The sequence below is a fragment of the Mercenaria mercenaria genome, chromosome 5, assembly GCF_021730395.1.
Source record: "Mercenaria mercenaria strain notata chromosome 5, MADL_Memer_1, whole genome shotgun sequence".
Classification (NCBI taxonomy): Eukaryota; Metazoa; Mollusca; class Bivalvia; order Venerida; family Veneridae; genus Mercenaria; species Mercenaria mercenaria.
In genome coordinates, this window is record NC_069365.1 from 83,992,846 (window position 1) to 84,123,092 (window position 130,247).

A 130,247-nucleotide genomic window follows, 5' to 3' on the forward strand; every position below is an offset into this window, starting at 1 on the left:
GGGACAGAATGTTTGTGGTGTGTGTTGGATCTAGGATGTAAGTAGTACGTCGCCATGCTTAAAGGTTTTTTTAAAATATTTTGTAATTGTGCAGTGAAAAATATACAGAAAAAACTACAAAAAATACACCACACGTAAATATGGAACAATAAACTGCTAGTTTCCAAAGGTAAAGATTAGCCATATTTTACCTATGTATTATGCTAAGTTTATAGTTCAATACCTCGAATGGTTTTGCTCTGGACATGCATTGACATTTGAACTCCATTTTTGACCTTGAACTTCGATTTACTGACCATGTTTATGGTATCTGCGTAACGTCTCATTGCGATCTATTTATATGCAAAATCAAAATGACTGCTTTGAATATTTAGTTATGACCTAATATATAGTGGAAATTTTAAAAATCTTTGTGTGTAAAACAGCAGGCCCAATTCTAAAGTTACAAACAAAATGTGATCGACAGATAGACTGACGGGCTTGCAGACGAACAGACCCGTGCGTCTTGACATAATACGTCAATTTGTTTTAAAGCGGGCGCAAAAATAGGACGCTAGAATATTGCAGACAAATCGCACATAAAAACGTATTAAAAGTTTATCTAATGATTCACGCCGTTCGTGTTCTAACGTTCCAATCATATTTATAGTTGTTTTGTACATTATTTTTTCTTGCGTCTGCATGATACAACAATTTATACACTATATCATATCTTACATTAATAGTTACAATTTTACCTCGATATTTCGACTAAGTTAGTCAAACATTCGAGTAAATAAACAACATACACATGACACTTATGCTCTTCCGTATTTATAGATATCTCTGTAGTTTGTATGTATGATAAATATTTATTTTCCCATCACTCCGCTGAAATTTAACCGACGTAAATAGAAGTTATTAGTTATAATACAAAGAAATGGAAACAATGGCAAATGTAAATGATCCATTTTACTATTGTGTCTTTATTTTTGAGGTTTATGAATGTGTAATTGTGATCTGTTTGAATGCGGAAGAAAACTGAATGACCAATTTTGTACAACAAATGTTAAAAGTTTTCAGTAAGGTATAGCACATCATGAAGTAGGAATGGCGACGTGTTTTAAAATCATATATGGATTATTTTTTGCTTTACTGTGCTTTTATTTTAAAGGTTCAGGTAAACATTGTTTTTCTACTGCTTAAGAAATACCAACTAAATTTTATGATTATTATACAGAAAAGAAAAACAGTTTAGTCAGTTCAATTACATTGGCAATCCTGCAGGGTACATTTAAATCCGGATAGAGGCCTGGCTGAAAGCATGTTATGAAGGCGCATCCTGAAATTTTGGTATGAAAGGAGGTAAAATTCTGACGTGAGAACTTTCAATTTTTAATGCAGTCACTGTGATGTCATGTTTTTGTAGTATGTTCACTTATTGTTTACAAAGTATTAATAATTTGACAACACAGATATTGTCTTTATTTGACAAAAAGATCTGTTTTACATCAAATGGCAATAACCTGTCAGTCAGACAGCAGAATGAGTCCGAGCATAATAAAATTTATGTTATAAATTGTCTGCCCCAACAAATTTAGTTAAATTGATGAAAACATCAAAATCGTATCTCATGTTATAGTTACATGTATATACAAATAAATGTGCTAACAAAACGTTTTATTTTGAGTATATCATTTCATTAAATCATTATAGCATTTATATTTTTTTGTTAAGACATATAAGTCTTTAGAATACAAGCATTTCTATATACTGCTTATGACAGAAGAATGTTATCATCTTATAATCATAATTACTAATTAGAAGTCAGATCTTGATTTTTACGTTGAATTACATATTTAATTCATACACATATCAAGTTAAAACGTCCTGATCAAATTGAACCAATCCCGATATATTTCATTTTTCTTTCTGAATTGTATAAATGAGTGTTTCATGTAGTATTGACAAACGTCTTTTGCACTGAGTGACACTCGGTGTAGAAAATCTATGAATGATGCATGAATTGAAACTGTTATGATGCTTCAAATAATTATTCTAGAAAAGTAAAATTTTCCGTTAGAAAACATCCCTCCATGCATTTCTTGGTCGATTATTACCTCCAATCTTAGTATAGTTCGGTTTAAAATATCAGAGGAACACTTTACATGCTTTTAGGTCGAGAAGAGGAATGACATAATTTAATCAATATCTTAATATTTACAAACCTCGTTAATCCTACTTGTTACTAACCAATACATTTAGTTAGCGTGTTTCAGGTACTGTATCCATTTTTAATATACCACGGCAACATTGTCACTACTTATATCATTTGAAAATTACAATTGTAAATTCAAGGATGGAGTACCCTTATCCTTCAACAAAGTGTTTGGGATTAAAGCACGTAACATATATATGTTAACTTCTATCAAATTAAGTTAAGAGATTACAGTTTGCCTTATGCTTATCTTCAAAATTCAACTGAACAAGGTATAAAGATATGCATATCAGACTTAAAAATAAGATTATGATTTCAAACAAACTTCATGAAAAGTTGAAAAAGGGTTTCTTCCGAGAAGTGACAATGCATTTGACTATCACATGAGCGGCGAACGAAAATGTTACTCTCAATGTTGATAATGTATGTGAAATGTAATAGGAAATTATTAAATAGTCATATTAATTGTACTTTCAATATGTTTGGACAAGGTTTGATACACGGTGTTAAATTCTCTATAAATAGAAATCATTTTTATCAAATACGATAAAAGTTATGCACGTTTGATAAACCGGAAGTAAGGGTGTTAACGGGTAGCGTAAAATCAAACCTTAACTTGGTAAATGGAGATGAAAATCGTTTTCTAAATTAAAGACAATCTGTGACTACATTTATTAAAACAGCAAAGTTACTTTCTAAAGACAAAATATCATAAAAAAACGAATAGTGTCTTAATTTCAGCTTGTAATGTGCGGATCTCTTTACTTATGGATAAATGTCTCATAAACAAGCACATACATTTTATTTCCTCATATTATAGGTCATATCTTTATTTACAACTGTGAAAAATTTAATCCAAAGCTACATTGCAACAGAATTTCTATTTGTAACACTGTTATGAAAATTGTGATTTTCCAATAGATATCCATCGTGAAAACTTGTGTGAGGTCAAGATGTTTCAAATCGTCTATCATTTCTAATTTGCCGAAATCTGTAATAGCTGGGCAGTTAAACTGATACAATACTGATTTCGTGTGATGGCAAGCATGAATTTCTGGCTGTGTACTCGTCTGAGCCTGCTTTTTTCAAAAAGCCGTTAGGCCACTGAAATTCAGAAATGGCGGCCATTTTTCAGATGGCCGCAGGAAGTTGATTTTTAACTTAAACAGTCTATACAGTGTTTTTTTTTTGTCAATTTTGAGATAAAATATCTCATAAGATGTTTTGCATGTGCGAAACCTATTTTTGAGACACAAATGACTGGTTTCCAATATCCATATGCGTCTTTTTTTCAAGTTGGCCGCCGTCGTTTTATTGTGAAGACTAATTTGCCCATTAACTCTGACGTTCTAGTTAAATCCAATTTTAATTTATGGACAATTAACATATTTAGAGTGTTGTAGGACAGTTTTGTCTGGTCTGCGTCTTTTAAATCTGATGTCGGACTGAGGCGTAGCTTTTCCGACGGCGACGGCAATTATGACGGCGGCGGTGACGTTAAGGTTTTTTATTCTTGTTTTAATACATTAATAAAATCATATATCATTTATCGATATGACAAGAAAAGAGCAAATGTAATAGATAATGTTGAATCAACATTTTAACACTGGCGTGACGATGAGGAATAAATGCTGAACTTGTAGTTCATTGTCATGAGCACGGTCGTGCAAGTGAATTATTTAGAGATGTATCATAATTAAATAACGGTCTGGTTATTTCGGACAAAAGAGAGGTGGATCTCAAGATATAATCATTAGGCGCTGTACAAAGACATGTTCCATAACTCTGACACATATTTTAGGAAAATTATCCCCCTTTTCAACTTAGAATTTTCACGTTTAAGTCTTCGTATTAAGTTTTTTTTCTCAGAACTACTATTTTAATGGGTGGATAAATTCACACATGCCTTCAATGGTCATTAGGGCACTGTACAAAGCCAAGTTTCATATTCTGGCATCAATTTCAATAAAATTATCCCCTTTTAAAATTGGGAAAATTGTACGATAAGTTTTTGTGTCTCTACATGGAATATATTTTAATTATGTCCCCTTTATGGCGTCACTGCTTGATTGGAACGTGTAGTCAAAACTTTATATAAGGCAAGACATTTTAAAAATTAAATGTGTATAATTATTATAGCAATCCACGTAGACACAGCAATTTTGATAAAAGGAAGATCTGCTTTGTGTCTTGTGAAACAATTCCGATCTACTGTATTGTTTCCTCTGGTAGCATGTCTCAAGACTTAGAGTGTTGGCCAAATTAGTTGTCACATTTGAGTGTTAGAATCTGTACACGAGTACTAGTCAAACCCCATTGCTTTTACACCTACCCAACATTCTGTTTTTACATGCACATTTGTCAGTTCTTTTACAGCTATATGCAACTGGTGGATTGTTTGTCAGTGTATCGCCAAAGGTCACCACGTTTCTTCCATCCCCATTCAGCAGGAATTTTTGACTTCCATGGCCAAACAGTTCCTGTCCCCATATGCAACCAGCTTGGTATGCAGCACGCTTTGTGTGTTTGGCAAATGCTGCTGGAGTTGGGGGAATAACATCATATGATCTCTGTTTTGGGGCAAACATGTCCAGTCTGACGCAATAAAGATGACAAGCTTTTCAAGAACCATCTTGTCCTCATTACTCATCACTGTCCGATATATTCCTAGGTTCCCAAAGACATCTGTCACTTCCCGGCAAACATTCAAAGTTCTGCAAACATCCTTTTAACCCTTTCCCTGGAAACCTGACACTACTTACTGACATGGCCGATTTATTGAATGACATCATGTATGGGAATCCAATTCAAGTGTGTTCAATGTTTGAAGGCTACCCACAACTGTTCAAGGCCAAGCCCTTCCAGCTCAGAAAATACATGTAAAGCAATGACAACAAAAACAAAATGAGGTCATGGCGCTAGACGAAGGGTTACTAGCACCGGGAAAATCCCAACCAATTAGTGCAGTATCTTGGGGGATAATGATAACTAGACTGATCTTTTTTATTAAATTTATTTTTGGCCGACAGACATGTTGAAATGCACACACAAATAGACCAGAGAGGAAAAGACTGTATGCAATCAGGAAAATCAGTCTTGAAGGTCTGACGCATGCAGTCATGCGTAACTCGATATACGGATGTTAATGCGTGCATGCTGTTGCGGAGGGTCATAAACAGCTTGCCAGTAAAGCTACAGACACAGATTTAGTTGCCACCGCTATTCATAGCTATTCATGTATTTTCTAAGCTGAAAGATCTTGACCTTCGGTAGCCTTCGGACAGGGAACAAATTTGAGATGGATTCCCATAAATGATGTCATTCAATCAAATGACCATGAGAAAGCGAAAGGTATTGCTTTCTTTCGTGCGTTTACAGATTTTGATGTAGTGTCAGGTTTCCGGGGAAAAGGTAAAAAGACTGGAATGTTTGTTCGGAAGTGACTGATGCCTTTAAGAACTTTGCTGTGTATCGGTCAGTGATGAGGACAAGGGAGTTCGTGAAAAGCTTGTCATGTTCATGTAAGACAGGTCAAGTTTTATAGCAGATATTTATCGCGTCAGACTGGACATGTTTGCTAAAAAAACAGACGTCATATGATGCTCTTGGCCCGACACAAGCAGCCCTTGCTAAACATACAAAGCGTGCTGCATACCAAGCTGGTTGTATATGGGGACAGGCATTGTTTGCCAAATGGAAGTCGAAAAATCCTGCTGAATGGGGATGGCAGAAACATGGTGACCCTTGGCAGATGCACTGGACAACAATCCACCAGTTGCAAATAGCTGTGAAGAACTGACCAAATGTGCATGTAAAACAATGTTGTTCTAGGTGTAAATGCAATCGTTTTGGACTCCCGTTTACAGATTTATACAGCTGCAATTGTGACAACTATTTGGCCAAAATAAGAAGTCTTTAGAAATGCCTTCCAGGGGAAACAAGTACAGTAGATGACACAAAGCAGGTCTTCTGTTTATCAAAATGATGTGTCTGCGTGGGTTGCTATATACACTTTAATTTTAAATTTTTCTGCATTATATAAAGCTGGACCAAAAGTTCGAATCAAGCTATGGAACTTGGCTTAGTACAGTGCCTAATGGCCATGAAGGCGTGTGTGAAGTTTCAATCCAATAAACCTAATAGTTTCTGAGAAAAATACTTAATACGAAGACCCAACGTTAAAAATTCTAAGTTAAAAAGGGAGATAATTTTGTTAAAATCTATTTCAGAGTTATGGACCTTGGCCTAGTACAGCGCCTAATGACCACAAAGGCATGCGTGAAGTTTCAACCCAATAAACAGAGTAGTTTCTGAGATAAGGACTTGACATACAAACTTAACTTTGACGCCACCGCCGCCGTCGTCATAATCGTCCCGTCGGAAAAGCTACGCCTTAGTCCGCCATCAGTTCCTAAAGTCTCAGGCGAGACAAAAACTGTCCTTTAACACTCTAAATATGTTATTTGACTATAACATTAAAATTGATTCACCTAGGAACGTCAGTATTAATGGCAAATTAGATCTTTCACATAAAACGGCGGCCATCTTGAAAAAAAAGACGCCATATTGGATTTTGAAACCAGTCTTTTGTGTCTCAAAAAGAGGTTTTGCACACTCAAAACATCTTAAAAGATATCTTTTGCTCAAAATTGACAAAAATGAACTCGGTTTAGGTCTGTTTAAGTCAAAAAGCAACTTCCTGTGGCGGCCATCTTGAAAAATGGCCGCCATATTGAATTTTCAAGTGGCTAGCAGACTTTTTGAAAGAAGGAGGCTCAGACGAGTACACATGCCAAATTTCATTCTTGCATCAACAAATGCAGTATTTTCCTAAATATATGACTTAATCTGCCCAGCTATAAGTATATTCTGAAGTTTAGAGATACCAGGATTTAATTATATGTTAAAGAAAAAGAAATTGTATCGAATGTATAAAACTACCTTAACATTCTCGTAAAACTTACATATATGATGAGCTAAAGGAGTTCATCACAATATTTTGTGGGCGACTCAATCGCACAGCAACCCGCCCGCTTAGCTCAGTTGGTCTACGGATCGCGGGGTCGTGAGTTCGATCGTCGGGCTGGGCGTATGTTCTCCGTGACTATTTGATAAACGACATTAGTCCTCCACCTCTGATTCATGTCGGGAATTTGGCAGTTACTTGCGGAGAACAGGTTTGTACTGGTACAGAATCCAGGAACACTGGTTAGGTTAACTGCCCGCCGTTACATGACTGAAATACTGTTGAAAAACGGCATTAAACCAAAAACAAACAAACAAACAATCGCACAGCAAGCGATAACCACAGTAAGCAATTTTCTCGATTCGCCACCGAAAGTGTATAGTTCTCGGGTATGCAGCGTCTCTGGGCAAAACATATCGTGTATATTTACAATTTAGACCGTGCAAGTTTGCCTTCTAAAGTTGTTTGTATGAAAGTGTTTTATTGGAGGAGTAGTCGTTGGAAGTTCGTGTTCAAGAAAATAATCTTGCATCAATTGAAAACATTTTGGACAACCAAGGTCAACTATTTAATCGAGTCATGATTCAGCCGCAGTCAAATAAAATTTCAGAAAATCTAAATGTATCTCTTTCAAGATCAAATCTGGCAAGTTCAAAATGTTGTAATACTATTTGTGCCACACGCCCCAACCCCCGCCCTCCATTTCTACCCCTTATATAGTTTTCATTTGAGAGCTGGTCACTAGATTTGCCCTTGTCCGTACGAATTTATGTTGTGTATATCTCAAAAAGTATTCGACCTAGAGTCATTTAACATCATAGAATTATTGTTTAGCATGTGTAGTTGTGCACTTTGGTTTTATTTTATATTTCTCACAGTTATAATACCAAATGTGCATACTGGGAATAAAAGTTTGCGTCGCATGTACCTCATGAAACCATACAGGAATATCATTCAGCATGTAAAGTTGTGCACAAGGGATTTTATTTAAGAATTTTTTTTTTGTTGGATTTAATGTCGCACCGACACATGATAGGTAATATGGCGACTTTCAAGCTTTAATGGTGGAGGAAGACCCCAGGTGCCCCTCCGTGCATTATTTCATCACGAACGGGCACCTGGGTAGAACGACCGACCTTCCGTAAGCCAGCCGGATGGCTTCCTCACATGAAGAATGCAACGCCCCGAGTGAGGCTCGAACCCACTTTTAAGAAATAATTTATAGCAAAAGAGTGTTTTAACACTTATTTATGCACGATGGGCGGTTATACGTCGGGCGTAATAATTTCACGTGGGTGCAGCCCAAGTGAAATTATTTGTACGACGTATTACCGCCCGAGTGTATAAATAGTGTTAAAATACGGTTTTGGTATAAATTATTTCTATTCTAATATCCCCTTAATCTAAATCAGTAGATGAAAAATATAGTAGCGCTCTTTCTTGGTCGCAACAAAAACATTAACGTCACCGACCGTTAACGTGACGTCATTCTAGCGTAAGAGAGTTTTAACAGAGAAAAGCATATAAGAAAAGAGGTTTGACTCAGTAAAACTAGATTTACGGTCCTTGACTTAGTCAAAAATGTTTATGGCCTAGGGTCATGCAAATTTTATGCATGTCATTCAGCATGTGAAGTTGTGCAACTGCTATACCAGAGTAATGGCTCTTGACTTAGTCAAAATGATATGTAAAGAGCCTGAAAGATCTCAAAACGTATATGACCTAAAGATACGAAACCTTAAAGGATTATTATTCAGCATGAGACAATCATTAAATTGTAAGAAACTTAATTATGGAACAGTTTATAACATTGTAATAACAATTTGTTGTGTAAGAAAGAAAGAAAAATGTTCATAATTTTAGATGGTTTAGGTAATGAAAAACTTACTTTTGTTGGTGGGGTAAATATTTGTTTTATTTTTCTTGAAAACAAGCACGGGTTGGTATTATTTTTGTTTGGCTTTAGTATCTTTCCTTATGTCCGCTTGAAATAATTATGAAAACATCTATAAATGCGCTCATGTAATGTTGCCGCTTTCAACATCATTTCAGATACGAAATGTAGTTCCAGAAACCATTTTGGACCAAACTGTTATTTCGAGTGTCATTGTATGAATAATGAACAATGTAACAGCAGCACGGGAAACTGTCCCTCAGGTTGTGACTTCGCCTGGGTAGGTCCTGGGTGCCAACGTGGTAAGTATTATATAAATGTAGTTTTTTCAAACTTTATAAATATTAAGGTTACTCGATAGAAGATGTGCTAGTATTGATTCCTAAGATTTATTGGGAAAACACGATTATAGGTTTCTCATGATCACAAAATTTATTTTTATTTTATTTTATTTTATTTTATTTTTTTTTTTTTTTTTTTTATAAAATTGAGGTGAATCAAGCAAATGTTCAGACTGAGAACATAGTGTGTCATTATACTTTAATCTACCATTGAACTATTTCGATATTTTTATTACATGTGTACATACCATTTATTGAAAATAAAGTACGCTCATATTGTTATATATTTTCCTCGTGATAAAGTGTTTGCAAGTAAATTATATAGTGCCGATAAACCCTGACTAAGCTGACTTTTTTGCAGAAAATATAGTGCCTGTAGGTCATAGTGACGAACAGTTAATGCTGGCCCGCCACCAAAGTAATATAGAGACAAAGCAATTTGCGATAATGGCTGTCGACAAAAGTTTATCAACTTGCAGTTATACAATATATGCAAATCAGTCAAGGGTTACCCCATGGTGGAGACTTTGGCTAAAAGAAAAGTACAAAATCAGGAATGTCTCTATTGTTACTCGCAGAGAGTACTTACGTAAGGAAAATAAGTAGAAGTAAACGCTTTATAATAAACATAAATAATTGTGAGTGACATGTCTGACAACATATTTCAACAGTATGTCAGTTGTGTAACGGCAGGCAGTTAACTTGACCAGTGTTCCTTGATTCTATACCAGTACAAACCTGTTTTTCGCAAGTAGCAGCCTACTTCCCCACAAAAATCACCGATTGAGGACAAATGATTCCAGACACGATGTCTTCTATCAAATCGTCACGGAGAACATACGCATCACCCGGTGGTCGGACTCGCCACCACGTGATCCGTAGATCTGCGCTCTCCCTACTGAGCTAAGCGGGCGGGTTGATGAGGTTACCTGAGCTTCTATTGAGCTATGTATGCTTATTTCAATCATCTAATTGGTGGGATAACGCATTGATTTCATTTAAAATATCTGCAGAATCCCAAGTGTCAGATCTCGATAGGACAAAGATACCTACGTATCACGAAGGAATCTGCTAATGTAATAACGGGAAACAAATATGGGTTAACACTATTCTAGCATGAAACATGTGAAAGCTGGAAAAATAAATATATATTGTCTATCAACGTCATTAAATGTTTATGAACTCCGCGGGATTTTCAGTGTAGTTTGAGTTAAAGCGTAGGAGTGCCAGAAGCACTTTCTTAAAACATTTACTCTTCTGTTAAAACACCCACTGAAAATGAAAAACAGCAGTTTTATGCTAGAACAGATACTAAAGCAAAGTAAACGAGTTTCTTCATATACATGTTTATTGTTTTTTATGTTACAGGAAATTATAAATCTTTTAATAAATATTGATCAGAGCTAAGATAATTAGAAAAGTGCAGTTCTCAGTAATTATATTCCGTAAGAATAAATTTTGATTCATATTTACCATACAACATATATTTTAGATTATTTCAAGAAATTTGAAGTGACTGTAAAAAATAATACGAACAAACATTCGAACGACCATTCTGGCCAAGAACTATGCTATAAGCATGATAACACTGCTCCGAGAACAACGACGTTTGATATTAGGTGTACAAAAGCTATATATGGGAATCAACTCAGAATCCAGCTCGCAACTAATGGCACACAGCTTGTCTTGTGTGATGTCAGGATTTGGGGAGGTATTGTTTTCCAGTTGATGTTTGTTTAAAAATATACTATGTATTTAGTCGCTATATGTACCGATGAATCAAATATTACCATGTATGAATTATCACATACGCTGAACTTATTATTCGAAAAACAAACCTGGACATATTTTGTTTCAAATTATCATTTATAATTAAAACTTGAACATTTTCCTGTCTTCATTCCATAGAATGTGCTGATTGGAATTTCGGTGAAAGCTGTACTGAAAAATGTAGCACTCATTGTCAAACAGTCTGTGATAAAGATGATGGTACTTGTTCTTCGTGTAAGCCTGGATGGACGGAAAGTCGCTGCAATAATGGTAGTCTGGATTATGATTAAAAGTCGGCATAATATACGTATTACAAATAGGAAATCGATACATATGTTCACTATATTCTAACATCACCCAAACAGAGTTTTCTTCAGCGATGTAAAAATCATCTAGCGATAATGCATATTGTGTCACATATGTTTTATTTGGCTATTAAATCCCGCTCAAGGTTCCTCTTAACTACGGCAAGCATTCGATTAATGTTACCATTAATTGAAAGTAAAAGTTACTTTAGGAGTGACGACACACTTCGAGTGGGAATTGTTGATATCATGTTCGTTGCAAATAATTATTATTATAAAGGTTATTTTTTTTCATATTTTTACTGGTTTAAACACTGTGATATGATATTGAAAAAAGTAATGTTGACTCGAGGATGGAACCAAAACACATCTTAATCTACAGCATGGACATCAAAACGTTGTGACGTTATAACATGTGACGTCATAAACCATTTCAGACTAAAACATGGGAAACAACAAATCAACCACTGCAAATGTTTGCAACTACTTCCACAAGTAGCCTTGAAGTTCTTGTATCAAATAACAAAATATTTGTTGCCTTTAAGAATCAGTCAATATGATGATTAAATGACCTGGGAAAAGTGATATCTATCAACGCCCTCTAACAATATCATTTCATAACTAAAAGACAATAACTGTATACTGTTATCAGCTATTTATAAAATAAAGGCATCAATGCCAAACAAATTATTATTTGGGTAAAATAAAAGCAGATATAAGAAATGTAAATAAACGTAGTTGGCAAAGTTACTTTTCAAGCCCAAGGCAGTGCTGAGATGAATGTGTCCATTCGAACGAAGAAAACCCTAATTTTGTAATCGATTGTTACCGAAACGAAATGGAATATCAAATCTTATCTTATTGAAAGTGCAGTTAAATAATCTTATATAAATGCAGATCACATCATTTTAACTAGCAAAAATCCCAGCAAGGACATTAACTTTTTGTACCAAAGAACAGCAGCGTAAAACTCTCCATTTCAGAGTGTGCCAATGGACGATATGGCAAAAACTGTACAGACAGCTGTAGTCCATTCTGTAGAAAAAGTTCAAAATTAGTTTGCAATAGCATTGATGGCCATTGTACAAATGGATGTATAAATGGTTATACTGGTCATTTATGCGATCATAGTAAGATTACCATATTTGGTATTATCAGATATTTTATTTTCTAGAGTCTAGAATACAGCTGTAAAAACATGTTACCTGTGTATATAGTAAGTCCTTTCAATCAAACAATATGTTTATTTTCTTAAATGAATAATATAACAATATATATTTGGATATTCAAATAAGATCTTTTTGTAAGAAGATAATTCGAATGGTATGTAAACATATATTTAAATGCATTTTACATATTGGAAATATTTTAATGTTGGTTTTATAAGATTTTGGCTTGAGTTGATAGGACACGTTTTTGGATTAGAAATGTACAGTTAATTGACTTTCCCGATGTAAAAATGTTTATTAAATTTATAAAATTCCTGTAATGTGTTTTCTTTCTTCGGCTTTAAACTTTAGGATGTCCAGGTGGAACATACGGCCTTCAATGCTCTTTCAAGTGCAGCGAACATTGTTTAAATGGTTCAACATGTATGAATACGAATGGTACTTGTATTAATGGATGTGACGCAGGATGGACAGGACACACCTGCATGGGCGGTAATGATCTATGTCTCCAACATGTAGTGGCGCAGAAATATTGATTTGATGTCCGTCTGTCTGTCACAAAGTTTGTCCATGCAACTTGTCTGACAATACTAAACGGATTTACACCAAACTTTACAAAAGTGATCATTGCAAAACTTAGTTGTGCTTATTGTCGGCATATCCCGGTTCAGTTATTTTCAATGGAGTTATGACTCTTGAGTTGCCAAATTTTAAAAAGGTTCGGCACATTCTCATATAGTTTTGAGTAATTGCTGACAAGTATCATTAGCATATGCCGGGTCATTTATTTTCAATAGAGTTATGGCCCTCTATTTGTTGTATTTATAGCGTTTACACTATTTGACGTATACCACTGGGCTGAAGTTTTCACACTATGAAAAAAAAAAATGACTGAAATATGATAATTCACATACATTGATAAAGAAGTCGAATTTGTCCTAATTATTTAAAATAAAACATTATGTTTCTGTTTTATAATATATGTGTCTAAGTGGTATAAGAAAGCCGTATTACTTTAAACATCGAACACACTACATTATCAGAACACCACAAGTAATAAGACAACTAAACCTTTATGTCATAACGTTTAAAAAGATTGCATTTATTTAACATAAACAGAAACCTTGACGAAATACCTTGTTATGAAATTCTCAACACTCTAAACTAAATGAACTAATACTGTTATCGCAGAAAAGACCACTGAAAACTTGAATTGAAACCTCCTGTTGAAACCAGTCGATCTAGCGGGTAGAGATGAGTGTAATGAAGTTAAATGTGCGTTACGCAGACGCTTGTGACATACGGTATTTAAAACGTCATACTTTGTAACCTTCAGTTTGTACGATAATGTCATCAAATCAGGGTCAAAGTCATGCATGCATTTGTTACCTAGATCAGACCTTGTAGTGATCTCTGGGGTAAAAGAGGCGTTTACTGATTGTAGTAGTTGTTGCTTTAAACGGCGTAGTTAACTCCACCGTTCACTTGTTTGACGATACTAGTAAGTTCGACATTTGTTTTCTGCTTTTGTAATGAAATAAATAACGGTCTACCAACTGAATGCTTTCGTGAGCAGTAGGATATTCAGACGGAACATACTCAAGTTCCATATGCCCACATCTTAATGTTTCCGATCACAGCCCTTTCCTAACATTTAAACAGTTTTATGTCATCTACTCAGGATGAAAAAAAAACAACAAAAAAACATCCAACGACTATCATAAACCTGCATGGGGCACTATTTTCTACCCATAGTCCGGCAGTTATTTTTAAAACTAAAATCATTAAAATGCTTCATAGATAAAAATGTTTATTTCTCTCATAAAATGCATCATTCCATACAATGTTAGGCAGTTATGATGGATTAGAATTTCAATTCATGACATACGATAGTTTTCAAACTCATCTAACACATTCTACACAAATGAAAGACAACTTTACGTGGTAAATATGCACCGCGGAATACCTTATACATTTTTCAACCAATCAGACGTCTTATGAGCTGCATCAATCTGACCTTCATTTTTTCCTACTTTAATGTACAAAAATTTGCAAAATATGATAGTATAACAACTTCGCACTAAAACATGTTTACATATTTACGCGTATACTGAATGTCTGTAATCTGAGATAGAGCTTATATTTCAGCTAAATCAAAAAAGACGGGATATAAACGCCGCCATATTCCTATGTTTCACCTCATTGATTCAAATCAGGAATGCGTATTGACGAATGTCCATTCTAATTACCTTCGTGTATGTTTTATAAATATGCCGATATTTCCGTCGACGTTTTGCTTATTCATTACCCCGCCAACTAACAAAAGTGTGTGATTTAATAGATATTGGACCTCGGACAACTTTAGAATGCAACAACTGAACGTATATATTGCAATAATTAGAACAATGAAGAAGTTAATTAAGGTATTGGACCCCTAATAGTAATGTTTAAAAATGACATTTGCTCGGTATATTCTTAATGTTGACCATGTTTCGCCCTGTGTTGCAAATTTTAAACAATTTTTACCGTGCCGTTTTTTTGTAAATTTTGTATAATTTATGGTATTTCCTCAAGCTAAAGTAGAGACAAATTTCAATGTGATGGCCACTATCTAAAACGTTTGCAGAGAATTCCTTATAGCATTAATTTTGATAAAAGAAACATCAAACTATTGTTAAACAATTATAAAACACAAAATAAAACTGTAAATATCATTTTTTCTGGGGTGCCTCAAGTAAACAGATTTAATGAGACAGAATTCCAACTCCAAACATTGAAAAAAGGGTCGAATCCTGGGGGTCTGTTTTGAATTTTGCTCACTTCATTCAAAAATAACCTTGGGGCACGCAGAAGTAAAACCTACCTGCATTTCTTCCACAATATGTAATCTAAAGATTGAAGGCAAAATAGAGAACTTTTACCGCACGTTACTCAGTATTTTTAAAGATGTCTAACTCTACCCCTTCTGATTCAGAGGTAAATTCACTTTGAACAACAGGAAATTGCCTATAAAATGAAAATATTTTCCACTTTAGTACAATACATTCATGATAAGTCTTGAAAGAAGTAAAAACTTACTAGAAAAAAAGGAAAATATGGGGAAAAAAGTTTTGGTCCCAGTGGGGCTTGAACCTACACTTGCACCCCTCTCCACCTTCCCCCCCCCCCCCCCCCCCCCCCCCCCCCCCATGAAAATTGCAGTCAAAGTAGGTTTATGGTAGGAATTGAATACTCTTCAAAAAGGGGGTACGCTATTACGGATCCAATACTTTAATTCAAACTATATGTACATGCAAAATGAGCGTCTGACGTCCAAAAAATATCTGAATTTTTCTGCTGATGTTTCTTTCTATAACTTGTATTAGCAAATATAAAGTACAGAACGTGTTTCATTAGATATGATATATATCTTCACTAGGTTAGCATGAAACTGACACATAAATCTTCATGTAGTCCCAAACATTAAGTGCAAAATTTGGAAAAATCTCAAATGTCTACTATTTTAATGCATTTTTTCATTTTGTAAAGGAGAAAATGTATTTAGGGCAAGTACCATATAATTTTGATAATGTGTAAACACAGTTCAAAGGATATATGGCTTACGAAATAGAAGAAATGGAAAACCACAGGTCGCCCAAAACGACATATACCAAAATGCTGCAGACTCGGTTCATGCACGGTAGAATAAGTCGGACACCATGAAAAACGTGTTGTACTCCCAAATGAAGTATTCTGCCATTAAAAATAGGTAATTCAGATTCATATCAGCTTTTGTCCAGCGCATATGATAACTTGTTCCCTTTCGTGTAAAAGTATTTTTCACATGATTAGCGTTATGTTAACTCAATATCAATAAATTAGTAATTATGCTTAATACAAATGTATGAGAACCACTAATAACCACTGATGCAAACCGTTGAAAGAGCTACTTTTTCATTTCTTGAAATCAAGCGTACAACAGGTTTGCTAATCACCTATCAAATATATATAGATTATTTTTTTAATTTAGAATGTATTTTAATTCATTAATCAACTGCTAAGAAATCGTACAAATGTAATTCCAGAAATTCTTTAATCAGTCACACATGAAAAAAGAAGAAATAGCACCTCTCTCATAAAATGTCATTAAAATACATATTAAAGTCAAGGACTTGTTGTTTAATCATTATGTATATGTGCGCAAGTACGTTCTGTTTAATGCCAAATGATGATTTTGGAGCCAATCAAAAGTTCATATGACTTTCTCTTAAAACTATACTAAGGACACATTTACATCTATACCCAATGTTAAGATGTTTACTTTAAAGGGAGATGACTTTGAAAATGTCACGTAAAACTTGAAGTTTTATTTTTATTGGGTTTAAAAAACCAGAAGTCATGACAAAACGTTATTTTTCCAGATATCATAGTATCAAACCTGCACACGGCAAACGGAACGGAAATCATAAATGTGACCGTATGTGTGCATCTATAATTACGGTAGCATTACCGTTTTTCTAAAGATGAAGAAAATAATTTCAAGTAATGTTTTCGAATCAGCTTACAATTTTATAATAGACAATAAGCTGATTTACAACTGTGACAAATTTCATTAAAATCTTATGCTTGCAAAAATGCCATCAAAATAGTAAACTTCTTTTTGACGTTAATAATAGAAATTTGCGAAATTAGCAAAAATCGAGCACACGGCGCTATGTTTGTTATTTACTAAATGCATTTAGTATATCTTGAAATTTTTAAAAGTCCTCATTAATCAATTTCTAGAGTGTAAAAATAAGAAATAATCTGAACGTACTTAAGTTTATAGTACATTCATACACATCTATCTCTGTCTTTTTAGAACTTTGCAGGGGCTATAAATATTATCAAATGACAACGCATCAATTATTGAGAATGAGCTGGGGTTTCAAGAAATGTGATGACGTTTATAACATGCAGGAAACAGTGAAACAATATTTTGTTGTTTTTGTTTTAATGACAGGTAGAAATATCTTATTTTTCAGCCCGTTGGGTTTTCAAAAACAAGTAATTTGTTATAAAGAACTATTGTTTTGAAACTTTGTGCAAGTGTTTTTCGTTATAAATTGAATACGTATGCTAAGACCCATAACTCACACTTTCATTTTTTCAAAGTTACGGACATTTAATATATACTTAGTGTTGTACTCGGTCTTATTTGGTACACATTACCAATTATAAGAAGGAGAAATATGTGATCTGTTCTGTCCTTTATTGTTCTATATAATTATGTTATAACAAAACATTTCCAAATGCTCTCAAACTGTACTCTGATCATATCTGGTTCTAAAAATAGACAATCAATACGATTCGCATTGTTATACAATACTAACTTGATTACTTACTGGATACATTTATAATTACATGTGTATCTTATTAATTCATTCAGAACTCATCATGAAGAAACATATTTAAGCACAGCGGTCAGGAAAGATAAAAGCACCTTAAAACGATATAAAATAATGAATACTTATGCATGTACAGAGTCAAATGACACAATATAATTTACATGACTCACCAGACGTTTGGAATCTGTAAACCATAAATGAACAGGCACAATTCCACCACTCTGACTGGACAACTTCCAAACTCACTTCTAGTGCTGTGCTGATGCTGTTAATGATAATAAGGAATTTATAGTGCCATGCATGTTAATCAAATCTTAGGATCATAAGGAGTAATTTAATAATAATAACAACTTACAGAAAGAAATCAAATAGACTTCCATCAAAACCGCCATCTAAAATTACGATTCATGTACATTACAAAACATATTATTCAAATTACCAAAATATCAAAACTGTACGCTTAGAGAATATGTCAGCAAGCCAGCAAATTACCTTTAAAATGTATATAACTGTTTAGCTTTAAACTATTAGTTTATGGAACAATGGAATATCATAAAAGACTGTAATTATTTCAAAACCCGCCTTTCTTCCTGAAATATTCGTGCCAACTCTCGTTTTTTCTCGAATACAATGAGACTTCCGGATTAAGATAACAATGAGATCAAGGACTGGTCAGCCCGGTGTCAGTATAATTTGACTGGGTGGGGTATCATGCCACGTGTCTACGGCGTGATGATCCAGTGAGGCAGCACTATAAAGTTGGGCATTGTGCTCACTGCTACAAGTAGACACTGTCGTTTATATGACTGAAAAATTGTTGAAAAAGACGTTAAACCCGAACACACACACACACACGCACACACGCACGCACGCACGCACACACACAATGAAATCAAAGGAGGTTAAACAACAAAAAGGAGTAAATACCAACATGGGGATATTTTGACCCTACTACATTAGGAAATTTGAATTTTGTGTTCAAATGTTTTTTTTTTCTTGAATACTGTACGAGTTAAAGATCTGGAATATTGTACACTTGTTAATTATTTTAAGTAATCACATTATCAAGAATTACTTCTCTCTTGCATTTTGTGAGAATTATAACCCTTACTTGCATCCCGATCTTGGGTTTCTGGTAGTTTTATCGGTGCTGAAAAACTTCATCCTACACCCTGGGTTCTAAGGTGAATCGCGTGCTATAAATGACGTGTAACGAACTTCATAGTATTACATGTAGTAATTACTTTACACATTTTGTAGTTTGTACGTAAATATGGATGAAATCATTTACCTTCATTGTTCCTATTTTCCCCCAACAATATATTTCCCTATTCACTGCAGATAAGAAAACTATTCTGGAACTATTTTGCATTCTGGAACTACCTTGTATTTTTCTTTTTAACGCCATGACGTAATTTCTGTTTACAGAGGTAAAGTTCCCGCGCTTTGTTAATAAGCAGCGTTTAGAAAAATGTGCAATAAGAACTCGTTTGTTTCATTTTATTTTTACTGTTATTTGTTGAATATGACATGCAAGAAAATTATTCTATCACTTGTTGTAAGTGGAGATGGTAATAACCGACTCCCAGGTAACTGTTTACACACTTTTTCGGCAAACCCTCGTTCCCGCTTCAAAAGTTACACTCGGGACGGATATTCCAGTCTACAATCAGTGCCGGAATTTTATACTGCAATTTAGGAATAAAAGTTGCTCGGTCAATATTTTAGTATTCAGTTGTAGTGGTAATTGCAGAAATAGTTCAACGTACAGTGAGAATTTTTCTGGTCATTTATTGCGCTATATTTTTTCCAGCATGTGATGATGGCAAGTATGGTAGAAACTGTGTATTCAATTGTAGTGGTAACTGCAGAAATAACTCCATCTGCAGTAAAAAGGATGGTAGCTGCGAGCGAGGCTGTAAGACAGGCTACAAAGGGAAAAAATGCAATGAAAGTAAGTGTATAAATATTACTAGTACCATTGTTCGTGTCTTTTGTATGACGCAGCGAGTGATCGGACCCACGACTTTAGCGGGCGCTCTACCACTAAGCTGTCGCGGCGATTTAATGGCTTTATTTCAAACAATGCAGGTATTATTGCAAGAGTGTAGCCTTTTGAATCAAACGAATTAGAGTATTTGACTTTGATCATCGTTTCTTTGCAGTCAAAGGTAATTTACATGACACTATGATGTTTCAACTTAAATGGTAGATAATAATCTTATTAATAGGAATTTACTTTCATTTACTTGTAATTTTAATATTAACGTTTCCTTGATTTATCACCATAAAATAGGTTGCGGAATCGGATATTATGGTGATAACTGTGCGCAACATTGTCGTGCTAATTGTTTCGAAAACATGTAATAGTGTGAATGGCAACTGCTTCGGGAATGTAAACAAGGTCGGGCCGGATTATATTTTAGGATTCATACACTTATCAAATATAAGTTTTCAGACAGAAATTACACATTCAACTACCTAATGGGTTTTATGAGATTTATCATTTTGCATAAACGTCTTTTCCCAAGACCACAAATGTCCTGTTTGTTGACGTTACAAATGACAAAGTCATAGAGAGAGAAATTTGATTTTAATTACTTACTTTCGATACAAAGTGTTGCTTATGAATATATTCTTGTGAAATGAATTCCAAAACCTTACAGGGTGTACGACTGGAACATATGGACGGAACTGTAGCTTTAATTGTAGTGGACATTGTCTGTACGATTCAACATGCACACCTGCAGATGGTTACTGTTTGTCAGGTTGCAAAACAGGATGGACTGGAGACACTTGTCATGATAGTAAGTTTACTAATAGAGGTTCTTAATTTTATTTAATCATTAAATCGATGTCAGCGAAAATTATATTCCCAGTTTCAGCTTATGATTAACATGACCAGCATTTAATGTTGTACAGATAGACTTAAATGATAGATCATCTAGAGTACATTATTTTGTTAATATTAGTGTACCACGCTGATACTAATGAAAATTTTGCATATTATTTAGAGATTTTTATTTGTGCATTATTTTAATATAATCATTAAATGATCACTTTAGAAGAAGCCAGGTGGACAGGCATTACCTTAAGTAATTTTAAGGGTTAACTAGCTGTAAGGGTGTCACACCACATACAATATTCTATTTCTGTAGAATGTCAAGAAGGATTTTACGGAGCAAATTGCACGCTTAACTGTAGCACGCATTGCTTGAATGGCACAGTGTGTATACATACAAATGGTACCTGTACGAATGGATGTGATCCAGGATGGACTGGTGACATATGCAAGGATGGTATATTTCTTTTAAACGACCCATAACGCTTATACATTCATATGCGAGTTCTGCATATGAGCATTTCTAACAAACAATTTGCTTAAAAATGACAAGAATCCAACAGGAATAGTCATGGTTCTCAGAACGTTACCTCCTAAAACAAAACCAACTAGCAACAGCGTATGTATGTATATATGTATGTGTGTATGCATGTGTAATCGATAGACATATACATATAAAACAAAGACCACGTAAAACAAATAGACAAACAAAAACCAAACAAACACATTAAGGAACATATTAGACATCGTATTCGAACGGTTAGTGGAAAAAACACCACCAGGGAGCATAAACCTATAAACAAATTATACCCGCAGGTGAATCTCTATCAAACGTAGAGGTAACAAAAAGCCAACTATTTAAAAGACAAACATTTTCGTGTAGAAATTATTATTATTATCATCATTATTATTATTATTATTATTATACCAGATTTATATAGCGCCCTTTTCATGATAACACGTTCAAAGGCGCTTTACATAGCACAAACGCAGCCACACAGGGCGCGAAATTCATCCTCTACTAGTACAGACACAGAGCGATCTGACGAGAGGGTCAGAGTGAGATAAAGCCCCCAGAACAGATAGAAATCCTTTTTAGATACAGGCCTGTCCGGCTAACTTAGCCTAGCTCTTTGCGAAAAGACAGTCTGATTCTTTAACGTGCCCGGTGTATAGCACCGATACACGCAAGTCGTCTTTCCTGAGAAGAACCAGTACAGGCCTCTAAGTTAGGTGGGAGACACTCAAGAGCATCTCAGAAATTTCCAGTGCCTGGACCGGGATTCGAACCCCGGACCTCTGGGTTGACAGTCAAGCGTGTTACTACTAGACCACTGGCCCACTGAAATATAAATGTAGGGATAATACACGTTTTTTTTTTGTGTATTAACGTCTGCAGAAGCCCGCGGGATTGTTTGTGACCGAGACCGAAGGTGGAAGAAACAAGATGCAGATGCCAAATATCAGTCTGCGCAGAAATACATACATACGTCCCTGGCAAAGCATTTCAAAAATAAAAATCATGTATTAACAGCACGTGAATTGCCTTGTTTGCACGCGATTTTTCTCCCGTTTATACATGGGCGGATCCAGTGAAAAAAGTAGTTTTTATGCAAGAATAAAGCTAAAGAACCAGTGAGGAACGCCACTAAGGGCCCAAATACAAGTATAAAAGCAGACCAGTCTTAGTAGGCTATAAGCACTGGCACCAGACCAGAAAGAAAATGCCACTTTACATGTTTTACCCTACCCCTAGGTATTCTATAAGAACCGTGGTCATGAACGGGAAAATATACCAACCCATTTCAATCGCGCATTTCTCACCCAAAACGCGCAGCCCGGTAAATGTGTACTATGGATATTGAACAAGTGGTAATTTATCTTCCATTGTGTACCGGTCACATTCCTTCGATATTTCACATCTCAGAGAAACAACACTAAGTTTATAGTTTAATCAACTTGGATGAACTTCCCATATGAAGTTCCGGTCTAGATTACATAATTATTCTGATTGGCTGATGTGAAAATGTGTGTTAATCGACGTTTAACTACAAGTGTACGCTTAAATGTGCATACACTGCATAAATCTGCAATGTGAATTAGAGAAACAATACAGATATGTACCAATGTATGACTTTAAATTCAAAGTTCAAAATCATTTCTAAGATGAATTCATTCATCATTTCGAGTTTTATTGTATAACTGCGAATATATAAATGCAATCTGTTTTTGTTTTTTAACATTTCGCCTAACATGTGCACACTGCTGTGACCTCCAGACCGGATGTTTAAAATAGCGAAGTTCAGGCAAGTTGTTTTCTGTAATGTTGACAAAAGCATAAAATATGTGGAGTATCTCTGCAATATGAAATATTGAGACAATTTGACTGGTGCAAGACGGAAGATAAGTCACCGCTTGTTCAGTATGCTTGGTACCCGTTCATTGAAATGCGCGTTTTATGTGAGAACAGTACGATCGAAATAGGTTCTTATAGTATACCTAGGGGGTAAGGTATAACATGTACAGTGGCTTTTACTTTCTGGTCTTATGCCAGTTGCTATAAGACTCCATATCACGGAGAATGCCATGACATAGAATCTAACGAAATACGTATACAACATTCCCATAAAATTCAGATTTTGATAACCATTGTCTCGAAAGTGTCTTCAGACTGCTGTTGAATAATTATAAACTTGTGTAAGTTTAAGATAGTTCTGTATGTTCCAACCATATTTTTCTATAAATAAATGTAGAATTTGGATAAACCCTGATTTTTAAAACTTCAGAGTATACCAAAATCGGCAAATGAAAAGATAGAGTCGTGTAATCGATTGTCTGATTTGAAACATTTTGACTTCAAACATTCTATCAAAGATCATTTTTCATGATATTTTTTCACAAATAGAACTTTTTCTGCGATTGAGATTTTGATGAAACTACTCAGAGTCTTAAATAAACGGATTGCTTATAATATGATGACATTAATGCATAGTTCCGTGTGCTTGTTTTTGAGATATTTGCTCATGATGAAAGAGATCAGCTCATTTCAAGTTAATTCTAAGACATTTGTTTGAAGTATGTAACGTGTCAGATGTTTAATATCATATCTTAAAATCAAGAAGATATAAACGATGCCGTTGTAATAAATTTACTCAGCGGTTACTCCTAATTCATAAAGTGATTATTTTTATTTCCGTACGCGAAATCCATGCTTTATTCTAAATTTTCATGCTTTTTGTCTTCCTGTTACTTTTTATATGATGAACAAGAGATACACAAATAAACATGCGGTACTACCTTAGTAATGATCCAGTAGCGTTGATTCATCACGAAATAATACATTTCTGTATTTTGAATTATTGCGCACTTATCGTAATGATATCTAATAAAACGTACCGGTCAGACTTTATAAGGAGGTGAAATGGACCAGATATGTATCATTTATTAAATTTTTATTTCATATTGTTACACATTTAATTAGTCACACAGTTTTGAAAAATGAGAAATATTCTGTAGCTAAACCTTTATCATTTATTCTGTTCAGTCCATCTTATACAGGACCTTAAACGAAGTTAGATATCTTAATATGTGAAAGAAAGCTATGGTAATGCCACATTTTAAACCAGGCGATATCCATTATGCGGACGCGCACACGACCAAAATTGACAAAACTAATGTAAATAAAAAAGTAACGCATTTAACATTTTATAATGACATCACACAGCCTATATGGAAAATACTTACATTTTCGGTTCCACACTTTAGCTTTAATACAGAATTAAAAAGAAGTGCATGTATGTAATAACTTGAGTCATACCATGTAAAACAAAGTTTTTTGGTTTTTTTTAAAAATACTGTATTTCAACTAAATTTTATACGTTATATTTATACTTTCTTCTTGGTAAAATCTGTAACTGATATATTTCACTGTAAAAATACCAGTGAGATATATATACTGTAAGAACTGAAAATCGTGTAATTAAACCTAAATGTGGCAATTAATTAAGAACAGTAGAGTAAACAGTATAAAAACTTTCCACAGTCTACTTAGTAGAAGATTATTAGTCTGCTAGCATTTCATTGCCTGTTAATTATGAATCAGTAGTGATGTTCAGATTGTCGATCGCTTAATGAGCCAAAGTTGCCGACATCAATTATGAACTTGCATAATCGATTATTTGACGCTTAGGCGAGGTTAAAGCTTATTCGGGAGTTACGCGTCTCTTTGGTGGTATTTCCTCTTTAGGTTCATTTCTTTTCCACTCTTCAAAATGGGGGCAAAACATGCTGCGTACAATCAAAATGATAATGCAATCAAAGCTATATTCACCTATCCAGGGAAAACTATATCATCAGTGTGGAAGTACTTTGGATACTACAAGATATGTGAAGGTGTAGCAGTGAAAGAAAATTTAAAAATTGGGAGTGTCGTTTGCCAATTATGGCGTAAAGAGTACGCAAATAAAGGTACCCCCACGTTCGTAATGTGGGTTGATTTACTTTACAATTTCAATCAGCATTGTGCTTCTAGATCTTTTTATATACAGCTGTAGATCTGTAATTTTATAACATGAACAAATAGGAGGGCATTGAAGTTTGAACCAATAATAAAATGTACATTGATATCTGCATACAAGTTCACAAGCAAATTACATCAATCCTGCTATTTAAATTGCTAATACAGTTAGTCAAGTGAGCAAATGGTTAGTAAGTTTCAGTAAGTTCAGTGTTAAAGTCAGATTATTGTCCGATTAATCGCTCGGAAGGCCTTCCGATTATATCCGATTAATCGATTATTCTTATGCTGTCCGATTATCACCACTAATTATCAGTTATTATTCACATTAGTTACATTTGCTATGTTTTATCAAGGCAATGTTTGTTGTGCAAAGGGGTATACTCGTATCAGTCAGGATTTTTGAAAGATTATTTTACAGGATATCACTCATTTGACACATATTATCATTTAACTCTATCTCCAGATTTGAAAATGAACACATGCATAGATATATCTAAGGCCTTCGACCATGTCTGGGATAAACGTGCATCATTTCAGTAACAAGAAAATGGAGTCATCCTGATATTATGAATTCGATAAAAAAATATAAAATTGTTATCAACTTGTATTTGTCGAGTCGTCTCAATCAGATTTCAAAACCGTGATAACTGGAGTTCCACAAAGGTCTGTGTTAAGTCCTCTTCATTTCTCGTGAATGAAAATGATATCGTTGGCAATGTACTGAGTATTTGCCCTCTATTTATTGACGATAATTTTCTAGCATGTACATAAACAAATATTGCCGATCGAGAAAGTATTTTAAACCATGATCTCTTAATTGTTTTGCAATGGGCTCACCAGTGATTAGTAGATTTAACCCTACTGAAACAGAGTCAACTCTTTTTTCAAACGTAATGCCGCATATTGTTAATCTTACATTTGACAATATGCCAGTTGAAATTGTTAGTGATCACAACCATCTTGGTGTTACTTAAGTTCGGAGAAAAAATGACACAAGCAGACTGAAAATATTTAATTGTCTCATTCCGAAATAATTTAATTGTCTCATTCCGAAATAACAGGCATCTTTTTTCAAGTGTTCTAAAGTACAAATCAAAGAAAACATACGCCTAGTCAAATAAGGACAACATGTATCGCCCTTTAATCGAAATTAAAAGTACTAAAGTGCATTTTGTGTGTTTTTTGCAAACAAAATTAAATAAATAAAAAACAAAACAAAAACAAACAAACAAACCTAAATCCCATAATAGCCAAAGTAATATAACTAAGAAAAACAAAGTACTAGTACTCTATTTTGTTACACTTCCTTTTTCTTCTCTCTGTTTTCTTCTTCTCTTCTTTTCAGTATTATAACATTTTGTATGACTGAAAAGTATATCTTATAGACACATCTCATGAATATTGTAAGGGGAAGGTATATTATGTGTTGAGAACTTGTTACCCAACTCTAGATCTTCTGCATTTACTGTTGTTTATGCTATGTCATAGAGATGTATTTATATGATGTTTATTAGTAATGTAATAAGATATCATGAATACAATTTAGAGGATCCTTTCAAAGCAAAGAATAAAACTAGGCAAACATAATTATAGCAGACTCGATCTGACCAAGTCTGTTTATGAGAGCTAATGGAAAGTGCAACACCCCAATAGCCCCCAGATCCCCGAGCACCGGCTTTAAGCGGAATTCTGTGACATAGATATTGAACGTACACCATGATATCAAAGGATCAGAGAATTAAAAAAGAAATGAATCAACGTCTTTTGTGAGAGTTAATCTATGATAAGATCATTTAAACGACTGTTACCAGGCAAAGTCATAGCAGACCCGGTTTGGTATTCCCATGGGAACTAAATGTGCATCCTTGTCGCAGATTTCTTAGCTCACCTGTAACGTAGTGACAGGGTGAGCTTTTGTGATCACCCTGCGTCCGTCGTCCGTCCGTCCGTCCACAATTTCTTGTGAACACGATAGAGACCACATTTTGCAATCAATTTTAATTAAACTTGCACACAACTTGAATTGGCATAATATCTCGGTTCCTTTGAAACACTGGCCAGATCGTCGTGGGTTCTAGAGTTATGGTCTCTTTAAGGGCCATTTTTTAAAAAACTTTTTGCTTGTGTACACGATAGAGACCACATTTTGCAATCAATTTAATCAAACTTGCATACAATATATTGACATAATATCTCGGTTCCTTTCGAAAACTGGCCAGATCCCACCATGGGTTCTAGAGTTTTGGCCCCTTAAAGGGTCAAAATTTGCTATTTTGTGCTTGTGAACACGATAGAGACCACATTCTGCAATCAACTTTAATCAAACTTGCACACAACTTGTATTGGCATAATATCTCGGACCCTTTCTAAAACTGGCCAGATCCCATCATGGGTTCCAGAGTTATGGCCCCTTAAAGGGCTAAAATTGGCTGTTTTGGCTTTTGCAGCCATAAAGAGACTTGATTTAAGACTTGATTTGATACAAACTTGCAAAATATCTTCAACAACAACCAATCTTGGATTCCATGATGAATCTGTCAGATCCAATCATAGGTTCTGGAGTTACGGCCTCTGATTGACCCCTGAAAGAGCCAACATTTGTTAATTTTTACCTTATGAACACGATAGAAGTGACATTTTATATTTGATTTTAACCACACTTAAAAGCAACTTAAGTCAAAATAAGATCTCGGTTCCTTTCGAAAACCGGCTAGATTCCGTCATGGGTTCTACAGTTACTGCCCAAAATTTTGTATTTTGGCCCTTTCAGCAATATAGAGGTTTCATTTATGCTTTGATTTGAAACAAACTTGCACAGAATGATTATCCTGATGATACCTAGGCCTGGATCGAAACTGGGTCATGTCGGGTCAAAAACTAGGTCATCAGGTCAAATCAAAGGAAAATCTTGTTAACAACCTAGAGGCCACATTTATGATTCTACCTTCAAGAAGCTTGGTCAGAATGTTTATCTTGGTGATTTCTAGGACACTTTTGAAAATCGGTCATATCGGATCAAAAACTAGGTCACCAGGTCAAATCAAAAGAAAAGCTTGTTAACACTATTGAAGCCACATTTATGACCCTATCTTCATGAAACTTGTTCAGAATGTTTATCTTGATGATTCCTAGGCCAAGTTTGAAACTGGGTCATATTGGTTCAAAAACTAGGTCACCCGGTCAAATCAAAGGAAAAGCTTGTTAACACTCTTGTTCATTTGATGTGCCTGAAACTTGGTCAGAATGTTTGTCTGCATGAAATATCGGATGAATTTTTATCTGGGTCATGTGGGGTCACCAGGTCAGATCAAAGAATAAGCTTGTTTACACCCTAGGCGTGTGGTGGGGGGGGGGGGCACATTTTTGATTCTATCTTCATAAAATTTGGTCAGAATGTTTGTTATCATGAAGTCCTGAATGATTTTAAATCTGGGTCACGTGGGGACAAAACTAGGTCACTAGGTCAAATCAAAGGTAAAGCTTGTATACACTCTAGAGGCTACTTTTTTGTTCCAATCTTCCCGAAACTTTGTCACAATGTTTGTTTTCATGATATTTTGGACAAATTCGAACCTGTGTCATGTGGGGGTTAAAAACTAGGTCGCTAGGTCAAATCAAAGAAAATGCTTGTTTACACTCAAGAGGCCACGTTTTTTGGTCCAATCTTAATGAAAATTGGTCAGAATATTTGTCTCCATGAAATCACTAGGTAAAACATGTTTACACTGTTATGGTATGTTACTCAGGTGAGCGACCTAGGGCCATCTTGGCCCTCTTGTTTTTATATTGTTATGAAAGAATTTTTGTGTTGAGCCTTTCATCAAATTCGCAGGCAGACATTACTATTGCATTTAATGATACATCACGCTATCAGGATGATATTCTTAACATTGATAGTCCTTTTTTTGTTCAATTGGTGGATGCTATCTATTACCCAAAAGCACTAACAATTCGGAAACTACTGCTTCACTTCTAGATTTACATCTCTCTATTTATGACAATTTTATATATACCAAAATTTATGACAAGAGGGATGATTTTAATTTTAATACTGTAAATTCCCTCCTTTGAATGGGGATGTACCCCAGACAACATCTAAATGGACATATATTTCTCAACTAATTCGGTTTGCAAGAGCAAGTAGTCATGTTGAGAGTTTCAATGAACGTAATCAAAATATTACGAATAAAATTCTTCAACAAGACTACCATTTTATGAATTACGTAAATACTTGCTAAATTTTACCATCGTTATACAGATTTGGTTTTAAGATATAACAGTAATTTAAAGACACTTCTGCGAGAAGATATCAAAACCCGAATTTAATGGCGGTGTGGTTTACAAACTTTGTAAGAATTTGGGTCATGGCAATTTTCCAATTGTATTTAGTAAAGTCATTGGACGTTTTATTGTTCAAGTGTGTGGGTGTGTGTGTGTGTGTGTGTGTGTGTGGTGGGGGTTGTAACGCTGCCAACTGGGTAATTTCGTATGAATACACGCCAACAAGCCGGGGATTCGCCACAAACCGGGGAATTTCCCCCAGCTCAATCTAACAATACCGCGATAATCCTGACCTTAAAATTAGTCATCTCTCGAAATTTGAGCCTATTTTGAGCGATGAAAATTTTTTTCCCGGTATGCAGGTTCTAGTCATACACATATCTCACACGCATTTAGAATTTTACCAGAGTGTGTATCCTTCCCCGGTTAACATTAAAACAACTAGTAGTACATACACACAAAGGTTTGAATTACTATCATTTATTTAACATATGTTTTCGTCATTAAAAGCTCATGGGTGAAAAGATAATGCTTATTGTTTCACCAATGCGCTTTTATTGCTATAATAATAGAATGATTTGACAATAGAAATATTATACTGAGAATATTCAAATATACAGGGGAACCACTCAAAATATACAGTTTATTTATGAATCAATATATATTGTGATAAATTCAACCCATTTTACAAACTGAAAATTCAACTTCAAGCGGTGCTTAAATATGCATTGCTTTTTCCGGAAATATCTTTCAGTATTAAATCTATCAAGAATTTCTCCAAGCTCTTCATAAATGTTAATAAAATATGTTAACGATGACACAATTTAAATTTGAACATTACAATGATGTTATAAAATACATTGCATGTAACAGTCTGACTTTTTTGTGCGTTTTGCAAGAGAAAACGTTAATTATCTGGCATGTGAGGAAACTAGAGCATTTTGTTCTAACAGAAAATTTAAAAGATACACCCTATGGAGTTATGATCAGGTTTGTGAAGCTCTAAGATTTCTATTAGATAACATATTCATCAACTTTGGCAATTAAACTTACAGACAAGTAATTGGTATCCCGATTGGGGACTAACTGCATCCCACTCATTGCGGATTTGTTCTTATACGGTTATGAACGAGACTTCATGGTAAGTTGTCTACTGAGACACAATTTGAAATTATTGAAGCTTTTAATGGAACCTCGAAGTACTTGATTATATTTTGAATATGGACAACCTATATTTTTCAGAAATGGTGAAACACATTTATCCAAAAGAGTTACAGCTTAACAAGGCTAATACTTCAGACTTAGAAGCTTCATTTTTTAACTTAAATTTAACAATTGTGAATGGTAATCTAGAAACGGAAATATATGATAAAAGAGACGATTTCAAATTTGTCCGACTGTTGTTTTTTCCTGCTTATGCGTGTTTGTGTGTGTGTGTGTGTATATATATATATCTCTGTGCGCGTTTGTCATGAGCGGCGCCCCACAGTACTGTTTTTTCTTACTTGTCTTTTTATCTGTGTATGTGTGTGTGTTTGTATGTGTGTTTGTCTTTTGTACGTGCGTGTCTGCAATGTTGTAGGAATACTGCGTTTAAGGAACGTGGCTTTCCCTGTTACATATTCATTCTTGGTCCACCTTCCCCCAACATCCGACCCTTTTATGTACCCCTCATCACCCCCACCACCCCCCCTATTTTACTGTATTTTGCATATATTTATAATGTACTTGTTGGATTTTTGAATCAACCTGTCTATAATATTTTTCCGTTGCATTTTCTTTTTGTTGTGGGATTACTTTGCGATGCATGACTCCATGGCTGTGTTTTGGGTGCTCTGTGCTTCCGGGGAATCCACCCTTACCGTTTATCTTTTATATTGTTGAGCGTGCAGGAAAACGCACTACATTTAACAAACCACAAGAAAATTTGAAAGTAACATGTCTGCAAACTACATCTTCAGGGTTACATTCTACCATGACATTCCAGTTTGTAGTGTTGGTCTCCAAAAAGTAAAGTAGACACTAATTTCTCTCAAATTATTGTGCTGCATTTGAAAAACGGCTGCAATTATCATGTGGTTACCTCCTACGATGTTTATATAATCAGCTGTCTAATAGTAATGCAATTATCTATGTATGTTAAAGAGTAATTAATACCGCAAAACCGAAATAATTTTAATTAAGTATTTGCCAAATTTAAAGACCACATAAAACATAACATTAGTACATTAACCGATTGATATTATTTACTACACATCAAAGAAAAGGATACAAGGATCTGACAGTCACTCCAGTATGTTGTAAATATTGCTAAAATTCTGAAGCCTAGATAATAGCTAACTTATTATATTTTAACACGGAACTTACATGCTAAATAAAACTGGATATTCACGTCATGAAGGGATTTATCCTGTAGAAAACTTATCATCAGAATCTGCAGCCTGAAGCACATTATTTTAATACTTTATAGTTCTACAGAACCGTCACGTATTTGCTATAAATTTAATAAGCGTCTTATCTTTGTAAAATATCGTTTCTAAATTTATACAAGAATTAAAATTATTTAGCATGGGAAAATGTGGGCAGACACAAAAACGTAAGTTTCTGTATGTCGAGGTCATGTATATATCAGATCAGATCATATATTTCGTATTTGTGTAAAGTATGAAATCGAAAGTCTCCGTGAGATACTGACAGGTCATTTTAAAAACATACATATGCTAATCAACCAAAAGGAGAATTCCACTATTTTGCTTTTTTCCTGCCACTGACATTCCTATCTTTCAAGCATGATTATGGCATACAGTTATCTGTACGTTATGTTTTTTACAACTTCAGTCCCGCAAAAGTTAAATTTGATCAAAACTACGTTTTTTGTTTGATGGATGGGCTGGAGATGACCTCACTCACCTGCTAACTAGTTCTTTTAATGATATATCACACCTATGCGTATTGCGGTTACCGTAACGCTTAATGCCACGGTGGTATTTAAAAGATTGGTGATTGAACTGACAGTGGCGATGAAATCGAAACAATAACAATCTACAGATGAGTTCCCAAGGTGTCAGAAAATGCAACATGTAATGCATTGAATGAATGCCGATATCTTTATAACTTATTACACATGCACAATCGTTGATTGGACCTAGGCTGTGACAAAATTATTGTAAAGGATTTTTATAGGATAGAAAGCTTTCAAATACATAACGACATTACTCATTGTTACATATAAGATTTTTTAAATATTTCATTCATGTAACTGACCAACACAAAATAATACATTTCCCTTTTCGCCGACACACTAATCCAGCATTTATTATTGGTGCAAGTACATTTATCTTAGTTTTACAATCATATTCAGTAATGACTGTCTATACTAATGCAATTTTTAGCATGTTGATCTACAATATTGTGTCTGCAAATCAGTTCTTTCAATTACACAGCTTCGCATACATTTTATATATATATAAGGGAAATATTTAGTTGAAACATGAAGAAGTAAATAGAGTTTACAATATTCACTTAATACCGAAGTTCGAAAAAACGTTGTAAGCAATGCAAAGTGATTGAAATATATAGCTTGCGCTATACTGTGTCTCTGTTGTGTATGTTGCTTAAAGTATGAAATGTTTATCTCTCTGACGTATACCAGGTCATATGATATAACCGCATCACTGCACTGCGATACTCGTCATTTATATATTTTCTCGGTTTTTGTAGTAATCGTAGTAGTTTCTTGATAGCGTTATAATAAATCAGCTGCTTTATTTTGTGTTGTGTTGATAAAATAATTCACAAACAGAACAGTCTCTGCATCATGTATCTGGTTTGTTCTTCGATTGTTCTATGTCTTTTCATAAAACAGTAATTTTAATGTTAACTTTTGACATAGAAAACCTTGATTGAAACTAAATATAAAATTTCCTCGATTGACTGACCGCCTCTGTGGTCGGGTGGTTAGAGTCGCTGACTTAAAATTACTGTAGCCTCACTGAATGAGCGTTATGGGTTAGAGCTCTGCTACCGACCATGTCTCTTTATGTAAGAAAGCTGGCAGTTTTTTACGGAGGATGGGATACTAGTACCTAATGTACTGGATCTTCCCAGGAACGATTGTTGGGTAAACTGCCCGCCTGACGTAACTGTAATACTGCTGAAAACGGACGTTAAACCCATAAAATCAAATCAAATCACTCGATTGACTTAACACATATATATGTTATACAACAGGTGCTTCCGCCTACAACATTTTAATAGCCAGTTCCTCGCGCACCCGATTAATTATACACTTGTATCTCATTTAGTCTTTAATCAACACACAGTTCCATATTTCTTCTGTACACAAACACCCGGTTTATTAAACATGCACCACAGGTAATTTAAACACAAAATTCCCCGTTTTGGATGTGAAAAATCTCATTGCTTAACAACTAAAGATAGCTTCAATCTAAAGCCTAGGATAATTTAAAAATGATAAGAATAAGAGTTGATAGAAATATGACAGCAGTAGCTACAGAAATAAAGATGTTCCCAGTAGGTGGGTTTATATCTTACATCCCCGATTAGTAGCGTTTACGTGTTTGTGTGTGTGTTGTTCGTGTGCACGTCTGCGTGCTGGGTAAACGTTCGGAGAGGCTGCGTTTTTGGAACGTGGCTTTCCCTGTTTGTTATTTGTCATTGTTTTTGATCGAGTCTGTTCATTGGTCAGATGGGTTGTCCAATGTCATTTTGGCCTCGAAAACTGGATAGAGTTAAACTTGGGGGCCTCCGTGGCCGAGTGGTTAAGGTCGCTGACTTCAAATCACTTGCCCCACATCGATGTGGGTTCGAGCCTCACTCGGGGCGTTGAATTCTTCATGTGAGGAAGCCATCTAGCTGGCTTACGGAAGGTCGGTGGTTCTACCCAGGTGCCCGCTCGTGATGAAATAATGCACGGAGGGGCACCTGGGGTCTTCCTCCACCATTAAAGCTGGAAAGTCGCCATATGACCTATCATGTGTCGGTGCGGCGTTAAATCCAAAAAAAAAAAAACAAAAAAAAAAAACAAAACAAGGAGTTAAACTTTATAACTAAAGGACTGTCATGTCTACTGCTATTTATCTTAATTAAATTAGTGACTCTAATAATGAAATCATTTTTAATATCTGGTAGCCACTAGGTCAAAGGTCACAAGGAAACAGTGAATTAAAACTGAAAACGAATTTCGATCAACATCATATCACTATAAGGCTCACGGCTGTTAAATTTCACAGAATGTTTGAATGTGTCCAGAAGGTGACCTCTATCGTTTTAGATCAAATATCTTAAGGTATAAGGTCATAGCTTCCTTGAGATTGAAAACGGTTTCTGGCCTATTACTGGAAAAAAGCTTGAACATACGGCCTTTAAACTTCATAAGATGATTACCTATATCTAGTAAATGTCCCATGTTGCTACTGCGGTTATAAGGTCGAAGGTAATTGTCTTACGTAGCCATTGTCCTGTGAGAAACCATCATGCGGTCATATGTGTTTAACAAACAGCCATTTTCTTTTTTTCACGTTATTTGCAGTATAATAAGAATAAGCCTTTTGGTATAGCGCCCGCTTTGAGAGCCGGAGGTTGCGAGCACCCTCCTTAGCTGTGTCATACTTAAGACATGTTAATGATGTCAGTAGCTCTGTTGCTTGGTGCTCCATATTATTAGTAAGACTGGCTTCCTTACAATATGGATCCCCAAGCAACAGAGCTACTGACATCATTTCTATCTCAGTGACGATCAATGCTATCTGACCATGAGGAAGAATTGACCTCATGACCGATATTGCAGAAAATCGATATCAGGAGAGACAACAGCTATTTGGTATTGGTAACATATATTGGTAACAGGTGACCGGTATTGCGGTGTCGATATCTACTGCCTCCGGGTATTGTCACCTGGATGTTTATTTCAATATCAAGTGTAATAAAAGAGAAGGTTTTTCATAAGATAATTAAACAAGCTTGAATTATCACTGGAGTTACAAATTATGGAAAAGGGATTTTTCATTAGAAATAAAAGAAGTCATTTTTATCAAAAGAATGTTTAATATGTAATTTTCTGAACCATAGCATTTTTAACATGTTATTTTATAATAATTGAATTAATTTTTATATCAATAGACCATATCTATCAGCAATAAAAACCATATTTTCATATAAAATTATGTTCATACATTTTCTTATATAAGAAGAATGTATATTTTAACATGTTTTCGAAAAACAATGTAACAAATCGGCTGAACATTGCTATCTGTAAACCATTTAGATTCAAGTTAAAGGCAAATATCGATGAAGTCTTTTATTTTTTTTTTTTTTCATTTTCAATCAAATCTGAAATGTAAATGACCCTTAATCTCTAGAAAAAAGGAGGTTCGTACCCATAGACACATCCTTTTATATTTATATAGCACTAGCATTGATATTTTTACGGCGTCTCCCATCTATAAAATACGCTGTCGTTGAAAAATAAAATCTGACATATATATTTAAGAAATATGATCTGATTTTACACTGTTTTAAATAAGGCTGTCTTTAAGTATAATATGTGTCTTTTACACATTAGGTACCACCGCCCCCTTTCCACCCCCCCCCCCCCCCCCCCCAAACAAAAAAAAAAAAAAAAGATCGAACCATGTTTTATCCGATTTTATAACTTTGACGAATATATTTTAAAATTGTCTGATTGATATGTATTATACCTGCTGCCACTACCACGTCCATTCTTATGTCACAAAAATACATACGTAAGTTATTTTGTTGTTTGTTTTTTTTTTAAACAGCTGTTTACAATTTATAATTACACAGGTGTACTAATAAACTTTGATAATGTGGCAGTTGAGTCCAGTAAGTCCAGGGGTGTTCAAAGATAATCCGTCATAGATCTATTGCAAAGCAATTATTGGATTTACCTGTATTGGACAATAAACAGTGTCGATTGTATTCAGGTCAACTGCCACATTATCAAAGTTTATTAGTAGGTTTTGAATTATTTTATTCTGAAATGGTTGAACATCACACGTATATCAATCCAGTAATTCTTAACATATCGACAAAATAGGAAGTTTAATGAATCGAAAATTATGGTATGTTTGTAAAATTTAAAAAAAAATAAAAAGATAGAGGCAATCAGCGTGGTACAGGTATTTTGCCGTATTCAAGCAGACATTATTCATTTTTATATAACTACACATATTCCACCAATATATGAAGACTGTTTGCAAAATAAAAAATATGCAAAAGATTAAAATCGCATGATAATTTTACCTTGTAATTACAAAAAAAAAAAATACCCGTATTGAATTCAAAACGCAATTACAGCCTTATCAGTGTTATAAACGTCTGTGTTGATTTAACGTTCCTTATTTAGAGGTATTTGGCAAGTTTTATTACAGGTCCAATAAAAAGGATTTATGCGTGATGCATACAACATTTTATTACTTCTATAAATTATCATTCAATGGGATTACAGTATAGAAATTTGTTTCATGTAAAATTATCTTGAATTGAACATGTACAATAATTTATGAAAGTAAGTTAATCACGACGACATTTATGATAACTGAAAAGATCATGAAACCAGGTAAAATTTTCACGAAAACAAAACTATATCATTAAGTTACTGAAGTAAAATTCAATTCTGTTTTAAATGCAGATATTATTTACATTGCAAAAACATTCTTGTACACAAAAAATGCTCCGGACATATTTTCCAGCTTTAATTTGATCAAGGCGGACCTTGAATTTATTTACTAAAAATTAACCTTTTGATCACAATACCGCATGTTCACACGGCATTGCTTATGACGCTACAACAACAACTGCGCGCTGAAGTTAATTTTTCTTCGAAATTAGTGGAAATAAACCGTCTGAGAACGAATCAAATTTTTATTTCACAAAAATGAAATAAATATCATTCAAAAGATAAATTCAATGAGAGTAGGAAAGTTCTTGCACCTAAGCTTTCATATCAATGGTTTTGTACAAAAAATGCTTTGAAGAAACGCATGTATGAGATTTTTGCACATTTTATATGGAAACAAAGAAGGGAAAAAATGACGAAATGATGGCATCAAACTTCATGCGAAGAACGAATCAAAAATTAAGATAAAATTTAATTTAAAAAAACCTTGTGATGAATCAAATGTTGAACTTTGGTAATATGTTTGCACCTAAGGTTTCTTATTTTTAGTAATTTTGTTATTAAGTAAAATGTGTACATGCCCTTCTTATTTCTATATAGAAAATCTGACCGCTATCGATTAGTGGCCGGAGGAATATTCTTCGGTATGATGATGTGCTAAGAGCGATTTATTTAAATTGTATAACTTTTTTTTCCACAATCGCAATCAAACAAATATATAGTAGATCTGGTATCATTTTAACACAAAACCTTTTTCGCTGCTAACTGTACCCATAAAAAGTATATGAAAAACAAAATTTTAGCCAGAGTATGCGCTATCTGTCTAGGTGACATTCAGCAAAATTAAGATATGAGTATATGATAACATCAAAATTAATAAAAAAGAAAACACATTCTTTCATTATACAACATCTTTGCATGAGACGCGTGCAACAGTCTAAAATAAACTTTCCTTAGGATAGTCAATTTTGCTCCGATGTGACAATATTTTCAGTAGAACATGTAAAAATCTAAGAAATCATTAATGACCAAGGATACGCGAGGTAAACTGATTAATTACAAAGAAATAGTTACTTTGGACTTAACATGACCTTTTCGGCAATTTTCAGCCATACTTTTGTTAACATGAAAAGGAATAATAGACCAGAAATAAATGTTGAAAAGTAGATGTATCGGACAAATAATGATATGTCCATGAAAATTGGTGTTCTCATTCTTCAAAAGATCTTCTGTTTTTTTTTTTAAATATATTTTGTAATATAGTTTTATAGATTGTGTTTTAATTGATCATAACACATTTGACGACTAGAAGACATTGCGGTCCTAGGCTTTGATGCTTAACTTAGAATTAAATAAAAGATAAAAACAAATATAATGCTAAATAACAAAGTCAGGTTTAGTACATGTTGAACTGTAGCGGATACCTTAATGTTTGTTTTCAAAATGGTATGAATTGAATATGTCTTCATTCATTAATTTATTAAAATATTCTCAAAATTTATGTATTATTTGAACAACACTCATAGATGATGCCTTAATCAATTAGTTGCTATTATATTTGATTATAGTCTTTACTAGCTTTCTCATTTGTTATAAATACTTCTAACTAATGAGATGTTTTATTTACTATGCAGACGGACAAAACGTTTACGTAACACGCAATCTATCTTAAACCAAAAGCTCGCTGACAGTTTCTTGTAATAGATTAACTTTATCTACCACAAAAAAATTGCAATCAGTAGCACTTATCTATGTAAGGAAACATGTATTTTCTAATCTCACTTTGAATGAAGACACATTTGTAAAATTTTTATTTTGTTATCGGTAGATCGGTAGATATTTATATCAGTTATTTTTCCGTGTGTATATTAGTTCATAGCCAAAAACATTTAATGTTTTGTCTCTATTTAGCAAGATACATTTCATGAATTACTGTCCTTTTAATTTTTTTCAGTGAAAACATCAGGACTTAAAAAGGTAATATATTTTGATAAATTTTATGATAATCTTTTACAACGTTTTACCATCTAATGTCTTTGTTTTTACAAAATTTGGGCAAGGTAAAATGTTTTTGTCCAAAATATCCTAGCTATGTTGTAAAACAAATTGACAAAAGTTACCGTGACAACTGTTATACAGGTATCTAAGCACTTTGGTGTTTTCTATAAAATAAGTGATCTTAACTCGCCTAGAGCACAAACAATTACTTCCTAATTTAGATGATACCGTCAGAAAGTAAATGGTCAAGGTATTAATACAAACTCATAGCTGTGCTTCCAAAACTTAACAGGCCGTATTGATACGAAGTCATTGGTGTGACATTAAACAATAAAAAGATGATCGTATGATTTTTGGCTGTTTAAAAGCCTTATAATTAAAAAACCAGACTGAGTGTCGTAACCTTTGAATATTTCAGGCATCTTAAGAAACCTAATATTTGTGAAGCAGGTACAAGCAAATATTCAACGTATTATTGTGCGGGGTAGGAGCCTTCCCAATATGTATATCCGAATATACTTTTTCAGAAGACGAGTTACACAAGCCGTAATTAGATAAATTTGAAAATGAGCTAAACGAGAAAAAGCATGCATTGAGAGCACATTTTAATGGAATTGTTCGTGTTTACTTTTGTTGGGTGTACATTCTGTCAGACAGAAAGATGTGTCAGCGAAGATATCAAACTCGTTCCAGAATAAAATAACTTCCAAAAACATGTTTTTAAAACAGTATACGTAGACAGATTTGTTACAAGAGTCATCGCCGAATTATCAGGTTGGTAGGTGATAACAAGATATACCGTAATAGAAAGAGGCATGTTACAGGTATAACAATTTTGTATTTTAGATTTATTTCAGGATGCATCATTTTACATAACAGACAATGCAGAGTAAATTCCACTTAAACGGGAAATCTATGGTAATGGAAGAGTTCAAGTGCGTCAGAGCAAATTAGTGGAATATACAGGTAAAATAAATTTAAACAATTAATTCTCCCAACCACTCAGTTTTCAATAACAGATGAAAGATGTATGATCCAGTTTATCGAACATTTCGGTCAGTAGTCCGTAAAAAGTTATACACGAGCAGCTGTTCCGTAGAATTAGCGGAGAGATGAATGAAAAACTTAATGTTTAGTTTTTGTGACTGGCAAATGATTCAGAACTAATATTTTATTTAAAACAGAAAACGAATGGGATCACATAACATTGATACATTTGCTTATTAAAATAATCGTCATGATTCAAATTTATATCGCTGCTACGGTGAAATCATGAGAGCAAAACGTGAACTGACTGTTCGATCACTTAGGTGGCATACTGTTTTGGACAAGTTTCATCTCAAGTTGCTAGCGTACCACTATTTTGGTAAAAGAGATTAAGAACATACTTATATTTCGCATTAAACCTGGTATATATGTAAGGGCATTAAAATGTAAATCTGTAATAACCAAAATAACATGAAATTGCGTGATTTCCTTCTGTTTGAAAAAAGAAAATTCTAATTTTGTTAAAACTTTGAAATACAGATAAACTGAGAAAGGTAGAACAAGCGGAATAAACAAAATGTATTTGCAGACGCCTTTATAAAATCATATGACAGACTATCTGTTCAATTTTAGGCAAACGGTACTTTTACTAAGTATAAAAGCTTAAGCTCTTTTCAAAAGATTTTGAGAACGAAAATTTGACTTCAAAGCCAGCACTGATTTCAGAAGATTTAGTGGATTCTTAATTGCATCAAGTGTAGAACAACAAAGCTCATTTTCCGAAAGTTACTTATTTAACTACGAGGAGCCGGGAATCACAGTCGTGATTTTGCAGCCTGGTGTGTTACCACGAGATCACTGCGTCTGCTCTTAGCCAGCACAGCCTACCATTGCTGCTTCACATTTTTACCAAATCAAGTCAGTCGATGTGCTGTGCATCGTCTTACAGTGGCGCCTGCGTGTTTGTTCCCCGTGCACACGATTAAACCCTTGCGTGGCACCATTCATACACGTTTCACGTTACACGCTTGGTTAATCGTGCAGCCAATCAAATTAGTTTTAAACCGTGTAAGCGTGCGAAAGCGGGAGACGTGTTTTTCGCATTATACGCATGCGCAGCGTGTAGATTGGAGATTGTAAAGCGCATACGCAGCTCGCGTCGTCTGCATGATGCCTGTGTATGATCACAAGTGGAATTTTGTAACTTTTGTTGCTTCCATTTCAAAGTTTAAATGTAATCAAAACATATTTACTAATTGGTCTTCATTAATTACCGATTAAAGCTTTGTCTTTAAGAACAAATATAAAAGTTTTTTTCTTTTTATGTCATATCGTTTCGTTCTAAACAAGTGTTAAAATACATTTTTAATTCCATTTCAGTGAACTTCTCTATTATTTCAAACACACGCTGTTTTACATAAGTCATTAAATGAAAAGGTGAAATTAGTTTAAACAGTATTTTTATACAAGTATGCATAACATGATACAACCGTTCTAAAGATAAAATGAGGATTAGGAAACAAAGTTTAGTGTAACTTATTGTGTCCTCCTCCTATAGTTACTATACATATTAAACTACTTGTGATCATGGTTATGACAGATTGAACATACAGGCGCACAATACAAATGAAATCAAAAGAAATATACTGTATGAACAGATAATAAAAAAAAGAGTATAAGGTGAAATTATCCATGTATTTCCAAATGCCTCGGTGATGATCTTATACATTTTTAATGGATTTTGCTGCTTTTTTTTTTTTAATCCACTTTTATAAGGATGAGTTTATACCAAGTTATCATAATTATTCTTGTATGAAATATTTTAAATAACTTTTGAGGATGAATAATTATAAATATAAATTTACGCTGAGAGTAAACTCTGTCACAGAATACAGGCTAGATTCAGTGTGATGATTTGATAGATTGTTCACATTAGGGCAAAAAATACAGCTTTTATACGGGAGCTAGCGTATATTAGAATAGATACGTTTTTCTTCCTAGTATGTACTATAATCTCTCATCTGTCTAAAAATCGATTAAAACAGAAAGGGAGAAATGCGTAACTTTATATAATAGGTTATTTATTATTCAACTATAATATTCAACGAAAATCAGAAAATGTATCATAAGGAATGTCTCTAAAAATATCGTAATAAAAAGAAGAAACATAAGTTCTTTTCGCAAAATTGTACATACACTATCAAAGTTACTAAAGATTATGCATATTTAAATACGCGCAAAATGCTACTCCCGCCAAACAATGAATGGAAACCGGATGACACAATATCCAATCCTGTCAGTCAGAGGATCAAAGTGCAATACAGCCTTACCGTTACGTGTTGTTTGTGATCTACCTAATCAGAATGAAAGTCTCACAATTAGCACATTTTTGTCTCGAATAGCTTCGGGCAATATCTCTATATTGCAAGTTCTGGGGTAACTTGTAGAAAACTTTTCCGATACGGTCAGCTGTTTAAAAAATTCTTCATGCAGTTAAAATCGAACTCTTCTAATAAAATAAACGCATTTAGTCTATATATCAATTAAAATAACTCTTTTTTTTGTAATTAAACTCGTAGTGTTCATGCGAGTGCACTCTGTCATATATTTGGGGAAAGGAATGTGTCATATATTTGGGGAAAGGAATGAATTAAGTGAAAGAATGGAAAATTCTGCGATAAGTCATGTCAAAACGGACCAAATATATTTTAACTGTGTGTTCGTATTATGGGGACCCTTTTCATACTCATGTAGGGATAAATTTTATAAAATATCACCTTATTTAAGTCGTCGGCCCACAGTTTATGCTATTAACTGGTCTAAAGTACAACAGTATATTTTCCTGTACTCAACTCGTAATTTGAGAGAAACATTTTAAAGGAAATTTATTTCTGACCTGATGCAATTAGAAACTTGATGGATGCTTCCCGGGTTTAAAAAGTGGAAAAATATTGCCCGAGATCCGAAAAAGTCATTCATTAAACTTCGACAAAAAGTTTGTTTTAGTGTGTTTAGCATATTTATCAAGTTTTCAAGTTTTACTATCAAATCGGAAATTACGTTCAAACATTAGTAAAACGCGGGGGATGAATGATTTTCTCGTCAGACGAAAAGCTTTACTGGCTTATAAAAATATGAACGTATTACACACCTGGCTTTCCTAAAATGTTCAAACAGTTGTAGACCTATTTCTGCGATACAGATACTTGTATATTTAATTTGATATAAAAATGGGAGGCGAACCGTAATAATTCGGCCAAAAAAATTCTACCCTTTGCTTTCCCATCTAAATTGCTATTCAAAGTTCTGTGTATTTGGCAGCAGAAGAAAAAATGTCTCCAGTAACGCAGGTTTAATTATATATCTTTCATTTTCCTTTGAGATTTGATTAGAATTTACAAACATGATATTGTGATAAAAGAGAAGACTCAATCAGATGACATGTACGTCGGGTTGCACCACTTGAGATATATCTATCTCTTTCCGAGGGGGCGTACCCTAGAAATAGCATACAAATTATAACGCACACGCATCATTTTTTGACGTCAGCGACACGAAACCACTCGGCCACAGAACCCCCCACCTCCGCCCCTGCACACACATCATGATCCGCCAATGCGTAGTTGCACTATGCTAAATTATCACTATATGACATCTGGTGATTTTTACTTGAATACTATTTTCATGTTTATTAAACAAATCAAGGGCATAAACTACATTTACCGAGTCAAGGGGATAATACGTGATGTAAAATATGGCGATTCTAGCTTAAATACAATCCGCATTATAAACCCCCGGGACTGACAGCCGGACGGGCAACACAAAAACAATATGCTTCCGCTTTTGGCAGAGGACAAAAAGGAAACAGTTTCAGATAGAGGACGGACGTTTTGGCCATACGTTTTGGCCCGGACGTCTTGGCCTAGGATCGTTTGGCCTAGGATGTTTTGGCCAAGAATTTTTTTTAGGTAGGATGTTTTGGCCAAAAAAGATTTATTTCCATAATATGTAAAATATGATCTGGATATTAATTGTTATCCTATGTTAAATTTATAATTGATCATTTTTTTAAGAAAATAAAATTTATTTTCATAAATCTTTGGGCGTGTTGTAAATGGCATAATATTTTTTTACATACAGACACACATATATACAATGTATTATATGTATACATATAAAAAGATTATAAAAAATAAAAATAAAATACCATGAGTTGGTTTTATTATCAGTTTAATTTATTCACTTATACTATAACATTCTTAGAATAATCTCCAGACCATATTTTTGCATGACAGGGAACCACAATTTATTTTTGGCCGAAACGTCCCACCCCCAAAAAATGCCTGGCCAAAACATCCTAGGCCGAAAGATCCTAGGCCAAAACGTCCGGGCCAAAACGTCCGCTGATCAAAACGTCCTACATTCGTTTCAGATATGACCTAACTTGAGTAAAGATTCTCGTGCAATTTACTTCTCTCATCACGATTTCAACTTCTTACCATTTTTGAAAATGACGCATTGGACCGGGAAGAATTAAGTATAAAATGGCGATAATTTTAAATGCATTCAACGTGGGTTACTGTTCTTGTGTACTGTTCTGCATATCATGTAAGTTAAACTGTCCGAGATGTTCTTAGTACTTTTGGACAAGACAATATTAGCTACATAAATGGAAATAATCTGAATACACTTCAACACAGACATCAGGTTCTTGTAAGATGCACTTCGTCTCAACGATATCTATGTGCATCTTAAGTTTCAGTGAAATGTCGGCTGTACATTACGAATTTTTTGTAACATCGATCTGTCGGAAAATCGATAAATTTGCCTATATAAACAATATTTTATTCTGTATTCTTAAATTAATGCATGATTTTGGTACATTTTTTAATTATTCGTTTAAAATTGCGTTATCTATTATTCTTTTTAGTCCGACGATTGCACACATTAAGCATAATATGATTTAATTGTAACAAATGTTTTAAAATTATTGTGTATTACAATATTGCCTAGGGGTAAACAATATCCGGTCAGTGTTGTTTCAAGTCGGGTCATAAAAAATATTTAACCCCACTTACTTTAAGCGATAGGTATTTTTATGGTTTTTGCGTTGATATGTATATATTGCACTTTCTTCTGTCTTTTCTGTAGTCTTTTCCCTTTCCCTCGGGAATTTTGTTTTTATGATTTTTACCCTTATTTCATTAATCGTATGACAGTAGGAAGAATCAGTACAAATTTAGAATTCACAGAAATATATTATACTTGTCCATCTATGAATTTAGATTATACCATAAATCGTTAATAGATTTGTTCCGTAAATATTTACTAAGTAAAGATTCTGGCCCAAATTTCATGAAAAAACTTAAGTAGTTACTTAGTTAAGTCTGCTATTCTAAAACTGAGCTATTGCTTAAGTTATTGTTATTTAATGTTGATTTTTTCAATGTATTTATAGTTAAAATATACTATGGTAGTAGTATTTGTCAACAGTACTTATTCAAGTCACGCAAATATGATATTTCTATTTAAGCACGATATAAGAAAATTAATCCTTACCATGCTAAATTTCTATTTTGAACTTGTCTATCTTTCAATTTGGACAGTACTATAAATTATGAAAAGGGGTGGGATATCAAAAGTTAATGGCTGAATGGCAAACAGTGCAGATCATGATCAGTCTGCACGGATGTGCAGGCTTATCATCATCTACACTGATCGTAAATTTATGTGTTAGATGTAAAAAAAAAATGTTACACTTTTTAAAATATTTTAGATGACCTATTCATATTCTTGAATATTTATTTTATTTACAGACAGTTTCTTGTGCGTAAATATTTCTCTTTTTTTTGTACATAGATATATATTTAGCATGATGTTTCATGTATTGAAAAGAACGTAAATTTATGTGTTAGATGTATGAAATGCAACGATTTCTAAATTTTTAGATAACATATTCGTATTCTTAAATATCACTTTTATTTGACAATTGATAAAGTATAATATAAATTTTCGACTTGTTCCGCTTAACACTTTAATATTATTAAAACTTCATTCAAGTATATCGTTTGGCAAACCGCCCGCCAGAAAATGCATCAGATAATGACCAAAGCTGTTAATTACCGACCCCATCCCCGTGTTACTACAACAACAACAATTAGTACGGAAATCGACGAATGCGTCTGGTAGCGCTGATATTGGACTATTGACTTCATGATAGATAGAGCTGTCCCGCTTTATCGGTTTAGAGATGTTTCTAAAAGTTGGTAATGCATTAGTAGCAAAATGTGACTAAAGGTCAAATAGACAGACAAAGCAATAAAAGTATTTAAAATCTCAACATGAAATAAATCAACTTTATTCATACTATAAAATATATTATATCGAAAGAAAATACAGTAAGAAGCAAAATAAAACAGGAGCAGCTACATTTACATCTTTTAAATACGTCATGTGATAAAAACCGATGTATCATCTATCCTAAAAACACAAAATATTTTAAAGTAATTAAGTTTTAAAACAAAAATATCATTTTCGTAATAAGCAACTTCTACGATGGTGCGTTTTTCAATTACAAAAGTAAACAAGAGGGCCATGATGGCACTGTATCGCTCACCCGAGTACCATTGCTCAAAATGATATGATCAAGTTTTGACATAGAGGGTCCTAGACTCAAATGCTGCATTTTTGTACTAACATGATATTCCTTACCCTGGAAGACTTAAATAACATTTAAAACCAATCTCATTAGATGCTGCTGATATATATTCGTTTAAATAAAATAAAGGGAGGTAATTTGTCATAAATGCAGTCAAAAGTTATCTACCCTGATTGTCCGAGTCCATCTTATGGCATAAATGACATTTGAAATCAGTATCTTCATTGGTTACTGAGATACAACCATTTTAATTTGAAACAAAGGGAGGTAATTTGACATAAAATCAGTCCATACTATCTACCCTGATTGCCTCAGTCCAACTAAAATCAGTAATGAAATTCCAAATGAATTCTATCAACATTTACCGAGATAAATCCATTTTTATTAAAGTCAGGGGAGGTAATCATGCATTGGTATATGCATGTAGAAGATACAGAGTACAAGCCTATACAACAATATATTAGTAAAAGTATTCATATCGATAAATGTTCCATCAAGAGTTACCTAATACGACTATTTCTTACCATGGAAAACATAAATAACGTTTCAAACAAATCTCATTTGAAGCTGCTAAGGTGTATTCATTTAGATAAAAAATAAAGGGAGGTAAATTGTCATAAATTCAGTCAATATGTATCTTCACTGATTGTCCAAGTCCATCTGTTGACATAAATGCAATTTCAGATCAGTGTCTTCATTAGTTACGGAGATATACCAATTTTAATTTCAAATAATGGGAGGTAATTTGAAATAAGTCCATAGTTATCTACCCTGATTGTCTCAGTCCAACTAATGACAATAATGAAATTTTAAATAAGTCTTACTGATATAATTCCATTTTGATTACAATCAGGGAGGTAATCAGATATAAAATAACTCATGGAATCCAAGATTTATTGTGTTGAAGATATTTTGGAAGTTCGTATCAAGTCAAACCAAAAAGAAATCTTTTATATGGTTGCAAAGGCCAAAATAGCAATTTTGGACCTTTGAGGGGCCATAACTCTAGAACCCATGATGGAAAACTGGCCAGTTCAAGAAGGAACCAAGATCTTATGGTGATACAAGTTGTGCGCAAGTTTAGTTAAAGTCAAATCATAAATGAAGCTGCTATTGTGCAGACAAGGTCAAATAACTAATTTTGGCCCTTTCAGGGACCATAACTCTCGAACCCAAGATGGGATCTGGCCAGTTCAAGAAAGAAACCGAGATCTTATGGTGACACAAGTTTTGTGCAAGTTTGATTAAATTCAAATCATAAATGAAGCTGCTACTGTGCAGACAAGGTCAAAAAAGCTAATTCTGGCCCTTTCAGGGGCCATCACTCTGGAACCCATAATGCAGTCTGGCCAGTTCAAGAAAGGAACTAAGACTTATGGTGATAAAAGTTGTGTGCAAGTTTGATATAAAAAAATCATAAATGAAGCTGCTATTGTGCAGACAAGGTCAAAATAGCTAATTTCGGCCCTTTCAAGGGCCATAACTCTGGAACCCATAATAGGATCTGGCCAGTTCAAGAAAAGAACCGAGATCTTATGGTGATACTAGTTATGTGCAAGTTTGGTTAAAATAAAATCATTGATGAAACCTCTATCGTGCAGACAAATCAGCTACCCGGCTGCCTACATACTTTCTCCCTGTTTTAATATTCAAGTCCTATACCATGACATACAATACCGGAATTCTAGACTCTGGGTCTAGAGTAGAGATCCGAGCTAGTGAATTTGATGTGATCCTAGGAAATATTGATATATTTTTTCATAACCTTAGGACCGCCAGCACATATTTATGCAATCTCGCCAGGCATATCTATGTTTTTGACAACACAGGAAATGATGTCACTCGACCTTCAGCTATTTCCGGAAGAAAAGAAAATGAAAGTAGAAATGCTAAACTTGAAAACGAAAGTCATATTTGATTCGTAGATAGTCAGGGGTCACGCGCAGGGGTCATCCCGTCTGGATGCTCATGGACATCTGTTGTTTTTTTTTGTTTTGTTATTGGGGAGTCAATTTTCAGCACTTTCTAAAAGAATTGAAATTGAAATTACCCGGGCTTTAGTATAGCATGTCAGCTTTTCATCTACGAAAAGATATTTGAGCTCGAATAAACACAAATCCCAAAGGGGTCCGTAACGGACCAAGGGTACACTGATAATTTTGGAACTTCATCAAATCGCTCAAAAGGTTGTTTTTGATGTTGTCTGGAGTGTCAGTATATGCCTTGGATGTAAGATATAAACCATATTTGAGAGCTGCAGACCTAGTCTAAGACATTTCAGAAATATTTTCAAAATAAATTTTGTGTAATAAATGTTGATTCTATGGAAGCGTGAAAGGGCATCAGAATTCTAATATTTTTTTATTACGTTAAGGCTGCGGAAAGGATATGGGCAATATCCCCATGATGCTTTTGTAAAATTAAACTGCATTAACATATCTGTATTAAAGCACATACGCATGTTTAACAGTTTCAAATGCTATAAATATGTCAAAATACAACTTATTCAACTAATAATGTCAAAATGCTTCTCCTTTCTTTTCCGAGGTGAAGGTCACGATTGACTGGTTTACAACATGGTCATTCAGTTTCATCAGCAGCTTCTTAGTAATGAATAGCATCTCTTTGTCAGCATCAGTCACAGCGCTTGTTAAAATAAATGATGGAAAAGCACCGGTCAACATCGAAATGCTTCCGGTGAATTGAAAGAAAGGCAGCGAAACGAACTGTCGACTTATTTTTGGGGTATATCATAACCCTAAAGTACGTCACTTTTATATTTCTTTGAAAACATGTCCCCAAAGACAAAATTCGCAGCGTTCGAAGTTGAAATTACCTTCACAAATGTATTGAAGAAATGTGACCGGTACACAATGGAAGATAAATTACCACTTGTTTGATATCCATAGTACACATTTACCGAACTGCATGGTTAGTAATGAAATGCGCGATTTAAACGGGTTAGTATATTTTCCGTTCATGACCATGGTTCTTATAGAATACCTAGGGGTAGGGTATTAACATGGACAGAGGCATTTTCTTTTTGGTCTGGCGCCAGTTTGCAACCCATTATTACAATGGATAATGTAGTTAACGGCCACGTGCCAGACTTAAGCACGCAAAACCACAGGTATTTTCTAATTTAAAACAGACTCTATTTTGACAGGCGTCACTGTTCATAGTCAGGATTTTCATCTGACATTTTAAGGATAAAAGGTAGGACTGGAGCAGGTCTTTTAGGTGCCGTGTCGTATTGCCGTGTGTCGTTTCATATTTTGTACAACGACCTAAAAGTGTTAACAACAAAACAGTGCATAATGGCGCGGGATAGTATCGCGATGCCTTGTTTTTTTTTTTCTTTTTCGTGTGTCGTTTCATATTTCGTATAACGACCTAAATGTGTTTACAACAAAACAATGCATAATGACGCGGGGAAATGTCGCGATGCCGTGTTGTTTTTCGGTCGTATAGTGTGTCGAGTGGTCGTGTTCGCATTAAAAGATTAGACTCAATGTTATATCACTCCTCCCAGGGTCACCTTGTGGCACCATAAATATATGTCGCCGCGATAATGATTGTTTTTCATTGTTGCATAAACTATGATTTAAAGTGTAAACTGTAAAATATAATAGAGCTAACCATAACTGTCTACTAAGAGTTATTAATCAAAGGGATTTTTCATTTTATTAAATCAGTTTCCCCCATTTTCCACTTTTTTCTTCATCTTTTCTTTTTTCTTAAATAACTTGCACATATTTCTACGGAAGCCCTGGAGGGACATTTATTACTTATTACCTATAATTTACAACTTATAACTCAATACCTATAATTTATAACTTATAAGTTATTACTTAAAATTTATAAGTTATAATACAGCTGGCGGGAAATATTCGAATTATGCCCCTGGGGTGAAAAGATCGAGGCCTGCCCTGGGGGTCACTTGTTATATGAGTTATATAGGAAATTATCAGATTATATTTCCTAGACAGTTTAATTATAATTACCTGATGACCACAAGCGATTAGGGGTTACTTAGCTGTGACCTTGACCTACTGACCTAGCTACTTCCTTGTTTTTTTTTAAAATACAGCGTTGAAATTTGGATGACATATACAGTTTTGCAAATCGATCTTAAAACTGACTTTCAGTGACTATAAATGTGACCTACTTTCTAATATTTTAGCGTCAGTGTACTATTTTAAACACGTGGCTCATATTACTCAGGTGAGCGATTCAGGGTCATCATGACCCTCCTGTTTGAAATTTGGGGTTCGTCTGGCATTCTCTTATGATTTGTGCTTAAAATTTGTTTTACATATGAGGTTTAAGTTTTTATGCATAAAGGTTTTGTGCTTTTGTTTTAATAGTTATTTACAGTTTTGATAGTTGCTTTATTGTACCCACTGAACAACCAAGTTGAAAGGGGGATATACTGGTTTCAGGTTGTCTGTCTGTCTGCCCGTAGACACAATCTTGTGTGCACCAACTCTCCTCATCTCCTTGACACAATTTAAAGAAACTTCAAACAAGTAATCAGTAACAACAGTAGTTGTGCATGGTGCATTGCAGAGTTACGTGACTTTATTTTTTGTTACTGTAGTATATACATAAGAGTCTGCATATGCAAGCTTGTGCAAGTCTAATCTCTTGAACGCTTGCACACAATTTAACGAAACTTATGCACACAATTTAACGAAACTTAATAAAAGTGAAAAGTAGTAACTTTGTCGTGCATGGTGCATGTTAGGTTCTTTTAGACAAAAAATTGCACAGTCACGGGACTTTTATTTTTGTTAATTTAATACATACATACAGTCTGCATATGCAATCTTGTGGGCGCCTTATCTCCCGAACCATTGCACACAATTTGATGAAACTTCACATAAATGATCAGTACCAACCCAAGTTGTGCATGGTGCATGTTACGTTCTTTTAGATGAATATTCTGCAGAGTTGTAGGACTTTGGGTTTTTTTTTGTTGTTATTTTACTATATAAATTGAGTCCTGCATATGCAATTTTGTGTACGTCTAATCTCCTTGAACCCTTGAAAACAATTTAATGAAACTTCACACAAGTGATCAGTACCAATGCTGGTTGTACGTTTTGCATGTAAAGTTCTTTCAGAAAAAAATTCTGCAGAGCTATGGGACTTCCTTTTTTGTTTCTATACTATATACATACAGTCTACGTAATTATGCAATCCTGTGTGCATCAGATTGCAATGTACTGTGTCAGTGGGCAGGGGACGGGGGTACATTCATCACCTTCCGTCATAGCTCTAGTTTTGTTTTGGCATTGTTTAGGTGTCACATTGAAAAAGTAAAATGAGGTACAGTACCTACCATAGAACTAGTAAAACCAACATGAATATTTCATATTTTCAAGAACTGATGACAACACCTTCGTTGACAGCAAATGGTGTAAACATATTAAAAGGAAGTCACCACTGTTAGTCAATTTGATTGTAATTACATTGCGCGCTTGTATAAAAAATCTTTCAAATGCGCGAAATTATGAGAGATATACTGAAGTATATTTTACATTTGTGTTTATCATACTGTACATAGTGCTCAATAAAATCAAGCGTAACTATAGTTACATTTCAACACTTACTGATGGAAGGCGAATCCAACTCTTGGCGATGTAGAATTTCAATGTCACCGCTTTGATATGCAGTGGAACTGCCGTCTTTTTATGACGTAGACAACATTGACGTCTAGTAGATCCTGTCTACACTACTTTCCGGGTATACCGTTTACAAAAATATTCTTTACGGAAATGATCAAAATGTTAAATTTCAAATCAAAAAAAAAAAAAAAAAAATTTGAAAGACATATCATCTTTCAATCTAGAACCGTAAGACGATGAATCCATATACTTTTTAAAACGCTTAAATCCATTGCACGCTGAGCATGCGCATTTAACCTGCTCGGTTTTGCACGCTTGGCATGCGCATTTAACCTTCTCGGTTTGGCACGCTGGGCATGCGCAGGAGAACATTTATTTGCGCGGCAGCGCACGATGCACGCTGAGCATGCGCAATAAGTATTTCTCGTTTATGCACGCGTTTCTAACCGTGCAACACGTTTCACGTTTCGCCTTCAACACGCGTGTTGCTCGCGTTATCACGCAAACTCGGGGGAACAAACACGCAGGCGCCACTGTATCAAATCATGATTAAACACAACTAAAAACAAGAACCACCCAATTCTTCTACGGTGCAAGTACCAAAATGATATCCGATATCTCAAATAAACAATCTTGTTTTATATAGGCAAAACAAATGTATGCAAGATTGCTCATACACTTGATAAAACACTCGAAAGACGGTCGACATAAATTATAGACATTGAACAACGACCTATAATCCTAAACTTCAAGGGGAAATTACTTACTTTTGGGGCCGACAGTTTGGCATAAGTGGTAGTTTACAACTGGCAGACCCAAGTTAGTATAATAAGGTCATGTATTTTGACGCGTGTCTACTGAGTGGCATTGCAGGAGCGCAACACTAAATCTGCGACTCCGAATGATTGAACATTTTCAATAGATAGTAAAACAAAACAAAACAGATTCACGCATTCATTAGTAAATTAAAAATGTTTGAAAAATTTTCGTTCTGATGATTTTAAGGTCAAGAAGGCGTAATGAACGGTCGAAAAACCCAAAAACAATAATTATTCCTGGCTAATTGTGACTTTTAAGTTGGTCGAAATATGCACAGTCAAAACGACACGAAGCTAATCTCAGACTTTAAAAAAAGTATGGATATAAAATGAATAAGTTATTGCACTTATGCATTTGATAACCACTGTGTTGGGTTAACCCCGTTTCTCACCAACCTTCCAAATATGTCACGGCGGTCTGCCTACACAACCTGTCTTTATAGTTTCTAACCAGCAGGCAGTCTCCGTAAGAAATTTGCAACTTTCCCACTACATGGAGCGCTTTAGATAATCGGGCTTTGACTAACTTTTTCGGAATCCGGGGAAAATTGTATTTAATTATTTATGAAAAAGTTGAATTGGGCTTAAACCAATTACGAAAAAATCTTTTTAAACTAATAATGCAACAAGCCGTAAAACAAAGGCTGCAAATAAATCCTATAATAAAACAAACAATGTGAACTTGGTTGAAAAACGCTGGAAAAAGACGCAACGTTTTAACTGTGCTCAAACTTCCCAATTTTCATAGCACCGTAGCGTGAAAATGAACCTGGTAGTCAAGGTATTTTATAATCTTATTTTATTCAAAATCATTTGAGGAACATTTCAGAAAATTAAAAAAAGTATCTATGGAGGAGATAAGGAGCAGTAAGATGTTTAATAAGAAGTATCATTTTTTTTTCATTACGTTTCTGTTTGGGTAACATGCATTCAGATATCAAGTGTGAAAGTGAAAATCGGAAAGAAATCGGAAAATGGCGTGCAAAATTAGAATACGCTTAATATGAAGTATCACAGTACATAGACTCAGTTTTGTTATTATTCTGGTCCTTTGGGATCATTGAGTCTGTCAATGCTGCTCGGGGCGTGAGAAGAGTTGTACATTTTATCACGACTTATGAGCAGAATCCAAAAGCACTAAGTGAGCTATTATTTTGCTTTTTTGCAAAGACGAAAAGTAATTCAACATGATTAAAATTGTCGCCTGCCATGCAAATTTTGTTGACTGTTATTATTAAATGACGATATACCTCTCTGTTGACTGTTATTACTAAATGACGACGTTATCTAAATCAAAAGATAAATTCAATATAAAATAAACAATAATATGGTCGGACATGATTATGATATTTGATGTTTTTATGTTATTAACAAAATAAAAGGGAACATTCCACTGTAATATTTTAAACAGGGACAATGGAAGTTACAAGGTATAAGGTTAATGCGAGGTGTTATCCTCGTTTCAAATCTGAAACCAGGCGTATACTGGACATTTTACGAAGAACAAATGTGTTTTGGGATGAGACGTTTGGGGAATCGTATCCGACAAATAAACATGACGCAGAAATTGAAACTGACTTGCACAATGAAAATGTGGAGCTATTCATATGTGATAAAAATAGAGCAACAAAAATATCATCTAGTGCTGGCAATGACATGGTATTGCGAAATGAAGATATAAGCATTCTTGGATCGTATAAATATGACGACATGGAGACCTTCTTGGCAGAAAAACAAACTTCATTTAAGTCCACAACAGTTATTATCGTTCGAAATAATAAATGTATTAGAGATACAATAAAGAAAATAGCAGGTAAAACCATTATTGTTATTGCATCAAGCAAACAAGAGCGGTGTAAACTTGAGAAAGCATATAAAAAGTATCCCCATGTGAAGGTTTCTTCAGACGACGAAGTTGCTAAGGATATATGCTCAATGCTTGAAAGAACAGCATTTGAACCAATGAAAGACAAGTACGAAAATGTAAAATGTCTACTACAAGGGATTAGACCTTCCACTCCAAGTTGCAAAATCGGTAAAGACGTGAAGCCGAAGTTTCCTGTGCGTAACAAAAGCCCTTCAGTCGGTAATATTTTGTTTTGTTTACCATCTCCTTGTTTCTATCAATATAATATATATGTTTGATATACTACATTTTCGTTTAAACGACTAACATTTCAATTACAACTGCGTCTTTAACAGCAGAGATTACGGAAACGGCGCTTAGTACTAGAATTGTTCTGAAATAATTTTATAAAATGTTTGGAGAATGTAAGTGATTAGTTTCGTCTCACATTAGGTTCTACGACATTCATAAATGGAAACAGAAAGCGTGAAAGCAGAAATGGAAAAAGAAAAATGAACGGTGTTTCTGTGAAGACATTACAGAAAGGTGAGAACTCAATATTCACCATATGTTTAATCTGGCAAGAATGAAATTCAAAATGAAGTTGGCAGATAATGGTCTTACATTCTTACATGCCTGTCTGTGTAAGAGGGTTTTCCCTACCCAATGGACTGTGTGGAATGAAAAACCGAGCGTTACTTAGGCTTTATATCCATGTTATCCCGTGGCAGACATGCAAGATCGTTCTTCTTGCATATCACGATAGATTGCAATGACAAATAGATTTGTGTTTATCCTTGCATTTTGTATATAGCTTATGACGTCACGGTAGTTTAGTATTAAGTAACGTCACTTAAGTTTTAGACAAGGGATTTCAATAATCATGAGAAGTTTTATTTGTGTTTTATTTATTTACTTTCGTTCTTTGTAGCTGCCAACATGTACGAGGGCTCTTCAAAAATAACGTAGACTTTTTCTCTAGCTTTTATATACTTTAATGATGCAAAACAGGAAATATACCGTCATGATTTGCAATCTTTCTACTAACTGCAATGTAAATTTGACGTGATTATGATCATGCATTTAGGAGTTACGCCTCCTCGAAAACAGTCACTAACAGTGACCCGGCGCATGGCGATCATATTCTAACGACGTTAACGACGTCATGCCTTTATTGTGATGCTTTCATTAAGTTTGCATTAATTCATATTTGTAAATTTATTTTATAATTTTTTATGAGCAGTACTTGAGTCATAACAAGTTGTTTTGTTAGAATACTAAAATAGTATGAACACTTATGACACGCGTCTCGGACAGGGTACTCAACGTGAGTACTTGATCTTTATCTACGGAGTCATACATTGGCGTTAACGTCCATTCGCAGTTTTTCCGTTTTCTCCCTCTATCTCCGCTGTTTTTCAGCAATTCTGGACCATTTGAGAATCGTTTGTATCACTTGAATATAAAGACACTGATGATTGAACATTTTTGTGGCGTCTGCCTCGTTAAATTATGATTTTGAGTTGCTGTTCACCATAACTTAGCACCTGTCTTATCATCCATGCAAGCTGATGATGACATTACATGCATTATAAACTGCAATGCTCACTTAGTTTAAACGTTGTTTTCCTCCGCCTCCCACGTCGGAATGACGCCATACACTAGGTACATGTCACCCTGATGTGTTGCTGCGCTTTGGTGTATTTTTGGGCAATCAAGTGTACTATTAGTGCGAAAATTAGCGATCGAATTCAAATCACGACAGATCAAAAAGCGACTGCGCCGGTTATACGTAGCTATATTAATAAAAACGTTCGACGCGCTTCGCCTATAAGTAAAAATGTTACAAAAAATATATGACCGTATTACAAAAAGATTCCGAATGACAACGATATATTTCACATTATTATTTACACAATATGCAGCATTTGACAGCAAAAGTCTACGTTATTTTTGAACAGCCCTCGTATATGGGTATATTAACTTGGATTTATTTGCGACTACGTGATTCACGTTTAAAATTATCTTTATACATTTGGTCTTATAATAATGTAATTATATAAGATTCCTAAATTTAAAGTTTTTGACATAACATATATTGACAGCCGTTTTAAGCAACAATTCAGCAGGGATTTAACAAAAGTTATGTTTGTTTCAAAACTATATTTTACAGAGGGTTTTGATATTTCTTATAAAAAATAGGTACAGTGCTTGAGATCAAAATAGTAACGTTTATCTAACATCCGTTACTAATTCGAGAATTTATTTATTTAACTCAATAATATCTATCTACGTGAAATATCAAGTGATATGTAATAACCAGAAGAATACATCCTATATATCTTAATAACTACAACTGAAATGAGTTTTCAGTGGTATTTCCCCTTTGGCCATAATTATAATGAATACTAAAATATCAGATTTCAGAACGTGAACATCATATATATACCGTTTCAAACAAGCGGTCTGACGTCATTATGAAGCTGCGCCATTTCATACAACTTGTGGTTACCGATGGTTCAATGTTTATGGCCATTAAGCGCAAATTTTACATTTTCCTTCGAACAAACTAACACTGTTCATAAACTATTCCTGTGGTATAAAGGAGACGCAGCACTGAACTGTGATGTACCGTTCCAAATGAAGGAGCTTTTTAATGGGATTCGCTTTAACTCATTTGTCTAAGGAAAAATAAGCTAATAAGTCCATTATCTACATTATATAATACATCATCAATTCTTGGTGAGAAGTGGAGAGATAAAAGCATTTTTCCGGGAAAATATTGAACACTATCATTGCACAGCATACATGTCTAAAATTACAAAAACCTTTAAGCAACACAAGTATGTAAATTCCAAAGAGAAACAGTGCAAACAAACTAATCTATTTTCTCGCAGTCTGGTGATTTTATATTCGGCTACCTACATAACTTTTAACTTTATCAAAACGTAAAAACATTATGACAAGGCGATACCAAGAAGATATTACGAGCACATCATGATATACAATCTACTCAGAAATGCTCAGTTCTCTCCAAAATAGAAAGAAGAATGACGTAATCATTGGATGGTATATTTGTCATCCTCATACGTCCATTTTGTCAATTGTATTGACGAGACAAAGGAAATAAAGCACATATCAAAAGTGAAAAATATAAATGTACATCCTGTAGCTAATGGCTGTCAAAGTTTGGTGAATTTCAGATTTTCTGTAAATTGTTTTGTGTGTGTTCAACATTCAATTTATTACATTTCATAAACCAGTATAACACACTTTGTACATAATTAATATTTTTCACTTTTGATTTTATTGAATTTGTAGTTTTACAATGGAATTTTAAAAAACTCAGGCTTGTGACCTAACGGAAGAATGATAACATAAATATGGCTTTAATGTATTATTACCGATTAGACACTTTTCATGTAGGCCACAGTCAGACTTCTATAGGTAGTAACTTTACGAAGAGAAGAAGGCAGAATTACAAAGAAGAAGCAACAGTTATGCAACTAGAAGGTAACAAAATGTTTTTGTTTAAGCTTATAAAATCAATATCATTTCTGCTGTAAACGTAGACTAGTTCTTAGACTATTATATATATATTTTTCAAATGTTTTATTTTTAAAACTGTGAATGTATTCTATAGCCTATGTCCAATATCATAGTCTAGTGCTATCCAACATTTTAAATGGCAGATTTTAAGGGTGTTATCAATCAATGTCATATCTTGACCGCAGCCTAACTGATACAGTTCAGTGGTTTGCTGCCCCGTGTTTATGTAGCTCATTGAAACCAGCTTGCTTCTGCAGTGGTCAGAACAGACGAAATATGTAAGAAATTCATTTTCTGTACTGTAACAGGAACAAAACAAGGAAATTTGGACTATGTAACATTCTCAAAGTTTGGAAAATGAGTACAATTGATGTTGTACTTGCGCAATGGCAGTGATTTTTTTTGTTTGCCAATATTACGTGGATCTTTCAAGTTATTTAAACTCTGCTATAAAGCCATCAGTGGAGTGGGGGCAGGTTGACATAATTGCTGTAGTAGTATTTAGCTACAAAAGTTGCAAGACTATGTTATATAATTATGTATTATTGAATTAAAGGTCCTCCTCGCTTAATAGATTAGCAGACAATTACCGAGTAAAAATCACACACTACAAATTCATTTAATTTACCAGAAATAATTTCAGCATATTCTGAATAGCAGGTACATTATATCTAGAATATATAGAAAAAGATTTAACAAAGCAGTCTTAGAGACATCAAAGTGTATATAATAAGTCTGTCTTCATTTTATGGGGGAGACTTACTTATTTTGACCGGCCGTCTGTCCGCTATAGTATCATTTCGCCCTTTTAAAGGACCTTTAAATAACTAATACCCTGGTCACAAGAACGCTACGAGCTCCGAATTGAATTTTGGCAAACACGTACGGCATCCGTACGGACATCGTTGACTCGTACGAGCGTCGTACGGATTTTTTGAACTCGTAGAGGACTCGGGAACTCGGTGAAAATGTTTCTCCGAGGTCCCGAGTTCTCTACGAGCTCGAAGAGATTTTCGAAGACGGGAGCAGCTCGCGAGAGCCCCGTACGGGAATCGCACAGGCCCCGGCAGAGCTCGTACGGGCATCGCTCGATTTGGAAAAATGCAAGGGTTGCCGATGCTCGCACGACTATCGCAGAGGACTCGCACGGTCAACATACGATAAACGTACGACATTAAGACACCGTACGATTACGACTACCGTAAGGGCTCTGTACGACTTCTGTAATTCAAGGTGGTATTGGTTGAGAATGGAATTTTTTCAGACGTCGCCAAACCGATTTATTCTCGTCGCACAGACACCATGCGGATACCGTACGAGTGCCGTGCGCGCACCGTACGAATACACGAGCACCGTACGAGGTACGACCGGGCTCCTTTCGAGCTCCGCACGACTTGTCTGCGACGTCCGTACGGATATCCTACGACTGCATCCTCTAAAGTTCGTACGGGGCCCGTAGGTGCTGTGACCAGACGCTACGATTGTACAGAGGCCGTAGGGATTCTAAAGTTGATGGACTCGTACGATTTTTTAAACTTTACGGACATCGTACGGTTTTGTGACCGAGGCAATAGCAAATTAGTAAGACCAAACTTAGGTCTCTAGAGTGTTAACAAGCTTTACCTTCGATTTGAACTGATGACCTATTTTTTGACCTCACCTGACCAAGATTAAAACTTGACCTAAAAATCATCAAGATTAACATTTTCTCCAAGTTTAATTAATGTTATTAATATTTCTATAAATGACAATGAATTGATTAAACTCGTTTAAGAAATTCATTCAAAGTAGAGGCAACTTACTGAAGATATGGAAGGGTATAATTGCTCAAAGATCAGTAACATTTCTTATCTTTATAACTCTTAAAATAAATGTCAGTAATTTGTATCGTATCAGACACTTCAGCTTTTGCAAGTGGAGGCAGTCAGCAGAGAAGAGAAACAAAACATGGAACTAAAAGAAAGTCGGATGATTTAGACAACAGATTTACTACCATAAATGGTGAGTAAGAATACGTTTAATGTCAGAGTAGTTTATGTAACGAGTCATTGAGTTATAACTGAAACACAAGACAAGTTTTGTTAGAAAACATGATTAACGTTGATAATGCCTATTTTAGTGTCATCTTCAAGACCATTTCAATGCCAGTCTAGTTCTCAAATGACCTCCAATGACTTGTCAGAACGTAGTATAGCAGAAGGCTGGTAGTGACATTGATGCATTCGAAGAGTTGTGAAATTATTAAAAGACACATTGTGTGTTATATTGGTTGATGAAATGTAATAAATTGAATGTTGAACATACACAAAACAATTCACACCAAATCTGAAATTCACCAAACTTTGACAGACATAAGTTACAGGATGTATATTTTTTTCACGTTTGATTTTATTGAATTGATGGTAACACAATATAATTTTGAAAAACTTTTGACCTATCGGATGAATGATTATAATTGGTATAATATATTATTACTGATTAGATACTGTTCATGTAGGTCACAGTCAGGATTCTATAGGTAGTAACTGGACGAAGAGAAGAAGGCATCATTCCAAAGAAGAAACAAAAGTTATGCAATTAAAAGGTAACAAGAGGTTTTAGTTTATGCTTATAAAATCAATATCATTTCTGCTGTAAACGGAATGAGTGAAAATACCACTGCCACCAGACCAGAAAGAAAATGCCTCTGTACATGTTATACCCTACCCCTAGGTATTCTATAAGAACCATTGTTATGAACGGGAAAGTGCAGTAACCCATTTCTATCGTAGATTTCTCACCTAAAACACGCAGTTCGGTGAATGAGTACATGGCATTCTAAACAAGCGGTAATTTTTCTTCCATCATGCACAAGTCACATTGTCTCAATATTTCATATTCGTCAACGTTACAGAAAAAACTTGCGTGAATTTCCCTCATGAACATCCTGTCTACAGGTTACAGCAGTGTGCACATGTTAGGCGAAATTTAAACAAACAAAAACGGAATGCAAAATATTCACAGTTTTACAATTAAACTCGAAATGATGAATGAAATTCATCTTAGATATGATTTTGAATTTAAAGTCATACATTGGTATACATCTATACTGTTTCTTTAATTCATATTGCACATTTATGCTGCATATACACATTTAAGCCGTATACGTGTAGTTAAACGACGATTAACATACATTTTCACATCAGCCAATCAGAATGGGTTTGTAATCTAGACCGGAACTTCACTAGGGAAGTTCAACCAAGTTTTTTTGTGTAACGTTGAAAAAATTATAAACTGTGCGTTGTTTCTCTAAGATAAGAAATATTGAAGAAACATGATCGGTACACAATGGTAGATAAATTACCAACTGTTCAATATCCATAGTACACATTTACCGAACTGCGCGTTTAAGGTAGGAAATGCGCAATTGAAATGGGTTAGTATATTTTCCCGTTCATGACCACGGTTCTAATAGAATACCTAGGGGTAGGGAATAACATGTACAGAGACATTTCCTTTCTGATCTGGTGCCAGTAGAAAATACAGTCGTATCAGTTTCTATTGAAATTTAAGATTTAAAAGTTGCAAGTTTGAGACTGATAAGATTCTTATTAAATCATATTAATGTTTGAAAGAGACCCAAAAGTAATCGCGGACAATGCCAATTATTTTTATTATTCTGTTAGTTATCATCCATTTTGAAAGTAATCTATTTATTTCTCATTTAAAAGGTTCGGTTCAGACATTTCAATTCAATTAGATACTATTATCTCTTAGAATATTGGGAATTCCCAACCTGTTAGTAAAGTCGCCTGCTGCTAATCTTCGACTCTGTCGGTTTGAGCTCTGTCTCTGTTTGTCTTGTCATGTGTGCGAAAGCTACCAATTTGACATGTAGAAGTTCATTGGTTCTACCCAAGTGCTTGCCGTCAAGGAAACACATGAGGTCACACATGTGAAAGCCGACATATGATTTATGCCAAATAACACAAGCAAACAGAACAAAATTCTGTTATTAATACTTCTATAAATGACAATGAATTGATTTTCGTTTAAGAAATTCATTCAAAGTAGAGGCAACGTACTGAAGATATGGAAGGGTATAATTAATCATAGATTAGTAACATTTCTTATCTTTATTATCTTTACTAGCGTTTCCTTTGATTTGACCTGGTGACCTAGTTTTTGACTCAACATAACCCAGATTCCAACGTAACCTAAAGGTCATCAAGACAAATATTCTGACCAAGATTCATGAAGATACAGTCATAAATGCTGCCTCTAGATTGATAACACGCTTTTCCATTGATTTTTTTGACCTGGTGACCTAGTTTTTGACCCCACATGAGCTATATTTAAACTTGACGTGAAAGTCATCAAGATTAACATTCTGACCAAGTTTCATTAAGATAATATCATAAATGTGGTCTCTAGAGTGTTAACAAGCTTTTCCTTTGATTTGACCATGTGACCTAGTTTTTGACCCCAGATGACCAAATATCGAACTCGTCCAAGATTTACTGAGGGTAACATTCTGACCAAGATTCATTACGATTGGGCCAAAATTGTGACCTCTAGAGTGGTAACAGTCAAATTGTTTACGACGGACGAGGGACGGCTGACGACGGACGACGTCGGACGACGGACACAGGGCGATCACAAAAGCTCACCTTGAGCACTTCGTGCTCAGATGAGCTAAAAAAACGGAAAAAGAGACAGAAAAAAGTATCACAATCAGAATAACTCCATGATTACTTACAAGCAGATTCGTTCATAAAATTTAGGAAACATGTTTTTTTTTAATGACTGAATGTTTCTTAGAAATAGTATAAGAAAAGTCCTTTATATTCTAAGCATGGTCTTACACTATGATCACTGATTTGATTTTAAAAAAGTTACCCATTGTCAAACTTTCAACAAAAATGTCATTATTTCATAAACTCAATATTTCTTTTAATACCTTGATTATATTTGTTTCACGAAAAAGAACTAACTCTCTTTGTAACATTACTTTTGAGAACAAATCTTGAATAGAAAAGTCACTACCATTAAAATCGGTTAAATAAACATATCAAAGGCCAGCTTGTAACTCTTGATCACTGGCATGATGTACCAAATTATCTAGGGATAATTTAATAGGCAAAGGTGCCAATCAATTCTGCTAGAGTATTTTGGATGATACTAGACTGGTAATATTACAACCAGTCCTCTGCGAAAATATCTAACATTGACTTGCACTTGTCACTAGCACATAAAAAAGAGAAAACTTACGAAACTTGAACTGTTGTGACAAATTCTTTATTATCAGTCTAGTGGCTAGTCTACGGTAAACGAAATGTGTGAAAATATAGTCATATCAGTTTCTATTAAAATGTAACATTTAAAGGGTGCAAGTTTGAGACCGATAAGATTATTATTAAATCATTTAAACTGTTTAAAGAGACCCAGAAAGCAATCGCGGGCAATATCAATTATTTTAATTATTCTGTTAGTTATCATCTATTTTGAAAGTAATCTATTAATTTCTCATTTAAAAAGGTTCATACATTACAAGTCAATTAGATGCTATTATCTCTTAGAAAATTGGGAATTTCAAACCTGTTAGTAAAGTCGCCTGCTGCTAATCTTCGACTCTGTCGGTTTGTGCTCTGTCTCTGTTTGTCTTGTCATGTGTGCGAAAGCTACCAATTTGACATGTAGAAGTTCAGTGGTTCTACCCAACTGCTTGCCGTCCAGGAAACACATGATGTCTTACATGTAAAAGCCGACATATGATTTATGCCAAATAACACAAGCAAACAGAACAACATTCTGTTATTAATACTTTTATAAATGACAATGAACTGATTAAGTCGTTTAAGAAATTCATTCAAAGTAGAGGCAACTTACTGAAGATATGGAAGGGTATAATTACTCCCAGATTAGTAACATTTCTTATCTTTATAACTCTTAAAATATATATCCGTAATTTGTATCGTATCAGACACTTCAGCTTTTGCAAGTGGAGGCAGTCAGCAGAGAAGAGAAACAAAACATGGAACTAAAAGAAAGTCGGATGATTTAGACAACAGATTTACTACCATAAATGGTGAGTAAGAATACGTTTAATGTCAGAGTAGTTCATGTAACGAGTCACTGACTTAAAACTGAAACACAAGACAATGTTTGTTGGAAAACATGATTAACATCGATTATGCCTATTTTAGTGTCATCTTCAAGACCATTTCAATGCCAGTCTAGTTCTCAAATGACCTCCAATGACTTGTAAGAACGTAGTATAGCAAAAGGCTGGTAGTGACATTGATGCATTCGAAGAGTTGTGAAATTATTAAAAGGCACATTGTGTACGTCATCAGTTGTCTGCAAATTGTGTTATATTGGTTTATGAAATGTGATGAATTGAATGTTTAACATACACAAAACAATCAAAACAATTTACAGAAAATCAGAAGTTCACCAAACTTTGACAGACATATGCTGTAGCATGTATATTTTATCAAGCTTGATTTTATTGAGTATGTGGTTACACAGTGGAATTATGAAAAACTATCTTGTAACCTATCAAAAGAATGACAAAATAAAGATGGCTATGTGCTATTTTTCACTCATTAAAGTGGAAACTCCACAGGTCGCTCTCCAACATCCATTTTGAAACGGTCATTTCTCATCATGTATAGTTTTAGAGAGGCAGATTTAAACATCTGTATCATTTAAAGTAGGCGATGTTACTTAACGAAATTAAATTTTCTTTGATATTTTAAGTTTTACGTCATGAAAATTTACTTGCTAAAATAACTATGAAGGTTTGAGTCAGAATACACATTTTAGGGGGTTGAAACTCATGCTGTCAGCTGTAACATTAAGGAGTGATACATGGTAGAATTCAACGTGTTTGACGTTAATGATAATAAAAGTCAATAATCATTTTCTAATATCGATATATTTCTTTTTTAGAAATTTGAAAATAAATATTTAGATTTCATCAATTATGGCAAATTAGGGATAATGAACTCAAAATAAAGAGTAAGTCTGCTGAAGTGTTCAGAATAATAGTTTCTAAATCTTCTTTGAGCTGTCAAGCAGTTCAGATTCTTACAAAAATAGACAAGAAAGCAGATGCATACTTACTTAAACATACAGCAGACTGAAAGAGAGTCACGACAATCTTATTGTCTGACCATGACAAACATTAATTTGATAGATATTTTTAAAATGTGTTTTTTGATGAATAGTAGTCGATATGCCTAGTACTTGTTTTTAATGATAGATTTGTAATTGACTGTGTTCATAATTTCAAAAAAAAACAACAAAACAAAACAAAACAAAACAAAAAAAAAACAACAACATTTTCTCCAATTACATATTATAAATATAAAACGCCTTTCCGAACACATGCTTTATTGAACCTTGGTACATGTCATTCCTGTCATTTACAGCATTTTGTGCTATTTGGACGATATATCAAATATTGATAATCAGTGCATTGTTTTTACTTGTTGTTTATATATCTATAAAGCGCACCAGTTAAAATGGCTGACAATAGAGCCATCTTTGTACCGTCTTCGATTTATATATCTTTATAACGGATAAATTTAAATAATTTTTATAACACCCTTGACGTCGCGGGAGTGAAATAAAGCCATTACATAAATATGATAATACACTAGTGTAATAAAGCTTTGACGTCGACGTCATTTATAGTATAGGAGACGTTGGTCAAATAGACTTGTTTATACTAGTTAAAGAGAGTAGATTTTTTATGTTTTGGCAGGAAAAGCTAGCATGTGATAAGAAGAATATAACATTTCTGTCTTTCCACATTGAATTTATTAAACGAGTTAAATAAAATTGATAAAATGCTCGACAGAGCCTCGCATTTTATCATTTTATACAACTCGTTTAATAAATTCAGTATGAAATGTCGCTCATGTAATATCCTCTATTTCAAACTCAATATTTGACGAAAGTATTTAGGCATTGGAACTAAAATATAATTTTCAAGAAGGCAGTGTCCGTTTTAGTTATATGCGTAGCTACATTTTTGTAACTGCATCAGGGTACACAGTCTGAAAAAATATTGAAGACACCAATTTCTGAAAAAGCGTTACGCGCAGTTTAAATGCAAACTAGTTAATTTTTAACCAGAACATTATCATGTTAAATGGATGTTTGAGGAAATGAATATTGAATATTTGACTGATGAAACGACCTTTTCTTGTACAAGTAGGTACACCTAAGTATGTCATATAAGATGAATGTCAACATGTAAACTTTTTATTTATCGTTAGATATCTTATTTATGAATCACTACAATTATTCATGCTTTGTTCAGTAATATGATATTTTTGATAAAAACAATTCAATTTGCTTTTAAAATTAGTTTTTCAACAGTTTTCTTTTTTTTTTCGTTTTCTTCACTTTTCTGAGTCTTGTTTATGGAATGGGTAGTAAACGTGTAGTTGCATAAATTTTGTGTCAGTGGTTAAAATTGAATTAAGATCATGAATTTTCTCACATTTGAAAATATTATCTTTTTTATTTGATTATTGTAAATAAAACAAAATTTCCCCTTAGTGGCCTAATTTTAGGGTATTCCTGTATGTCATTTAGTATTGGTTCAGCATACTTCAAAATGCTTCATGCTTTCTTCATATTTTTTTTTCTATTCAGTTTAACACAGAAACGTACATACGGTGAATATCTGATTAAGTCTCATTTTTATCTGGACAATTTACAGTATCATCGGTTAAAATTTCAATAGCAAATGGTTGTCAATAATATTAGTCTATATGTTATCCAAATTAATAAATTATAAAGCATTAACATATCAATTAATATATTTTTATTTAAAATGAAACATTTCCTACGGACGTTTTTAACCTTCCGTTTTATTTTTTTTTCTTTTAAAGCAGGTTCCTGTGCAGATACAGTGTGTCTCCTCCTCTTGTAGAATGTGGAACATTTTAAAGTAATTTCGTGTAAATGTTGGTGCTTTTTTCACAAACGACAACATCTTTGCTATGTTTTGTTAATATCATATGCACTAATTAAGATGGTCACGCATTATAAAAGATGTAAATACATTTTATGTAGGTAACAACCAGGAAATGAAATGTGCGAAATGCCATGGAAGACGCCTCGTATGCAAAGAAGTTTCAGCAATAATGCGACCAGAAGGTAAAATGTGTTTTCTTGTTTTGGCATCCCCTCCCCTTTAACAATGAGTTAGTTTTCGTGCCCCCCCCCCCCTCCCCCCTTTATTTTGGATGCCGGAATCCTAAGGTGGTACACGATTGTTTTTCCTGCCTACATGTGTGCGTGTGTGTCTAAAGCGGTGCCCTACAGGGTTGTTGTATCTTACTTGTCTGTTTATCTATGTTAGTTAGTTGGGTGTGGTTGTGTGTATTTACCTTTGGTACATGAATGTCTGCGCTATTGTGGTTTTAGTGTAACTGTGATTAAGGAACGAAGCATTCCCTTTGTATATTCATCCTTGTTCTACTTTCCCCTTCAACCTCCTCCCCCCCCCCCCCCCTTTTTCTACCCCTTACCCATCCCCCCCCCCCCCCACCCTCTCTATCTGTATTTTGTATAAAATTTAAATGTACTCGTCGGATTTTTGAAGCAACCCGCCTTTAATATTTTTCTGTTACAGCTTCTTTTTGTTGTGGGCATACTTTGCAAATGCGTGGCTCTGAGGCTGTGTTTCCGTGCTTCCGAGAAATCTACCCTTACCTATTATCTTTTGGTTTATGCTATTAAAATACTTTCATATCAGTTTCATTTACAGGTAACATGTTGGAAAATGTACATCTTAAAGGCTTATCAGAATTATGATATCTTGATAACTTATGAAAAGAGACCTAAAAAAAATCGCGGATAATACTTATAACTTTTCATCATTCAGCTATTTATCATTAGATATTGTAACTATATATTTTTGTCTCTTTTTGTATTTACAATTGAATTAGTAATCAGTCCAATAAATCACATTCTTTTCATCTGTTTTATGATCCACTACAACCACGATATTATTATATTATTTGGCAATATCTGAAAAATATGACTTTCGTCATTAGTAAGTGATGGTTTTCTGCATATTTTAAACTGCAATGTATCATCACGAAAAAGTAACTTCACTGTAAGCACGTCATATGCATATAGTCAATAAGTGTTTTCTCATTTAATTTGTTAAATTCTTTTTACACAGATGAAAATAAGACTATGTACGTCCGCCAAACAAGACGTGGGAAAGTTCTTAGCACAACAGACTCCGTCGATTGGAAAAGCAAATTTCTCAAAAATAAACAAAAATTCCAGCGGCTTTTTGGGGAGATGATTGGAATGTATAAACGAAGTAAATTATCAGAAGATTTCAAGCCATCGCTAAACGGAATTCCAAAGGAAGAAGTTAGTGAAAAGGTAAGCATGTTTAAGTTGCGAATTATCCCTTTTTAATGCCGTTTTCCGTTATTATGTCACTGCACTGTGTTAAGCAGTGAAATGCTAGCTAGCTAAAAATTAATGACACAGACTAGTAAGGACCCACTTCGTCAAATGTCCGCTGTTAAACCATTGTGCATGCGCGTCTGTTTAAAATTGTTCCTTTTTAGTTTTTTTGCGGAAATAATGAGCGAATGTGTTTCAGACTGAAGATGACTTGTTTGATTAAATGTTTCCTATATGTCAGTATTGATCGTTGAACCGTGTGAGGACTTTGGAAAATTGAGTTCCTTAAAATTAAATCTACAAACATAGACGTCACCTCGAACTTATTTAGTTTTTACATTAAATATGCGACAAAGCACGAATACTTATTGCAATACTAAATAAGTCGAATTGAATGTGTTGCATGAAGAATACTGACAAATAGACTTCTGTTCTACATTGTTTGTTTGTTTGTTAAAGCGACTAGCCCTAACATCGTGGTGTAAGATTTAAAAATTGTAGATCATTCAGTCTACTACGTTACGTCATCATGGGGAACACTGCTCGGTCGGAGCACTTTTGAAGGTTCCACAGACCCTCTTTTAGGGAATGTGACACCACTTAACATACATTAGTTTAGAGGTATTTAAATTGTCCTTCGACCAAACATGGATAAAATGGGTATTTCATTCAATCTTTCGTCATAAGTCTTCTTTATGTACGTTATTTGCAGCGCTTTTGAACAGCATACAGGGAATTTAACAACACTTGTTATACACCATATTGTAGGTACCAATATTGTCTTTCAAATATATTAAGCTACAGGTTCCTATCTTGGGGACGAAAATGTTAGATCTCACAATATTAAGTACCTTTAGCATGATGTACAGCTTGTAGTGTCATATTCCCTGGCATACGATTTGTGTTGTTTATCATTGTCTTTAACGGCATTTCTCACTTGATATTATACGTACAAAATTGTTTATTACATCTGATTGATCCTCCAATTATACACTTTGAATTATATTCATTTGAGAGACATTAGAATTACCTTGTAATCCATGTACAGATCAGCTCACGCGGAAAACCCATTCTACTCGATCCTCGGAGGATGGCCAAAACGAGTACCAAGGCTCCGACTCGAAGTTTCTTCGAGTCAGCCATTTTCCGTCAAGGAATTTCGCTATCTGACTCCGAGGATTTATGCAAAGTCACTCGAAGGAAGTCCTCGAAGTGACTCGAGATGAAATTCAATTAGCGGAATACACACCTACAATTGTATATTGGTTTCTTTTGTTTCCGAGTCGCTTGACGGAATTCTTTCGAGTGACTCCGAGACGAATAATTAATTACCGATATAAATTTAAATGAGCCTTCGAGTAACTCCGAGGACAGATTTCACGAAATAACACAATATTTGTAAATAAAAATAATACTGAATTGTAAATAAAAATAATACTGAAGTATTTTTATCTTACTTTAAGATAAACCAAATTTTTCTGTTTATTTATGATATTTTATTACTTTTTGAGTGGATACGGCAGTAGTATTTTTATATCCTATTTATAATTCCTTTCAAATGAATAAAAGAAAGACCATTTTCATGATGAAAATTAATCATTTCTTTTATAATTTTCATTAATTAATAAAAGTCACTTTTCTTTCACGGCCATTATCTTGACGTTTATCTAGTATCATATAGTTTCTAATTTAGTCCATTATTTCTAAATTTATTTTGCACTGTCAGAAACTATTTCAATATTATATTTAGCAAATCACTATTCTTTAACGGCATTTATCTGAAATTCTGTTTACTTTTAATTTACGTTTCTAGCGGGCGTAATTTTAAAGTTTATCTAGTTATAAAGTATTCATAATTTAGTGCATTTTTGTTACTTTATTTCTAAATTAAATTCGCAAAGTCAGAAACTATTTCTATACCATCATACAACAAAGCAGTTTCCTTTAACGGCGCTCATTTGGAAATTTGTTTAATTATATATGATTGATAATTTATTCCGTTCTACATAAATTTACTTCTAAGTCTAATTCGCATGTATTTCAATATGATACTAAACAATTTACTTTTAGCGGGTGTTATTTTTAAGTTTATCTAGACAGTTATAAATTATTTTAGTGCATAAATTATAAATAATTTCACGACTTTTTTCCTAAATTTAATTCGCAAAGTCAGAAATTATTTAAATATCAAAATTTAACAAATCACTTTCCTTTAACGGCGGTGATTTCAAAGTTTGTTTAATTTCGTATGATTAATTTAGTTTATTATATTAAATAAATATACTTCTTAATCTAATTCGCATGGTCAGAAAAAAAAGACAGAAAAAGCTAATTATGTAAAAACAATCCGTAAGTAAGGAAATACTGCCTCGAGGTTTCGTCAAATCATCTCGCGGCACTCGAAATGACCGATTTATTGTTTATTACAGACTCGGAGTCGCGCGGAGTGGCCATAAAATACCGGAAATCATTAAAGTGTTACCTGTATATTTCGACTCGGAGTTCCGTCAAGTAATTTCTCGGAGTGACTCGACGAAATTCCGCTAAAGTAATAAAACTATAACAGTCGGTACTCCGAGTCAGAATTAGGCAGTACTCGGAGAAATTCCTCGCTATGCAAGATTTTTCCTTCGAGGAAAAACGGAAAGTGGGTTTTCCGCGTGAGCTGATCTGTATAATGAGTGGTGTCACATTCCTTGACAGTTTATCAATAAGTTGTTGAAAATACCCTAACGATGATTTGCATCGCATATAAGATCTATATCAGGAAATTCGCCGTTAGATTCCCATTTCTTTTACACTAAACCTTACTGAACGCCATGGCAGCCATTTGTTACGTTAGCACTCTATTGATTATAAGTGACGAAAGCAAAATATGCACATACACAGTTTTTGTCTGCTCGACACATGGTGATAGTCTCAAAAAATACTGTCGCTTCTCGTTCTATATTTATCAATGTTTACAAAAGTTATTCGTTGCAACGGTTTATAGAAGAGCATGATAAAAACTGCGAAAGCTTGGATGTTCCTATAATTCTGGAAACTAGGAACTGATCAACCATTACGTTTCATGTAAATATATGAAACCGTGGCGGCATTTTGCATTTCGGTAATTATTATCTTTAAAAACACAAATCACAATGTGTGAGTTAGTCGCTTTAACATAGTTAGACTTCAATGCGGATTAATTGCTACATAAGGAAATGGATTACTTAAAATCTTTCTGGTACCAGTCACTTCTTTATTTGCTTATTTAGATGTTATCCGACCTGTACAACATAAGTGGTTCTATAAAAGGATACGCTTACCGCTTTCGCACAAGACTTCAGATTTTCGTTTTGGAAGCCGATATTGAGAAGTTGAAACCGAAAATAGCTGAAATACTTGAGATGCATGGAATTGCACAAGGTTCTTATGATATTGTTCCACCAGTTGATGCAGTGACTCCTTTTACAAAATTACACACCGGAGCGAGAGTTATGTCGAACGAAATGAATTATGCCAGTCTAACAGGCTTTGCAGAACTGCAAGGACAACAGGACAAGGACATCTGTGCACTTGCATCCAAACATCTCCTAGACGGAAGAAAAACTGTTGAACTGGCAAATGAAAAAGTGACAATCACTGCCGATGTCATTCCAGAAACCGCCCCGGGTGATAAGATTATGAAATTTGATATCGCTGCCGCAAAAGTAAGGAAAGGTGATGAAAAGCACTGTCAGGGGCAATTCGAAAACGAAAGCGGGACATTTATGAAGGGAATAGTGTGTAGCTATGACGATGATCAGCTTGAAGGCCAATACGTCCATATATGTGGTGCTTCAACAGCAAAGGGTAAAGGTATAATATCTTTGACCCACTATGAAGAACGCAAAGACAACGAAAAATCAAATCCAAACAAAGGAAACATTGATAACGAGAAATCGAGTCAAAACAAAGATCGCAGACAAAGTGAAAAATCAAATATAAACAAAGAACTTACAGATAATGGGGAATCGAATCAAAGCAAAAATTTTATCTTTGTTGAAGACAGAGAAAATGATCGATTCTGTATGGAAGGTGATAGCGGATCAATGGTGTGTGCAGACGATGAAGATGGCAATCATGTTCAATTAATTTCAACTGTAATCGGAGAAAGGGAAACTGGCTGTTACCAAACACTTCGCCTAACGGAAGGTATAGCACATTTAGAGAAAAAGACAAAAGGAAAATTATCTTTTTTTTAAACCGTAAAGCGGAAGACCATCCGCAGGTGGTAGGGGAAACCTGCGCGGCGAACCGTAGGCCCTAAATCAGAAAAAAAAAGAAAAAAGATCAGATTATCAGGTATCCGATCCACCACAAATAAGCAAGTTCTATATAACTATCTTACTTTGCTATTATTTGAAAGTGTATTGCCTACTAAAAAAAGGAAACGTAAATTACATGACAAAATATGTTACAGAATTCTAATTTCCTTTTAGTTTATAATCTTCACTTATGATACTTCAACAGAAATCCAGTTATTACAGTGTAAGATTTATCATTTTGTAGTAAAAAAGCATGAATGTAATGAATCTTGCATATCATTTATTGTCATCTTATTGACAATTTCTTGTCTAGCAGACATATCTCTTTCAAATGATACCAAAATACAAGGGGTTAATAGGCATCATAATGTTACCTTTTCGTGAAACGGAAACCTTAAATGAATTTTTGCAATGGAAATAAGATGCATCTGACCTCTTCAGTGATGACCTTATTGTGCATGGAATGAATATTGTAAACAGTGAGTGATTGTCATTATAGAGATACGTTTGTTGTTTAAATCAGAATAGAACAGTGCTGATTCAAGTTGGTGTACCTTTATCTATCATTGTAGTTGTCTTGTGTCAGTAGTTTTACTTTACATAACAAATAATTCAGAGTAAAAAACAGTTATATTTCGTTCGTACTAAAATGTCTCCAGCAATATGGAAATGAGATATGTCACGAATAGCTTATCAGTTAGTATGCTTTTGCTATTTTCTCAGATTTAAAGTAAGTTTTGTTTTTGAGTTAGATACTCAAACTTAAAAGCACCGACCATCAGATCATACGACAATAAAGAAAAAAAGAATTTGTTAAGATATCATACAAATTGCCATAATTCTTAAGAATGCTTTTAAACTTAAGTCACTGACAGATGATATGTTATGGAAACACATATGAAGTAAATGTTTTTACTATTTTTTCTACTCAAAACTGAAATGCGTTTGTAACGGGGTACCAGCGGTAAACTGCCTTAATCATAAAAGTTTAAATGTATGTATTCCTTCCTGATGTATTGGTCAAGAACGTAAGATCATTTGTTTTGCTGCGGCGGTCCTGGATCAGTGCACGTTTTTCTTCTTGATTTGGCATTTTAAGATGGTTTAGATACAAAACGTCAAGTTCTAATGTTCATAGTATGACAAAAGTTCAATTTTAAAGAAAACCCATTTAAGACAAAATCTGGAACTCGGTACCTTTTATGCTTGGAGGCAAATATATTATCTGTTTGAATGAAATATCTATTAAAGATGAACATAATGTATACCCAGCATTAGTGCTAGTTGTTTGAACAAACATCATATCTCACAATAATAGATTAATTGGACTGTAAAACGCAGACTTATAATCTTGTTTGTTGGACGTTATACCTTATATTTATGGAATTCTAATGAGATTGTATCTTTAATATCAATTGCTGGACATGTGCATTTATTGCAAAAAGTCTTCTCACTCTCCTTTTGTAAAAGAAAATGTACTATATGTTTGCTTCGAAATAAATGAGAATAGTTAAAAATATTTGCTGTGTTTGAACGTTGATTAACAAATGATGCGACTAATTTCTAATGCGTAATAATCAGATATATTTTTGTTTGATTGAAACAAGATATTTTAGTTCTGTTTGACAGTTTACTAAATGTTGATTATTAATGATACGATTTATTTCTAATGCTTGATAATCAAAGATATTTTGTTTGATTGGAACTAGATATTTTAGTTTTGTTAGACTGTGTATTGAACGTTAATTAATTATTGATGCGCCTTAATCTTATGCTTAATAATCAAAGATATTTAAGTTTGACTGAACTAGATGTTACAGTCTTCTTTGACTGTTTAACTCAGCGTTAGTTGTTTAATGATGCGACTAATTTCTAATGCTTAGTAATCAGATATTCTGTTTGATTGGAATTAGATATTTAGTTTTATTTGACTGTTTATTAAACGTTATGTAATTAATGATGCGCCTTAATCTTATGCCTAATAACCAGATATATTTTTGTTTGACTGAACTAGATGTTATTGTTTTCTTTGACTGTTTACTCAGCGTTAGTTGTTTAATGATGCGAGTAATTTCTTATGCTTAATTATCAGAGATATTTTGTTTGATTGGAAGTAGAAATTTAGTTTTGTTTGACTGTTTATTGAACGTTATTCAATTAATGATGCACAATTAATGATGCGCCTTTATCTTATACCTAATAATCAGAGATTTTGTTGTTTGAACTAGATGTTACTGTTTTCTTTGACTGTTTACTCAGCGTTAGTTGTTTAATGATGCGAGTAATTTCTTATGCTTAATAATCAGAGATATTTTGTTTGATTGGAACTAGATATTTAGTTTTGTTTGACTGTTTATTGACCGTTATTTAATTAATGATGCGCCTTTATCGTATGCCTAATAATCAGAGATACTTTTGTTTGACTGAACTAGAAGTTACAGTTTTCTTTGACTGTTTAACCAACGTTAGTTGTTTAATGATGCGACTAATTTCTAATGCTTAATAATCAGAGATATATTTGTTTGACTGGAACTGAATATTTTGATTCTGTTTGACTGTTTACTAAATGTTAATGAATAAATGATGCGCCTAAATCTAACGCTTGATAATCAGATATTTTTGTTTCATTTAACTAGATATTGTAGTTTTCTATGACTGTTTACTCAACGTTAATGCTGCGACATACATTATATCCCTGTTTTGATTGGACTCAATATTTCAAATTACATCGATTTCTAACTAATTTGTAATGCTTAATAATTAGATATTTTTGTTACATTGAACTAGATATTGTATTTTTGACTGTTTACTAAACGTTGATTAATTAGTGATGCGACTAACTTCTAATGCTTAATAAACATAACATAACATAACATAACATAACTTTATTAGCATTAAATGTCATAATACATTTATAGCCTCATTTAATACAAAATAAACCTGTAGTGAAGACATGAATTTCAATAGAAGAACAACAACTCACATGATAAAAACATTGTGAAACGAGATGTCTAATTGAAAATTGTATTCTAGGTGGGAAAATTTGACAATGTTAGTGACTGCACGGTCAACAATGCTATATATTACACGATAAACAGTGCTAGAGATTGCACGATAAATAATGCTAGAGATTGTACGCTAAACAATGCTAGATAATTTTAATTGTACGGTAAACAATGTTAAAGATTGCACGGCAAACAATGCTGCTAGAAATTGTACGGTAAACAAAGTGCAGGCCGTAAAAAATCTCTCCGTACATTCAGTTAGGGTTGTTATATTTCGATCTTCTCAGATCGTTCGGCACGGCTTTTATGTCGTGCTATTGATACTTTTTAGTTTCTCAGCTTGAACATTTCGGCCTGGGTGGTTCCAAATATTCCCGCTTTCATAGCTTTGGGTATTGTATAGTCACCCCTTCGATTTGATGCCTACTTTTTAACTTTGTCTTTTGGCAGTTCCTGTGATATGCAGGCTCCATAACCTAAGATCCCCTTTCGAAATTCCAGTTTGTTTAGTTCTGCCCACTGTTTTCTCGTATAGGGCAAACCCATTATTTTGACTGGGGACCATACGCAGCTTTTCATGGAATTACAATGTTGCTACGTCTTCCTGTCTTCCCGTTTCTATCGCCAATCTATGCGGAGATAATCGAAATTGAAGAAGAGCACTCTGATACTTTCTTTTATTTATACACTCTAAATATTTTTCTAATTCGGAATTGAGCTTAAATAAGCTATAAGACAATAATCTTCCAGAATTATTAATATTTGTGTACCAAGACTGCTTGTAGATATCAGTAACACTTTTTTATCTGGGAATAAGAAATGTCTAATGTTCTTTGGTTAATCCACACATAGGAGAGAGCTATGTTATCTAAAATTGTTTTAATTTGGCTCGCCCAGTTCATGTTATTATATGAGATATTGTTATTTGCATCATTTGTCAGCATTTCATAAATATGGACGATCAAAGGGTTTGATGATTTAAGAATTTTATTCCAATAATTCAACATTGTTGGCTTTTCTACAACAATTTTTCATGGGAAATCTTCCTAGCTATCCAAATAATCCTTCCTCCAAATTTGTCCATTTTTTAACACCCAAGCTCTTACGTTAAAATTCATGTATCAATGTAGCAATTAAAAATCTTTTGAATCGTGTTTCCCCATGCGGCTACATTGTAATGAAGAATCGAGCCGAGTAGACTGTCGAACAAACAATATTTATCACGAGCCATTAAATCTTTCTGTCAGGATACGAGTTATATGACCCAGGGAAGTGTCTACGCCTTTAGTATCTTGAACAATGAATGGGTCCAATCGCTAAGGTGACCATGTCTTAGACTAGCTGACAAACGAAATAGAATGTCCTTTGTTAAAACGTATAACTGGTGAGACCAAATATCTCGTATATAGAATTTTCCTCTGGCTACCTTGCCTAAATGATTCGTTTACCAATGATTCGTAAATGATTTCATTTATGAGCTAGATAATTTCAGGGATCAGGCAAATCACTAAATGTTTCAAACAAACAATCTTCAATTAATGATAATTAGCACAAACTCTTATAGGCTGGAGACTCTATACTTGACTGTTTTTTCAACTCTATATGATTGCCCTGACTCCTGGATGCTCAGCGCCTATATGCTATCACATGTAGCATTCAACTACCATATAGGTATATCCCCGATGCCTTGGCTGTACTTCGCTGAACCGTCTATAAGCCGGAACTCTCCTACTATACAAACTCTGGGTCTCTGTCTCAGCTTCCCGATGCTCAGCCTATATATGCTATCGTCTATAGCATTCAACTATCCTTAAGGTAAAACTCCTATTATTTGTTATTTGTAAATGCGACCATTTTGTAATCTTATTCATCAAAACTTGTGAATAAATTTTACCTAGCATGTTAAAAATAAGACAAACGCCTCTATATTTATTAGGGTCCTCTGTGTTCCCTCTAAAAATGGGTACTATAATCCCCTTCCCCTAAATCGTAGGATATTCTCCGTGTTCAAAAAGGCGGTTAAAGAGTTTTAATAAAACCGGTGCAATATTTTCAAATGAACACTTAAATATTTTTGCATTAAGTTCGTCTAACCGACGACTTTTATTGTTGTTTTGAGAAGTCACTGAAGTTTTTACTTCATCATAATTAATACTAGTATCTAAAATGTCATCATATACAGGAGCAGCCTCTTCGCTTGTCTCATTTACAGTTACATCTTCTCCGTATAAATTACGAAAGTTGTCGAATAAATCTTCAGCTGTAAGATTTTCCAATGTAGCAGACCGTTTTTAATATTGCTCTTTTATTTTCTTCCAATACTGTTTAGGATATCTTGTAATTTTATTTTTTCTTTTGTCTTATATATAATAGTTTCCTTTCGCTTTATCTTATTATATGTATTTTTTGCATTAATAAAAAACATGCTTATTCGCAACTGTCTTCGAGCGTAAGAATTGATTTCTTGCCAGTTTATATAATTTTCGCGCATTATAGCAGTCCGCGTTAAACCATTCTTGTTTATTTGTATAAGTATTAGTATTTGAATTGTATGTTTTATCGAAAGCGTTGTAAGCAATTTCTTTTGCTTAAAATCAACAAAATTTCGACTATATTATCAATATTATTGTCTGTATGTGCTATCCGAGATACAAATGATAATAATTCTTGTTCAGTTTTCGCTATTGAATGTACGAATAAATACATTGGACACTTCCCACTTCAGATACTTTTCATTTTTCAAATTAAAGTTCTGGTTTCGCGACTTTGTACTAGTATGTTTCGTGATTACGTTAATGTGTATTCCCGAGTGGACAGAAAATTCATTTTGTTCCGAGATTTCAAAATAAGACATATACTTAAAGTCATTTTTATCTAACAGAAAATAATCGACGGTACTTGACCCATTTAATGAATGGAAAGTAAATTCTCCGCTTTTATCGTTGTGCAACCGACCGTTGCCTATCAACAGAGATGCACTTTTGCAAAGATCGAGCAGACGACGACCATTCGCGTCTATGACGTGAACATTATTAACACGTGCGGGAATGTCATCGAAGTTTAACAGATCGCTATCATCATCATCATCTAACTACCTGTCATAGTGAAATATATCTGAGAGATTAGACGTTCTAGAGTTCAAATCCCCTAAAACAAAAAGATTTCCCATTGACTAATACTTTACTATGTCAGATTCAATTTGCTCAAAAAATCAAATTCGCGTTTGTTAATAACAACAGAGATAGAGAATAAAATATAGGCATTACATTAAAAGACATCTTCATTAAAACTTAACATATTTTTCGATAACTTTATCCACATAATTTTATGCTGATTATTCTATAACTGATATTTTTTAAGAGAGTGTTTATAATATAACGAAATACCGTAGTGTTCCGTGATTTATTACCAAGCATGTGAACACCTATTTACCCCTGAATATCAAGATTAACACACATTTGTATCCAGCCACGTCTCTTGGAGTAATATAATATTATATCTAAATAAGAGATTTAAGAAATCTAGGTCACTGACTTTGCAACAAATTATTTTAAGTCCTTTTGACGTTCCACGAAAACAGTTGTTCTTCCTGACCATCCTTACGATTCTAAGATAACATATATGCAGGCGGATCGGATACTTTTCCATCTCTGAATGCTTTAAATAGCTTTCTGTTAACAAAAAGTTTCCACCCTTGCTGTCTCACTGAGTTACCATTGCTGTCTTGGGTTTCGATCGTATCTTGAAACGCTTTTTGTGCGTCTTGACTAATCTGTGGTCGATGCATGCTGATGCCACGTATGGCGTTCTTCAGGGCCTTTATGTGTCCTGTTCGTTTGACTTTTTAGCTAACCTTTTCGCGGCCTTTGTAATCCCGCGAATTTTTTGCGTGATCTGGACGGTGCGCTCTCACACATTTCATGTTGGAAGTAGTGTCTAAATCAGTTTGACTAAGGATTCGCAGTCTTCATTCACATTCTCGTCATGAGTCGGTTCCGGAATACCGTAAAATATCAAATTATCGTTCATAGAACGCCTTTGTAAATCAATGATGGAATTTTCTAACTAAAAGTTACGTTTCTCAAACTCAGCATAGCGTTTGTCTATGTCATTCTGTACCTTCCGTAGATTTTTCACTTCAACCCGTTTGTCTTTAATATCCTTACGCTGCTGCTCATGTTCAACACTTAGAAAGGAACATTTTTCAACATCATTGACTTTTTTTCAGACCTGCTAGTTTAACTTCCATGTCCGACAATTTTACATTTATACTATTCACAGTATTTTTCAACTTTATCAGATGAAGATTTCAGAGTTTTAATGTCATTCATGAATTGTAGAGAGCCCATGCTGGCGTCTGTGTTTTTACTGGCGTCGCCGGCGTCGGTGGTGTACCATACATAAACGGAGGATGTTGTTGTATTCCGTAATTTAACATTTGGCTAGGTGATGTCATATTGGTAATGGGATTCATATTCATATTGCTACATAATGGCGTAACTACAACACTTTCTTTCTTATCTGTGTTATCTGATAAAACCCTCGTTTTTTTCAAGATTACATTTTCTTTTGTTAACCTGGTTGTGTATACATCGTACCTGTATATCGCATGATTGTCCCGTGCATAATCCACACACATTGCTCTCTCTTCATTCAAAATTGGCGAATTTGGTTTTTGTTTTTTTCTTTTTTTTTCTTGCCAAAATTTCAGAATTTTGATTAGTTTTTTCAGATGACAAGCACGTTTGTTGTTGTGCCACACATGTATCTAAAAAATGTTAGAAATTTATTACCACAAATCACTTAAAACTCCATTTAAACTCCACCCATACATTCATGTCTTCACTACCTAGCAGTCACGTGGTGAAATAATCGGAGATTTTTTTTCTATTTCAGCTAGATATTTTAGTTTTGTTTAACCGATTACTGAAATTGCTATGTTTCCGTATAATCTCCGCGCAATGTCCGTAAGGATTTCTCCCTGCCCTCCCCCGAGTGCCTGAACAAAAAATGGCACGATGCTCGTATATAATGTGAACACATACGCCGTAGCCCGTAGCCACCTATGATGCCCCAAAAACCGCAAGGAAAATCATTGACTAATTTAGCGCCCGGGTCAAATGTAAATTAGGCATAAATATTAAAATGTATTTGACAATATATATATTTTCAACGAAACTATTGATTGTCTGTATTCAGAATATTATAAATGATTTTCATATGCGGTGATACAAACAGCCACGTTGCTAAAAATATAATTTCTGATGTACAGATAGGTAATAATGATTAAATATTTTCAAAATAACATGATTGTTCTGTTGATTTTGAAGATACTTACCCGCTTTCTACTCCATTTCCAGGGTACTTATATTTCAAACTTAGAGCAGCTTTTAAGAAAAGCGCACGTCTCCCACAACTGCCTAATCATTTAAATAGTAAGTCAGTCTTTATATACTGTTTACTCACTACAAATATACCTTTGAAGAGTAAAAAGGCTGATTTAGGGTAATTCAGGTGTCATAATTCTGAAGTGCCTAGGGCGATTTGGCTTGTAATCAAACTTTGCGAGGACTTATTTTGTTTAAATTTGGTGAGAACTGAATTAGAAATGTTCGACTTAGAGCGCGGACAACAGTGAAAAGGCCGATTTTCGGTAATTCAAGGGCCATAATTCCGAAGTGCCGAAGCCGATTTGGCTAGTTATCAAACTAGGCTGAGGACTTATAGTTAATATGGTAAAACATATTTTGTTCAAGTTTGAAGAAGATCGGATGAGAAATGTTTGACTTTGAGCGCGGACAATAGTAAAAAGGCCGATTTTCGGTAATTCAAGGGCCATAATTCCGAAGTGCCGAAGCCGATTTGGCTAGTTATCGAACATGGCCGAGGACTTATTGACAAACACTTTTGTTCAAGTTTAATGAAGATCGGATGAGAATTGTGTGACTTAGAGTGCGGACAAGATTTGTGACAGACGGACACACGGACGGACGGACAGACAGGAGTAAATCAATATGTCTCCCACCACACAGTAGTGTGGGAGACATAATGACTAAGATCCAAATGTTACAATAAAGATACTCAAAGATAAATTCTTTACCAAGATCATTGGAATTTACAGGGAATGTAAAAACTGTGTTCTGTCTGTTTTATCAATGTCATGGAGCTTATAATAAAATATCTACGACACCCATTATAATTATAATTATAGTAATTAATAAATTGAATGTACTTAATTGTCCCAAATGACATGCGGATAAAATCAGATTATAGAATTTGATATTCTTTAGCGTTTAAAGGAAACGTAAACCATAAACGATCAGTTGTTTATGCTAAAACAACGTGTCATAAATATCATGTTGCATAAAATTTACAAGATAGAATGGACTGTGGTCGTCTCGCTTTATGTATTATTTTATTATATGGTATGTTCAGCTACAGACCCAGTTGATATGCTATCTTGATAAATTGTACAAGTACGAGGGTCACTTTAAAAATTATGACAATCTCGAGATTTTTTTGGAAGTTTGACAGGAAAGAAATTCTTGTTTAATACGGATGATACATCAATGACTCCTTTTTATTTTATGCTTACTGGTGAAATACTGAAAAATATCAGTGAGATATTTCTCTATATCACTCACAGTGCCGAACTTCTTTTTTTCAGATAAAATTATCTCCCTTGAAATATATTCTTTAATTAACTCCCCTTGTTGCATTTATAATTGCTGGTATCCTATTATAATCCTAACATTCAAGCCATACAGGAGACATATACAGCTAGACAATCCTATATAGGACAAGCTAGCTATAATAAAATTTGCAATTTAAGAAATAATAATGCTCTAGAAATGTTACCTTCAAAGTTGGTTGCTTGGCTTGGCCTTGCCGTTATGTAGCTATATAAATACGTCTTTCCTCCACTTTTCATCGGTTCCTCACTATCGTATAGTAGATTTTACTGGCGACAGCACATTTAGTTGGTTGTTGTCTTAGTTTATTATCACAAGACATCAACTCAACCTTACGTAATATGCCAGCATTTTCGTCGAAATTCTTCCCCACCCAGCCAGTTGTGTTCCAAATTCCATCATATTGTGAGGCTATTCTTTATGCTATACAGCTCCTAGACCAAGATTTCCATTAAATCCATGATGATATTTAATTCTGCAGCTTGATTTTCCAAGGACTTTCGGATATTCCCCAGCTGTTTACGTTTTTCGGGTTGTTTTTTAATCTGACCTTCAGCGTTTGTAAACAAAGCAGGCTTCCGGTTATTTAACGAACTGACGGCATTGACCGAAAAGTTTTAAATATGCTTACGTAACTACTGTCTGTTGGCCGCGGATTGTGCATTTTTTAACAAAATATTTTAAATGCAGTTTTTGTTTTCAAAAACAAAATGGCGTCGTGTTGATTTTACGGACCTAATCACCAATATTCGATATCAATGTGCCTGAGTATCCATGGTAATTTAGCGGATGCATCATACGTAACACGGTAGCCTAAACAAATCCTAATATAACCATAAAGTATTGGTCTTATTTGAACATGTAAGCATGTAATAAACAGAAAATTCGTTGATCTGCACCAATTAGCATAAAATAAAAAGAAAATTTGTTTGTTTGCAGTGTGATATCGAAATATATCTTCACCGATAAGGGAGACAATTCTGATATTTTCACTCAGGCTCCGCCTTCGTGAAAATATTCAATTGTCTCCCTTATCGGTGAAGATACATTTCGATATCACACTGCAAACAAACAAATATCCTCTATATAATCCTGCAACGTTTAACTGAAAACTATCGTACCATTTTGGAAGTTTTAGTTTGTATCAGGTGTAGTAATTCATACTAAGCAAATTACATGCTGTTTGAAAAGTGAACAGAAATCTGAATTTAGAGCGTATATGAAATTAAGTTGTTATTTTGAAATACCTGCAAGGCAGGTACTCAGAGCATACTTCATATAGGAAGGCTGTTTTATCTGATAAACTGTTTCCGTGTGTAAATTTAAACACAGCCAAGCAGTCCTTAAACACAGGGCTCGTCCTGGCAAGCCCAAAACATACATGACGTCAAAGAACATTGCTGCTAAGTGCAAGATGTCAGTTAGATGAAGACGCCGGGTACACGATCTAGCGTTTTTTAACATGTCAACGGGGAGAACTCAGTCAACGGGGAGAACTCAAGTTAACCGTGGTGCAAAAGGCCAGTATGATCAAAGGTGCTAAAGAATCGCTGAAAAAGTTCTACAATTTAGATAATGGCACGATTTCACAGTTCCTACGACGAGATGAGACCTTGATATACTTTTATGAGCCGCAGCATCGCGTTGACTGCGCTGACAAAGTAATAAAAGCTGTTAAATGGAATGGTCTTCACAGTTTCCAGTTGATCCATAACAGCATTGCGGCTCACAAAAGTGTTATTGTTCAAAAGTTTCTGTGAGATGAAAAAGTAAAACAAATAGATCGCAAATTAACAAGATCTGAATTAGTTGTTTTCTTTTCTGAAGCCCAAATGAGTCTGTGCTTTAATAACAACAACAACAACAAAAAAAAAAAAACACATGTCGTTTCTCAATTAGATATCAATTCGTTCATACGTTATAGGTTTACTTCAGATCTATATTGAAACGTTTTTAAATATCTTCAATATCTTCCTTCCTGTATTTAATTTTTGATTGTCCAGATCATAAAAGTGCAAGTATTCCGTGCATAAAAGGGGGCGCATTGTAAATTTGTGAAAAACATGAAACTTGACAGTAGTAGATAAATATAATACGCTTTATTTAAGCCTGGGAACGGTTTGTGGAAATCCAAGATGGCTACCATAGTTCGCAGTTTAATAAGAAAATAGTAAAACAAGTTTGCACATAATGCATAAAGTTTTAAAATTTAAAGTCTTTACACAGGTTGTGAACAATTTTCCAGCACCATTGTCATTATTATTAGAATAACCCTCGTATTGCAATACCTGAGGCCTCGAAGTAAGAGCAGCAAAAAACCATGTGCATTGTATGTAGGATGAGGAAGCTTACGCAATGGAGAAACTTGGTTTTATATAAATGATTCATATATTCATACATTCTTGAAACTGTCAATGATTTTAATTACTTAGGTATTATTCCTAATTAAACATGAACCTTTTGACTAAATACACAGACTGTATGGAAATGGGCTTAACAACCTAAAGAAACATGATGCCTTACAAAGAAACACTTTGAAGTGTTTTATTTCTTTAATAGGTATACATTAAACAACGATTGCAAATTATTCCAGACAATAAAAACCTTTACATGTTAAATTTTAGAACACTGTTGGTGTGATATAGTTGTCTTGTAATGTTGTTATATAAACAATGGGGTTGATGCCAGTTATATAGCTAAAGATATGTACAGCTGAAACGCTGATAAGAAGATACTATGCATTGTTATTTTTACATTGAAAATAGTAGCGGACACATTTAGTAAATTCTAACATATAACGAAAAACTCGCAGTTTGTGAAAATTGCTTCAACCCAGGTATAGTCCCTAGCTCGCGGATTTTGCTTTTTCCGCGATACCACCGGCATGGGTGAAAATCGCGATGATTTCTTTCACATTGAACGGCTACTAAAGTGTGATAATTCGCGATAATTTTATAAGACCCCGCGATCTAATATTGATAATGTCCACAGCAACTCCCGATGAACAATCTCAGCGGGTCGCGCAGAATTGCGATGGATCACGGGCAATCACCAGCAGTCGCCGCGAAATCCAGGTAAGGTTTGCTAAGGCGCATCTTTATACACTTAAAATAGAGAAAGTATATACTTTTTTCAAAACATAGGTTTGAAGTTAAAAGCTTTGAAATGCAGGCAAACGTCCATATTTTATATTTCTCAGAAATACATATATGTACAATATTTTAACCAGAAGTGTTTAGTTATGAGCATTTGATATTTTCATGTTAAAGAACACTTTGTGATCAAGGAAGTGTAACTCTTCTCGGACATGTAGAGAAGAAACATCAAAGGAACATAATGTATTGGATATTTTCTCTTTAGGTGTATTTCATTTTATATTCAACAGTAATCTGGATTGCTAAACAATTATCCATTGCACTGTTCGCTATATTTATAGAACATCTGGAACAGTCAGATAACCTTCGAATACATGTTGTAACCGAATGCAAATATTTAAGCTCTGACCGGGACTCAATCCCAGGACCTCTCACACGTATGGCAGGCACTCTACCACTTCGCTATAACAGCAGTATCTATAGCTAGACTACATTTCGTGAACTGGACAAATTTTGTGACAATAACGTGTTCGGAGTACTCCGGATTATCGGCGTATCGACTTTGACAGCTAACGGCAATTTTCGTGTAAAGAAAAACTATAATCTAATTCTGCCAATATTTTGTCAAAACTGCCAAAATTTCTCTGGTGGAATTTTCAGAGCATGAACTTACTATAATTGCCCCTTTGGCAGCAGGCGAACGGCATTCGAGAGGATTCCAATCGATAGAAAATTACAGTTTCAAACTACACACCTTTCTGTATCACGTGAAGTCATTAGCATTCGCTGTCAGTCAGTATTATGACTAAGACTGACTGTCATTCAGTCTTTCCAATGATTCTTAGACACCGATCCATTGTTTACATTTTACTCGTTACCGGTGCACTTCTTAAATCCACTATATTTATAAAAATCAAAGTACACGAAGATATTTTTACGGTCTCTACTTAAAAGGATATAAGGCACAATTTGCAATTATTAGTTAATTGCCAATATCTCAAACACAACTGCATGTATCTTTATAGAATTTCACTTTTATCAAAACTTAAATGCAATAATATTTATAATGATTATTGTACTTTAAGAAAACTTAGACTATAATAGGAAATAAATGCTTCAACTTAGGTACATGTAAATATGGGTTTTTTTATAAGAATTTCATGATGAACACCATTTTAAGAGAAACGTGGTACGTAATTTTCACATTAAGGGCAAAATGGTGGCTGTTTCCGGAAATTAGGCTAAATCCTGATTTTTAAGATGTTCCCTAAAATAGAGAAAAGTAGAAACTTCACAGGTCGCTCAACACGACAAAAACGAAAATGTTGCAGGCTCGGTTTGATTGAGCCTGTTCATGGGCGGTAGTGGAAATGCATGCTACCGTCCACGCCCTCTAGCCCCGGGTTGAGCAGAACTCAACATTTACACATGCTAAAAGTACAAAAAGCAATTTAGAGACATCCGCAGATGTATTCAAACGGCGGTGAAAATGGAACCTTCAATGATACACGTGTTGAGGCGTGTAATTCCATGAAGAGCGACGTTTGGTCCCCAGATGAAGTAAAGGGTTTGCCCCAAACGAGAAAACAATGGGCAGAACTAAACAAACTGGAATTTAGGAAGGGGATCTTAGGTTATGGAGCCTGCGTATCACAGGAACTGTCAAAAGACAAAATTAAAAAGCAGCCACCATATCCAAGGGGTGATTAAACTATACCCAAGCCTATGAAAGCGGGAGTATTGGAACCACCCAGGCCGAAATGGTCATTTTGAGAAACTAAACAGTACCAATAACACGACATGAAAGTCGTGCTGAACGATCTGAAAAGATCGAAATATAACAGCCCTGACTGAATGTACGGGGATACTTTTTACGGCCGCCACACGGCACAAACAACGCTGCTGTGAAAATAAAATAGAGAAAAGTAGAAACTTCACAGGTCGCTCAACACGACAAAAACGAAAATGTTGCAGGCTCGGTTTGATTGAGCCTGTTCATGGACGGTAGTGGAAATGCATGCTACCGTCCACGCCCACTAGCCCCGGGTTGAGCAGAACTCAACATTTACACATGCTAAAAGTACAAAAAGCAATTTAGAGACATCCGCAGATGTAAACATCGGTTTCGCATGAGGGACATTATAACAGAAATTGACGGCTTTTCGAGAACTTACAGCTGTTCCTTGAAAAGTAATAGAAATATGAAAAGTAAGATAATAACCATTCTATCAAACTTTTGCAAAACTGTTGACAATTGACTTATGCACAATACTTTATTGTAACCAAATGATTTCGAAACCTTAGACATTTCTTACAGGTACGAAAGTAGTAATTCACTAGATATGCCTCGAGAGAGACGATTACACCATGACGTCATTTGCCATTCGTTTGCTTAAGAATAGTACTGACATTCTTTTCCAATTTCTTTCTAGAATTTATCTTTAAAAATGTTATCACTTTTTTCATATAGCTAGAATCCTCTCATTAAGGACTTTAAATTGATAAGTAACTTTGAGCAAACGGATGACGTTCTCTCTTCACTGCAAAGAAAAAACACTTTCTCACCAACAGTTGCGCCTTGCTATCTTCCAGTGAAAGTTTTTTCACGTTACCTGAGCTCTCTTTTATATACGAAAGTCAATGTATCCTTCCATCGCATTCTTGTGTCTTTATGTCGCATTGTCAGTTTCGTTTTGTCGCTTTGGCGCGCACACCAAATCAACAAACAAAACTTTCTAAATTTCGTTATAGTGCTTTGATGTGTGTGCCAGCACGAAATAAGGAAATGTGTTACATAAACCGCAAGCAAGCCAACGCAACATAACGAAACGTTCTAAATCAGCCACCATAGATAAACAAACGACAGACTTTACACCTGACGACATGCTAAAGATTTTACGTAAATAAAGATGAAAACATCACACGAAACATTTGAAGACGAGTGTCAGTTGTTATCATCAACGAAATGAAACATGTATGTTTTAACGAACTGAATACAAAAAGACAATGTCAGGTATTAAATAAAAAAATACACATCAGTTGACATTATCGCGGCAATGTTATTCGCATGTATTTATCATGTTTTTATAAGTCAAAATTTTTTCGGGAACATTTTACAATAATGTTGATCAAAATGCCTGCTTTAATAGATTATGACAAATTAACAAGCAATCATATAAATAGAAGGATAATAGGATGGTGGTATTGTTATACTATTTTCCTGTCATCGGTTACCGAAACCCATACTTTTGCTGCCATACAACCCTACTATCGCATCGCAATCCTGCAATCCTATTATCCTATCACTGCCATCCAGCTATTCCGCTTTGATTATTCGGCGATTGTAAGCTATGAATAAAACAGGGTTCCGTAATATTTTTTCTGCCATGAAATATTTGTCTGCTCAAATTTTTGTTAAGCGTTAAATAGATAGTCTCATCTGAATACATCAGAAGGCTGGCAAAGATTTTTGCAATGAAATAATACATAGAAAATTAATGAAACGCACCTGCTATAATTTGATTTCTGTAATTTTTCAACATGTTTTAATGTTAAGCAAAAAATGAAATTTCAAGTTAATTACTATTTAAAAATTAACAGAATAGTTGCAACCTTGGAGCAAGGTTGCTATTTTTTTTGTTTGTTGTGCTGCCAGCAAATATTAGAGCTTTTGATAGCTCTTATGGCATTTGTTTTGTTTACAACGAACTGATGAATTAAGCATTTAGTATTTAAGTATATATAGCAACATGTTTTAGTTAATTACTATTAAACAATCAAATATTACACTATATGTAAGACAACAGCACAGTGTAAGCGATCTCTTGAAAGCAAATATATAGTGCTTTTTTTCTATTAAACTTCAAGCTGATTTCATTTGTTCTAAGGCCAATTCCTGTGGTCTTTCAATGACAGTACAATTGCGTCATTTAGATACGATCGTGGGGGTGAGAATGTCACGAATAAACATCCATTGAGAATCTTCTACAAAAAGATACAAATTATAACAAATACTTATAATTTATCAAAGCTATGATTACCATGCAAATTTTAATCGAATGTAAATTTAATTTGTTTCAAATCTTGTTCACTTTCGTTTTGCCGATCGCCGTTTCATTAGAGTTACCACCCCCTTTATGTTTTTGAACTAAAACATCAAAATATCCTGATTTCACAAAATAAATCAAAATGAATAATATTCAAAACAAAGTAAAATCACATTCGCAAGGTGCATGCCAGGTATAAGAGACTGATGTAAATTATAAGTATTTGCTATAACTTGCACGAACGTTGTTGTATTTATTAATGGCTGTTTAGTCGTGACATTTGCATCGACACGATCGTTTCTGACTGACGCAATTGACAAATCTGGTCATTGTTTAAACATTTATTCCTCAGAAATGAACAATGACATATAAATGATCTAAACGGGAACTGATAGGTATATTAAATGAGTGTTGGTGGCGTGCAAATATTTGGCCACATTGGTTTTGGTTGAAAAATAAAAGAGCGTGGAATGAAAGGCGACGTAAAATACGTCACTGTCACAAATGCAAACCTCGGAATTTTGAACTGAAGTTGGACAATATCAATGTTTGTTAAATCAGTTTGATGGAGAAATGTCACATTTTACATTCAGGCACTGATTCAGTAGATATCAAGGTTCTGTACATTTGAACAACACCCAACTACACATTCAGGAAGATTACCTGTAAGTCTCTGAGATGTCGTCACTCTTTAAGAAAAGAAGCCCGACATATTTCTGAATTTTCTACGGGGAAGTTTGTAATTCTGCCAGGTTAATTCAAAAATCAAACTTTATTTCCGGTTTTCTCCACCTTGGGTACTTTAGATTCAAAAACAATGTCAGATCTACTGTCAACACTTGAGAATCTGTCTAGAAGTGCCACATCAACTGAAGCAACCATAATTAATGCAGTGTTATTGGATACGGCTGCAATTTTGAACAGACTGAAAACAAGTGCCACTAAACATTTCATGGAGTAGTCAACATAGGTACTTAAGCCAGAATTCTCAACAGGTAAGACATCGTATGGGACATCAACTCTTGAGAATCTGTCTAGAAGTGCCACATCAACCTAAGCATCAATGATTTATGCAGTGGGATTGGATTGGGCTGCAATTTTGAACAGACTGAAAACGAATGCAAGTAAACATTTCATGGAGTAATCGACATAGGTACTTCAACCATAATGACTGTAAAGGCCAGAATTCTCAACAGGTAGGACGGAAAAGGTGCGACAGAATCATTGTGTTAATACTGTCGGAATGGAGCTGTTCTACAGACACGTCCTTCCTACATTTGCAGCGGTACTGCAATGTAGGCCGATACTTAGCATAGTCGTCTGTCCATTTCCTCAATTATTATTTTCAGAATATTTCATCACTTACTGAAATAAAAGCTTAAAGCTATACAGGTCGCCCAACTCAATAGAAATGAAAATATTGCAGGCTCCGTTTGATTGAGCCTGTACATGTACGGCAGTGGAAACGCATGCTAACTTCCACGCACTCTAGTCCATTGGTAGGGTTAGGTTATGTTTAAACTAAAAGGGCAGGTTAAATCTAAGGCCAGTCGATGAGAGCAGAAAAAAATACCTACATAACCAACTAGGGCTGTACATGGATGATTAATCCATTGGAATTTACTGTGACCTCTCGTAGAAAAACGAGATCGGGTATGCATTTCCGTATTTAATCCATACCTTTGGACTTTATGGCAACCATTTTGTATTTTGTTGGTCTTATTGGATTTATTAACCCAATTTTATAAGTGTAAAATTGTTTTAATGCATAAATTACAAATACATATACTGCAATGCAAAGTTCTACAAATGTCACACAATATACCCAACTGACGCACGATTTTCATGGAAAATTCTTTTATGGTGGCCATCTTGAATTTTGTCGGCCATATTAAATTTATTTATCCAGTGCCAGTTTCACAATTGTTTGAGGGGCGTATTTTGAAGAATATATACATGTACTATCAAGTAATGTATGGAACAGAAAAGAATATTTTCTCACTATGCGCAACTGAAGTTCGATTTTCATGGAAAATGGATTTTATGACATCCATCTTGAATTATCTTGGCCATATTGGATTTGCTTAACAAATGTAAGTGTAAAAATTGTTCGAGGAGCATACTTTACAGTCGCATGTACTAACATGCAACATTTCGAAACTGTGGCACCATATGCCCATTTAAAGAGCGCTTTACCCGGAAAAATGATTTTATGGCGGTCATCTTGGATTTAGGCCACCAACTGTGACCTTTTCCTGTTTGCAAATACAGCTCCTTTGGCATTTAATATTACTTTATACTATAATGCTAAAGTTCATTATTTTCTCCTAATATACAAAATGCCAGAGCAAATATTTATTATGGCGGACATCTTGAATTTTGGAGGCAATTTTTAATATTCACACCCTGTTTCCCAGGCTTAAATAAATTTACAACCATACCAAGTTTCATACTTTTCACAGAAAGTGCACAATTGTTTCACGAAATTATTGCACTATAACTACAGAAGAAATTTCAATGACACTTGGAATAAAGATAGACATCATTATGGAGGTGGTGATACTGGTATTAAATTGCGTTCCTTTTAGCACTTAATAGTTGATTTGTTTTGCTAAAAGTTTACAATTATATTGAAGATAAACTATAAGAAACCTGACGTAATGATTTAAGACAAGTGGAAGTGCAAAATGCAAGAGTCACAATTAAGATCATATGAGGTATTTTATTGAAATTTGCATTATCAAGGAGCACAAAAAGTAACTTTATCTTAGTTACAAGTTCTTGCAGAATTAATTTTATTTGTTCCCTGTGCAACACAGTCTGAAAGCATCGATCATTTCAACGGGTGGCCTTATACTATCTATTTTCACTCATCTTTACTATAATGAATCTTTTATACTTCTATAAACATCTGCAATCAGATCTGATTTAAATGTATGGACATACTGTTGTAATATTAGAACTCCTATTAAAATGAACCATTTTACTTCAGAAACGTCATCAAAATATTTACTTGATGGTCTGTGACCTAAACTGGCTGAACCTGGCGTGAAACAAAGGAACAGAAAAGAATAATAAATTGTATTTATCATTTTATTAAAAAATATTGCAATTAAGCAAAACAAGATAATTTCAAACAAAAACTTTTAGGTTTGTAGACGTACAAAAGAAATCGAACATATTGTTTTGTTCTGAAAGTTGATACACTGTGATTTTATAATAATATTTATATCATAAAATAAGTGTAGTATAAGAAGTACAACAGCTATTCATCTTTAATGATTTATGTTTTATAACTAAAGATCGGCATTTTAAGACAAATTGAAACGATAACTAAAACATTGTCGGTCTTAAGAAAACGTACAGGTGCACAAAGGTTTTAACAGTACATACTTATTGATAAATATAATAGTGGTTTTATTTACAGAAAATCGGAAGAAATATAAAATGTTTACACATTTGCAACACCATTTAATTTCACTTCAATATACAGGTAATTTTCTTTTAAAATGTAAACGTTTGCAACGTGTTTACTTTTTGGTATGCCTTTTGACGAAATGAAACCCTGTCGATGTTGGCTTATCATTGTTAGTAACTCGGGTCAACAATAACTGTACTATTTTAAACTCAAGTCAACAATAAATGTTCACTTTTCAACTCATGTGAATAATAACTGTTCACTTTCTGACACAAGTCAACAATAACTGATCACTTAATTTCTCAACAAAAACTGTACTCTTTTTAACTCAATTAAAAAAAATACTGTACACCATTTAAATAAAGTCAACACTATCTGTACACTTCTAAACTCAAGCGAACAATAACTGTTCACTTTTTAACTAATGTCAACACTAATTGATCACTTTGTAACTCAATAATAACTGTACACGTTTTAACTCAACAGTAACTGTACACTTTTTACTCAACAGTAACTATACACATTTTAACTCGGTCAACAATAACTGTACATTTTTAACTCAACAATAACTGTACACTTTTTAACTCGGTCAACAATAACTGCACACTTGTTACTTCAAGACAACAATAACTGTACACGTTTTAACTCAAGTCATTAAAAACTGTACATTTTCTACTCAAGTCGCTAATAAAGGTACACTTTTTAAGTCAAGTCAACAGTAAATTTTCACTTTTTAACTCAAGTGAATAATAACTGATAACGAGGGAACAATTCAAGACTTATTATATAATACAAATGTTAGCAGCTACTCTGTTTTGAAATGAATTTAGACGCACAGTAACATGCAATTTTTGCACAAATTATTGTTCCGATATAGCGGTTTTAGCAATATATTCCTTTTCAGATGACATCGGTCAAACTGCGAAAACAAATAAATCATAAAACACTTTGAGAATCTGATTTATGTTGCAGGAAAATAACTTGAAACCTGATCAATATCAACAGCAAACAACTGGCCCCAATTTCAAGAAAACACTTAAGTAATTGCTCAGCTAAGACTGTTATTTCAAATGCTTGTGTTTGCTTTTTATGCGTCCTCAATGATGACTTTTTCATCTTTATCAGAACCGTATATGACTATTTCATAGATCAAAACACAACAATTCTGAATTTTACAGAAGACAAAGTATAGAAATAAGAAATATACTTAAGTAAATACTTCATTTCGTTATATCTTGCTTAAATAGAAATATCATATTTCCGTGACTGCAGACAAATACTACTAACCATAGTATAATTCAGCTATAAATAATTGTTACATTAAATAATAATAACTTAAGCAAGAGCACACTTTTAAATTAACAGACTTAACTAAGTTATTACTTATGTTTTTCGTAAAATTGGGGCCTTGTCTTTATTTGCTGATTATTTTATAAAATGAAGCGCCACTAAGCAATAGATGTGAGAAAACTGTTTCATAACCGTTTACTTTTTCGCAAATTTTCTCTAAAAGTAGGTTTCAATTGCATTGAATTCTTACCCATTAGTTGTATTTTAGCCCTGACCAGCTCAACGGAGGCGAACATTTAATAATATTCACAAACATCACTTACTTAACGGAGTCCTTACACATATAATGTTCATGATCAACCAATAAGATATAAATGCATTTATCACTTTCAAAAACTCTTACCATATTCACTAGTAAACTAATTACTAAAACAGAAGGAAAAAAAACGAAATTACATGTACATCTTGCTATGAAAACCAATTAAACAAAACAATTTAGACATTCATCATTGTAAAGAAAGAAGTACATGGTATATGTGTATTAAAGTAATTGTCTTAAATATTGTCAATATTGGCCAGTTTGGTCAGAAAGCACCTCAATCATTTCAGAGGAATTATGTTGTAAAAATACAAAACTAATATTACATAAGGTTGAGAAAGGATTTTAAACAGAAGTTTTACTTTGATTTCTTTTGAAGATAGTAGGTACGTTGGTATTTTTGTTTGATGTTCTTTACTTTTTCGTGTGCTCTTACAAGTAAAAACAGTAATAGTAAAAGTCATATATTGTAAAGATTAAAGAAAGACTTTGTGAGACTTTAGTCAAGTTATGCACATTTTTACAGCTTTAGCATTATCAATAGTTGCACGTGTTCTATAAAGACTAAGAATCTTACACCTGTAAACGTAAACATACTAGAATGAATGGGAAACCAACATAATTTCAATCCGTTGTCTTTTAAACAATATTTGACACGGGTAATGACATATTAGCATAGTCTGCTGATGTCTACTTTTGTTTAATATCAGTCATACTCTGTTTTTTTTCTACCGAGTTATGTCTCAATGGTCCGATCCAAGACAGAACAACAGGAAGTAGAAGCAGTGCATGCGTTATTCCGAACAGCAACACGAACGACATTACTATTCCAAATGTTCTAAAAATGTATGATTTAGCCCAAAATAGAACAAGTATTCCGAGAAGTGAAGAAATCGCTCCGTGGAAAATCGGTGCGCCTGTTTTATCTATAGAACTACTTACTCTTTCTTCGCGAGTTTTGGACCTAGAGATCATGTAGCCGTGACAAATATGTGCGGTGAAATCAATGGAAAACCCTACGCTTAAAATCAAGTGTATCATGGTTATAGCGCTAAGAGTAACATCTATGTAGAACATAAACCCAAACACGCCTACCATAATCATTGTAACAGCGATGGTTACAAACAGGATTAAAACCGGATGTGGCATGAATATGCACGTGATCACAAAAACTGCCGCCAACGCTATCCCTACAGACTGTAAACTCTGTCCTAATATAGCAACATATTGCTCAAAAGCCACGAAGTATGGCGAGAAGGCGAAACAGTTTATAGTTGCGGCGTCAGCGATAGCTCTAGCCTCAAGCATCATTTTCCCCTCATCCTGACTATCATCGAGTTTTGCAGAAAGGACATAAACTCGTGAAGCGGTAATGCTTTGATTGGTTGAATCAATTACAACGTCATTTTCAAATCTAGAATATCTAGGATCGGTTATAAATTTATAAACGCCTGTTATGAAAGCTGTTTCGGAGACATTGTCGTAATGTACAGAATTCCCATACGATTCAAGCCAGTTAACTTTAAAGACGTTATCAAAGTATTTGTTTGAATGGGTCTCAGATATTAGATTGTCTATCATATTTTTTGTTTGACTTTTGGAGTATTCATACGAGCCATGGATGACAAATGACACTGGAGTTTGACGGGGAAATTGCTCTTCATCCCATTTAGAATATTTATAAAAATAAGAATCTTCATTTACCAAATTTGTCAAGAGTAAGCCTTGCTTCATATGAATGCATCCGTAAATTGCCGCTGCCAGGTACCCAATAAAAAGAAAAATAATTATGACTTTAAAGGGTGTTTTAAGAACTATTTTTGGTACAAGCCAGCGCGGAAGCCTATCTAAGTATCCTTCAGCCTCATTTCTATTTGTTGGTGGAGTTCCGCCACAACACATTACAACATTAGTTGATGCACCATCATTACTGAGTTGTTCCTTGGTCTTAATTCGTCTGCAGGTCAGGAAATGACGATTTCCCTCTACCCGGCGTTCATTTATCGCCAGACATGATGCAAAGAAAGTAACATTGTTGATGTAGCAGAAAATGACTGTAACACCTACAAAGCAATTGGCAAAAGTTATAATTAAACTCGAGTTTTTGCATATTGCTTCAAAATATATTCCATAACACAAACATCTTGCGTTTGCAAAACACAAATATCCCCCATTCTATAAAGATTGACAGTCATATGCCAAAGCTTTCTCAAATCATTGACCAGAACCCGTCTTCAGTCAAGTTATTGTGACCCTACTCACCCTTAAGGTAGTTCTGCACGTTTGATAAACCGGAAGTGATGGCGTAACGTCATTTATCCGGAAAACGTAGAATAAAGCCTGGATTTGGCGTACGGAAATGAAAATCATTTTATGAACTAATCACAACCTGTGAGTAAATTTATTACAATGGCACTGCTGATATATTTCTAAAGTCAAAATATGGTATTAAAACATATTACACGTTAAATAATTCAAAATAATGTCTTAAAATTAGCGTGAAATGTCCGGTTAACTTTAATCATGGTCAAATATCTTTAAGATAAGCACACGGAACTATACATTTTATTTCGTCAAATAATAGGTTATGTCTTTATTCACAACTCTGAGAAGTTTCATCAAAATCTACATTGTAGAAAAGTTTCTATTCACGAAAATGTTATGAAAGTTATGATTTTCCCATATACTCCAATCATGAAATATTTCATGAGGTCCATATTTTTCAAATCAGTCTAGCAAAAAATCAAGCACACGACCCTATCTTTTTTATTTGCTGAATTTTCTAGGTATATTCTGAAGTTTTGAAAAATCAGAGTTTAATCAAATTCTACATTGTAGAAAAAATGTCGATCCAAACGTGCAGAACTACCTTAAGGTACTCAACCCAAAACAATAGGAGTTATATCCTGAGCACAGGCAACTATTCTACGAAATTTGAAATCCCAAAATTGCATCCAATATTTATCGAAAACCATTTTCAGTCTGAAGGTCACTGTGAGCTTGGCCTTCGGCCTATGGAGCCCCAAAACATTAAAGGACAGATATTGACAGTCAGTTATGCTATAAACTTAATACAGTTGGCAAAAATATCCATTAGCTAGTACGTGGAAACTCTTTTCATTTTCCAGGTCAGTGAGACCTTGACTTTTGACCTAATGAAATAAAAAATAGCATAGGTCATGTACTGACCACAGGCAATAATCCAATAAAGTGATTATCTCATTAGGTTCTATAAAGAAAAGCCAGCATGACTGAAATGAAAGTCATTGAAACATGATAGTCCTTTGATAATATGTATGCCATTGTAACAGTATTCTATACAAACTTGCACACACCTGTATAAATACAGAAATTTTTAACTGCTACAAAACTTGAACCAGCACCAGCCATGAACGCGATTAGATCAGTCAAAGACGTAATCGTGATTCCTACACCGGAAATGCGTAAAGTTTCTGCCATTTTGTCTTCTACAGTTGTTTTGGTCTGTGCCTCTGACAACCCAGACAGCAGTATAAACATATCGTCTATTCCTATGCCTGAAATAGTGTCATAAAATAGCAAGTTACACCATGCTTGATATAAAACTCGAAACCTATATGAGTTCAAGGTTGTCAAGTAAGAAATTTTTGCATAAATTATTCAGCGGAGAAGGGGACTAAAAGTCCTTTTCAACCCACCATTGACTGTCACTGTGTTGAAGAGTAGGACCGATTTTTTTTCGCAGGAGTGAAAGTTCAGGCTAAGATCCAATCATTTCCCTTGCGTTAGGCTTGGAGACAGGAAAAGTAATTTAAAAGATGTGTATTTTGAATCATATCTATCAAAAACAACTAGACCTATCACTGAAGGTGATGAATGTATCCCCGCACGCACTGACACAGTACATTGCAATTTGACGCACACAAGATTGCATGTATATAGACTGTATGTATATAGACTCTATATACATAGTAAAGTAACAAAAAACAAAGTTCCTTAACTCTGCAGAATATTTTTCTGAAAGAACCTAACATGCACCATGTACAAATAAGGTTGGTACAGATCACATGTGTGAAGTTTCATTAAATTGGGTGCAATGGCTCGCACAAGATTGCATATGAAGACTCTATGTATATAGCATAGTAACAAAAACCAAAGTCCAATAACTCGGCAGAATATTTATCTACAAGAACGTAACATGCATCAATACACAACCAGGGTTGGTACTGATCTCTTGTGTGAAGTTTCATTAAAGTGTGTGCAAGGGATCGGGAATTTAGGCGCGCACAATATTGCATATGCAGACTGTATGTATATAGTATTTTAACAAAAATCAAAGTCCCGTAACTGTGCAGACTTTTTTTGCTGAAAGAACCTAACACACACCATGCACAAGTAGGGTAACTACTGATTACTTGTATTAATTTTCATTAAATTGTGTGCATGGGATGAGGAGATTAGGCGCGTAGAAAATTGCATATGCAGACTGTATGTATATAGTATTTTAGCAAAAATCAAAGTCCCATAACTGTACAGAATTGTTTTCTGAAAGAACGTAACATGCATCATGCACAACTTCTGTGAAGTGTTATTAAATTGTGTGCATGGGTTCAGGAGAATAGGCGCGCACAGGTTTGCATATGCAGACTTTATGTATATAGTATAGTAACAAGAAACAAAGTCCCATAACTTTGGCAATACTTTTGTTCTGAAAGAACATAACATGACCATGCACAACTACTGTTATTACTGATCACTTGTGTGAAGTTTCATTAAATTGTATCAAGGGGATGAGGAGAGTTGTTGCTAACACGATTGTGTCTACAGACGGACAGACAGACAACCTGAAACCAGTATATCACCTATACACATCTTTCACTGACACAATAATATACATCAACATTGAATGTACAAAGTCCTCATCAAATGTATTTATCGTGGCACATGTGGTTTAATGTTAAAACTGACTGTGTATGTAGAACTGTAGTAGTAACAACATGTTTGAGTGGTAGCAAAGAGTCATACTGTGGTTAGTTATACATTTATTACCTTTGTACTATATTAACCATATTCACGATACTACTGACACACACGAACAGGCACACACACACACGCACGCACGCACGCACGCACACACACACACACACACACACACGCACACGTTTATTTCGTGTTCCATGGTAAAATTGTTCATGATATCAAATTGTAAATTTGAGCATACGATACCTATCAATAATTACATCTTTATTACATGTAAAATGCACTACATGAAATATCCTGAACAATATAGTTAAAACAAATCAATATTAAACTACTTACGATATGACAATACTGCAATGTTCATAAACTTTGAACCGGTGGGAAAAGTATTGATCCAACCATACTAGTGGTAATATTATCTGGTCAACGTTTAGAATTCATATATCAAAAAATTTGCAGTCTAAGATGGTACAATGGTATTACCTATTAACAGGAAGGGTAGAACTCCGACAATGCTAACAAACTCTACACCAATAGCAGCACAAAACCCAAACCCAGTCAAAATAGCCAATCCTGCAGCAAAGATTCCAGCGAAACCAAGCATCATACGCTGTCCGACCTGATCTGTGCATCTATAAACATTTATTCAATTATAAAATGTAAAATACTAATCACAAATGTTGAACCCAATGCAGCATTTTACGATATCATAAGCCCAGTGGGTGTACAAATCTATTAAATAACCGGTGGTCCACTTTGTGGTAATTAAGCTAAATTAACAATGTACTTATGATATGTGTTATGCATATGCATGCAGTAATAATACTTAGTAACAGTCTAATGTGGCGACTGTAAAACATGCTTTCGTATTTGGACATAGTGCTGCTTCATGTTCTGATCACTTAGGTTCTTAGAGTCCATTCTCTCAATTGTATTATAGAATTTCGCTTGAGCTTGTGCTAGGGGGTGTGAGAATTGCTGTACATTTCATGACCTTCATGAAAAGACTCAATCAAAACGAATGCTTGGTTAGGTTCTATGCTTCCTTTCAAGTGATCTTTTTATATATTTCATAACCTATCGCAACAGCAGTCCTAAAGTACAGCGAGGTTGCTGAAAAATGTCAGTGATGAAAAATTTCTGGACCTGATGGCCCTTTTGGATCTTTGAGTCAATTCAGTTTTATTGTTATAGAATTCCGCTGAAGCCGGTACTTGGGGGCGTGAGGTGTGTTAAACTTATCATTACTTCTCGTGAACAGAGTCAATAAAATTGGGTATGTGTTGTTTTGCTTGGTTGCGCTCTGTGCTTCTATGGGATCTTCTTATATATTTTATCATACATGCATTTGTTTAAATATACAAAGTGCAAAGTCATGCGAACAAAACTCCTTTCACACAAATTTTGTTCACGAGAAAATATATAAATGCAGCTAATAGTGTCCTTTGGGTTAAATGTTAAATGTTGATCTCATTCTTTAAACTTTACGTTGTTTCAGGCATATTACTCAAAGAGAAAGCAGTTATATGTATGTCATTTTAAGTGGAATGTTTTATTAAAAAAACAAAGACATATATTAAACAGGGAATGCCACGTGCCAAAATCGCAGCCTTCCCAAAACGAAACACACAGCGTGCACACCACAGCACGCAAACTAGCACACAGGACAAAACGAACAAACACAGTGGGGCGCCGCGCCTTGAAACGGTCAGTGGCCAAAAAAACACTGGGGATCTTAAACCGGTTTATGGTGCGCACCCAACCTCACTAAACATTCATAAATCGATAATGTTATAGGAGAGATCGTGTTTGTATACAAATCCGTTGTATATTCTATTTTTAGAACTGATAAGACATAGATCGGGTGGGCAGACGCCGAGCATCCATGTTTTTTTTCTTAACAGTGATGTTTTTCTAACGGCTTTAAACACAAATGATATCAATAATTTTTAGATCAATGGAAAGAATATAAAACAAGCAATTTATTGATAACTTTTAATTATTATTTCGAAATAAAATGGATTAATTATAAACGCTTAACTTACAGTGTTTTTTTTTCTAAAAGTTTGGAGCATCGCTAAAATCACATTTCATTTAAAACGGTTATTCATTTTCAAAAGATATTTGAATAAGAAAATATGAAAATTGTACGCATTTCAAAACTTTTTGAATTTTTGAAATCCATAAATGAACGAAAAAGTTATTAAAACTTAAAAATTCCGATCCCATACACAAACAATGTAAAACATTTTGTTTTGCCCACCACCAGATAAACAGGTGTTGATGCGTGACGTCAGGGCGATCTCTCCTATAGTTTACCGTGTATCATATATTAAGCAAACATCAATTATTTGAAACTTTGAATGAAAATTCATGTTGTTTATTTTATGAGAAGTTTTACCTTGATGACAATGTAGTGAAACAAGCATACGTAATCATCAAAGTAAATGTTATGGAGAATAAAGTAATATCTCCAGACACATTTTTGTCCAATTCTTCATCAAGTGATTTGAAATGACCATATGCCAAGTCCAGCCGGTTTGATGTATACGTGTCCATATACTCATTAAACTTGTCAACCTGAAAGTTTTGTTAATGTTTTATGAATAATAGGCATATTTTAATTATCTGCAGTAAACACATCAAGCCAAGTTCTGTCAATAATTACGTTACGTCTCATCAAATGTAAAGCATAAAATAACATTTATATTCAATTATCAAAAGTACAAATGCCCTTCTCAACCCAGTAAAATAAGCGGTCCTTTAAAAGATTAGCTGTCAGTATTATATTTGTAAAACGCTAATTCGAGAATACATTCAAATCTAATATATACAAAACAGAAGAAAGACAACTCTTCAGACCATGTACCTATAAATATACTACAGATCTGCAGTATTATCTCCCATGTTCCTTACATGTTGCTTTATTATTGCGTTTTGTCAAACCTCCAGCGTGGATTTAACCAACGAAAGAACAGTCATTTTTCAGGAAGCTGTTCACTAGCTGGCAGAAGATCCGTTATAGAGAATAAGAGAAGTAAACCATTTATAAGTTTACGTACATGAAATTAACCCTTAATAGAAGCAAGTATAACTTCTACAATAGAAGATTTAAAGACTTGAGGACAAAACAACCAATGTCTTAAAATCTAGAGCATTCTCATGGGGCCTCCGAGGCTATGTGGTTAAGGTCGTTGACTTCGAATCACTTGTTCCTTACCGCTGCGGGTAGGAAAGTTTGCTTTTTGTATTATAAAATTATTCCATGTGAGAAATCCTTACAGCTGGCTAGTTCTACCCAAGTGCCCGGTTGTGCCTGAAATGATACTCGAAAGGACTTCCGGGGTTTTCCTCTAGTATGGAAAGCTGGAAAGTCGCTGTATTACCTATAATTGTGTCATTGTGACGTGAAACTCAACAGAAAATTCATTCTTCAAAATAAAAGCAAAAAGCTCGCAAGAAACAGTTATATGTCTTTGGGGTTAACGTGTAATACTTTAAAACAAAATTAGTAATGGGTTCCCTAATACCAAATCATGTAATTCACAAGCAAATGATATATTGTATCTTTATACAAGAAAGCATGTATCGTAAGTGTATTAGGATTTATTCTAATACCTAAAATGTCAGTTTGTTAACGCAAACAGTGACTAGCTTTGCTAGATTTATTTAGTGTCGTAATGTTATCTAGACTTATTTTTCAAGGGCAGGTACATACCCATTTAGTTGCTTTGTCTTCAAAAATCGATCCATCAGTTCTTATCGTAAAACTTATTTTGATGAATTCCACGCCAGTTAGGTACTGCCCTGTAGCATCAAAAGTTTGCTTCCCTGAAATAGTCTTACTGTTTAAACAATCAGTTGGGTTTTTATGCACTCGCTTTATAATCTATCATTCGAAATGTTATTAAATGGTTACTTTGCAGTTAGTATTCTTACAGTTCTTCACAGAAATAATTGTTAACATTAATTTGTTTTATGACTATTAGTCTTTAGTGTTATTTGTTTTGTAATTGAAATATCTGGAGTACTAGATTCAGCGCTTAAATACTCAAAATACAGGAGACTATAGCAATGAGTAGTTTGTTATAAATTAGAATTCATTTACATCAGCTTGTATCTATCAAAGTAAATGAGTTGTCTTCAAACAATATTGTCTTTTGAACGCCCCATCATTTGAGCCGCATCAAGCAAAAAGGGACCTGATAGTATTTTAATGACATTTCTACATTTTTGCATAATTGATAAGTACATGAAATTCTTTACATAAAATAGAAATTTCAGAATTGTAACTTAAACCACGTAGTGGAGAACGGGATTTAAATGTAGCAGATTTCATTGATAGATTGCTATATCTTAAGGAATGTAGAATTTTATAACGCTTTGTTCGTTATTTGTTCTGTGACATAAACATGGAGAAGCAAGCATTTTGAAGGATTTTTGTTCAATTAAATGCTTTTGAAATTATTACAGAAGATAAAAAAAACGTAGGAAAAAGTACTCGTTTGAAATGAGGCATCATAGCATTTGCTCAAATTCAAAAAGGCGCGCCGCCATGTTTAAACGTCTAGGTGACGTCATATTACTTTGACGTCATTTACACAAAACAGCATCATTTACGTTAAGGACCTTTTTAGCTTGACGCGGCTCATTTATTCTGTATTATATCCCATTTCAGTTCATTGCTCAAAGGTTCTCATTGTAGAAAACATTTTAGAAATTCCCTTTTATCTGGTTGTATAAAATCTCCTTAGATTTTCCTCGGTGTATTTTAAGGATCAGTAAGTTGTATTATTTTGTCTTTCAATAGTTAGCCTCATAAATGTTGGTAGGAAAAGTAAAATAGATGTCAGGGTTTATGCTATTATTTACGCATTAGCAGGACTGGTTTTATTTAAATAAGAGTGTTAATTCTTGATTTGATGCTTGAATAAATGTGTTTATGTTCGATATTGGGATAGGACATTTGGAAAAGTATGGCCTACTGTAAATGATAGTTTGTGTACATTTCTTACAAAAGAAATATTATATTGAACTAGACTAAACCAGCAGCATAACATTTATGCATCTTTCAGAAAACTTCGGTATTACATTACAAATCGCATTGTATGATACAGAATAGGGAACAAAATAATGCAACCACTGTATCTGCAAGCAAGCTTGCCTATTAATTCATTATCAGTTCTTATAATCAAATACCTCCTATATCAGAAACATAGCTTTGAGTCCCGGCCTTTGTTGTGGTGAATTCGGGATATGTTACATTGTCGTTGTCGACAGCAAGAAGAAAGTCGGTGTCCCAGAAGAGATCACCTTCAACGGCACATTGGGTGTGTGTGATGGCACAAAAATCTGAAAACTTTTGAAAGTATAATAGATTTTTAAACACATTACGACAGCACAGCATTCCGATCGATTTGAGAAAAAAAAATCTAAGCGATACATAAACATTGACAGAGGTGACAGCCGACATCCGCTTGGTAGACTTTTCCGGACTAGAACACTTACATTAAAATAAAACTTTTTCAGACTTTTTCGAAATGTTGTAGATGTTCTTAAAATGGAAATACAGGAAACAATGCTATTTATCAGCAAATGAAAACAATAAATGTGTGTGGAACAGAACAGAAGACAGACTGCATGACAAGTCTTTATGAGTTCACAAGTATATCTGTACCTCTATGGCAGCTCCATTCTCGTCAGTCGCTGTGATGTTAAGTATATGTTCTGCTATATCCTGTACCTCTTCCAGTTCTAGTCGTTTTAACAGATTTCCAGATTTTGATCTGACAATCACTCTTGCCCATTGAGCTTCTTCAGTTAGTTGTAGGGAGTTGTAATTGGAACCACTTAGGTCAGGAAATATTCCCTCGACCTTTGCCTTATCTTTCCTAGCCTGGCTTCCTAAAATACAACATCAACCCTTTTTAACAATTAGTAATATAATACTAATATTATGATTTGTCTACCATTTCCCTTTGACCTAATAATTATATATAAAAAAGCTTAACATTTTATATGAAATACCAAATATGATTTATTACCAATTACTTGATAATATATTTTAAAATATGTAGACTAACTATTACTCAGCAGTGTTATGTAATAAGATTTAACAAATGGCTGTCTTCAAAGAGTGGTTGTTTGTAAACGGGTTAAACACCCTAGTGCTGTTTTTGCCACTGATAGTTTCAAGGCAGTCGCAGCTGTGTTGTCAATATGGTCTACTTTGTATAGTATGCATTTTCTTGTGCTGTATGGTTGCGTTCTTAGTGGGGAGTGTGTGTGTGTGTGTGGGGGGGGGGGGGGGGGGGGGGGGGGGGGGGGGGTGGGGGGTGACTGCATTCATGGAAAGTGGCATTTCCTGTATGATATATATCCTTGTTAAACAAACACACCTGTCGGATAATAAACATTTCCTGTGTCGATGTCTGACTTTAATTTCAACATCCCAACACCAAGGCCTGCATTCACTATCACTGTTATGATAATGATTTTCCAGGCATGTCGGGAAACGAACCGACCATAACTTGAAAATACGCCCCCTATCTTCTCCTCGACACACTCGTAAAATTTGGCACACTTCATTCTGAAACAAGCAGAACATGACGGTTGTACTATAATTATTCTATGTCAATATGAGAGTTACATTAAAAGCTCCAGTTAATACTGATTCAGCTTGTAAAGACCTTATTACTTTAAAGGTGGCTGCATTTTTAGTTTATCGAATAGGCATTAAATATCAAAGTGCCCCTTTCATTTAGTATATACACTGCCGTCATTTAATCGAATATCAGCTACAAACAAACCTGGCTATTTTTTTTTCTTTTCAGAGAAACAAAAAGGAATGTTTAACGTTTTACTATACAGTGACTCTTATTTCAGATTCTTCTTTTTCCTGATCACCTTAAGGTGGCATACAATGCTTTATGTAAGTTTATTCGCTAAAATCGTCGAAGGATCTTAGCGAATATATTTTCATCAGTCTATATAAGGCGTAAGAGATGTTTTGTTTCCGGTATCCCGACCTACCCTAAATTTTTGGTCCGACCCTAAATGTTTTAATGGCCTTGGAGAATATTTTTTTCAACTTTTTAACAAACAACTGCAAAACTGCACTTTTAAAGCTTTAAACATGGCCAGTGATGTTAGAAATCAACTTACTGATGCTCTAAAGGCATAACCCCCTTATTTGTAGTCATTTGTTGACACAAAAATAATTTCCAAAAAGTCTCCCTTAATAAAAAAAATAAAAAAAGAGAAAATTTCCGGCCTACCTACCCTATTTTTTTTGAGCATGTTACGGGAAACAAAGAATTTTTTTAGGCCTAATCATGCTGCCTTAATGACAACAAAATAAGATGTTCATGCTGTTGACTTCGGGCAATGTCACCAAATGATACTTCATTTTAAACTGTTTAAACAGTTAACTTATCGTTGAATGAAATTGATTTTAAAAAAAATTAGAGCATTGTCTTTACCAAGGATCCTTTTTAATTAGACACCCTAATTATAAGTTCAATTTTCAAGTCACATCTTCTAACGCCATCATGAATTACATACGCGGCTTTAAAAATGTTTACAATGGTAAGCAAAGACAATGATCTAACATATATGAATGTGTCTCATAGGTGTTTCTCAACCCTCGGTGCATCACTGATACGAAATCTAGCTAGCGCTCAGTTTCTCATTTCCCGCTGTCCCTCGGGATAGGAAAGCCCAGTCCTACAAAGGCAGGCATTAAAGATCCTTAATATTTTGACTTGGTCCAAAATCAATTTTAGACCTTCATAGTAACTAAATTATGAAAATGCAACACAAGCAGCTGCGCAGCTTGCTGGTTTATAAATTTTACTCAAACACTAATTGTTTTTCTCTTATAACCAAAGAACATTCCATTTAAAAACAGCCTGTCAACTAGGAAATGCAAGTAAACACATATATGTAAAATGGTATTGTAAAATTTATTCTTTAGTTTACCTCCGCCCGCTTAGTTAAATATGGACAGTCCAGATCTATGGTTCGCGGGACCATGAGTTCGATTCTCGGGGGAGGCGTATGTTTTCCGTGACCAGGCCCGTAGCTACACTGAGGCACAGGGAGGCCAGTGCCTCCCTGTTTTTCTGCCAAATTTATGAGAAAAAAGGATATGTTTTGAGTCACCATCTTAAAAGGCAAAACCGAACTTAGGCACTATTTTCCGCTATTTTTTTAATATCACGAATAATTACACTATACATGGCCGTAGCGAGAGACTAAATTTTACCGAGGCAAACGAGTATGTGCGTTTGTTCGTGGTTATTAGGTAAATTTGAATGGTAAAGTCAAAGCCCCGACGGGCATTAATTTGGAAGGTTGTGTCCCACCCTCCTCCATATATGAAGGTTTGTGGGGCTCCCCAAAAAACAGGATATATGATATGTAAAAAAAACACACTTTGTTGCCCTGTTTTTATATTAAAGAGACAAATTTCCCTTTCACTCCTCAATCTACCCCGGGTACTAATACCGATTTATGGTTTGTAATGTGTCGCTCTTGCGAAGGAGGTCTCGGATGCAACACAGGACTTACTTTTTGGGAGATGTAGGTCTATATTATTCTTCTTGATGGAGCCGCTGATTTATCTTATACGAGTAAAATTAAATGTAAAAATGTTGAAACAATTTTCCCTAAAATCAAAGTTCCGTATAATGTTGCTCTCATGCTGAAAAAGGTTTTCTATAAAAAAAGTTCTTCTTTCATACAATGACAAGGATGTTGCTACAAAGACTGGATATCCAGAGGTAAGAGAAAAATGCGTTTTAACAAATTGTTTGAAGGGTGAAATTAAAATAAAACTTCATAAGGTTGAAAAGAACATTCAAATCCATACCAATTAATGATTACAGCATAAATGGAGTTTCATCAATTGATCACAATACCCCATGTTCTACCTATCGTCTGCTTCAACAAGAATTTCGCGCTTAATATTCTTCAAAATAAATTAAATTCTAACACGACCAGTGAAAAACCTACATACATGTAGAGAAAAATCTATCTCGGGTTATTCATCAATAAACCACCATTGAACTGTGCTGCACGCGCTTCGTGTTTTGGCTATTCCACCTATACACTGCGTGTTAAGTTTTATGAATGAATCTGCAAATGATTTATTACAGTTTTTATGAAGGGGAGGAGGTGGAGGAATGTGGTGTTTAAGACCAGAAAAATCAATCTGGCTACGGTCCTGTATTTCCGATACGGAAATACAAATCTACCAAAAATACAGTTTACTGATACATGCGCAAACACTGACACAAGCCTCATACCTTCGCCTGATATGTTTTATTGCTTCTTTCGATATTTGATAGAATTCAGCCCAGCTCTAGCTGAGAAAAGTCGAGCGTGCTGTCTTTGCTGTCTTACGGACAGCTCTTGTTTTTATTGAGCTTTAATGTAATTTTAGGTCGTAAGATATATCAGTTTTTAATTAACGATTAGCACCTTTTACACCATCTTGGTTTTAACACTGTAATTACATGTACATGTGAGAGGTAGACATAGTGTAGTATACAAAATTGTCTTATAATTCTAATGTATTTAATGACTGTGTACAGATGTTTAAATTAGGACTGGGACGATTACTCGGTTAATCGGATCCGGTTCAATTACTATGTGAAACCGGTTTCAATTTTGCAAAACCGCTAATCGCTCTTAAACAATAAATATCACGAATCGTACTTTATCTTTATATATTTCTAATTTCTTTGACCAGCACATTGACCCATAGTATATTTCCCTAAAACACATCAATCAACATAACCATTAGTCTTGGATTTGCCCGTCGTAAAATATTCAAATTGAAATACACCAAAATATGACTAATTAATTATCAGACTGCTTGCAAATGATGAAGTCCGTAAGTTCCAAATGAAGTCAGCTGCTGGAAGTACCTTGATACGGTCATCAGGAAAGAAAAGAGCATTTTCAATATGGCGGCCGATTAACCGTTTCCATTCGATTTCAAACAAATGATTAACCGGTTTCAAAATTTTGAAATCGTCCCGGCCCTAGTTTAAATATGCTAATTCTTTTATGTATCTGTAATGAGGCTACAATAAAGACTAAATATTCGATATTTTACCCTTTTTATTTTTAGGCTTTGTCACAGTTTCAAAGCCATATGTAAAACAGTTTACACTACATATGAACTGGTACGGAAAACTTAACCAAGATTTTACGTTAAAATGGGCCATAATTCGGTCAAAATCCTTGACAGAGTTGTGTACTCTAGCCTAAAACTTGACATGGTGAAGGTACACAAGTGTTGAAAGTTTCAAAGCTATATGACAAAAGGATTTGTCAAAATGTGAACTGATACGAAAAACTTAACCAAGGAGAGACGACGACACCGTTGTGAGTAGGATAGCTCTCCTTATTCTTCGAATAGTCGAGCTAAAATGAAGATTTAGGGAGACATTTTGCACACATTTGATAAAAATATAATCTATTAAACTGTAATAGAGGTATAGAATAAATCCTGCCTTCGCGATCAACTGTATTAAGTAGCTATTCAGCATGACTTAAGCAGCCGTCCTTCTTAAGCAGTCACGCTGAGTCGCTTCCTTTGATGGCTGCTTAAGATAGGTTTGCTATAGTCCCATTCGACTTAGTTTGCTAAAAGAGTAAGAACGCAGAAACTATTGTTTTGAATGGAAAGTACTTCAATATTGTTTTGATATATGGGCAACACCATGAGCCCTCATCCTTGGCCCTGATACTACAATTTGGGAGCTTATTTGAAAATGAAAGGGGAAGATCAAAGTTTGAATTTGGTATCTGCAATGAATTACTTAATTTGTTTGACACAAATATTATGGATATATTTAAAGCTATGAAAACTAAAAGTGCAATAGTTTGAGGCTGCTGTCTGTTTCTATTATTCGAACGGAGTTATCAGGTGCTTTTTATTCCTATTTTATTTCACAAATTCAATGACACTGCAACTTATGCCCATATTACCAAGTAATGAGATCCAACCAACTAACAACTAAAAAGGCATAAAAACTTACTTTGCGGCATTCATTACGCTTCATACATTTTAGATCATTTTTTCCACGGTATTGTATATATTGTTTCATTTAGCGTGTTTATATTACGATGCAAATGTAACTTAATATGTAACATCCTTGACTCCAAAACTTGATTTAGTATTACTGGCTATATTTGGTAAATCGTTTGAAGATTATTTAAATTTCTTTTCTTTATTTGCGTGTCTGAATCATGAAATGATATCTTAAAATGTCAACCTGACATCAGTTTATTGTTGTTGTTGTAAAATCATTTGTTGAAAATCTTTCACTGTATAAATTAAACTTCAGTAAAGAATGTGAGTGGGATAGTTTTTCTTGTTTTTATATATGATATCTGATATGGTTCGAATAACATTATACCAAGCCAGCAAACATGACCATATGCCTTTAAATTGGCGTTTTAGAGTGACAATAATCGCAAATAGGTTGGCTGTTTCAAAAAGTAACAAAAACATGTTTGAAATGCAGAAAAACGCACGAAATGGCATCCTAAAAAAATCCCAAGGGAGCATGCCCATGGACCCCCTACCAAATGCCTCCCTACTTTTTTACCTCTGGCTACGGGCCTGGTGACGATTTGATAAACGACATTTTGACTGAAGCCATTCTTCCTCCGACTCTGATTCATATGGGGAAGTTGGTAATTACTAACGGAGAACAGATTTTTGTACTGGGAGAGAATCCATGAACACTGCTTAGGAAACTCTCCGCCATTACATAACTAAAATACTGTAACAGTTGAAAAATGGTTTTAAACCCAAAACAAACAAACAAGTTATGTCACGGATCACTGTACAGTCGACTTCATTGTTTATACAACACTCGTTTTTGAAATATAATTCTTCCATTGACGATGTTATCTTAGTTTTAGATGATTGATAATATTTATTGCTACAATTATGCACATATTTTGTAAATTCTATTTATAGCTAATAACGTAGAATATCTTTTAGCATAATGTTCATAAGAAAACATATACTTAGACATACCTTATGAAACTGTTTCAGAATTTCTTATATTACTATTAACATTAAATTTAATCACGCTATCGTTATCAATACTTAATAGATAATGATTCAATATGAAATCAAATAGTAAAAAAGTAATTCGTCCTCTGCTATCGATCTGGAAATAACCTAAACACGCGCATGCTAATAATAGAGCTGTATAATTCATCGTCCTTGTTCTAAGTATAGCAACAGATGTCAAGATTTCATTGAATTTATTAATTTCTGAGTATAACCATGTTTCTCTGGAAAAAGAAAAAGAAGATCTGCAATAATTACCCTAACGTACAATAATCAGTTACATGTAGATTTTGTCTTTGCAGTGGTGATATTCATTATCATTATCTTGCCGCTTTATACTGCTTGAGATTAAACTGTGGATTCGAACAATATATTTTTTTCGAATATTCTAACGACTGGATATGTAAACCTAAGAATATCCTATTTTGATAGAGTGAAATTAATCACAACACAATGAATTATTACGATTTCTTGTCATCATGATTTATTATTTTCAATTATTACCCGAGACAAAACAATCAAAGTACCTCAATGAGTTAAGATTTTAGCAGGAAAAAGATATAATAACACGAAGTAACGTAGACTGCTATCGTCCGGTAAATTTGAGTCCAGCCAGGTTACAAGGTAACCTTCCTCCGTACTTAAAAACATATTCCAGTGATATGAATGTTAAGACGATGGCTTTCTTAAAAAGAAAAACAACATATCTTCTATTTTATGAAAACGTGTCCACATAAACAATTAATCTGATTCAAATCTCAAAATCCCTGTGTCATCTCTGGTCCCATTTCTTATATATTACAGCTATAAAACAGAATTTGTAGGAGTATATAGGACATGTTCTTTTATTTTGAAACATAAATTGCGGATCAAACTTTTACTTTACTTGTTGACCTTTCCAACTAGTCACTTTTCATTTATGTCCTAAGTAATGTATCCTACCATAATGATACTTATAAACTTTACCATTAATTGGTCGTGTCAAGTGTGATTTTCATACGTAATGATTATAAATGAACCTGTATCAGAGGAAATTGTCCATTATCAAAGCATGGCGAATTGTTTATACCATTGTTATTGTTTATACCATATTAAGAAATGTACTGATTGTAAAACATTCCAGTTAGCAAGTCGATTGATTGAAATTTAAAACGCAAAACACATCGTTAAATAACAGTGGGTGTAACTGAAAGGTATCGTAATCATTTTAAGATTCAAATTTGTCTGTTTATCCGTCTGCCCAGAATATAAGCTAAACTCATCAAATGTATTTTAATGCAGAATAAAGGGATCAATAGACATACAATGTAACTAAAATGTGATAGAAATATTTGTTGTTTTTAAATGAATTAATAGCACAAACAGAGCTTGCTTCCATCAATACTTTAACCTTGCTTGAACAGCTAGTGTTGATTGTGGTAATTAATAGGAATTTGTGCAGTCAAAGTAATAGCTTTCAATATTACATATTAAAAAAAAAGTTAAAAAGGGAGATACAGTCAGACCTGTGTTAAAGGCCTCCTCTGAACAGAGACCACCTGGCTCTAAAGACCACATTCTAACATTTACAGTGTATTTTAACGTGTGAATAAAGACCATCTCCCAATAATGACCACATTTTGGCTCTCCCAAGGGTGGTCTTTATAGACAGGTTTGACTGAATCAATAGTCTGGACAGAGTCATGGTTATTGGCCTTTTCAATTCATAGAATTGACATCTTTCTATATATCAAATTGCATTAAGTTCCCTTCAGTTGATTTAATGATATTATCGTAAAAGTTCTAAATGTGAAAAATTAAGTACAATTAAAGTAAAGACTTTAAAAATAAGAAGCAGGTTCATGGGACTTTATGTCAGCATAATGCAAGGGCCCCATCGGTATATGTCAAGTTCCAGTGCAGCTTAATAAAGAAGTGCTCTGTGACATCCACTCTTTTGATTTTTTTTTGTCTTTTTTCAAAGTTATAATTGCATTGTGTGGCCGTGTATTCATTAGAAAAACTGTATTTCTAGAACGATTCAACCGTGCACAAACCTCTTAGTATATTAATTCAAAGGATCTGTAAGTTTGTTCAGTTTTTATGCCAGTCCTGTCTGTGTTTTCATTTTAATCACACACTGACACCTACTGCGCCCTTATCCTGTACAGGTATTATGCAAACTATAGTTATGTCATCCACGTTATATTCTGTGCATTAATTGTTTTCTCGTTTATTTGGGAAAATATTTATCCATCAGGAATTGTCTTTTGATATTTACATACAATTTTTATTTAGATGACTAAATCCCAGCTTCTACAATGTGTTCTGCATTTATCAAATAACAACTTTTTTTCTTTTTTAAAGTAGTTCGAAGAATTTATCTGCTCGATTATTTTGATAAGTATAACTAAATCATGCATTATATATACAAAGACCACGAACGTTTTCATTTTTCCAGGAAGTCTGTCTGATGCAACAACAATAAATTGAAAATTATATCTAAAGCTTGTTTGCACAGACAGATCAAATATCGTTAAATCATGCATTATATAAAAAAGACCACGAACAGTTTTATTTTTCCAGGAAATCTGTCTAGTGAAACAACAATAAATTGAAAATAATTTCTAAAGCTTCATTGCATAGTTTTCATTTTTGACCGACAAGCCATTCAATAATGGTATACTATGAAACATGTACTTCTGAAAGAGATCTAGTTCATTGTAACCTGCTTTCCATACATTTGACAGTCTCTAGTAGAATATTTGACAAATGAAAAATGTCATAAAAATGACCACATTTAATTAGGTGCCCAAAACAAAGTATACAGTGTACGACTTTTTGTCTTAAGCTGAGCAAACATTTGCTTTTCAAACATAAGATCCTACACACTAATTACATGTTTTACAATGTAATGAAATATTGACACATAACCAAACCGTTATACATTGATAAAACAATTACTTATAATTACACTATTTACGATTTATAATTACACAACTTAATATTTATATTATCAAACAATAGTCTGCTTTATATATCTAGAAACCATTTTCAATTTGTATATATTTTAAAACAAAAACACATCATAATTTCTCGCAAATTTATTAATGGACCTTGTTTTAATTGCTACTGTGAACCAGTACCGTTTAGAGATGGTGCCTAACCAAGACGGTTTAAGGGAACAACATTAAATTGACCAATTACTTGAAGGCAACATAAATAGGCCATTCTCTTAACAACTGATCCGGCAGACAAAATATGACCTAAAACAGTTCATCAATATAGAACATGCACACTTCGACTTTAAGAATTGTTCAGCAAATAATTATTTAGATTTTGGCTTTTTAGCTAAAGGTTGTTTTTGCTCGGGGGAGGACACAAGTCACTTTGTTTACAGAAAATTTGATGTAAGACGTAAACTGTATATAAGACAATTAGAAATAACAGAAAAGTTATAATCGGTATCACATATATGTAACAACCAATGAAGAGTTGTTGTTATATTCATTTTTTCATTTCACCATTTCAGGTGTTTCAGGTGCCATATTCATTTAGAAGCATTTCTTTGACTGTTTAGGAACACTTCACAAAAGCGCCGCTGTCATCAAATGTAATTTTAACATGTTAAAGCAGCATGCCTCCAGATCGTTCGACAACAAAAAAAAATAATATTTTTAGAGATCTTGAAATAAATGCTATATTTCTTTAGGAGGCTTTAAAACTTAATTACTGCCAAACTTTATGTTACTTATTGTCACGCTTTTACTCCATGGAAACTGTCTCGATTATAAATATCGATATTTCGAAGTCATTATTCACTACTTCAGCTATAGCGCTATTGGTTACGACGACGGGAAAATGTCTTTATTGCCGCGGCGGTCCTGGGTTCGATTCCCGACGCGGTCATCTTTTTTTCTTGATTTGGAACTTTTAAAATATTTTAGAAACAAAAATTCATATTCTAATGTTCATAGTATGACCAAACTTCAATTTGAAAGAAAGATTATTTTTAGCCAAATCTGGAGGCATGCTGCTTTAATGTAGTATGCCCGTAATGACTGTAATTTCTGTGTGATTACGTATTATCGTAAGCTAATCGGAATGCTTCCGATTAGCTAAGTTTCTTTAAAATTTGAAGCTGCTGAAATAGCCTATACGGAGAATGCATACGGGATCATTTCCTTATTGTAAAATGCCTTATTTATTGTTTCAAACAATGCGGAAAACTTAAATAATTACACCAATATTTTACATCTAAATCTGCTTAGACAGATTCAAAATTGTGGAGGGAGGGGCTGGTGGAATCGGGGTCCAGACAATCCATTATAACACATATCACCTGCACTGAGTGGATTAAAAAGTGGAAAATATTGAGAGTAAAAAGGATGTTTACACTAAATAATCTTTAATGTCCTTTTTCAGGTTACCGTTTTGGTATGTTTTGATAAGCTTATGATAAATAGCATGTGATTTTCTCTCCCTCAGAAGTTTATGAAATTTTGACTCTTGACTATTATCGGATATTGAATTTACTGGAAGACAAATGAAATTTTAATATAGGCTCTTTCAAAGTGTTGAAAGCAGATTAAGCTTTTACGATACTCTATTGAATTTATTTATATTCGGAGACTTTTGATATAAACCACAATAGCGAAATCCGAAAATCAACGAACAGCTGTCACCACAGGATTTGTCCATTTCGCTTCAAATATTTTTAGATGGTCACTTTCTAAATATTAAACATTTTTGTTTTTACAAGGAGAGGAAGAAAAACAAAAGATATAGTTAGTAAATCGGTGCACTAAGCCATCATTTTACACTGAAAAAAAAAAACCCCTGAAAAGTGGTATTCGAAAATGTTATGTATCATTTATATATATTGTTCTAGTTTTTAGTTGTTTTCAGTTCATTTCACTAATTTATACACGAAATGTTTTCGGGAAACAGTTTAAGTAAAACGTTTTCGCTAAATATATTGTTAATTGTCTAATAAAGGTTGTATTAATTCAAAAACAAATGTAAATGTTTTTGCTTTGCATGCTAGCACAAGACAGCAGGAAAAGTTATTACTATAATACTCCTATATTCAAAAGCGTTTACATTTAGTCATCACCTTGTTTGGGTCCGCCTTCATTAAGGTATGACCCACCTAATGGTGAACATTTCAAATGTTCAAAACAATGTTACAGCAATATAATGTATCCAGTGAGAGACTTGTATGCAAAATTCAAACAACTTTTATCGTGCCGTTTTATTTTTTATAAATTTTGGTGCCGTTTTTATAAATTTTGTATAATTCATGATATTTCCTTAAGCTCAAGTAGAGACAAATTTTAAAGTGATGGCCACTGTCCAAAACGTTTGCAGATAATTCATTTTACCATCAATTTTGATAAAAGAAACTTCAAACTATTGGTAAACAATTATAAAACATAAAATAGAACTGTGAATATCATTTGTTTCTAGGGTGCCTCAAGTAAGGATTTAGTGAGACAGAATTCTAACTCAAACTTTGAAAACAGAAAGTCGAATCCTGTGGGACTGTTTTAAATTTTGCTCACTTCGTTCAAAAATAACCTTGGGGCAGAAGTAAAACCTACCTACATGTCTTCCACAATATATAATCTAAAGAGTAAAGGCAGAAAAGAGAACTATTACCTCATGTAACTCAGTATTTTTTAAAGATGTTTAACTCTGCCCCATTCTGTTACAGGGGTAAAAGGGGTAAATTCACTTTGAACAGCAAGAAATCACTTATAAAAAATGATAAATTTTCACTTTTGTACACTAAATCAATAATAAGTCTTGAAAAAAGTAAAAAACTTTTTATAAAAAAAGAAAAATACGGAAAAAACATTTGTCCCAGTAGGACTTGAACCTATGCCCCCTGAAAAATTTAAGTCAAAGTTGGTTTGTTGTAGGAATTGAATACTCTTCAAAAGGTGGTACACTATTACACAGGTCATACCTTAAATAAATGAATCAATTTATTTATGGATTAAGTATTAATTGAAATGCGTGTAATTCTAAAAGTACCCAGAATCATATGATGCAAATCGATTTCACACAAGACATAAAACGTGAAACGCCGTAAAAAGTCTCCCCGTACTTGGTTTCCGTGTTGTTATATTTTCCGCCTAAGCCGGTCATAGGGGGCACAAGGGATGTTGTACTATCCATTACCTCTCACGAAAAGACAGTCAAACCGAATCTGCTATTATTTTGCATTCTAAGCATCCAAAGAATCTTCTTCTAGATTTTAGCATTTAGTCGTTTCCCCGATCGTTTTTGTTTCCACACAATCAATGTCATGATGTACGACTAATAACATTTAAACAGATTTAAATATAAAAATTATAGAAAGAATAATACTTACATATACGACGTGAAAATGTTCCAGTATTTCTAGTATCACTAATATATTGCTGATATTTCTATTATATTTGATCACAAAGTATAGCTATACTTGTCATGCTATCGATTTTAAAGCAGATCCGTAGCTGGGAATAACCACGATTTCCGCATGCTAGTAATAGACATTTACGAATTAAGTCTACGTGGACTGTGAACACCTAAGACGATCGATTTTTAAAGGGGACCGTCTCAACATGATAATTTTAATTTATGTGTGGTAGGAAAACATTCCAATAATGATGGTAAGGTCTGGCTTATTATGTTACCGCACAGGATAAGATTTGGATTTGTCTGTCCGTCTGTCTGTTCGCCAGAGAGGTATTTTGTTATGCATATCGCAAAAAGTATTTGATCTAGCGTCACAACACTTTCCCGAAAGGTTCTTCAATATTATAAGTTGCGCATCTGCGGCAAAGTTGAAAAGATGAGCTTATCTGTTCGCAATGTATCCGTATTCCATCGTCGTCGTCGTCAGAAATGAAAATAAATCTTAACTGGGTTAGCTGGGATCAAAATGTAGGTCAGCAGGTAAAACATTGTGAAAACTGTAGAAAACGTAATATCTTGCGTCTCCATTCCTTTGTTGTTATTATACGCCCGAAGGAACGTATTGTAGCGGTTCTCGTATCGGGTGGCCTCGGTAGCTCAATTGGTAGAGCGTTGGCACGGTAAGCCGAAGGTCCGAGGTTCGAATCCCGGTCGAGGCTGCACATTTTTCCTGAGACTGTTACGTTTGGGGGCTCGTCCGGGATGCTCACCCTTGGAGCCCATGTAGGGCGAAGCAGTTTGGCTGAGGTGTGCATCTGAATTCGGTTAACAGTCTGCGGCAGACATTGGCCAGGAGTGCCAATGTCTCGCAATAAGAGGGAAGGTGTGTAGCGGTTCTCGTATCGGGTGGCCTCGGTAGCTCAATTGGTAGAGCGTTGGCACGGTAAGCCGAAGGTCCGAGGTTCGAATCCCGGTCGAGGCTGCACATTTTTCCTGAGACTGTTACAGTATTTTGGTGTTCGTCTGACCGTCTGTCTGTCTGTGTGTCCGTCTTAGGGGTCAAAGGTCATAAAACTTTGTTTCGAGTGCGATGTGTAACTCTTAAACTGCTTGAAGGATTTAAAAAATACTTGGCACAAATGTTCACCACATTGAGACGACGTGCAGAGCACATAGCTCGCTTCAAGGTAAAGGTCACACTTAGAGATTAAAGGTCACATGACTTTGTTTTGTGTTTATGTTGCTTTGCATTGCGGTGCTCTTGGTTTTATTTGGCAGATTCTTTTTTTTTTTGTTCACTTACAATATTTTTTATTGAATTACTTCCCTTTTATGTTACTAGAAATAGGTTATTTTGTAACTTTTTTATTATTAGCCGTAGGTAAAAACCGAGACCACTTTTCTTTGGTACAACATGGATGGTACCTGCAAATTTAAGGTGTATTTTGACACATCTGTATCTGTTAATAATTTAAGTGGACTAAGAGTTTTTCGGGGAATTTCTTCCCTTTGTTGTCATTTTCCTTAGGACTTCAACAGTAAAGTTCTTTAAATTTTGCTCCCATCCTCTGATATTTGACTTTATCAAAACCTTTGGGGGCCTCCGTGGCCGAGTGGTTAAGGTTGCTGACTTCAAATCACTTGCCCCTCATCGATGTGAGTTCGAGCCTCACTCGGGGCGTTGAATTCTTCATGTGAGGAAGCCATCCAGCTGGCTTACGGAAGGTCGGTGGTTCTACCCAGGTACCTGCTCGTGATGAAATAATGCACGGAGGGGCACCTGGGGTCTTCCTCCACCATTAAAGCTGGAAAGTCGCCATATGACCTATAATGTGTCAGTGCGACGTTAAATAAAAAAAACCCAAAAAACTTTTACCAAAAATTCTAAGTTAAAAAGGGACATAACTCTGTCAAAATTCAAATCACAGTTATGAGGATTGTTTTTCCTGGTGTAGACTTCGATAGTAAATAACTATTTTAAGTTTAAAGTCAATAGCTTTGATAGTAACAGAGACATTTGACTTTATCAAAAACTTTAACCAAAAATTCTAATTTAAAAGGGGGCATTATTCTGTTAAAATTCAAATCAGAGTTATAGGGATTGTTTCTCCCGGTGTAGACTTTGATAGTAAATAAGTATTTTAAGTTTCAGGTCAATAGCTTTGGTAGTAACAGATATATTTGACTTTATCAAAAATTTTAACCAAAAATTCTAAGTTAAAAAGGGGCATAATTCTGTAAAAATTCAAATCAGAGTTATAGGGATTATTTCTCCTGGTGTAGACGTTTATAGTAAATAAGTATTTTAAGTTTCAAGTCAATAGCTTTGATAGTAACAGAGATATTTCACTTTATCAAAAAATTTAACCAAAAATTATAAGTTAAAAAGGGGCATAATTCTATCAAAATTCAAATCAGAGTAACGCAGATTGTTTTTCCTGGTGTGGACTTCGATAGTAAATAATTATTTTAAGTTTCAAGTCAATAGCTTTGATAGTAACAGAGATATTTGACTTTATCAAAAACTTTAACCACAAATTCTAAGTTAAAAGGGGCATAATTCTATCAAAACTCAATCAGAGTTATGGGGATTATTTTTCCTGGTGTAGACTTCGATGGTAAATAACTATTTTAAGTTTCAAGTCTTTAGCTTTGATAGTAACAGAGATATGTGACTTTATCAAAAACTATAACCAAAAATGCTAAATTAGAAAGGGGCATAATTCTGTAAAAATTCAATCAGAGTTATCGGGATTGTTCTTCCTTGTGTAGACTTTGATAGTAAATAAGTATTTTAAGTTTCAAGTGAATAGCTTTGACAGTAACAGAGATATGTGACTTTATCAAAAATTTTAACCGACGGAGACGCCGACGCCGACGCCGGAGCGAATGCAATAGCTCTACTTTTTCTTCGAAAAGTCGAGCTAAAAACAGGCACATCCAAATTTTATATCACCTACCGCATAGTGATGATAAAATAACTCAAACCCTATTGCCGTTATAAACTCTTTTTCATATCGCGCATTATATAATTAAACTATGTTGAGACGGTCCCCTAGAAAAATTTATCGCCTTAGGTGTCCACAGTCCACGTAGACTTAATCCGTAAATGTCTAATAGGGCTATCTCGGATTACAGGTATGCATGTCGAAGTATAATAAATCTTTTAACATAATAATTGAAAATAGCAAAAAGTTAAATTGCAAATAGCAAGAAGCAAAAGGCAAAACGCAGGAAGCAAATAGCAAAAAGCATGTCGCACCGGGATTCCATACTATAAGGTATCAAATAACTGTGACTCGCCTTGTTTAACATTAATACCCCATTGTGTACACTACGGTAGCGCTTTCAAACTGACGCATTAACCTATGCACCTGTGCACACGGACGGGACATTGTGGGTAATATTACTTGTTCAATAAAAATTCGAAAAGAAGGAAGTAAGAATACCATTTTCAATTTTAGTTGAATATTCAACATTGTTGTTAGCGGGGTATGACTAATTATCATGTATTCTATCTAGTTTCATTCGAAATGATGAAATTTAAGTTTAAACAGGTGCATGTTCATGTTATCAAATTTTAAATTTGAGCATACGATACCTATCAATAATTACATCTTTATTACATGTAAAATGCACTACATGAAATATCCTGAACAATATAGATAAAACAAATCAATATTGAACTACTTACGATATGACAATACTGCAATGTTCATCAACTTTGAACCGGTGGGAAAAGTATTGATCCAACCGTACTAGTAGTAATATTATCTGGTCAACATTTAGAATTCATATATCAAAAAAATTGCAGTCTAAGATGGTACATTGGTATTACCTATTATCAGGAAGCGTAGAACTCCGACAATGCTAACAAACTCTACACCAATAGCAACACAAAACCCAAACCCAGCCACAGTAGCAAATCCTGAAACAAAGACTCCAGTGAAACCGAGCATTATCCTCTGTCCGACCTGATCTGTGCATCTATAAACATTTATTCAACTATAAAATGTAAAATACTAATCACAAATGTTGAACCAAATGCAGCATTTTACGATACCATAAGCCCAGTGGGTGTACAAATCTATTAAATAACCGGTGGTCCACTTTGTGGTAATTTAGCTTAATTAACAATGTACATATGACACGTGTTATGCATATGCATGCAGTAATAATACTTAGTAATAGTCCATTGTGGCAACTTTAAAACATGCTTTCGTATTTGGACATAGTGCTGCTACATGTTCTGATCATTTAGGTTCTTAGAGTCCATTCTCTCAATTGTATTATAGAATTTCGCTTGAGCTTGTGCTAGGGGGTGTGAGAGTTGCTGTACATTTCATGACCTTCATGAAAAGACTCAATCAAAACGAATGCTTGGTAAGGTTCTATGCTTCCTTTCAAGTGATCTTTTTATATATTTCATAACCTATCGCAACAGCAGTCCTTAAGTATGAAAATTTCTTGACTTAGTGGCCCTTTTGGATCCTTTTCAGCGGAATTCTATAACAATATAATTGAACTGACTCAAAGATCCAAAAGGGCCACTAAGTCAAGAAAGTTTTCGTACTGACATTTTTAGCAACCTCGCGGCACAAAACGAACAAACAGAGGAACACAGTGGGGCACCGCCTTGGAACGGTCAGTGGCAAAACACCACTGGGGATCTTAAACCGGTTTTATGGTGCGCACCCAACCTCACTAAACATTCATAAATCGATAATGTTATACTTTACCGTGTATCATATATTCAGCAAACATCAATTATTTGAAACTTTGAATGCAAATTCATGTTGTTTATTTTATGAGAAGTTTTACCTTGATGACAATGTAGTGAAACAAGCATACTAATCATCAAAGTAAATGTTATGGAGAATAAAGTAATATCTCCAGACACATTTTTGTCCAATTCTTCATCAAGTGATTTGAAATGACCATATGCCAAGTCCAGCCGGTTTGATCTATACGTCTCCATATACTCATTAAACTTGTCAACCTGAAGGTTTTGTTAATGTTTTATGAATAATAGGCATATTTTAATTATCTGCAGTAAACACATCAAGCCAAGTTCTGTCAATAATTAAGTTACGTCTCATCAAATGTAAAATAACATTTACAAATGCCCTTCTCAACCCAGTAAAATAAGCGGTCCTTTAAAAGATCAGCTGTCAGTATTATATTTGTAAAATGCTAATTCGAAAATACATTCATCTAATATATACAAAAAAGAAGAAAGACAACTCTCCAGACCATGTAACTATAATTATACTACAGATCTGCAGTATTATCTCCCATGTTCCTTACATGTTGCTTTATTATTGCGTTATTCAAATCTGTTTTTGTCAAACCTCCAGCGTGGATTTAAACAACGAAAGAACAGTAATTTTTCAGGAAGCTGTTCACTAGCTGGCAGAAGATCCGTTATAGAGAATAAGAGAAGTAAACCATTTATAATATAATCTGAAAAGTAGATCCCTCGGAAGCACCGAGAACAAGGCAAACAGTGAAAATTGCAGACTCGTTTTGACTGAGTCTGTTCATGAGCAGTAATGGAAAATGCAACACTGCCCACGCCCCCTAGCACTGGCTTAAGCAGTATTCAATCTTCAAATCTAAATGAGTTGAAATCAATGATCCTGAAGGACCAGAAAATATAACAACACTGAAATGAAGTCGGGGCGACTTTTTACGGCCGCCACAGAGCACTTAACACCCGCTGTTGTGAAGTAAATATAATCTGAAAAGTAGATCCCTTCGAAGCACCGAGAACAAGGCAAACAGTGAAAATTGCAGACTCGGTCTGTTCATGTTTACATAAGTTTACGTACACGACATTAACCTTTGATAGAAGCAAGTATAACTTATATAATAGAAGATTTAAAGACTTGAGGACAAAACAACCATTGTCTTAAAATCTTGAGCATTCTCATCCGAGGCTATGTGGTTAAAGTCGTTGACTTCGAATCACTTGTTCCTTACCGCTGCGGGTAGGAAAGTTTGCTTTTTGTATTATAAAATTATTTCATGTGAGAAATCCATATAGCTGGCTAGTTCTACCCAAGTGCCCGGTTGTACCTGAAATGATACTCGAAAGGACTTCCGGGGTTTTCCTCTAGTATGAAAAGCTGGAAAGTCGCTGTATTATACGAAAGACCCGTGGTGACATTTCAACTTCATTATTTCACGATTTCTGCTTCATGATTTCACGATTTCCACTTCATGAATTCACGATTTCACGATTTCTGCTTCCTGAATTCACGATTTCCACTTCATGAATTTACGATTTCCACTTCATGAATTCACGATTTCACGAAAAAACTTCACGTTTTCTTGATTTCACGATTTCACGATTTCTTGATTTCACGATTTCCACTTCATGAATTCACGATTTCACGATTTCTGCTTCCTTAATTCACGATTTCCACTTCATGAATTCACGATTTCACGATTTCCACTTCATGAATTCACGATTTCACGAAAAAACTTCACGATTTCTTGATTTCACGATTTCCACTTCATGAATTCACGATTTCACGATTTCTGCTTCCTGAATTCACGATTTCCACTTCATGAATTCACGATTTTACAAAAAAAACTTCACGTTTTCTTGATTTCACGATTTCTTGATTTCACGATTTCCACTTCATGAATTCACGATTTCACGATTTCCACTTCATGAATTCACGATTTCACGAAAAAACTTCACGATTTCTTGATTTCACGATTTCCACTTCATGAATTCACGATTTCACGATTTCTGCTTCCTGAATTCACGATTTCCACTTCATGAATTCACGATTTTACAAAAAAAACTTTACGATTTCTTGATTTCACGATTTCATGATTTCACGATTTCTTGAATTCACGATTTCCACTTCATGAATTCACGATTTCCACTTCACGAATTAACGATTTCACAATTTCCACTTCATGAATTCACGATTTCACCATTGTGAAATCGTGAATTCGTGAAGTGGAATTCGTGAATTCATGAAGTGGAAATCGTGAATTCGTGAAGTGAAAATCGTGAAATCGTGAATTCATGAAGTGAAAATCGTGAATTCGTGAAGTGGAAATCGTGAATTCATGAAGTGGAAATCGTGAATTCATGAAGTGGAAATCGTGAATTCAGGAAGCAGAAATCGTGAAATCGTGAAGTGGAAATCGTGAATTCAAGAAATCGTAAAATCAAGAAATCGTGAAATCATGAAATCGTGAAATCAAGAAATCGTGAATTCTTTTCGTGAAATCGTGAATTCATGAAATCGTGAATTCGTGAAATCTTGAATTCATGAAGTGGAAATCGTGAATTCATGAAGTGGAAATCGTGAAATCAGGAAGCAGAAATCGTGAATTCGTGAATTCATGAAGTGGAAATCGTGAAATCAGGAAGCAGAAATCGTGAAATAATGAGGTTGAAATGTCACCACGGGTCTTTCGTAGTATTACCTATACTTGTGTCATTGTGACGTGAAACTCAATAGAAAATTCATTCTTCAAAATAAAAAAAAAAACTCGCCAGAAACAGTTATATGTCTTTGAGGGTAACGTGTAAATGCTTTAAAACAAAATTAGTAATGGGTTCCCTAATACCAAATCATGTAATTCACAAGCAAATGATATATTGTATCTTTACACCTGAGAGGGAAAGCATGTATCGTAAGTGTATTAGGATTTATTCTAATAGCTAAAATATCAGTTTGTTAACGCAAACAGTGACTAGCTTTGCTAGATTTATTTAGTGTGGTAATGTTATCTAGACTTATTTTTCAAGGGCAGGTACATACCCATTTAGTTGCTTTGTCTTCAAAAATCGATCCATCAGTTCTTATCGTAAAACTTATTTTGATGAATTCCACGCTAGTTATACACTGCCCTGTAGCATCAAAAGTTTGCTTCCCTGAAATAGTATTACTGTGTAAAACAATCCGTTAGGCTTTTATGCACTCGCTTTATAATCTATCATTTGAAATGTTATTAAATGGTTACCTTGCAGTTAGTACTCTTCGATACAGTTCTTCACAGAAATAATTTTTAACATTAATTTGTTTTATGACTATTAGTCGTTTGTATTATTTGTTTTGTAATTGAAATATCTGGAGCACTAGATCTAGGGCTTAAATACTCAAAATACAGGAGGAGACTATAGCAATGAGTAGTTTGTTATTCACTTCGAATAAATTAGAATTCATTTACATTAGCTTGTATATATCAAAGTAATTGAGTTGTCTTCAAACAATATTGTCATTTGAACGCCCCATCATTTATTCTGTATTATATTCCATTTCAGTTCATTGCTCAGAGGTTCTCATTGTGGAAAACATTTTAGAATTTCATTTTTATCTGGTTGTATAAAATCTCCTCCTTAGATTGTCCTCGGTGTATTTTAAGGATCAGTAAGTTGTATAATTTTGTCTTTCAATAGTTAGCCTCATAAATAAACGTAGGAAACGTAAAATAGATGACAGGGTTTATGCTATTATTTACGCGTTAGCAGGACTGGTTTTATTTGAATAAGAGTGTTAAATCTTGATTTGATGCCTGAATAAATGTGTTTATGTCCGATTTTGGGATAGGACAATTGGAAAAGTATGGACTGCTGTGTGTAGTTTGTGTACATTTCTTTAAAAAAAATGTAATATCGAACTGGACTAACCTGTAGCAGTATAAAATTTATGCAACTTTCAGAAAACTTCGGTATTACATTACAAATCGCATTGTATGATACAGAATAGGGAACAAAATAATACAATCACTGTTTCTGCAAGCAAGCTTTTCTATTAATTCATTATCAGTTCTTATAATCTAATACCTCCTATATCAGAAACATAGCTTTGAGTCCCGGCCCTTGTTGTTGTGAATTCAGGATAAGTTACATTGTGGTTGCCGACAGCAAGAAGAAAATCGGTGGCTCAGAAGAGATCACCTTCAACGGCACATTGGGTGTGTATGATGGCACAAAAGTTTGAAAACTTTTTAATAAAAGTATGATAGATTTTTAAACACATTTCGTCAGCATAGCATTCCGATTGATTTGAAAGAAAAAACCCAAGCGATACGTAAACACTGACAGAGGTGACAGCCGACATCCGCTTGGTAGACTTTTCCGGACTAGAAAACTTACATTAAAAAAACTTTTTCAGACTTTTTCGAAATGTTGTAGATGTTCTTAAAATGGAAATACAGGAAACAATACTATGCATCAGCAAGTGAAAACAATAAACGTGTGGGGAACAGAACAGAAGACAAACTGCATGACAAGTCTTTATGAGTTCACAAGTATATCTGTACCTCTATGGCAGCTCCATTCTCGTCAGTTGCTGTGATGTTAAGTATATGCTCTGCTATTCCAGTTCTAGTCGTTTTAACAGATTTCCAGATTTTGATCTGACAATCACCCTTGCCCACTGAGCTTCTTCAGTTAGTTGTAGGAAGTTGTAATTGGACCCACTTAGGTCAGGAAATATTCCCTCGACCTTTGCTTTATCTTTCCTAGCCTGGCTTCCTAAAATACAACCCTGTAGTCTTTAATTTGGAAAAAAGCTAGTATTTAATGTATCTTATTTGACCTAATGATAATTTCTCGTGATATTTCGTATTCAGTATGTACTTTCATTGCTACGGTATCATCAACCCTTTCACAATTAGTAATAATAGTACTAATATTATGATATGTCTACCATTTCCCTTTGACCTAAGTATTTTATACAAAAAAAGCTTGACATTTTAAATGAAATACAAAATAAGATTTATAAGCAATTACTTGATAATATTTTTAAAATATGTAGAATAATTTACACACAATAGTGTTATGTAATAAGATTTAACAAATGACTGTCTTTAAAGAGTGGTTGTTCGTGCACATCTAAACGGGTTAAACACACTAGTGCTATTTTTGCCACTGATAGTTTCAAGGCAGTCGCAGCTGTGTTGTCTTTTCTATTTACGCGACTAAGTGGCCTTTCCTGTATGATATATATCCTTGTAAAACAAACATACCTGTTGGATATTAAACATTTCCTGTGTCGATGTCTGATTTTAATTTCAACATCCCAACACCAAGGCCTGCATTCACTATCACTGTTATGATAATGATTTTCCAGGCATGTCGGGAAACGAACCGACCATATCTTGAAAATACGCCCACTACTTCTCAACATACTAATAAAATCTGGTGTTTCATTTAAAGTCCAGTTAATACTGATTCAGCTTGTAAAGACCTTATTTCTTTAGTTGTGGCTGCATTTTTAGTTTATGGAATAGGCATTAAAACCAAAGTGACCCTTTCATTTAGTATATATACATTTAATCGAATTACAGCTACAAACAAACCTGGCTTATTATATATTTTCTTGTCAGAGAAACCAAAAGGAATGTTTAACGTTTTACTGCACCGTAACTTTAATTATAGCTTCTTCTTTTTTCTGATCAACTTAAGGTGGCATACAATGCTTTATACACCTTTATTCGGTAAAATCGTCGAAGGTCAGTATCTTTTCATTATATTTAGAAAATATACGTACCTTTATATTTTGGAAAGATCTTAGCAAATATATTTTCATAAATCGATATAATCATGCTGCAATAATGTCAAGAAAATAAGATGTTCATGCTGTTGACATCAGAGAATGTCACCAAATGATCTTCAATCTAACGACATCATAAATTACATACGCGACTTTATAATACTTTTGAAAATTTTGCAATGGTAAGCAAAGACAATGATATAACATGTCTGAATGTGTCTCACAGGTGTTTCTCAACCCTCGGTGCATCGCTGATAAGAAACCTAGCTAGCGCTCAGTTTCTCATTTCCCGCTGTCCCTCGGGATGGGAAAGCCCAGTCCTAAAAAGGCAGGCATTCAAAATCCTTTATATTTTGACTTGGTTAAAAATCACTTTTAGACCTTCATAGTAACTTAATCATGAAAATACAACATATTAACCAGCCGCGCAGCTTGCTGGTTTATACATTTTACTCAAACACTAATTGCTTTTCTCTTATAACCAAATGAACATTCCATTTAAAAAACAGCCTGTCAACTAGGAAATGCAAGTAAATACATATATGTAAAATGGTATTGTAGAACATATTCTTCAAACCTACAAAATAATACATGATTTAACTCCGCCCACTTAGCTGTATAAGGACATCCCAGATCTATGGTTCGCGGGAGCATGACTTCGATTCTCGGGGGAGGCGTATGTTTTCCGTGACGATTTGATAAAAGACACTGTGACTGAAGTCATTCTTCCTCCAACTCTGTTTCATATGGGGAAGTTGGCAGTTACTTACAGAGAACAGATTTTTGTACTGGGAGAGAATCCCAGGGGCGTAGTTGGCATTTTATAAATTGCAGGCCCGATGCGCCGAAGAAGCGACTTTGGTAGTGGGGTATGGTGTATCCTCCCCACGAAAATTT

At 34.3% G+C, this 130,247-nt stretch overlaps 4 protein-coding genes across 5 annotated transcripts; 3 read left to right on the top strand and 1 right to left on the bottom strand.

The window, feature by feature from the left end:
* The first annotated feature begins 1,051 nt into the window (after nucleotides 1-1,051).
* On the top strand, nucleotides 1,052-12,658 carry LOC128557186 (uncharacterized). The gene is made up of 5 exons (XM_053544154.1): nucleotides 1,052-1,159; nucleotides 9,216-9,359; nucleotides 9,760-9,987; nucleotides 10,891-11,109; nucleotides 11,307-12,658. The coding sequence occupies exons 1-5, from the start codon at nucleotides 1,090-1,092 to the stop codon at nucleotides 11,456-11,458; spliced, it is 813 nt and encodes a 270-aa protein (XP_053400129.1). The 5' UTR covers nucleotides 1,052-1,089; the 3' UTR covers nucleotides 11,459-12,658.
* A 341-nt stretch (nucleotides 12,659-12,999) lies between these two features.
* Nucleotides 13,000-21,333, top strand: LOC128557392 (multiple epidermal growth factor-like domains protein 11). The gene is made up of 4 exons (XM_053544728.1): nucleotides 13,000-13,134; nucleotides 19,822-19,962; nucleotides 20,675-20,833; nucleotides 21,167-21,333. Exons 1-4 carry the CDS (start codon nucleotides 13,068-13,070, stop codon nucleotides 21,331-21,333), a joined length of 534 nt encoding a protein of 177 aa, XP_053400703.1. The 5' UTR covers nucleotides 13,000-13,067.
* Nucleotides 21,334-54,787: 33,454 nt separating this feature from the next.
* LOC123558585 (uncharacterized) lies at nucleotides 54,788-76,272 on the top strand. The gene is made up of 6 exons (XM_053544155.1): nucleotides 54,788-55,487; nucleotides 55,701-55,793; nucleotides 58,674-58,760; nucleotides 67,869-67,952; nucleotides 68,986-69,197; nucleotides 72,482-76,272. Exons 1-6 carry the CDS (start codon nucleotides 54,818-54,820, stop codon nucleotides 73,448-73,450), a joined length of 2,115 nt encoding a protein of 704 aa, XP_053400130.1. The 5' UTR covers nucleotides 54,788-54,817; the 3' UTR covers nucleotides 73,451-76,272.
* Nucleotides 76,273-93,430: 17,158 nt separating this feature from the next.
* LOC123557799 (patched domain-containing protein 3-like) lies at nucleotides 93,431-118,985 on the bottom strand. Of its 2 annotated transcripts, none has more exons than XM_045349494.2 (9): nucleotides 118,796-118,985; nucleotides 106,736-106,926; nucleotides 106,015-106,241; nucleotides 105,537-105,696; nucleotides 104,056-104,168; nucleotides 102,739-102,917; nucleotides 100,821-100,969; nucleotides 98,714-98,914; nucleotides 93,431-97,441 (listed from the first exon to the last, which is right to left on the bottom strand). In XM_045349494.2, the coding sequence occupies exons 2-9, from the start codon at nucleotides 106,923-106,925 to the stop codon at nucleotides 96,069-96,071; spliced, it is 2,592 nt and encodes an 863-aa protein (XP_045205429.2). In that variant the 5' UTR covers nucleotide 106,926; nucleotides 118,796-118,985; the 3' UTR covers nucleotides 93,431-96,068. The 2 variants fall into 2 exon arrangements, with proteins under 2 accessions (XP_045205429.2, XP_045205430.2); XM_045349495.2 differs by lacking the exon at nucleotides 118,796-118,985 and adding an exon at nucleotides 112,399-112,550.
* Between the last annotated feature and the right edge of the window lie 11,262 nt (nucleotides 118,986-130,247).

What these genes read in the sequence shown, in the direction of transcription:
- LOC123557799 (XM_045349494.2), bottom strand. Translation starts at nt 106,925, where the DNA reads ATGAAGTGTGCCAAATTTTACGAGTGTGTCGAGGAGAAGATAGGGGGC. An exon ending in AAATGTTTATTATCCGACAG is followed by an intron (nt 106,242 to 106,735) that starts GTGTGTTTGTTT and finishes GTTGTATTTTAG; the next exon opens with GAAGCCAGGCTAGGAAAGAT. An exon ending in AAGACAAAGCAACTAAATGG is followed by an intron (nt 102,918 to 104,055) that starts GTATGTACCTGC and finishes CAAAACTTTCAG; the next exon opens with GTTGACAAGTTTAATGAGTA.
- LOC128557186 (XM_053544154.1), top strand. Translation starts at nt 1,090, where the DNA reads ATGGCGACGTGTTTTAAAATCATATATGGATTATTTTTTGCTTTACTG. An exon ending in CTTTTATTTTAAAGGTTCAG is followed by an intron (nt 1,160 to 9,215) that starts GTAAACATTGTT and finishes ACATCATTTCAG; the next exon opens with ATACGAAATGTAGTTCCAGA. An exon ending in TACTCGCAGAGAGTACTTAC is followed by an intron (nt 9,988 to 10,890) that starts GTAAGGAAAATA and finishes CATATATTTTAG; the next exon opens with ATTATTTCAAGAAATTTGAA.
- LOC123558585 (XM_053544155.1), top strand. Translation starts at nt 54,818, where the DNA reads ATGGAAGTTACAAGGTATAAGGTTAATGCGAGGTGTTATCCTCGTTTC. An exon ending in TGTGAAGACATTACAGAAAG is followed by an intron (nt 55,794 to 58,673) that starts GTGAGAACTCAA and finishes CTTTTCATGTAG; the next exon opens with GCCACAGTCAGACTTCTATA. An exon ending in AGCAATAATGCGACCAGAAG is followed by an intron (nt 67,953 to 68,985) that starts GTAAAATGTGTT and finishes CTTTTTACACAG; the next exon opens with ATGAAAATAAGACTATGTAC.
- LOC128557392 (XM_053544728.1), top strand. Translation starts at nt 13,068, where the DNA reads ATGAATACGAATGGTACTTGTATTAATGGATGTGACGCAGGATGGACA. An exon ending in AGGACACACCTGCATGGGCG is followed by an intron (nt 13,135 to 19,821) that starts GTAATGATCTAT and finishes TATTTTTTCCAG; the next exon opens with CATGTGATGATGGCAAGTAT. An exon ending in TAGTAAGTTTACTAATAGAG is followed by an intron (nt 20,834 to 21,166) that starts GTTCTTAATTTT and finishes CTATTTCTGTAG; the next exon opens with AATGTCAAGAAGGATTTTAC.